This window comes from Capricornis sumatraensis, chromosome 16, assembly GCF_032405125.1.
Source record: "Capricornis sumatraensis isolate serow.1 chromosome 16, serow.2, whole genome shotgun sequence".
Classification (NCBI taxonomy): domain Eukaryota; kingdom Metazoa; phylum Chordata; class Mammalia; order Artiodactyla; family Bovidae; genus Capricornis; species Capricornis sumatraensis.
Window position 1 is genome coordinate 31,658,454 of NC_091084.1, and position 131,828 is coordinate 31,790,281.

A 131,828-nucleotide genomic window follows, 5' to 3' on the forward strand; every position below is an offset into this window, starting at 1 on the left:
CAGTGTCGCCAGCTGGGAATGCCCCTGGCTGCTCCTCTGGCAGAGGGGTGGGCACTGCCCACCAAGCCCCGCTGTCTGCATCTCGAGAAAGGGCCCCAGGGCTTCGGGTTCGTGCTCCGGGAGGAGAAGGGCCTTGATGGTCGCCTCGGTGAGTGGGAGCCCTGGGGATAGGGGTGGGAGGGCGGGCATTGGGGTGGGCACACCAGTGTCTGCATCCACCGCTCAGTGCACACAAGTGGTGGCCCTGGCTGAACCCCAGCCCAGGGCCTCCTCCTCCTCCTGTGTACCCCGGGGTCAGTCCCCCAGTGTGCACACAGTGGCCTGGGCTGGCACTGGGGGACAAGGCGGGGAAGGAGCCATGAGGATGTCTGCATCCCAGGTCAGTTCCTTTGGGAGGTGGACCCAGGACTGCCAGCGGAGAAGGCCGGGATGCAGGCTGGGGACCGGCTGGTGGCTGTGGCTGGGGAGAGCGTGGAGGGGCTGGGCCACGAGGAGACAGTGTCCAAGATCCGGGCGCAGGGCTCCCGAGTCTCCCTCATTGTCGTCGACCCCAAGGCTGACCGCTTCTTCAGTATGGTGCGAGCTGAGGGGCCGGGGCTAGAGACGGGGCCGGAATGGAGCAGGGCTCAGGTTAGGGAGGAGCACGGACTTGTCCTGTTCCTCTTTTCCAGGTTCGCTTGTCTCCTCTCCTCTTCTTGGAGAGCACGGAGGCTCCTGACTCTCCCCGGGGTAGTGGCTCAGCCGCTGTGGTTGAGACCAACAGCCCACTTGTCGACACAACAGTGGCTCCGGTCCCATGCAACTTCCGCCAGTGCTTCCTGTACCCTGGGCCTGGTGGTGGCTATGGCTTCCGACTCAGCCGTGTGGCCAGCAGGCCTGGTCTCTTCATCTCCCAGGTGACGGATGCCCCGGGCACCTTGGATGTTTTCAATCCTTTGCCTCTTGATGAGCCTTCTTCTGCTTCCCTCCCAGAGCCCCAGAATACCCAGCAAACTTTTCTGTGGTGTGCCAGGCTCCTCTAGACCCCACCTATTCCACCAGGTGACCCTAGGAGGCTCCGCTGCCCAGGCAGGGCTGCAAACAGGAGACATGATTCTGGAGGTGAATGGGTATCCCATGGGTGGAGAGAATGACCAGGAAAGACTTCAGCAGCTGGCTGAGGCGAAGCCACCCCTATGCCTGAAGTTGGCGGCCAGATCTCAGCAGGGCTTGGAAGCCTGGATTCCCCCAGGGTCCAGAGAGGTGAGGAGGAGGAGATGGATGAACTGTGAGCAGCCAGAAGAGGAGAGGGCATGGTCAGAGAGGAGGGCAGAGCGGGAGGCTACAAGGTGAAGCAGTTTGGGGGACCCTGGTTGGGACTTTAGGCCAGGGTAGGTGGGAACAGAAAGACCCCAGAGAAGCAGCCCTATTCCTGGGCATTCCAGTGCAGGTGGGGACAGGGAAAAGGAACTCTTCTGTTCCCTGAATGACTTCTTCCCTTCTTTCTTTGCTTAGGATGGGGTTCTGGCCTCAGATCTGCTGTAGCACCCCATGCTTGGCAATGATCTGCCCAAGCTTCCCTGTCTTCACCCTCCAGCCTGAGGTGGTGGGAGCTGAGATGCTCTCTTTAAACCAGAAGCTGCAGCTTTAGGACTCCTGATACCGCCAGTCACAGGATTGTTCAAGGTCTCTCTCCCTTCCCATGGCTCCACCTCCTGGAAGAGGGTGTGGCCAGAGCCCTCAGGTGGGCCCGTGAGGGAGCTTCCCATTTGATTCTGGAGGTCATGTGGGGTCTTTGGGAGCTGTGCCCCAGAGATGAAGATCTGCTTGAGATGAACAGTGTGATTTTGTGGTTTATAACAAGAAATATATATTAGGTTTTCCTATCCTTTCCTGGCAGAGAGCTTCTAAAATCCTTGGGATTTCCTAAGTAATAAGAGTGATAAAGGTGTCTTCTGTTATTCATAATAAGGCTCGTTCAATTACAGCTATCCTTGTTAATGAAGTACCTTTTGGCAAGCACCTAAGAATGGGGCACTGGTTTCCAGGGGAACCGACCATGTGATTAGCAAGCTGGAACTTTCAGTGCCACCCCCACCCTCAGTCTCCTGGGAGGGGACAGGGGCTGGAGGTTGAATTAATCACCAGTGATCAATGGATTGATTAATCATGCCTACATAATGAAGTCTCCATAGAAACCCAGAAGCACAGGTTCAGAGAGCTTTCTTTGTTCATGAACACATGGAGGGGCAGGGGTTGGCACACCTGGAGAGGGTATGGAGCTTCCATGCTCATACCCCACCCCGTGTATTTCTTGCATCTGGCTGTTCTTGAGTTGTGTCCTTTGTAATAAAATGGTGATCTAGTAAGTAAACCATTTCCCTGAATTCAATCACTCTAGCAAATGATTGAACCCTAGGGAAGGGGTTGTGGCTATCACTGATTGATAGCCAGTTAGTCAAAAGCACAAGTGACAACCTGGACTTAAGACTGGTATTTGAGGTTGAGGGCAGTCTCGTGGGACTGAACCCTTAACCCCTGGGGTCTGATGCTATGGCCAGGTAGATAGTGCCACAACTGAGTTAGATTGTAACACAAAAGTTAAATTATGTCTACAGAGAATTACTTGTTGTGGGAAATCTCCCCCTCCCCCCTTTTAAAATGTGTTATATTCATTTCTCTTGGAGAAAGTTTAAGCACCATGGTGGTGTGGTGGTTTAGCTGCTCCGTCATGTCCAAATCTTTTGTGACTCCGTGGACTGTAACCTGCCAGTCTCCTCTCTGTCCACGGGATTTTCCAGGCAAGAATACTGGAGTGGGTTGCTATTTCCTTCTCCAGGGGATCTTCTTAATCCAGGGACTGAACTCAGGTCTCCTGCATTGCAGGTGAATTCTTTACTAAGCTACCCAGGAAGGCTTTTAAGCTCCATAGCTAAAAGGTGCACAGTTGTGCATAGTGGAAACAATTGTGCATAGTGAGTAGAATCCTGATGCTCATTTCTACCTAAACCTCCACCTGTTCTACCTGAAAGATCAGTCTGTAAGGATGAAATACAACTTACTGAAAGGAAGAATCTACGGAGGGTGAAAATGAACTGTTTCTGCTGTTTCTATTATGGTGAATATATATTCTGTTATTCCCAAGAGATGGCAAAACAGTTAGAATATATTTGGTTATTCCTACTTTATACAAAATTAATTAGACCAAGTAAACTTTTTAAATGATATTATAAATTCAATACAAGGCAATGCTGGGAATTCTTTTCAAAATCTCCCCCTTCCATATTTAACCGGAAATGAAGTAGAACTGAGAACGTCGTAGTAAAATAAAGGAGAAGCAGAGAGTGTTCCATTTTCAGGTGGGCTGTGGGGCTGGCTAGGATTGATGCCATCTGGAACTTTCCCTAAGCATGACTCCAGGATGTTGGGTATATTATAAGAATTTGGAGACTAGCTGCACCTTCCCTCTGTGGGCACCTGAGGATTGTGGGGGCTGGTGCCTAGTCACTGTTGGTCCTTTATAGAAATAGCCTTTATCCACAAATCTGGCTGCCTTTGTTGGTGCTGGTGGGGATAGGGTGACCAAAAGGGCTCAAGGGTCAAGGGGTGGGACCCAGACTCCCTAGGAGAGAAGTTGATACCTTGTCAAATTTCTCTATTGTTATTCCATCTTCAGGATAATGGGTCAGTCCAGAACTGAGATATTCCCATGAGAGGCACTCCTCTCTGCCAAAAAACACAGCTCACAGTCCTGCTGAGGTCTACATCAAGACAGCTTTATTGCTGGGGCCTCAGAGGGCCCCAGAGACTAGAGACTCACAGCTTCAAAGATCCAGGGGGTTGAGTCCAAACTGGCGGAGCTGCTCCTTGAGCCTGGCGTGGAGTCTCAGCACAGCCCCGTCCCACTGAGGCTTCACCGCTCTCAGCTTAGCCAGGAGCCGATCCAGGCTGTCCTGCGGACACCGAGCTTCAATCTCAGGAAGGAAGAGGGTAGGGTAAGGGGTGCCCCCAGCCTGGTCTGTAAGCTTTCCCAGCCAGTGTTTTCTTCAAGCTCTTATTCTTAGTGGGTAGGCATGGTTGTATCCCCTTAAGACAGAGCAGAATCCCCTGTGAAGATGCTTCTTTCCCTTCCCCCTGGTCTGTCATTGTCATACTTGCTGGGATTTGTGGGGATGGGGAAGGGCTGGGCCCTGGGATGGCTGGTCTTCGGAGGATAGGGCTTACATGTAAGATTTCCTCATACTTGGCCTCCATGTCTGCCACGTGGGCCCGAAGCTGAGCCAGAGTCTGGTCCCGCTCTCCGAGGGCCTGCTTGGCCTCCCTCTGGGCAGCCTCAGCCTCCCTCTGGCACAGTTCTGGGGGAGATGGTGCCAGGGAGGAGGATGAAGGAGGACAGGATTGTGACACTCTGCCTCTGAACAGAGTCTCCCACCTGAAGAGCACGACATGAGCAGGACTGTTCCAGACTTCCCCAGAGCCGTCAACCTCCCCTAGTTCCTATAAAGAGCTTGGGACAAGAGATTTGGCTCCCAAATCAGGTTGCCGTTCACTACTTGTGTAACATCTGACACATCTCTAAGACTCAGTTTCTTCCTCTTTATAGAGAAAATGACACGTGCTTCACAGGTGTGCTCTGAGAGTTAAATGTGATAATGTGAGGACATCCCCAGTGCCAGTGGCTAGGACTCTGCGCTCCCAGTGCAGGGGGCTCAGGTTTGAGCCCTAGTCGGGGAACTAGATCCCCCATGCTGCAACTAAGAGTTTACATGCTCCCAACTAAGTCTGGGGGCAGCCAAACAAACAAATAAATAAAAATACATTAAAAAAATGTGATAATGTGTGGGAAAGCACCTCGTATGTAGGAGGTGCTTAAAAATGCTGATTGCATTTGAGATAAGGCAAAGATTAGGAAAGGAACTCAGGGTCTTCGTGGGAAGATAAGCAACTCTTGGATATCTAAAGCTAAACTAAAGCTACTTTAGGATAAGAAAACTTTGAGGGCAAAATTGTGGAAAATCCGTGCCATGCTAAAATTTTTCAACTCTGTCCTGTTACCAAGATGGAAGAGAGCAAAAGCTTCCTGTTTGTTTTTTTTGTTTGTTTGTTTTGTTTTGCTTTGTTGCTTATTTAGAAGCTCATTTATTTATTAGCAAATAGTTATTCAGGACCTACCACACATTAGGTCTTGAAGATACGGAGGTAAGTAATTCAAACAGTTATATTCAAGCTTGCTTTCATTCTAAACATCAGCCAAACTAAGAGAGAATGTGTTTCGCTCGTGAGAGACATGGGGGCAGTGGGGAGTAAGAGCTGTCTTTAGAGAGACCATTGAGAGAGGGAGGTGTAGTGAGAAAGTTAGGTCTTCTTCACTTATAACTTAAAGTTTAAGATTGGGTATTTTTTGCTATCCTGAACCTTCTGTTGCAAGTAGTAGAAGAGTCAGTGGGGGAAGACAGTATGAGAGCTTAAACTGCAGTTTTCTAAAGAAAGACCATTCTAACTCCACCCCTTCAGGCTGGACTACATCAGTGTGATCCTCTGAGAGAAAGTGCTGTGAGGGCAGTGTGTGCGTGCTAACTCGGTTAGTGCTTGACTCTTTGTGACCCCATGGAATGGGGCTGTCCAGGCTCCTCTGCCCATGGGATTCTTCAGGCAAGACTACGGAGTGAGTTGCCATGCCCTCCTCCAGGGGATCTTCCCGACCCAGGGATGGAACCCACGTCTTTTAAGTCTCCTGCATTGGCGGGCGGGTTCTTTACCACTAGGGCCACCTGGGAAGCCTACCTAACTGCTCCCGCAGGCCCTTCACTTCTTCCTCCAGCTTCCTGGTGCGACTCTGCATCGCCTCCTGCAGGCTCCGGCACTGACGACTCATCTCTGGCCAGGGACCCAGGAGGGGAGAGAGCAGTGGAGAGAGGACAGGAGGTTGTGGGTGGGGAGGGCTCTGCTTGGTCCAGTGGACAAGTGCATAAAGGTCTGTTGGGGGCCTTCCCTGGCAGTCCAGTGGTTAAGACTTCACCCACCAATGCAGGGGACGCGGATTTGATCCCTGATCTGGAAGCTAAGATCCCATATTCCTCAGGGCCCAAAACCAAAGCATAAAACAGAAGCAATATTGTACCCAATCCAATAAAGACTTTAAAAATGGTCCACATTAAAAAAAAAAAAACATAAAAAAAAACAGTCTTCTGGATTCTTGTGGTGATCTGAGAAGGTGGGGACAGAGCTAGGAAACAAGACACCCATCCGCTATGCCAGCTTAGTATGTGAATTCAGGCCCTCCTTCCCACCCACTCCCACGGGAGGAGTGAGATAAAGGCTAGGGCTGCGTTTCATAGTCCACGGGACATCAAGCACAAAGCACTGCATGTCACGGAAGGTTCCTGCCCAAGACCATAGAAGGCCCCCTCAGGATTCCTGTGGGTGCAGGGAGGGCTGAGGCTAGGTATGGCAGTTCGAAGTCCTCCTTGTCTCCCTTTCTAGCATCCTTGGGCCCTCCCAGTTGTCCTCTTCTGGGCCCCTGTCTCCCGCCCACCTGCTCAATCAACCTCACACCTGCATATATGGCCTTCCCTTCGCTCCGGGCTCCCTCCAGTTCAGCCTCCAGGTCTTTGATCCTCTGCTTCAGCTGGTCTTCCGAAGCCTTGGCTCGGTGGGTTTCATCCCTCTGCAGAGCTGTGAACAGTCCAGAGCAGCCCTCTGCACTGGCTGGGGGCTCCACTCAATCAATCAGCCCCCATGGCCTTGATGGACTCTGTCCACCTTCAGAAACCTGACGGCAGCCTGCCAGTCTCTCATCGTCATTCTGTTTCCCTTCCCCGCCTCAGAATCCTACAGACTCTGTTACTAAGAGGGAAAAACTCTCTCTGTGTTCCAGCTATAAAAGTTAGCTTTCTTTATCAACCCTCATGGCCCACCCTGTCCTCATGACCCCAGCTCTTGACAATCTTTTCCCATTAGGGGATGGTTAGAGATCAGCTCAGCCCTCCACCATTGTTCCAAAACTTTAAGCTCCCAGGGATACACAAATGCCCACTGTCTCTGTTGCCGAACTTCACCCTTCTTACCCAAGTGGTCTTGGAGCACCTCCTTTTCCAGCAGTGCCAGCCTGTGCATGGATTCAGCCTCCACATCTGCCCTGGCAAGAAGGCAGACCCTCAGCTTGTCAGGACCTCAGCCTTCTCTACCCCCCTCCCACCCTCCTCCCATACCCTGGACTTCTCTTTTTTTTGTGGGAGATACAAGGACCATTAAATGAGGGATCTCTGATAGCAAAGCCTAATGAGTTCACTACCCAGCTCACAGTAGGTATTTGAAAGATTGTAATGAATATACAAGGAGGGCACACAGCCAGAAGGGATTCATGGGTGCTGATTTTCCCATGTTCCCAGCTCCATGGCACCCAAATATGGATATAAAGGGGAAAGGCCAAGACAGCTCCATCTTGTCACGCAGAGGGATGAATTCTCTCTGGAGGTCTCTGAGCCAGAACAAGGAGAGGCTGGGAGGCACCCACCTCCACCCAGTCTGACTCACCAGCACCTGCATTTCTTTTCTTCTTCTGGGCCCCAGCTTTTGTCCCTTTTTCTTTGGTCTTAGGTGGCATCTCCTTCCTGTCCTGGAGGGAGGGAGGCGGCTCATATTTAGGTCTGGACATGGAGATGCTCTCCTGACTCCCTAGACGGAACCAGGAGTCCCAGGAGAATTAGTGCTCTCATCTCCAAGTCTGTCTCTTACACTTTCCAGAAGCTTCAGTTCTTGGTTTCCTCGGAAACTTAGGCAAGGCTGTGGCCAGGGGGAAGGATGAACCCATTTCTCTCTACCAGTCAAGCTCTAAGTACAGAAATCAGTCCTCTCAACCCTCTTTCAGAGAAAATAAAGCTCAGTACCTGGCCCCTTCTCTCTTCCCATCACCCTTACCCAGCCTCTTCCTTCCTCCAAGACCCTCACTTGTCTCTGTTGTATCTCCCTGTGGCGTGACCCACTTTCCAGGAGGGGCAGAGAAAAGGCCCAACCAGCTAGGAGCCGGAGGAGGAGACTGTGTTCTGGGACCCAATCCAGAGTGGCAAATTTCATTTGGGGGTGGGACTGAGAACTGGAAGGTTGGGCTTCTGGAGGCTGCACGTTGTCCAGGCAACTGGAAAACATGGAGCTGATAGGAAGGTACATGCATGCTTGCTCAGTCGTTATAGTTGTGTCTGGTAGAAGGGGCTAAATACAATGCTTAAAATACCAAGGTCTCAGAGGGCCGATACTCTTCTTGTCCCCAGATCCTAAGTGTAGTTTGAGGAGACAGGGCTTTGGAACTGATTAAATATGATTCACTTCTAGGTAGCACTGCCTGCAATTTGGACACTTACAAATTATAGATCTACACATCCAAAATAATGCTATTGCGCTGATACAGAGGAAAAGAACTCACGGTAGCCATTTGGGGTGATTTACATTTCCCAAAGTCTCATCAACAAAATGACATTATTAAATAGGCTTAAAATTGAAGATCCCTTTCAGGAAGGTATTCTATGGTGAATGAGGGAAAGAAATTCAGGAGACGGTGGTTGAGAGAGTTTCCTATTTCAGATAAATGAGACACAGAGGAGAGTTCGACCTAGGACCTCAAGGTGCTGTGCTAAGTCACCTCAGTCGTGTTCGACTCTTGCAGCCTCTTGTGACCCCATGGACTGTAGCCCTCCAGGCTCCTCTGTCCATTGGATTCTCCAGATAAGAATACTGGAGTGGGTTGCCATGCCCTTCTATCCTGACATAGATGCAAATCAAGAAGAAAGGGTACTGGTTAGAGACAGGAGCTTTTGAGTTCTCATCCTTACCCTTCTCCAGATATGTAAATTTGGGTAAGTCATTTTCCTTGCTCAGCCTCGGTTTCTTAAATCTTTAAATCTTTGATTTTGTAAATCTTGAAAGGCTTGGATTTTCACCAGGTATTTACAGGACTATCTTCTTTTATGGTGACTTAATATATTTCCTCTTTCTCCCTATTCCTGTCTGTGGTTGATTTTCAGACAGGTGCTGAGAAAATAACCAGCTTGGTTCCCTGTGGCATTGAGTTGATTTGGGCTCCCTCTAGTGGATTTTCTTGACCTTCTACTAAGTCTCCTGAATTTTTCTATTTAAATTATTTATGGAGCAATGTTGGAGGCACCCCTCATTTAGGGGTGCTGCCTAGCATCTTGCTGGAGTCACGAATAGTTGGAAAAATAAATCTGGGGAAGGGAGAATGCTGAGTGGCTTGCTCTGGTTAGTTGTTCCCTCCCCGAAACCCCTCTCTCCAGCCTTTTGCTATTGGGAGCCTTTGCTGTCTGTCTGCCACCGATTTGTGAACACCAAAGTGGCTAAAATGAAAACAGCAGAAACTTCAGGGCTTTCCCCCTTGTGGATTTAGGGAACTGCAGACTCTTTCTTTAGATATTTCTCTGTCTTCCTCAACAGTTTTGGTCAATTGCCTGTTATCAAGAACAGATCTGAAGAAACTGCCTGCAATGAGATCTTGGGGCCAGGGGTGCGGTGGGGGTCGGAAATCCTTCTTCTAGGTGGTAGCAGATTCAGGCAGAGCCTGAGGATATTTATTTGTCACCTTCACAGCTGCAGGATACCTCTCTGACCCCAGGGACATTTTACAGAGTGAAGGGAAGAGCCAGCCTTGTTCTTTGTGATGCTTACTGTTCCTCTATTTCAGTGTCAGAAAATCTTGCCCACATGCCCCAAATCAGAAGAAGAGTTTTCTTCTAACCTTGACGCATGTTTTCATTTACTCCTGCCCTCCCCACACCACCCCACCCCACCGACAACCCTCTCTCCCCGAGTAGGAAAGCAGTAGAGGTCTCTGTCCTGTCTTTCCCCTCGTCCAGAATTCTGTGCTGGGGACTTTTCCATAGAATGATTAGTGTCTCTGCTAGGCTGAGGCAGGGAGTCACATACTGAGGAAGAGATTACAGAGAATAAACAACATATCGTGTCTCAGAAGAGCATTTACTTTTCAAATACGTTCAGTCAACTGACTTTCAGGTGCAGAATGAGGATGTGGTTTGGGGTGAAGGTGAAATGGAATAAGAAGAGTGCCACGGATCACATGATGCTATACAAACTGAGCCAGCTCTAGAATCATCCAGGAATGAGAATGACATTGTGCTCCACGATTCAATCTCTCGTACATTTTGAAAACAAGCCAAGTGAAAATTGGGAAAGAAAGGTCAATCTTTCGTTCTTTTTTTTTTTTTTTTTCATTAACCTCAGTTCAGAAGTGAAAAGAGGAAAGATCATTTCAGCAGAATTCTGCCTTCCTTTAAATAGGATCCCATTTTGGGGTTTTAAAGAGACACAGAGAGAAGGTCACCCTCTCTACTTTATTCAGATGTGAGACATAGGTCATCATGCATTAAAAGAAATATGGCTTGCTGCAGCAGGAACAAAGTGCAAATTACACCATCCCATTCTATAATATACAGACCATACTGAACGTAATACAAATTGGAAGCCTTAAACCAAGCCAGAGATGGTGTAGATGAGCCACAAGCTCATATGCAACTCCAAGGGTTAATTTCTCACCCTGAGAAATCTGTATGCAGGTCAAGAAGCAACAGAACTGGACATGGAACAACAGACCAGTTCCAAACTGGGAAAGTAGTACGTCAAGGTTGTATATTGTCACCCAGCTTATTTAACTTATATGCAGAGAATACCATGCGAAATGCTGGGCTGGATGAAGCACAAGCTGGAATCAAGATTGCCAGGAGAAATATCAATAACCTCAGATATGCAGATGATACCACCCTTATGGCAGAAAGTGAAAAAGAACTAAAGAGCCTCTTGATGAAAGTGAAAGAGGAGGGTGAAAAAGTTTACTTAAAGCTCAACATTCAGAAAACTAAGATCATGGCATCCTATCAGTTCATGGCAAATAGATGAGGAAACAATGGAAACAGTGACAGACTTTATTTGTTGGGGCTCCAAAATCACTGCAGATGGTGACTGCAGCCATGAAATTAAAAGACACTTGCTCCTTGGAAGAAAAGCTATGACCAACCTAGACAGTATTTTAAAAAGCAGAGACATTATTTTGCCAACAAAGGTCCATCTAGTCCAAGCTATGGTTTTTCCAGTAGTCATGAATGGATGTGAGAGTTGGACTACAAAGAAAGCTGAGCACTAAAGAATTGATGCTTCTGAACTGTGGTGTTGGAGAAGACTCTTGAGAGTCCCTTGGACTGCAAGGAGATCCAACCAATCCATCCTAAAGGAAATCAGTCCTGATATTCATTGGAAGGACTGATGCTGCAGCTGAAATTTCAATACTTTGGCCATCTGATGTGAAGAACTGACTCACTGGAAAAGACCCTGATGCTGGGAAAGATTGAAGGCCATAGGAAAAGGGGACGACAGAGGATGAGATGGTTGGATGACATCACTGACTCAATGGACATGAGTCTGAGTAAGCTCCGCAAGTTGGTGATGGACAGGGAAGCCTGGTGTGCAGCAGTCCATGGGGTCGCAAAGAGTCAGACACGACTGAGTAACTGAACTAAACTGAACTATACTCTATTAAATCTAGGATTTGACTATGAGGGGGAAAATGTCCCCTTGCATGTCTACAGTGTGCTAGGTGCTGTGGAAGACCAAAGTTGATAGGACAGTATAGCATAAGTTAATGCCCGCATGTGTGCTCCGCTGCTCCAGTCGTGTCTGACTCTGCGACCCCTTGGACTATAGCCAGCCAAGCTCCTCTGTCTATGGGATTTTCCCAGCAAGAATACTGGAGGGGGTTGCGATTTCCTCCTCCAGGGGATCTTCCGGACCCAGGGATCAAACCTGAGTCTCCTGTGTTGAAAATGGATTCTTTACTGCTAAGCCACCGGAGAAGCCCTCAAATTAATGTGTAATAGGTGAGAAATAGATGGTTATGGAAATTTAGAGGAGAGAAGAATTATTCTAGCTGGAGTATCTGATGAGGAGGACAACATTTAAGTATAAAAAATGGATTGGACTTCATTGCACTCTTTAGGCAGAGGGAATGCTCTGAGTAACGGTGATGAAAAAAGAATTGTGGTATTTCGTGACTTGGTGAGTCACCCAGCATAGAATATATGTACTAGAATAGTATAAAACTGCAAGGTAGTTTGGAGTTAGATCATGACTGTTAACTTCATTAAGGAGGCAATGGGGAGTGCTGAAAGTTATTGTTTTTTTGTTGTCAGAAGTATACTTTAGGAACACTGGTCTGGTGACAGAATGGATTTAAAGTGGCAGGGAAATCAGTAAGGAAATGGTTTCTATAGACGCAGTGGGAGGAAAGGAGGGCCTACAACTAAGGGTGGACGCATCAGGGGTGGGAAGTTTTGACAATTATATAAGAGCTTTGCCTGTATTTTTTCTTTAGCCATTCTAACTCTTTCTAGGTAAGTACTGATTAATGGAAATTCTACTGATAGGAAATGATAATTCTGACTCCACAATCAATTGTAGATACAGGCCACTGAGTTACAAACAAGAATGTCTGGCTGAAGAGTCTTTGAGTTCAGAGATCTTTTTTCGCCCCTCTCTTCTAGGATCATTTGATAAGCTTAATCAGTCAAGAGCTTTGTAGAAGAGCCAGGTGGGGAATCTAAGGCGGAACTGAGTACTCATTGACACACCAGGGCCTGCAAACTCCCAAAGCTGAGGCTCAGAATTAGCAAATTAGGGCAGGGCACTTCCTTCTTCAGGAGGGAAGTTCTGTTTTTTCAAAGTTCTTCCAACGGAACTTTGAGACTAGAAAAGTGGAAGTGACTGGGAACTGCATTGCTGTTCCTGGGAGGGGCATGGCCTCCTCAGGCCAGGGCTCAAAGCTCAAGGTTTCTGTGGTCAGGGCCTGATAACTAGCCTACCCACCTGCAGAACAAGGTGCTAAGCAAGGGAATCTTAAGGCAAAAAAAGGGGGAAGTGGTTTTTTTTTCATAAGGTCAAAGGGCCTGGAAGAAGAACTCATGGCCTGATGGTGCTAGCCTTTCTGAGGTCTAATCAGGATACAATGATCTGCAGCATTCCCATTCCTGGTCCTGACTTAACTAGGAGTTTAAAACACGAGGGAGTGGGGGAAAAAACTTCCCTTTTTCTTCCACAATGTTAGGAGAAGCAAATAAAGTTCAATTTCCTAATTTGTCAGGTGTGGGGTAAAGACAACATCGAGATTCTTTCCATGGCACGTCTTTTTTTTTTTTTTTTTTAACAATTGGGGATTCCCAGGTGGCGCGAGTGGTAAAGAACCCATCTGCCAATGCAGGAGACATGAGAGATGTGGGTTCAGTCCTCAGCTGGGAAGATCCCCTGGAGGAGGGCATCAGGACTGAAGTGACTTAACATGCATGCAGATGTTATCTTAAGGCTTCTCAGGTGGTACTAGTGGTAAAGAATCTGCCTGCCAATGCAGGAGATGTGGGTTTGATCCCTGGATGGGGAAGATCCCCTGGAGGAGGGCATGGCAACCCAGTCCAGTATTCTTGCTTGGAAAATCCGTGGGCAGAAGAGCCTGATGGGCTACAGTCCATGGGGCCACAAAGTGTCAGACACAACTGAATGACTGAGCACGCACACTCCCCCACCAAAACACACACTCTTTTCATAATGTAGAAAGGAGCTTTCACAAAGCCAGAAGTTTAGAAAAAGAAGTTTAAGCTCAGATGTCATTCTAAATTTGACTCTCATCAAATTCCCAAATGTCCTTTCTTCTAAAATCCTTTCCAAGAATCATTATAGGTAAAATAGTGCAGTAGACTCTCTTTTAAGAAGACTCAGTATAAACTAGATAACCAACAAAGACCTACTCTGTATCACAGGGAACTATACTTAATATTTTGTAGTAACTGTAAGTGAAAAGAATCTGAAATATATTAATAGGTACATATACAACTGAATCACTTTGCTGTACACCTGAAACACAACATTGTAAATCAAATATACTTCGATTAAAAATAGAAATAAAAATAAAAAAAGAATTCAAATGACCCCTCACCACAAGCCTGAAATATACATGAAACTGAAGTTTGACTCACAACTCAGGCATCAATTTTTTCTATTAAAGTAGAGGTTCATGTGGGTAACCCTCTGAAAAAAACCACTCAGAATCAGTAACTCAGAAGAGGTTACAATCACTTTGTGGGAGAACTGGTCGAGGCCTTTGTTCTGGTTCTGATTAACCAGTGGAACTTCCTAGCTCTACCCGTCGTAACTTAAATAGCCCAGTGACCTCCTCCAAGGCTGACAACCCACAACCCAGAAGGAACATGGAGGGCCGGCTTCTGCCTAGTGCGCAGACTCCACGTTAGCCACGCCCCGCCCTTTCCCCAACTCTTCCAGCAGGGGGCGAAGGGGGACGGTTCGGCCTGGGCCCGCCCCCCGGGGGCAGGGACGGGGGAGGCGGCGCGGAAACTTGGCGGCGGCTTTCCGGGCGCGGTGACTCGGGAAGGGGGAGGCGCAGGAGAGGCCGCTCCTCAGTCCAGACGCGGCCGCTCGCTTCTCCGAGCCCCGCGCGCTCCCCCCGGGCTCGCGCTCTGTGAGGGGGCGCGCCCGCGCGGACTCGCGCGCCCGGCGCCGCCCACTCCCCTCCCCGCGGCAGCCCTCCCTCCGCCGGACGGCCGGCGGCGGCTGCGGCGGCGGCCGGGAGAGGCCCCTCCTTCACGCCCTCCTTCCCTCACTCGCAGCCGAGCGGAGCCGGCGGACGCGGCTGGGCCCTGACCCTCTCCCGGGCCATGGCCGGCAACGTGAAAAAGAGCTCTGGGGCCGGGGGCGGCGGCGGCTCCGGGGGCTCCGGCGGCCTGATCGGGCTCATGAAGGACGCCTTCCAGCCGCACCACCACCACCACCACCACCTCAGCCCCCACCCGCCGGGGACCGTGGACAAGAAGATGGTGGAGAAGTGCTGGAAGCTCATGGACAAGGTGAAAGGCCCTGCGGAGCACCCGCGGGAGCAGGGGTGGGCGTGGGCGGAGGGGCTGAGGGAGGGGAAGGAAGGGACGGAGGAAGCTGGGGGAGGGGACGGGTCGTGCAAGGCTGGGGAGGCGAGGAGCCGGGGTGACGGGGCCGAGGGCTGGGGGGTGTGGGGGTAGGGAGGAGATCAGCAGGACGGGGGTCGGCGGAGGGGGAAGGGCTGCGGTTGGGAGTCGGGGGGAACGTTGAGGTGGTGTGTTTGGGGTTGCGAGACAAAGATGGGGTGGGGGCTGGGGGAGGTTAACTGGGGAGCCACCGGGGCGGAAGTCTAGTGGGGCTGCAGAGTTTGGGGCTCTGCGCAGGATGTAGGGATGTGGGTCACGGAATTGGCCCCGGGAGATAGGAGGGAGGGGGCGGTGAGGAAGAGCGCTTGATTTACCGGCTGGGACTGAGCTGGACGGGCTCTAATTAGGGAATTGGGTTTTACGGGCTCTCGTGGAGAGACCTGGGGTCCTGACAACTCCGCGGGCAGACTGCTCTGGGTGAGCGTACAATTGTTGTTTTTTTTTTTTTTCCTTCCCTTCTCATTAAGATGTGACAGAGATAAAAGAAATGGGAATATTTAAATGGACCGAGGAAGGAACTTTCCTCCACATCTAGCGCTGGCTCAAGTTTTTCTCTTCCAAAACATTGGATGGGATCCATTGCTGGTGCTGAGATATGCACTGATTAAACCACAAGTTCTGGTTATAACCTTTATCTTCGGAGAGATACGTTGACCGAGTGGGTTAAGCAGCAGATTCTGACTCCTTTCAGAACTTCCTCCTCATACACACTGCTTTTTGTTGGGTTCTACTTTTTTTGTTAATTATCCCGACTCATTATTACAGAACCTGACAAAATTGTTAGATGAGCTGCTTTGATTACTTTTTTTTTTTAGCAAGTGTGAAAAATAACCACTTTAAGCTTGGCATTTGACAGAATTTTACTTCCTTATAGTATGTCTGTATGATGAAAGATAGTAGTTAGTCCCAACCCTAACGGTTTGTTCCAGAGCATTCAGTTTTTCCTTTCTGTTTTTCAACATTTATCAATAACTGATTTTTGCAAAATTCATTCTGTAGATGAAAGATGGTTAGAAGGATCAGGCGTATATTGTAAGAGAATGGTGTTATTTCCTCCACAGTAAAATTGGTTTTCTTTGGTTCCTCTCTGAGCCTAGGTTCCTCTTCTGTAAAGTTTTTCATGGATTGCTTTGGACTAGAAACAGCTAATAAAAGTGATTATGAAGCACTTGGCAGATATAAATGTGCTGTAGAAATACTTAATAAGTCCTGTGTGAATTAGTGCTCCTGTAGTGCATACCAGTGGCTTCAGAAGCTACTTTTTCAGGGCTGGTTTTTCTCATGTTAAGTAATTGGTATTGTAATTACTGTTACAATGCTAATTTCATCCTTAGAAATTGCAGTAAAACCATTACAGAAAGGTAGGCAGTTAAGGGAATTTTAAGTGCATTGATACTTTAAAAATATATATTGAATATATTCAAAATCTGAAGATTGTAGGTTTGCATTTTGGGGATTTAGAGTTGACTTAAAAAGTTTCTCCTGAAATTTGCAATTCTAATTAGCTTCTCATTTGAGACACATGTATCAACCTGCAATGTATCAAGATTGTATTGATTAGAGACCTCTCCTTAAAAATAAAACTTTTTGTCAAACTCTAGAGTCTCTGTAATGTAGTCCTTAAAATGGTTGCCCCCACCCCTTAAGCCTTAACTCCATCTTTTTAAAGAGTGTGTAGTATGATTTCTTCTGCAGAATGTTTAATTATTTGGGAAGAATAAAGACCTCTGTTTTGAGTCAAAGGCTTTTCAGGTTTTGATAGTTGAGGGAAGTAGGTTTCTACCTTTTCCATTCTAGTGTAGGAAGAGTGGTGGTTTTATTCTTGTGTTGATTGTTTTGAAAGATGATTTTTAGTAGTCTGTGCCCTGTATCACATGTTACTGGTTGTGCTGAAATGAAAGCTTCGTTCTTCTTTCTGATGTGTTAATCCGGTAGATTTATTCTGCTTTCCAGATTTTCTGAATACTCCTGTAATGTTGTTAGAGTGTGCTCTTTTACTTTTGATGTTTTGAGCATAAATGTTCTCTTTTTTCACTTTATTGTTGACAGTCTTAATGTATCACTAACCCTTCTTGACTTCATGTCGTGTAATACAAGTGATGAAGAACTTCGTGTTAAATCCACAAATGTCCCACTCATTTATTGAATTTAGCTCTAAGTCACCATCTCTTACCTGTTTTAACCTTGTCATTAAAGCTAGGTGAATATTATTCCAGCCTATTATTAATCAGCTTATTGATTTAGTACTGGAAACTGTCTCCTCTCCTCCGTATTTGATATACATGGATGGAGAAGTTGGCCTAAGTCATGGGTTCTGGTCAGTGTAGGTTCAATTTACTATTCCATTGCAAAACTTGAACTCATTGTTGGAAAAATGCTTGTGCTAGGATGCTTGTTATTAAACAGAAGATGTGGTTCAGTCTCTATAGTTTTTTTTTCTTTTTTTCCTTGCCATCCCAGTATATTGTAATTGATATTTGTGAAGCTACCCGTCTGTGAAGAAAGTGGCTAGTAAGGAAATAGACAACTGGCTAGGGGGTAGAGAAAGCAATCATATAATTGCCTTAAATGTAAATGTGGAAATATCAAGTATTGAGTTTAGTGAGAGACTCAAAATTCCATTGTGAGATAGAGTAGGAGTTGACAAACTTTCTGTCATGGAACAGGTAGTAAATACTTTAAGCATTGTTGGCCACCTATGCAGTTCTATATTCTTGGCTGCTGTTGTTTTTACAACTCTTTCAAAATGTAAAAGGCATTCTTATCTTGCAGGTGTACAGAAAAATCCATCACGTTTTAGTTTGTCCACCACTGAAGTAGAGCATCATGCCGGCAGTATTTTAGGTCCCTGCTATGTTTTTATTTTAAATTAGCTTACGTTAGTAAAACCTTGAGGTATTGATTAATTTAATGGAATATAATTTATTGGAAAAATGCTTTCCTTTAAATCATGGATTTGAAAAAGCTTTTTAAAAAGATAATCCTCCTACTACTTACCTTTTCTGGCTTGCTGTAAAAAAAAGCACCTTAAGTAACTTCTTGTATTTTGGAAGTAAAATGCACGTAACAGAATTTATGAATCCGTATGTTTCATTGGATTGCTTTCTCCCTTCCTTTTTACCTTTCCCCGATGTTTGCATGCTCACTAAATCCCAAGGATAGCACTACGTGTAAATTCTTGCATTCCAGGAGATTCCATTATAGTGATAAGTGACTAAGTAAGGATGTTCAGTGCGATACGGGATCTCTTAAGTTTAAACATCACGTACAGGGACTTCGCTGGTGGTCCAGTGGTTAAGACTCTGCACTGCAAGTGCAGGGGGCATGAGTTCAATCCCTCGTTGGGGAGCTAAGATCCCACATGCCACACAGTTTGGCCAAAAGATTAAAAAAAAAATGCACATATTTCTTCTCTATCCTAACCTCTCAAGATGTAAATATCACGAGGACAACAGCTGTAATCTCTTTATCTCCTGCAGTCTCTAATCACGAGGTCTTACACAATAGTAAGTGCATTTGTAAATATTTGTTAAATGAAATTGCTTTGTGTGTCCCCAAAGGAAAACTGAAAGGAAGAGGTATGCAAGTGGTAATCATTATTAATTACATTAATTTCTTTCACTAGTTCTTTGGCAGTATCATTCCTCTTTTTTGGGTACTTAGCTTTGAAGAGGTTATGTTACTTAGTTAATAGGGAGCTTGACTTAGAATCCAGGATTACCCACCTCCTAAGGCTTAGTTGGGGCTTGTACCTTGGAAGGAAAGCTATGACAAAACTAGACAGCCTGTTGAAAAGCAGAGACATCACTTTGCCAACAAATGTCTGTACAGTCAAAGTTTTTCCAGTAGTCAAAGTACGGATGTGAGAGTTGGACCATAAAGAAGGCTGAGCACCAAAGAATTGAAGCTTTTTTGAACTGTGGTGTTGGAGAAGAGTCTGGAGAGTCCCTTGGACAGCATGGAGATCAAACCAGTCAATCCTAAAGGAAATCAACCCTGAATATTCATTGGAAGGACTGTTGCTGATGCTGAAACTCCCAATACTTTGGCCACCTGATATGAAGAGCTGACTCATTGGAAAAAAGACTCTGATCCTGGGAAAGATTGAGGGCAGGAGAAGGGGAAGACAGAGGATGAGATGGTTGGATGATATCACCGACTCAGTGGACATGAGTTTGAGCAGACTCGGGGAGACAGTGATCGACAGGGAAGTCTGGCATGCTGCAGTTCATGGGGTCACAAAGAGTCAGACACGGCTTAGCAACTGAACAAGGCTTAGTTATTTCCTCCATACAGTAAGTTCTCAGGTATACAACAGTCTTGATAATGAAAGTCATTTTTCAGAAAGTGACCTATGTAGGTATACAACAGCAATCCTCATGCATACTCTCACACCTCCATTCACACACAAAGTAGATATTTTCTTAAATGATATTAACATGATGTTTAACTAGTACCATTAAAAGTATCTACTTTTAAGTTAAAGATTTGTGTCTTTTCAAATTATGTGTACTGGTTACTTTGCATGGTTATTGTGGGGGCTTCTACATGTTATTTTTCTACGATACTTAATTCATGTTATCTGTGGTAGCATTTATCACTTTTTATTTCATCTGTCTCTTCCTCCACTAGATCTCTTCAAGATCAAGGCTTTGTCTTAACCTGAGTTCCTGTGTCTGATATATAGTATTATACTTGCTGAATGAAGTGCAGACATTTTAATAAAGTAAAATGAGATTGAAACATGCTCCCTTATTTTCTGTGTGATTAATTAGGGGGATAAGGTAGGGGATTTTTTATTTTTTGAGTGTTGAATTAAAATAACATTTGCTGAAAGTAGTTTTTACCTTCTTTTGGTTATAAAAGTGATACATAGTCATTGTAAAAAAAGATTGTGTTGTTTTCAAACGTGAGCTCACTGAGCATTTCATGTGATTCATGATAGAAATTTTGAAGGGTTTAGGCTGGGGAAGAAGATAATCTGCTCTGTTCATTTTGTGGCTTTGGTTGAGGTTTTGGTGACTCTTGCTATAATGAAACCTGTTTTTCATATGTTGTTAGCTGTATACACATGGGTAAGTTGGTTCCCAAAGTCTACTTTCAGTGGAGTTCATGTTACAGTGAACCATATGAGAATGTCCACTAATGACTAACCTAGAGCATTCAAAGAAAAACGAACTAAGTATTAAAAGAAAAATGAAAAAAAAAAAAAAAGAAAAGAAAAATGGTCTAAGTATTTGTTTGAAAACTGGGCCTAAATTTCATTCACATTTCCCAATAAAGTTATTAATTCTGATCTCCATTAGGTTTGTTGGAAGAGGGGAATTATAACAAGCAAGTCATTGTGAAATATTTTCATGATTAGCACATTTTGTGCTGGAAGGAAATAGGTGGGAGTAGTCAACCAGGAGCACTGGAAGCCAGCCTCAGCTCTGTCCCCACAATGTTCCTTCCTGCAGCAGCTTCCAAAAGGAGGAGGGGAAAGGGGTGATGGCATTCATGGTGCACACCCATGGGGAGTCAAGCCCTAGGAGATGGAATGTCACCACTATAGAAGCTCCTTAATCAGCAGTGACTCGGGGTCTCCCCTCTGCAACTTCCAGGACGGGTGGCAGGTCTTACTCAGCGGTGTCCACTACCTTGGGCGCCTCCTCACAGCCACCCCTGACCTTCCCTGTGGCTCTGGGATCAGCCATGAGGAAATCTTAAAATGAGGCCAACCCGCTGCTCCTTCAGTGAGGGGGATGGGATCCTAATTCCTGCCTCCTTGCTTAGCCCTGGGCTTCCCTGGTGGCTCAGTCAGTCAAGAGTCTGCCCACAATACGGGAGACCTGGGTTAGATCCGTGGGTTGGGAAGATCCCCTGGAGAAGGAAATGGCAACCAACTCCAATATTCTTGCCTGGAGAAATCCATGGACAGAGGAACCTGGAGGGCTACAGTCCATGGGTCACAAAGAGTTGGACACGACTGAGTGACTTTCACTTCTTAGACCTATCTGAATAGCAGTATACAAATACAGCACTCTTTATGAGAAACAATTTATGGATCATAAAATATATAGAACAAAATGTAAGTCTCCGTTTAGTCCCCTACCCCTAAACTACTGTTCTCTCTAGAGGTAACCACTGTCTACTATTTGGGGTCCATCTCTCCAAGTTCCTTTTTCTAAACGGCTCTGAACAAGTTGTTGCCTTCTTAGCGTTTAGTCGCGAAGACTGACAACTACTAATTCCTCATACTGTGGAGCAGTTTACAGTTTCACATCTGCGGATACAGTAAAGATTTCAGAATAATGTGTCTTATGAGATCGAAACAAGATTCAGAGAAATCAAGTAAGATAAGCCACCCAACTCATAGTTTTGTTTTTTAATGTGGATCTTGAGCTGGTGTTCAGACTCTGTTAAGTGAGTTTTATAAACCAGTGCTTCTCAGACTTTACCATAAATTCAGATCTGTGGATCTTGTCTGAATAGGTCTGAGGTGGGGCCTGAAACTCTGTGTTGCTGACATGGATCATACTTCAACAAGCAAGGCCCCTTCTACAGTTACTTTTATTTTAGATAAGTTTGACAAATTGTATTAAAAAAAAAGTGGAGTATCTTATTTATGTTTAAGATATTATGTTCTTAAATTTGATAAGTGGTATATATAATATTTTTAATACATATAAAATACATTGTTAAGCAAAAGTGGGATTTTTAAACAAAAGTGCTTCTAGAATGAAAAAATTATCTACGTTGATACAACGTGTAGGTCTCCTTGAATTCTTTTTTTAAGTTTTATTTAAGATTTTATAATATGGATATGTTACAAATCATAGTCTTCTAGGTTGTTTCTGATTTTTAATATTAGAAACGGTGTTACAGTGACAATCTATTATGCAGTTTCTAGGTATTCTTCAGGATAAACTTCTAGAAATGAAATGTACTGGGTCAAGGGAATCATACATTAAACTGAAAAGTATGTATTGGCACATTGCCTTCCAAAAAATCCGCTTTTATCCGCAATCCTTGTCTAGTTTGTTGATTTAAATATGGTAGCTGATTCCTAGTTTCTTTAGGTGAAAATTGTGTTGGCACCTTTCCACATCACATTTTCATTGAACTTCTTCCTGGGTGCTAGGGAATTAAGAATGAGCCATTGCTCACATTTAGAAACTAGAGATAGAACTGAAATTATACCGGCTGAGGAATCCCAGCCCTGCTCCCTATACCCCACACCATGGGAACCATCAGGCACATCTTTACCTAATCCTTGAGACCAGAAAGGGAATTGGAACTGGGGAGGTGCTTCAGACCAAACTGGAGACTCTACAATATCCTGATTCACAGTTGTGCTCTCATTAGGGTCTGACATCCAAAAATCTTGCTAAAATAATTTAATCTCTAGTTCATGCTAAGTATTTGGTTTTGAAGTTGCATTGATAAGTCTGGGAAGAGAATTATTTTTTCCTTTTAAAGACAGAATCCATATATAAAAACTGCACAGTTAAGCTGTAAGCACATGTCAGTTGTTTAATTTCCTATTGACTGTATTTTTGTCCTGTGATTAATATGATAAATGAAAATAATGAGTTTGGTAATTAGTTGTAAGTGGCAGAGTGTTTTTAATAAATAGTGTTGGGTGGTATTTGAGAAGTTCAGTTCAGTCGCTCAGTCTTGTCCGACTCTTTGAGACCCCATGAATTGCAGCACGCCAGGCCTCCCTGTCCATCACCAACTCCCGGAGTTCACCCAAACTCATGTGCATCGAGTCAGTGATGCCATCCAGCCATCCCATCCTCTGTCGTCCCCTTCTCCTCCTGCCCCCAAGCCCTCCCAGCATCAGAGTCTTTTCCAATGAGTCAGCTCTTTGTATGGGGTGGCCAAAGTATTGGAGTTTCAGCTTTAGCATCAGTCCTTCCAATGAACACCCAGGACTGGTCTCCTTTAAGATGGACTGGTTGGATCTCCTTGCAGTCCAAGGGACTCTCAAGAGTCTTCTCCAATACCACAGTTCAAAAGCATCAATTCTTCAGCACTCAGCTTTCTTCACAGTCCAACTTTCACATCCATACATGACCACTGGAAAAACCATAGCCTTGACTAGATGGACCTTCGTTGGCAAAGTAATATCTCTGCTTTTGAATATGCTGTCTAGGTTGGTCATAAGTTTCCTTCCAAGGAGTAAGAGTCTTTTAATTTCATGGCTACAGTCACCATATGCAGTGATTTTGGAGCCGCCCAAAATAAAGTCTGCCACTGTTTCCACTGTTTCCCCATTTATTTGCCATGAAGTGATGGGACCAGATGCCATGATCTTAGTTTTCTGAATGTTGAGCTTTAAGCCAACTTTTTCACTCTCCTCTTTCACTTTCATCAAGAGGCTCTTTAGTTCTTCTTCACTTTCTGCCATAAGGGTGGTATCATCTGCATATCTGGGTTATTGATATTTCTCCCAGCAATCTTGATTCCAGCTTGTGCTTCATCTAACTGGGCATTTTGCATGATGTACTCTGCACATTAGTTAAATAAGCAGGGTGACAATATACAGCCTTGACGTACTCCTTTTCCTATTTGGAACCAGTCTGTTGTTCCATGTCCAGTTTTAACTGTTGCTGCCTGACCTGCATACAGGTTTCTCAAGAGGCAGGTCAGGTGGTTTGGTATTCCCATCTCTTTCAGAATTTTCCACAGTTTATTGTGATCCACACAGTCAAAGGCTTTGGCATAGTCAATAAAGCAGAAATAGATTTGAGAAGTGTTGGGCAGAAAGTGAAGAGGAACTAAAAAGCCTCTTGAGGCTTAAAGCTCAACACTCAGAAAACTAAGATCATGGCATCTGGTCCCATCACTTCATGGCAAATAAATGGGGAAACAGTGGAAACAGTGGCAGACTTTATTTTTGGGGGGCTCCAAAAGCACTGCAGATGGTGATTGCAGCCATGAAATTAAAAGACTCTTACTCCTTGGAAGGAAACTTATGACCAATCTAGATAGCATATTCAAAAGCAGAGACATTAACTTTGCCAACAAAGGTCCATTTAGTCAAGGCTATGGTTTTTCCAGTGGTCATGTATGGATGTGAAAATTGGACTGTGAAGAAAGCTGAGTGCTGAAGAATTGATGCTTTTGAACTGTGGTGTTGGAGAAGACTCTTGTGAGTCCCTTGAACTGCAAAGAGATCCAACCAGTCCATTCTGAAGGAGATCAGTCCTGGGTGTTCATTGGAAGGACTGATGCTAAAGCTGAAACTCCAATACTTTGGCCACCTCATGCAAAGAGTTGACTCATTGGAAAAGACTCTGATGCTGGGAGGGCTTGGGGGCAGGAGGAGAAGGGGACGACAGAGGATGAGATGGCTGGATGGCATCACCGACTCGATGGACATGAGTTTGGGTGAACTCCGGGAGTTGGTGATGGACAGGGAGGCCTGGTGTGCTGCGATTCATGGGGTTGCAAAGAGTCTGACACGACTGAGCGACTGAACTGAACTGGGTAGTGATTATAGTTCAGGTCCCTGGATGGGTTTTGATAAATCAATAATGGAGAATAGTAATTTGAGTAAAAGCCTTTTTTTTCCTTGGGGCTATTACTAGTGATGATATGTTTCTCTTAAAAAATATGGGTTTCTGATTTCTCTTTGAAAAAAGTCAGGAGTTGTTTTCACTTAAATACTTCACTGTGTAGTTACACTTGTAAAACTTAAAATCTCTTTTAAGTTTCTAAGTTGATTAGTTTCTAAAATTTGAAGCTTTAAGAAGACTTTAAGAAATTAATTGATCTAACTTAATTTGTAGAAGGAGAGAGTCCTAGAAAGATGAGTAACCTGCTCAAGGTCACATAGCCAGTTAATGTCAGTCACCAGACTAGGACCCAGGTCTCTTGGCTCCTAGTCCTTTCTGGTGTACTTCCAGTTCTCTTGAGCAACTGATTCTTTAAAACTGTAATCAAATTTTCTGTGTTTTATGTATAGTTCACCATACTGAATACTTGCTTTTGAAGCATAGTGGTTATTTTAATCATGCTTTTTATCATACGAAAAAGTTTGAAATGAAAAATGCTTCCATGGATAAGTTTACAGAGATAAAAATACTTAATCATTCATAGTCTATAAGTTATACTAAAACTATAAGCTTATAGTTTTCTGCCTAACTATAAATTTAATTCCTTAGTGTTGTAGAAGATTCTGTGTTCAGAATAGAATTAGGCAATTTCCAACCATAATGTATTCCTCTTTATTGTAATCATAGCACTTTCCAAATTTTTTTTTTGTTGACTGTTGAGCCCTTGGCAGAAGCAAAGGGAGGTGTTAGGCCAGTGAGGAAGCTATTATGAATGGAGTATATGGCAGCTGTACAAGTATATTGTTGGTTTCCCGGAGCTGAGTGTGTTTCTTTTTGACATTGTTCTGAGTGATGCTGTAAATGTACAGGCAGAAGTAAACAAAAGGAAGCCATTTTTGCTATTCCAGGACTTGCAAAATAAAATTAGTCAAATGGAGAATAGACGAGGAAAATATCTTTCAGAAATTTTTTTGGTGAAGTTTTAAAGCTCAGAATGCTCATTTGTACTTTAGAGGTTAATGAAAACTAAGTGTTTAAAATCCTTTGCGACCCCATGGACTGTAGCCTACCAGGCTCCTCCATCTATCCATGGGATTTTCCAGGCAAGAGTACTGGAGTGGGTTGCCATTTCCTTCTCCAGGGGGATCTTCTTGACCCAGGGATTAAACCCAGGTCTTCCACATTGTAGGCAGACGCCTTTAACGTCTGAGCCACCTTGTATCCCTAAGTAGTAAAGGCAGGTTCTTTTGGCTTTTGATGTTTGTTAACTATTGAGTTGAATTATTCACAAAGGCTTTGGGAAACTTTTCCCCTAGAGGCTCTAAATATTTAGGGAATTTTTTTTTTCTGGAGATTTTAATATCAAAAAAGTTACTCAACCTATATACTTTCTTTATGGTCTGTGTTAGTGCTAAAGACTCAGAGTTGTCAGTGGAGTGCTAATTTTCCTGGTCGTGTGATGATTTATCTTTGAAATATCTTGAGAAAAGCAGATATTTAATCTACAAACAATCTTTATGAGGTCACATTCTAAGGAGGGACTGGTAACATTCATGGGATGTACCATGGGATGGTGGTGGTTCAAAAATGTGAACTAATCAAGTGTTTAGGAGACATTTTAGACCTCATGATATTTTAAATCTGTTTGTTGTGAGGGGTAATACGGTTTTTCAGTTCATTGTCATTAACAGCATTTATTGTTTGCTTACTATAGGTTGGGCAGAACAATTTTAGTTTAGTTTTGTTATTGGAAGGAAGTATACCTTTTTTCCCAGAGGTATTAGGCAAATACTGCATTTTAGCTTGAATTCTTAATACATTTGCTTTGAAATAGGGAGAATATAGGAGAAGACAATGGCACCCCACTCCAGTACTCTTGCCTGGAGAATCCCATGGACAGAGGAGCCTGGTAGGCTACAGTCCATGGGGTCTCAAAAAGTTGGGCACGACTGAGCGACTTCACTTTCACTTTTCAGTTTCATGCATTGGAGAAGGAAATGGCAACCCACTCCAGTGTTCTTGCCTGGAGAATCTGGACAAGAGGAGCCTCCATGGACAGAGGAGCCTGGTGGGCTGCTGTCTATGGGGTCACACAGAGTCGGACACGACTGAAGTGACTTAGCAGCAGCAGGGAGAATATATGGGTTAGGGGTGTGTGGCCTTGGATATAATAAATTTGGAGGGACCTCTGCTTGATTTGAACCTTTGAAGGAGTGGATACTGTAGCTTTTGCAGGTTGTTGGTCACCCTATTCTTGGGAGGCTTGCTGCCTTTTCTCTATCTTTTGGTTACGAAGTAGTCTGAGACCATACACGTTTGGAAGGCTACCTGCAGCATGGCCAGGATGGTAGGAATAACGGGGTCAGTTTCTGGGAGTTATCTAAAGGTTATGTGAGGTCTAACCTGTCTTCAATAGATAATTCCTGTGTAACCTGCAGATAAACCTGGTCAAGTTGTATGGAAATGGGGAGGGGACGAGCCTTAAATGTCTGCTTTTTTTTTGGAAATTGTGCAGTCCCTTCATAAACACTTATTATGAGATGGGTATTATTGTCTTACAGGTAAAAACTGAGGCTCAGAGGTTAAGAAATTTACTGAAAGTAAAAGACTGAAATAGGACGTTCTGATGCGGCTATTTGGTATAATCTTGTTGTATTAAAACATTTCAATTCAACACATAAACACTTATATTTTAGGCTTTCTCTTACTGTCTCCTTTTTAATTCCCTGATGGTCCACATCTCTCTCTTAATGACCCTCTTTACCTTGCTCTTCACATTTTAGTCTCACTGACCTTTCTGTTCCTCAGATCCAAACCCGTTCCCACTCTAGGGCTGTTGGATTGGTTGTTCTCTCTGTTTGACCTACGCTTCTGATTCTACGTGACTGGCTCCTTCCTGCAGTTTTAACTGAGCCTAAGTTCATCTTAGAGAAGCCTTCCCTACTCACTATGCTTCAGTGTCATTCAGTATTTTCTTATTATTCTATTTTAATTATCTGCAAAGAAGCTGATATTTTTCTTACTGATTTCCTTTTGTTGTTTATTGCTTGATTCCACTCAGATTCAGGATTATTGTATTTTGATGTCTATGTCCCAGTGCCTGACATATTTGTTGAATGGGTACATTGAGAAAAATCAAAACCAGGTGCAATCTTCTTAAATATTTGTGTCTGTTTCAACCTGTCCTCAGTCCCTTTCTTCCTGTTTTAGGGGAAGAAGGTGTCCCTTCTTTCTGTGGTATTAGGTGTTTAGTGTTCCCAGCTGGGTTGTAGACCCCATTTAATTTATCTTCTCTTCTGGCTCTTTATCCATGTGAAACACATTCCGTAGTCTCTGAAGATAAAACCTTCAGTCTTGGTCTCTTAGTCTCAATGTCACTCTCCCCTAACTCCTTCCGTGCATCAATTTAAGAACCTACCATTTTAATTTTTATTATAAATGTATATTCTCAGTCATAAATACCTGCCTTACAAATGAGATTTTGGAATGTAATACTTATAAATCAAAGACTACTTTTTAAAAATTAGTATGAGTTCATAACTCTGTTGCATTTCAAGTATATTGTCTTCTGAGGTAGAGTCCTGTTTCTTGGCTGTGTTGTTCCCTTTTGGCTTGAAACCCTTAATAGGATGAGCCGCTTCCTAAAACACTGTTAAAATATTCATAAATCAGATATTTTTGTTGATTCAGCTTGTCTTTATTTGCTAGGCTTATATAGGGCTCTGTTTCAAGAGTACAGGAAATGATGTACAGAGGATAAAACATTTAGTTTAAAAATTTTCATATGCTCTTACATCATTTGAAGAACAGTTAGCAACTAAATTGGAATTTTGCAATTGTTCTAGATGGACCTAGTGATTCCAACGTTGTTCATCACAGTCATATTTATAATAGCGAAGACTTAAAAACAATATTAATGTTAAAGTGGAGGGGATGGTTTAAGATGCAGTATGTCCATAGAGTACAATCATTTAGATGTCTTTAAAAAGTTTATATAAGCTTTTGGTGACACAAGAAAATAGGCATTTTAAAATATGAATTAAAGCATAGGAAGTCAGATTTCTTCTTCTACCAATGTTAGACTAGGTTGTTGTTTGGAACCAAATAATGCTGCTGGCAACTAGAGAAGCTAGAAGAGGTCAAAGAGCTATAAAGGCAATGAGGAATTAGAGGCCAGGATCTGGAAGATAAGGAAGGCTCTGAAAGGTAAGCCTGATTTTTGAGGCTGCCTTGCCCATGAGGTCATTGTTGATTCTGAAAGCAATAGGTGAAGAGGCCAAATAGAATTTTCAAAATGCTCATGTCATGGAGGGCAAAAAACTGGAATTAGGGCCTGCCACGGTGGAGGGAAACACTCTGGATTTGGGGGTTGAGTCCCTGAGGGCCTGAATTATAGGAGTTATTTACTTCTGTCTTTACAGGGAACTGAAGACTGAAACCCAGCTTTTTAATCTCAATTTTGGGTTAGATTAAGACGACCTGGAATTCCTCATGTCCCTAGCTAATCTGTTTGCTAGAAGCAAAAGCAAATCCTTTCTGGATAATATCATCCATAGCCTCAGAATATCTCTCTAATTTTTTATATACAGTGTTCAGTCCTCAATAAAAATTAGGAAGGCTTATGAAAAGGTAAACTACAATGAACAGGAAAGATTGATAATAGAAACATACAAGGGATACAGATATTTGAGCTGTCAGTCATGGGTTTATATCTATGATAAATGTCTTAGAAGAATTGAAAGTAAAATTGATAATTTTGTCAGAGATCTGAAATGGTAAATAATGAAATAGAAATTCTAGAACTGAAAAACAAGAACTGATTGTTAAGTACTGATTGTTAAAGAACTCAGTGGTTGGGTTTAACAGCATAAAGCTGAAGGAAAAACTAGTGAAGTGGAAGATAAGTCAGAAAAAAATCTAGACTGAAGCATTGAGAGACAAAAGGATGGAGAGTGTGAGAGACGTATGGAATACTGAGTAAAGTTCTCATGGACACGTACTTGAAATTGAGAACGAGAATAAAGGGAATGAGGCAGAAGCTGTATTTGATGGGAAATTGGTTGAGAATTTTCCAAAACTGGTGAAAGTGAAGTCATAAAGTGTTCTCAACACCAGGAAAAATCCAGAGTAAAGTGCACTGAGGCATATTATTAGTAAAGCCCGAAGAAAAGAGAAATCTTATAAGCGACCACAGAATAAAAGACATTTTATAGTCAAAGGTGCAGCAGTGAGACCGACAGCAAGCCTTTTCAACAGGAGCAGTGGTATCCAGAAGGCATGCCTCATCTCATTGCGCCTGACAGATAATACATTTTTTATAAATTGAAGGTTCGTGGCAGCTCTGTGTTGTCAGTTGAAGATCAGCAATTTTTTAGTAATATTTTAAAAATAAGGTATGTATATTATTTTAAAAGATACATTACTATTGGACACTTAATAGACTGCAGTATAATATAAGGATAGCTTATGTGCACTGGGGAACCAAAAATTGTGTGTGAGTTGCTTTTTTATAACAGTACTCCCTTCATTGCAGTGGTTTGGTCTGGAAATGGTGGTATCTCCGAGGTATGCCTGTAGCTGAGGAGAATTTACAGCCCATAGCCTATACCCTGAAGGGCATAGGGTGTTCTTGAGGCTGAAGGAAAATGATTTGAGATGCAGTGAAGAGGATGAAGGGTGGTTATGTGGGTAAATATGAATGAATGTTGTCTGTATAAAATAATAAATAGTAATGACTTATGAACTTGATATGCTATTTGGGAGTCAAATGTATGATAGTAATAGCACATGACTTGAAAAGAGTAAATGGAGTTAGTGCTCCACGTCCCTTGCATTGTCTGGGAAGTGTAAAAGTACTACTTGATACAAGTTTTCATGAATCAGAGTGCATTTTATAATTACTAAGGTGTTCATTTAAAGAGTAGCAGAAGAATATATATTTGACAAGCTAATGGTGAAAAATGGGACAATAAACGTGTAAACTAAATAAGGGCTAGAAAGGGAAGGTAAAGGAATGTGAAACAAGAGAGACACATTGGAAACAGTAAATTATTTTATTACTTACTATACTGTCAGAACTTATTAAGTGAACCATATGAAATTGGCAGTATTTGACCTGCAATAATAAGTTTCATAATTGAAGTGTAAACAGGTCAAATTAGTTAAAACCAAAGATTGTCAGGATGGATTAAAAGGAAGCCAGTTATATTCTGCACAACAAAATCATGCCTTAAATGTAAGAATCCTTTTTTTTTTTTTTTGGTGCACAGCTCGGCTTGCAGGATCTCAGTTCCCTGATCAGGGATTGAACCCAGGCCATGCAGTTGAAAGCCCAGAATCCTAACCACTAGCCCCTTATTTGTAGACTTTTTGATGATGGCTAGGAAATCCCGTGGACGGAGGAGCCTGGTAGGCTATAGTCCATGGGGTCTCGAAGAGTGGGACACGACTGAGCGACTTCACTTTCACTTTTCACCTTCATGCATTGGAGAAGGAAATGGCAACCCACCCCAGTGTTCTTGGAGAATCCCAGGGACGGGGGAGCCTGGTGGGCTGTCATCCATGGGGTCGCACAGAGTCGGACACGACTGACGCGTTTAGCAGCAGAGCAGTCTGACCGATGTAAGGTGACCCCTAACTGTAGTTTTGATTTGCATTTTTCTACTAATTAATGATGTTGAGCATCTTTTCATGTGTTTGGCCATTTGTATGTCTCCTTTGAAGATGTGTCTATTGAGATCTTCCTCTTATTTTTTGATTAGGTTGGTTGTTTTTTGAAATTGAACTGAATGAGCTGGTTTGTATATTTTGGAGATTAATCCCTTGTCAGTTGCTTTGTTTGAGAACATTTTCTCCCATTCTGTGGGTTGTCTTTTGTTTTGTTTATGGTTATGATTTGTTTTAGTGTCTTAAGTAATACTTCCCCTTTGAGATCATAAAGTTCAACAAATATTTTCCAAATTTTTTTCCGAAAATCTTCAAAGCTTTTTCTCTGCACAAAATCTTTAATTCACCGGAAATTTACTTCTTATGCAATGTGTAAGGGATATATTTTTTCCATATGGATAACCAGTTTTCCAGTAGTTTTTCTCTTTAATTGATTTGTGGGTTTGCTGTTTTTTTCGCCATGCCTCCGGGCATGCAGGATCTTAGTTCCCTGACCAGGGAGAGGACCCGCCCCAGAAGTAGAAGTGCAGAGTCCTAACCACTGGATCACCAGGGAACTCCTCTTGGTCTTATTTGTAATGCCGCTTCTGATACTGAATTTCTGTACGTGTGTGTCTCTGTTTGGTCTCTCTTCTTATTTATTTGGTCATTTATCTGTCTTTGGCCGATATCACATTATTTTAATTGTAAGATATGAAAGAGTCTTGATAGCCCATTGGGTAAATACCTCCTACTTCAAAATAGGCTTGACTGGTTTTCATTTCTTTTTATTCCATGTGAGTTTGGGATCAACTTGTTAAGTTCTGCGAAAAAGCTCTTTGGGGTTTTGATAGGAAGTGCCCTGCATTTATATACTAACTTGGGGGAGAAGTGACATTTCCTTAAACATGATACAATTCTTCCTTAATTTCTGTTTTTACGTTCTTCAGTAAAGTTTAATAATTTTCTTCATAAAAGTCTTGCAAATTGTTAGATGTGTTCCTAGGAGCCTTAAAATTTTATTTAAGCCATTTAAAATGACAATAATTAAAATCATGTTTTAAACTTATTTATAAAATATTTATGAATGCTGTTTTGGTTTATTGGTTTTGAATCCAGGTTATTTTTGAATCCAGTAACCTGTTAGACTGTTTCTAATGGTTTGTCAGTTCTCCTTTATTTTAATCATGGACAGTTATATCAGCTGCAAATAAGATAAATTTTATTTTTTTCTGTTACTTATATTTTTACCACTCATGTATGCATATCTCAACAATTTAATGGGATATCTTTGTAACAGTAGTTTAGTCATATATGAGTAATGGTGTTAAGTATATTTTGTTTTCTGGTTTCTTTAGATCTGTTTTGAGAGGAGCATCCATGTGGTAGTATGGTGGAGGTGGTATAGTCACTAAGTCGTGTCCAACTCTTGCGACACCATGGACTGTAGCCTGCCAGGCTCTTCTGTCCTTGTCCAGGCAAGAATACTGGAGTGGGTTGCTATCTCCTTCTCCAATGTCGTAGTGTATTATTGCTAATAAATATACTACAGTTTATCCACTCTACTGCTGATGGACATTTGGGTTGTTGGTAGTTGTTAGTTGTTAAATATTTTTGTATGTGTATCCTAGTATACCTTTCCAGGTGGAGATCTGCAGGTTGGTAGAGCATATGAATCTTTTAGCCTGACAATATAGTGCTGAACTGTTTTTCAGGGTGGTTTTATTAGCTTAGATTCCCACCAGTAGTATTTGAAGGTCCTTGCTCCTTTCCAGTGATTTAGCATTACCAGTTTGGTGTGTGTAGTGGTAGTTGTGAGTGTATGATTTTCATTTTAATGAAATTAAAATGATTAATAAGATCAGGGACCATTTCATGTTTAGTGGTTATTTGGATATTTTCTTTTGTTGTGTTCTTGTTCAAGTCTTTCGTTCATTTTGTATTAGGTTGTATCTGCCTTACTGATTTGTAGATGCTCTTTATATATTCTGGATATATATATATATGTCAGTATATACATATTATAAGTATCTTCTCTGTTTCTGTACATGTGTTTTCACTCTTTCATGGTATCTAGAAATTCTTTTAGAGTATAGTAGAGTTTAATATTTTCCTTTATTGCTAGTGTATTTATGGTCCTGTTTCAGAATTTTTTCTCCATCATGAGGTAACGAAAGATAGTTTTCCTATCTTCTAAAGCTGCCTTTCACATTTGGGTCTAGAACCCATCTAGGTTTTTGGTTTTGTTTTGTCCTTTTTTTGAAGAGTGGATTCTTTTTATTTTATTCATCTTAATTTTTGGCCATGCTGTATAGCACATGGGATCTTAGTTCCCTGGCCAGGGATCAAACCTGTGTCCCCTACATTGGGAGTACAGAGTCTTAACCACTGGACCACCAGGGAAGTCCTTGATATGTTTTGTTTATTATATAGTATAAGGTGAGGGTTTAGTTTGACTTTCTTTTTTTCCTGTGTGATTGTACCACTACTGTTTTTGGAAAGATCGTCACTCCATTGTGATAAGTCAAGGGTCTATATATGTGTGGGTCTATTTCTTTACTGAAATAGATGTTATTGTTCCGCTAATTTATGTTTTTTTCAGACACAGAAAAATCTATGTAAATGGAAAGCGCTAAATAAGAATAAGAATGAATACAAATTATTAACCATTATAACAAATATAAAATATACTAATGTCAGCAGTCAAAAAGACAAAGATTGTTACATTGGATTAAAAAAATCTGACTATATGTTTTTTAAAAGAGACCTACTTAAAGCTAAGAACTCAAAAAAGTTTAAAAGAAGGTAAAATAAATTACCAGGCAAACATTCTGAGTCTTGCATTTAAATGGGAAGAAATGGTGTCTTGAAAGAGTTGGTTTCAACTCTGCTGGGTCCAAGAGTCTGTGCTCGTGTCCCCCAGTGGTCGTCAAAGCTCTAGGCTCCTACATTTCCAAGGTTTTCCTCCCAGGGCAGCCATGTTCTTTATTTGTGCCCCTGGAAAATTTCTTTGTTCTGTTGTGGGATGAGCCATGCATTTCAAAGAAACTTGCTGTACTTCGTCTAGCATTTTTTAGGCATGTGTGTGGGTGTCTCCCCCACCCCAATTGTTTAGTCTTCTGTGTGTTATCTGAACTGTTAAATACAGTTTAAAGAACCCACCCTTTCGGGGGACTGCTAAAAGTGATTGGGGGGGTGTTATGGATCATTATATTCTTGTGCATTTTTTGTATTTTTGCAAAAGAGCACATATTTTATAACTTTATTAAATTTAAAAAAGGAAGTTGCCCGTAAGATCCTCCAAGTAATAGTCCTTCTTTTCCATTTGTTGCAGGTGGTGCGGTTGTGTCAGAACCCAAAGCTGGCGCTAAAGAATAGCCCACCTTATATCTTAGACCTGCTGCCAGATACCTACCAGCATCTCCGCACTATCTTGTCAAGATATGAGGGGAAGATGGAGACACTTGGAGAAAATGAGTATTTTAGGGTGTTCATGGAGAATTTGATGAAGAAAACTAAGCAGACCATAAGCCTCTTCAAGGAGGGGAAAGAAAGAATGTATGAGGAGAATTCTCAGCCTAGGTAATGGAGAATACTACACAAATATTTATTCAGGTCTGTGACTGCCCGAATGGGTAACACATAGAAATAGTTGAGTTGGTTTTAATTTAATGTCAAGAGAAATAGAACGCAAAGATTACATTTTGACTTAAAGCTGTGTTTTGAGTTAAAGGTTGCCTTGGAGGGTAGTGATCCATCCCTAGCTCTGATCATTTATTTACCTCTGAAAAGTGAGTGACTTACAGTCAGGAAGATGAGCTGGAGACAGGCGGTTTTTTAGAGATCCGGAAGTTTGTGGATAGGTGAGAGTTTGAAAGAAAGTAGTTGGAGTTGACAGTAAATAGTAAGGGGTCAGATTTGGACCATGAACTGTGGCCCGCCAGGCTCCTCTGTCCATGGGATTCTCCAGGCAAGAATACTGGAGTGGGTTGCCATGCTCTTCTCCAGGGGATCTTCCCCCATCTAGGGATCAAACCCGTGTCTCTTACATACGTCTCCTGCATTGGAAGCTGTGTTCTTTACCACAAGCTCCATTGCCTGAGCCTCATTTGCCTCATTTGCCTGAGCTGGTAGCATATTAAGTAAAGTTATAAGTTGGGGATAATAGAAAAAAATTAGCTAGTAGTTTGGATAACTTTAAAAAAAACTAAACCTAAGTGAAATGACATTTCCTTTATAGGTAAAGTAGATTTTTAAATAGAGAAGAGTAGAATACTTTTCAAATAGAATTGGGAAAATGCAGTTAATGCAATAAATATTTGAGGAACCATTAAATATTCTTCTGTAGTTATTATATGCTAAAAACTGTATTGGCGGTTCCGTATGTTATTGGCTTGGTTGTTGTAAATTACGTATGGGGAGAGAAATAGATTGATTGCATGTATCGTATAGTTGTGTTTTGTCCAATCGGAATTAAATATTAACTTACCTGGAACAAGTAATAAGATATAAATTCTGTTAGAACTTTTTAGGGAGTAACTTACTCTTGAGGAGTGACTTGAATTGGGAGGGACAATAATTTCTGAGGGCATTCAGTCAGTGTGCCAAGGAGTAATTTACTAAATGGTATCCTTGTAGCCTTTGATTCTGTTGGCTTAGATTCTGGGAACTTTCATCTCTCACTTAAAATTTTACTCACATCATTACTCATGTTAACTTTACTGTGACAAATGACTCAGGTTTGGTCCAGAGTACTAGAATTTTCTTCTTAAGAAGATTTCTGGTGACTGAATTCTATTTGTAGGAACTTTTATAACATCTAATTTATATGAAAATGACCTTTGTCTACTCAAATTATTTAAATTTTATGGCTTTTGTTAAAACCATGACTACTTAGACATTAACTAATCAGTCATTTTGTATTGCTAAATTAAAATAAAAGTAATTTTGGACTTTATTAAGTACTGTAACTTAAGAATAATTTTATTTATCATCCACAGTGTACTAGGTTCTAATTCTAGGAGGTGAAAAGAAGAGTTAAGCATTTAATTCTGATGTGATAAATGCTTTAATAAAAATTTATACAAAATGCTGTGTGAACAGTTTTGCCTAGTGGCATCAGGGAATGTGGCACAGAGAAAGTATTATTTGAGCTAGATTTTGAAGGATCTTCCGAAGGAATTTTCTAGGCAGAGAAGTGAAGCAAAGGCCTTTAACACAGTGGCGTGAAAATGCAGGCTCTGTTTAAAGAACGTGAGCAGTCTGGTTTGGCTAGAAGGAGGGGAGATAGATAAGCTGGAAATACAGGTTGGAGTCAGATTGTAAAGAGCTGTTTTTTGACCTCTAGAATTTCTCCTGTTGATAACATGCTGCTATAGAAAAGGTTTTATTTATTTATTTTTTGAATTGTTGTTCAGTTGCTAAGTCATGTGCAACTCTTTGTGACCTCATGGACTGCAGCTTTTTTAAAATGATGAAACAAAAATTGTAGATTTTTCAATCTTTTTGGAGCACACTGAACATTGACATTTTATTTTTTTTAATTTTTATGACTGATAGTTCATCACTGAGAGGCAGGATAGTCTACTGGTTAAGAAGAGGATTAACTCTGAAGCCAACTGCCTTAGTTTGAATTTAACTTTTCCGCTTACTTAGTGAGCGACTTCACTTTCACGTTTCACTTTCATGCATTGGAGAAGGAAATGGCAACCCACTCCAGTGTTCTTGCCTGGAGAATCTCGGACGGGGGAGCCTGGTAGGCTGCCGTCTATGGGGTCGCACAGAGTTGGACACGACTGAGGTGACTTAGCAGCAGCAGTGTGATTCCTTGGTTTCCTCATCTGTAAAATGAGATAATATAACTTTTCTTGTGGGGAATTTGATAAGTAAATGTTGGTACTTAAAACAGTGAATTTTCTTGTTGGGAATTTGATAAGTAAATGTTTGATACTTAAAACAGTGATTGGCATATGGAAAATAATGAGTGGGTTAGCTCTTATTATATTAATCATCTTCCTTACTTTCATTACTATAAACATAGATTGTTGTGTCAGGCTGTTTGTTATTAGTAAGCGTAACCTAATGGGACTTCCCAAATGGTGCTAGTGATAAAGAACTCACCTGCTAGTGAAGGAGATATAAGAAACAAGTGTTCGATCCCTAGATGGGGAAGATCCCCTGGATAAGGGCATGGCAACCCACTCCAATATTCTTGCCTGGAGAATCCCATGGACAGAGGAGCCTGGCGGGCTATAGTTCGTAGGAGTACAAAGAGTCAGACATGACTGAAGCGACCTAGCAGGCACACATACATGCAGTGAAACGCATAAACCAGTTTGCTCTTACTACATGGCTTCACAAGATGCTTGTAAGTTCTTTTGCTTTTTTAAAAAAATCTTACTGTCAATATGTCTGTTGGTATCAATTTCATTTCCCCTAATATAAAGCTTTTAATCCACTATAGGCTTTGCCCATACAACCAGGCTGTACAAATTATATATAAAGTGGGAATAAATAAATTTGAGGTGAGAATACAGTTTTTTTTAGTAAAGGAAAATACATGGCTTTATGATCTTTGTGATCTGTATTTTGGTTGTTAGGAGGCTTTTTTCCTATGCAATTTAAAAAATTGAGATAGAATTCATATACCATAAAATTCACCCTTTTAAAGTATATAATTTAGTAGTTTTTAGTGTGTTCACAAAGTTGTGCAACCGTCACTACCACTTAATTCCAGAACATTTTTATCTCCCCAGAAAGCAGCCTCATTTTCATTAGCAGTCACTCCCCATTCCCTTCTCCTGCTTCTCCCCAGCCCTTGATGACCAGTAATATTTACTTTCTGTCTCTGTGGATTGCCTGTAATAGACATTTCATTTACATATGGCCTTTTTTGTTTAGCGTCTTTGACTTAGCATGTTTTCCCATTCATCCATCTTATAGCATAGATCATTAGTTCATTCCTTTTTATGGCAAAATTATATTTATATTGTATTTGTGTGTGTGTGTGTGTGTGTGTGTGTGTGTGTGTGTGTGTGTGTGTGTGTGTGCTAAGTCATGTCCAACTCTGTGCGACTCCATGGGCCATAGTCCACCAGGCGCCTCTGTCCGTGGGATTTCCTAGGCAAGGTTACTGGAGTGGGTTGCCATTTTCTTCCCCAAGGGTCTTCCTGACCTGGGGATCAAACCCGTGTTTTCTGTGTCTCCTGCATTGGTAGCGGATTCTTTTCCCCTGTGCTACCAGGGTGTTTATATTGTATTGTAATTATATTTTATTGATATTGTATTGACATTTTGATTACAGACATTTGGATGCTTTTATTACTAATAATGCTGCTATGAACATTTATGTGCAATTTTTTGTGAGACTATATGTTTTCAGTTCTATTGGATATATATCTAGGAGTGGAATTGCTGAGTCATATGGTAATTCTGTATTTAACATTTTGAGGAACCACCAAATTGTTTTCCACTGTAGCTGCACCATTTTACATTCCCCAAGCAATGTATAAGGGTTCCAACTTCTCACCAATACTTTTATTTTTTTTGTTATAGCCATCTTACTGGGTATGAAGTAGATACTCATTGTTTTGATTTTCGTTTTCCTAATAAGTAATAAAATGAGCAATCTTTTTATATGTTTATTCTCTGCTTGTTTATGTTCTCTGGAAAAATGTCTGTTTGAATCCTCTGCTTGTTTTTTTGACCTGGGTTACTTGGCATCCGGTTCTATCACTTCATGTCATGTAGAAGGGGAAAAAGTGGAAGCAGTGACAGATTTTATTTCTTGGGCTTTAAAATCACTGCAGACGGTGACTGCAGCCATGAAATTAAAAGACACTTGCTCCTTGGAAGGAACGCTATGACAAACCTAGACAGAATATTAAAAAGCAGACATCACTTTGCCGACAAAGGTCCATTTACTGCTGCTGCTGCTAAGTCACGTCAGTCGTGTCTGACTCTGTGCGACCCCGTGATGACAGCCCACCAGGCTCCTGTCCCAGGGATTCTCCAGGCAAGCATACTGGAGTGGGTTGCCATTTCCTTCTCCAGTGCATGAAGTGAAAAGTGAAAGTGAAGTTGCTCAGTCGTGTCCGACTCTTTAGCCTACCAGGCTGTAGCCTACCAGGCTCCTCCGTCCATGAGATTTCCCAGATAAGAGTAGTGGAGTGGGTTGCCATTGCTTTCTCCAAGGGTCCATCTAGTCAAAGCTATAGTTTTTCCAGTAGTCAGGTAATGATATGAGAGTTGGATCATAAAGAAGGCTTAGTGCCGAAGAATTGATGCTTTTGAACTGTGTTGCTGGAGAAAACTCTCGAGAGTCCCTTGAACAGCAGGGAGATCAAACTAGTCAATCCTAAAGGAAATCAACCCTGAATATTCATTGGAAGGACTGATGCTGAATCTCCAGTACTTTGGCCACCTGATGCAAAGAGCTTACTGTTTGGAAAAGACCCTGACGCTGGGAAAGATTGAAGGCAAAAGAAGAAGTGGGCATCAGAGGATGAGATGGTTAGCTAGCATCACTGACTCAGTGCACATGAATTTGAGCAAACTCTGGGAGATAGTGGAGGATAGGGGAGCCTGGTGTGCTGCAGTCAATGGGATTGCAAAGAGTCAGACACGGCTTAAGGACTGAACAACAACTTGTCTTTTTATTGTTGAGTTGTAAGAGTTCTTTACATATTCTGGATACTAGATTCTTATCAGATATATGATTTGTAAAACTTTATTCCTATTCTGTGAATGATCTTTTCGCTTTCTTAGTAATATAATTTGGTAGCCTTTCCCTTCTTCAGGGGATCTTCCCAACTCAGGGATTGAACCCAGGTCTCCCACATTGCAGGCGGATTCTTTACCAGCTGAGCCGCAAGAGAAGCCCAAGAATACTGGAGCGGGTAGCCTTTCCCTTCTCCAGGGGATCTTCCTGACCCAGGAATCAAACTGAGGTCTCCTGCATTGCAGGCAAATTCTTTACCAACTGAGCTCTCAGGGAAGCCCAGATTCTTACCAGATACATGATTTATAAAACTTTATTCCCCTTCTGTGGGTCGTCTTCTCTCTTTCTTGATAGTGTCATTTGAAGCAGAGAAGTGTTTCATTTATTTATTCGGTTACACCGGGTCTTAGTTGCCGCACACAGGCTCTTAGCTGTGGCGTGTGGGATCTAGTACTCTGACCGGGGATCGAACCTGGGCCCCCTGGATTGGGAGTGCAGAGTCTTAGCCATTGGACCACCAGGGATGTCCCTGAAGCATGAAAGTTTTTAATTTTGATGAAGTGCAGTAATTTTTTTCTTTGGTTCCTGCGCTTTTGATTTCATAGCTAACAGCGAAAGTGACAGTATTAATTGCCCAGTTGTGTCCGACTCTTTGTGACCCCATGGACTGTACCTCTGTTCATGGAACTCTTCCAGTAAGAATACTGGAGTGGATTGCCATTCCCTTCTCCAGGGGGTCTTCCTAATGTTGGGATCAAACCCAGATCTCCTGCATTGCAGGCAGATTCTTTACTGTCTGAGCTACCAGGGAAGCTTCATAGCAAAGAAACCAGTACCTAATCCAAGATCATGAAGATTACAGTTATGATCATTTTGTGTTAATTTTTGTTTATGGTGTAAGGTAAGGGTCCAACTTAATTCTGTTGATTGTGGTCATCCAGTTTTTCCAGCACTATTTGTTGAAAAGACTGTCCTTTTCTCACTGAATGAAGTTGGCATCCGTGTTGAAAGTTAATTGACCATGTGTGTGAAGTTGTATTTCTGGGCTCTCTATTTTATTTCATTGGTCTATATGTCTATCCTTATGCCTTCCCTGGTGGCTCAGACAGTAAAGAATCTGTCTGCAATGTAGGAGACCTGGGTTCAGTCCCTGGTTTGGGAAGATCCCCTGGAGAAGGGCATGCCAACCAACTCCAGTATTCTTGCCTGGAGAATTCCATGGGTAAAGGAGCCTGGTGGGCTCCAGTCTATGGGGTTGCAAAGAGTCAAACACAACTGAGCAACTGACTTTAGCTTTCTGTATATATATCTTTATGCCAGTACCACATCATCTTAATTACTATACCTTTGTAACAAAGTTTTGAAATCAGAAAGTGTAAATCTTCCAATTTCGTCCTTTTTCTAAATTGTTTTGGCTTTTTGAAGTCCCTTGAGATTCTTACGAATTTTAGGATTAGCCTGCCAATTTCTACCAAAAGGGCAGCTGGAATTTTAATAGAAATTGCACAGGACCTTTAGATCAGTGCAGGAATTACTGCTATCCCAACAATACTAAGTCTTCTCAATCTATGAATGTGGGATGACTTCCCATTTATTTTGGGGTCTTTAATTTCTTTCAGCAGCATTTTGTTTTCAATATACAAATCATTTACCTCTGGTTAAATTTATTCCTAAGTACTTTACTCTTTCAGATGCTGTTATATGAAATTGTTTTTTCTTAGTTTCATCTTTGGATTGTTCGTTGCTGCTGTGTAGAAAGAATATGGTTCAGTTTTGTGAAGTTTTGTGTTTGATTTTGAATCCTGTAACTTTGCAGAAATCATTTATTGGTTCTGGTAGTAGTAGGTTTTTTTTTTTTTAATGGATTCTTTAGGATTTTCTACAAACAAGATCATGTCATGTGCAAATAGAGATGGTTTACCTCTTCCTTTTCCATGGGGATGTTTTTAATTTCTTTTTCTTGCCAAATCACTTTAGCTAGAACCTCATGTGTTGGATAGAAATTATGCTGAATAGAAGTAGTGAGAACAGACATCCTTGTCTTGTTCCTGATATTAGGAGGAAAGCTTTCAGCCTTTCATCACTGGGTATGATGTTAACTGTGGGATTTTCATAGATGCCCTTTATCAGGTTGAGAAAGTTTCTATTTCTTTAATTTTTATTTTTTAATCACAAAAAAATGTTATAGGCCTTTTATGATTTGCTCCTGGTTTTTCTTCTTGGGAAAGGAAAATTTCTGGACTCTTGAAATTCTAGAAAAAGTATCTTGAGTTGTGTTAAGGACAAGAATGCAGGCAGGCCCAAGGAGTAACTGAAATCAGGGTTGAGAATCCTGCCAGGACACTACCTGCATTCTCTCAATGCAGATTAATATCTGAATTGTGGGGAAATCTGGTCTCTGCCAGAGGCTTCCCCGGTGACTCAGTGGTAAAAGAATCCACTGCCGATTCAGGAGATGTGGGTTTGATCCCTGGGCTGGGAGGTCCCCTGGAGAAGAAAATGACAACCCACTCCAGTATTCTTGCCTGGGAAATCCCATGGACAGAAAGCCTGGCATGCTACAGTCCATGGGGTCACAAAGAATGAGACATAACTCAGTGACTGAGCAACAGCTGGCCTCTGCTAAACCCAAGATTTACATCTTACAGGTTTCCACCATAGCAGAGCATCTGTGTCTTGATCCCCCTTTTGTTTATCTATGGACCAATCAACTCTAAAAGAAAAACTTAGTTCTATGATTAATCAAACATGGGCCAAGTGTCACTTCTAAACAAGCCTACTATGGCTTGGGGAACATATCTGTTCCCTCAAACCATGTACATGAGGGAATTTGTTCCCTGACTGGATGTTAAGGAGCTTATCCCTTAAATATTCTGTAGAAGAGTGTACATAAGTATCTCAGTATACAATACAGTTACTTCCTGTTTTTATTTTAGAGAGGATATTAGATGAATTAACTTCTCTGAAGACAAATTTGCCCTCATTTTTCTTAGACTTTGTAGACAATGAATTAAGTGAAAACCATAAGCTGCTTTCTTGCCTTTTATCTTTAATTCTGGTTTTTGCACCTGTTTTCCTTAGTGTGCAGGATGTTATAGTAGAAGCTGAGTGGGATTATATGGTGCAGTTAATTTAAAAATTATCTTACAGTATTGTCATTGTCTTATTGTATTCATTTTGGAAGTTAGATTAAACTTTTCTGTTGCATGTATATTATCTTTTTAGAGGTGGTTAAAGCTGAAATTATCAAAATTTGGTTTTGTTATATTCAGCCAGGAAGAATTCAGAAATAGGTAAAAGCTTATGTGCTAACCATTCCTTAAAGAAAAAAGAGTAATGAATATTTTCTCTGTGGTAGACACGGCTCTGGGAGCACTGACAGAGCACTAAACAGAAGATAGTCCCTTTCCTCACGATGCTTGTTGCGAAGAGTTGTACATGACTTAATGATTGAACAACAAAATTATAACCTTATGTTCTGTCTCTTTACATTTGCTTCAAAAATACAACCACTGAACCAGTATTCGTTTGGTTTCCGGGTTATCCTCCAGTGGAAGAGTGGTGATTCACAAAGAAATGGCAGAATTTGTTACTGCTGTAGTTTTTCCCTAGTAGCCTGAAAATAGGTGTCAACAAGTATGGCAAATCCTATTGGTAGATAATGGTGTCTTAGATCTGTGTTGAGGAGTTTGGGCAGAACTTGAGGTGTTTTAAAGCTTGCATAACATGACTTGTAAATGCATTGGATTAGGTTTCTGGTTTGAGCACGTGGATGATGTAATGGGAAGCCATGGAAAGGTATAAATAACAAGGGACAGTCATGATCTGATTTTTATTTTACAGTGCTAGTATTAGCTGTTGTGTCAGAAATAGATTAGGCTTGTGGAGGTAGCAGTGATGAAAGTAGAGGGAATAGGTTAAAAGGTTACTGCTATAGACCAGATGAGATAACTTAGATTAAGGATGAGAAAGTTGAAAGGAAGGAAAATAGAGTGGAGCTAGACTCAGTAAGAATTGCTAATGGATTGGACAAGAGAATGGTGAGAAGAATGGGCAGGGAAGAATCAAGGATGCTTTGTAGGTTTGTGGTCATTAACTCTGCCAACTGGTGGCAGCATTTACTAAAATGGAGAATTCAGAGTAGAGATGGGAAAAGTAAATTGAGAGTAAGGGAAATTAAGAGTTCCATTTTGGACAACTTTAAGTTTGAAATATTTTCATGAGCCATCTAAGGTGATACATCAAACAGGCAATTGCGTATATTAGAGTTTGGAGTTTAGAAGGAGAGATCTGGAATAGAGAGAGAATTTTGGTAATATTCAGAATAGTATTTAAAGTCAGGACATCTGGTTGGGGAGAGAAATCATCAAAGGAGACTTAAGAGGGGGCATAACTAAGGAAGAAAATAGAGAATAGATTAAAATAGCCAATACAGTAAAAATCAAAAACAAAAGAATTCTCTCTAAAATGGAACCCTGCTATGCTGTTGGTAGAACTGTAAATTGGTGCAGCCACTGTGGAAAATAGTATAGATATTCCTCAAAAAAAAAAAAAAAAAAAAGGCAACTAAAAATAGAACTGCCGTATGATCCAGCAATTCTATTCCTGGGTATTTATCCAGAGAAAACAATAATTCAAAAAAATAAATGCACCACTATGTTCATAACAGCACTGTTCACAATAGCCAAGACATAGAAACAACCTGAATATCTTTCAACAGATAAATGGATAAAGAAGATGTGGAATATACACACACACAGATGTACATACACATCATGGAATAGCACTTGGCCATAAAAGAAGGATGAAATAATGCCATTTGCAGCAACACGGATGGACCTAGAGGTTATCATATTAAGTGAAGTCAGTCAGATAAAGACAAATACTGTATGATATCACTTATATGTAGAATCTAAAATATGATACAAGTGAATTTATCTACGAAACAGACACTCGCAGGTATAGAGAACATACTTGTGGTTGCCGAAGGAAGGGAGGTGGGTGAGATTTGGGAGTCAGCAGATGCAAACTAGCATATATAGAATGGATAAATAGCAAGGTCCTACTATGTAGCATGGGGAACTATATTTAATATATTTAATATCCTGTGATAAACTGTAATGGAAGAGAATATAAAAAAGAATGTATATATATGTATAACTGAATCTCTTTGCTATATGGCAGAAATTAATACAACATTGTAAATAAACTATACTTCAGTTAAAAAAAAAAAAAAAGAAATATCCTTCCTTCCCCTCCTCAAATTCTCTCTAAATACAAAACTAGCAAAGGAAATAAGTAATCCATGAAAGAAGTGGATTGCCTGCAGATTCTTTGCTGCCTGAGCTACGAGGGAAGCCCTTCTATCAATTTGTTAGTTGTAAAAAATTTCCTTTTGGCCTGTAAAATTGGCAAAAGACAAAAAAAGGAAAATCTACTTATAACTAATGTTTCAAAGGAGAGGGTACAGGAAGGTGAGTACTCATACCTGGTTATGGTAGAATGAAACTGGTTTAGCCTTTCTGGAGGGTGATTTATCAGAAAGAACAGAGAAGCAATTTGGGTTAAAATGCAGTTACGAAGCTATTCATTTAGATGCTGTATATAAAAGGGAAGAACTGGAGACAACCTAAATGTCCAACATAAGATAAATTACATACACAAGAGAAGATAAGGTGTGCTATGTAGACATAAAAGTTTCTGTCAATAAAGATTTTTGATAGGTGATATATTAAAGAAATAGTAAAAATGTCAAAAGGTACATATTTCTAATTATAAGGTGAATAAGTCCTGTGGCTATAATGTACAACATGATGACTATAATATTTTTATAAAGGAAAAGAGGCTACAGAATTGTATCTGTAACTAATAAGATCACATTTTTGTAAAATGTATTTAAGAAATATAGAAAAAACATGGAAGGAATGATACCAAAATATCAACAGTAGTTATTTCTAGGTATTGGAATTAGAGGTAATTTTAGTTTTCTTTCTATTTATATCTTTTCTCAATTTTCTCCAACTAATATATAATCAACCAAATTATTTTTTGAAAGAAGAAAAAGACGTGATACTTCTTAGGTGACAACTTGGATTTACAAGGACAATCCTGAACTTCCTATTTCTTGTAGTAACATGATTGGTAGGTTCAGTTGAGTTCAGTGAACCTAGTCAGAGTCCCAAGTTCTCAGCTCGAGAGGCTAGAGAACTGGGCTCAAATGTACAGGGTGAAGTTTAATGAAGGTGAAGAGTCACATTTAGTTCTTAACACCATCCTGTGCAACTATAATATGACAGCACTTACAGACCAGTTAATCATAAATTACTGTGGTTAATTGTTAATATTGATAATAAGATCTTAAGAAATTCTGATGTAGGTGTTTGGCTGAATATTAGTGCCTAAAGTACTGTTTGTTTTAAAACAAATATCTGCGTTGTCGTATAGAGCTGTTGTTAATTGATATAATTTTTTCCTCAAAGAAGACCTCAAAGAACTTTCATGTATGTGGATTATATATCTATCAATATTTATCATATTCACTATTAAAACCAAGAAAATGAAAATATTTAAAATAACATTTAATAATAAGCCCATTACATATTAACATAAAATAGTTTTTTAAACCTGAAAACATTTTAATAGAAAAAAAATCTTTTTTCCCTTTTTTGGCCACATCACGTGGCTCGTGGGATCTTAGTGCCCTGAGCAGCTACTGAACCTGTGCCACAGCAGTGAAAGCCTGGAATTCTAACCAGTAGGCAACCAAGGAAACTGACCACTAGTTCCTAAGGGAACTCCTTGGGAAATATTTAAAAAAAATAAGTATCTTTCCATTTTCACAAACCTCTTAAACTGCCTCAGACAACATTTTGTACTTGGTTACATCAAAATTCATTGGTCTGTCTTGCATTTGGAATGAATCTTTTACCCGTGCATGGTTTTATAGCGTCATCCCTTAATCACTTGGAAAATATTGGTTCACTAGGTTATGTAGATTTTCCAAGTGTTGACACATGACTGTATAATCACATTCATTAGTTAAACATCATTAGAAAAGTTTCATTTGGAAGCTGTTAAGCTCATAGTGGAGGATGGGCAATCACTTGTTTTCCTTGAAGTGACAAGTCACTTTGCTTATTTTGGAGAAACTGCTAAATAGCCGAGTCTGAGTAACCATACTTTATCTATTAGTCATTCTTTGAAGCAAAAATGGTGTTCTATGCCATATGTGAAAATCCCACAGCTAACATTATACTCAGTGGTGAAAGACTGAAAGCTTTCCACTGACATCAGAAGGGATTTCCCTGGTGGTCCAGTGGCTAAGACTCCATGTTCCCAATGCAGGGGGCCCAAGTTCAATCCCCGGTCAGGGGACTAGATCCCACATACCACAATTAAGACCTGGCACAGCCAAATAAATAATTTTTTTTTTCAAACGAGAAATAAGGACGTCTGGTTTCACTGCTTCCATTCAACATGATTTCTGTTCAGCATATGAAGTTCTAGCCAGAGTGATTAGGCAAAATAAAAGAAATGAAAAGCACCCACATGGAAAAGGAAGAGGTAACACTCTCTCTGTTTGCTCGTGACATGATCTTGTTTGTAGAAAATCTTAAGGAATCCATTAAAAAAAACCCACTACTACCAGAATCAATAAATGATATCTGCAAAGTTACAGGATTCAAGATCAAACACAAAACTGAATTATATTCTTTCTACACAGCAGCAATGAACAATCCAAAGATGAAACTAAGAAAAAACAATTTCATATAATAGTATCAGAAAGAGTAAAGTACTTAGGAATAAATTTAACCAAAGAGGTGAAAGATTTGTGCACTGAAAACAAAAAAAATGCTGCTGAAAGAAATTAAAGAAGACCCAAATAAATAGACATGTCATGTTCATAGATTAGGAATGAGTCAGTATTGCTAAGATGGTAGTACTACCCACATTGATCTAAAGGTCCTGTGCAATTCCTGTTAAAATTCCAGCTGCCATTTTGGTAAAAATTGACAGGCTAATCCTAAAATTCATTAAGAATCTTAAGGAACTTTAAAAAGCCAAAACAATTTAGAAAAAGGACAAAGGTGGAAGATTCACATTTCTTGATTTCAAAACTTTTACTACAAAGCTACAGTAATCAAAATGATGTGGTACTGGCATAGGGATAGACATATAGACAAATGGAATAAAACAGAGAGCCCAGAAATACACCTTCATACATATGGCCAATTAATTTTCAACAAGGATGCCAAGTCTTTTCAACAAATGGTGTTAGCAAAACTGGATAACCACAATTAAAAGGATGAAGTTAGACTTTCACTTTATATTGCATATAAAAATTAGCTTTAAATGATCAAAGACCAAAATTAAAGCGCTAAATACTAAACCCTTAAGACAGGTGAAGATCTTCATGATGTTGGATTGGGCAGTGATTTCTTGAGTTACAACACCAAAAGCACAGACAAAAAAAAATTTGATCGGTTGGATTTTATCAAAATATAAAAACTTTATCCATCAAAGGACACTAACGAGAATGAAAAGACAACCACCAACTGGGAGAAAATATTTGCAAAGCCTATATTAGATAAGGGATTTAAATCCAGAGTATGTCAAGAACTCCTACAACTCAATAGAAACACACACGCACAAACCCAGTTCAAAAATGAGTAAAAGATTTGAATAGACACTTCTCCCAAGAAGTTATGTAGTTGGCCAATAGGTGCATGAAAAGATCCTCCATGTCATTAAGAAAATGTAAATAAAAACCACAAGATACCACTTCACACTCTTTAGAGTGGCTATTATGAGGAAAGCGAAACTAACAAAAGTTGGTGAAGAGACATTGGAATCCTTTTCCATTTCTGGTGGAGATGTAAAATAGTGCAATCACTTTGTAAAGAATTTGGTGGTTCCTCAGAAAGTTGAAGTGGAATTACCATATGCTTTACTGATTCCGCTAGGTATCTACCCCCAAAGAATCAAAAGCAGGGACTTAGATATTTATGCACCTGTGTTCATAGCAGCATTCTTCCTGATAGCCAAAAGGTAGAAACAACACAGGTGTCCCTCAGTAGATGAATGGACAAGCAATAAGTGATGTACTCATGTGATGGAATATTATCCAGCTATAAAAAGAAATGAAATTCTGATACATGCTACAACATGGCTGAAACTTAAAAGCATCGTACTAAGTGAAATAGATACAAAGAGACAAATATTGTAAGATTCTGCTTATATGAGGTATCTAGACTAGGCAAATTCTTAGAGACAGAAAGTTAGAAATGAGGCTACCAGGAGGCTGGGCAGAGGGAGAGTAGGTAGTTATTGCTAACATTTCTGTTTGGAATGATGAAAAATTCTGGACATGGGTAGTGGTGATAGTTACACAACATTGTGGATGTACTTAATGCTACAGAATTGTACGTTTAAAAATGGCTTGCAAAAGAAGATATTCCTCAAAAAAAGCAGCTTCTTCAACTAACTAAACATGGCACGAATGCTTTTTGTGAGGACAATTGTTATTACAGCGAGAATGCTTCTGGGGTACTTCTCATTTGGTCACACGTAGTATTTTTAAAAATATTCTCAATATTCAAAATCTAAAGAAATTAATGGTGTTTCCTGTTTCATCAAGGATATTCTGACGTACAGTTAGCACTTTTTTTTATTTTACTGCAAATCATGGTGATGAATACAGTGCCTCCGTGTGCAGTTCAGGGCTCCTGCCTTGATTTAGCCAGGACACCAGCAAGACACAGCTCACCATTGACTGTGTCTTCGGTGCAAGTGTCAACCCAGTGGAAAAGATGAATCATGTCACGTCTTAAGTAGTAGTATGGAAATAGTTTTGATGTTTCAAACTCTCTGAAAGGGTCTCAAAGACCCCTAGGGATTGCATAGCACACTTTGAGAACTACTATATTGATATACAAGTTTTAAAAGTGCTACAGCCACGTTATAGAGAATTGAAAAGTAGTGCAAGGAAAAAGATAGTGATTCATGCTGCTGTTATTTTGATATAGTTTCTTTTAGTCTCTTAAAGAGTGACTTGATGTTATACTGTTCCAGTACTGTCTCATAATCCTGGAGCAAGGCAGGCTAATCTTAATCCTCTTTTATGTTTGAACCATTATACATTTTAAGGGAACAGAATATCGAGGCTGGTAAATAGGTTTTAATAATTGCTGGTCCTATAGCTAGGGTGTAGCTGCTTAGATTGTTGTTTTGAGGAGTTCAGTGGGTAAAGGTTGGATTAGAAACGTGGAATAGAAGTGTCTTTCTTGGACTTGGGAAAGAGATATGACATTGTCATAATTTGTTCTTTGTACTATTTTAGTCTAAAATTCATAGTTTTAGAAAATCTTTATGTAATTTCTTCAGAAAAAAATGTTCTTTTTTTCCCCTTGGGGGCTCCATTTATATGTATATTTGGCTACTTGATGTCATCCCATAGGCCACTGGTACTCTGTTCTTCATTTTTTCCCAGTGTTTTATTTTGAGGATTTTCTATCACTGTGCTTTTGAGTTAATCTTTTCTTCTGCAGTAGTTAATCTGCTGAGAATCCCTTCCATTTTAGTTTACATGTCCAGAAAGTAGGTTTAGATCTTTTTTATGTCTTTCATATCTTCAACATGTACAAGAATTTCTCTGCCTTTTTGTACAAATATGGTTTAAATAATTATTTCAATATTCTTGTCTGTTCTGTCATTGGTGTCACCCATGGATTTAATTCTGTTGATTTGTTTTTATCCTTACTTGCTTATTGCTTCATTTCATGTTTGCTGATTTTTGATTGGATGCTAGACATTGTTAATTTTACTGTGGTAGGTGCTCTATACTTCTGTATCCTTATAAATATTCTTGAGCTGTATTTTGGGATATAGCTGAATAGTTTGATCCTTTTAAACTTTGTTGCTGCTGCTGCTGCTGCTAAGTCACTTCAGTCGTGTCCGACTCTGTGCGACCCCATAGATAGCAGCCCGTCAGGCTCCACCGTCCCTGGGATTCTCCAGGCAAGAATACTGGAGTGGGTTGCCATTTCCTTCTCCAATTTTAAACTTTGTTAGGCAAGGCCAGAATAACTTTAAAAAAAAATATTAACCTTTTAAAAATTGAAGTATAGTTAATTTTGTACAATGTTGTATTAATTTAAGGTATATATCAGGTGTAATTATATATATATATATATATATATAGAGAGAGAGAGAGAGAGAGAGAGAGAGAGATTTCAGATTCTTTTCCATTTTCGATGCTGAGTATAGCTCCTTGTGCTATACAGTAAGCCCTTGTCACTTCTTTCGTGTATAGCAGTGTGTGTATGTTAATCCCAGCCTTCTAATTTACCTGTGCTCCTCCATTATCTCCTTTGGTAACCATAAGTTTTTTTTCTATGTCTCTGAGTCTATTTTTGTTTTGTAAATAAACTCATTTGTATCATAAGTGATATATGATATTTGCTTGACTTCACTTAATAGTCTCTAGGTCTATCATATTGCTGCAAATGGCATTATTTTGTTCTTTTTTTAGCTGAGTAATATTCCATTTTGTGTGTGTGTATATACACAGATATAAATGTGTTGTTCAGTTGCCCAGTTGTGTCCAACTCTTTGCAGCTCCATGGACTGCAGCGTGCCAGGCTTCCCTGTCCCTCACCATCTCCTGAAGTTTGCCCAAGTTCACGTCCATCGTATCAGTGATGCCACCCAGCCATCTCATCCTCTGACAACGTCTTTTTCTTCTGCCCTCAATCTTTCCTTGCATCAGGGACTTTTCTAGTGCGTCAGCTGTTCACATCAGATGACCAAAATACTGGAGCTTCAGCTTCAACGTCAGTCCTTCCAATGAGTATTCAGGGTTGATTTGCCTTAAGATTGACTGGGTTGATCTCCTTGCTGTCCAGGGGACTTTCAGGAGTCTTCTCTAGCACCACAGTTTGAAGGCATTAATTCTTTGGCACTCTGCTTTCTTTATGGTCCAGCTCTCTCGGCCATATGTGACCACAGGGAAGACCATAGCCTTGACTATATGGTTGGCAGAGTAATGTCTCTGCTTTTCAACATACTGTCTAGGTTTGTCATAGCTTTCTTGCCAAGAAGTAATCATTGATTTCATGGCTGCAGTCACTATCTGCAGTGATTTTAGAGCTCAAGAAGAGGAAATCTGTCACTACTTCTATTTGCCATGAAGTAATAGGGCCTGGTAGCTCAGCTGGTAAAGAATTTGCCTGCAATGCAGGAGATCCCAGTTCAATTACTAGATCGGGAAGGTCCCCTGGAGGAGGGATAGGCTACCCACTCCAGTGTTCTTGGGCTTCCCTGGTGACTCAGATGGTCAAGAATCCGCCTGCAATGCGAGAGACCTGTGTTTGATCTCTGGGTTGGAAAGATCTCCTGGAGGAGGGCTTGGCAACCTACTCCAGTATTCTTGCCTGGAGAAACGCAAATCACAAAGAGTCGGACACAACTGAGAAACTAAGCATAGCACAATGGGGCCAGATGCCATGATCTTAGGTTTTTTTAATATTTAGTTTTAAGCTGGCTCTTGCACTCTCCTCCTTCACCCTCATCAAGAAGCTGTTTAGTTCCTCTTCACTTTCTGCCATTAGAATGGTATCATCTGCATATCTGAGGTTGTTGATGTTTCTGCCACCTATCTTGATTGCAGCTTGTAACTCATTCAGCCCAGCTCATCTCATGGTGTGCTCAGTGTATATATTCAAACAAACAGGGTGACGGAAGATATATAATAGTCTGTAGGTCCATCATGTTGCTGCAAAAGGCATTATTTCATTCTTTTTTTTGCTGAGTAATATTCCTTTTTGTGTGTGTGTGTGTATACACATATACACACATACACATGCATACCACATCTTCTTCATCCATACACCTGTCAGTGGACGTTTAGATTGCTTCCATGTCTTGGTTATTGTTAATAGTGTTGTTATGAACACTGGGGGCATGTATCTTCAAATTTAAGAGTTTTCTCCAGATAGATGAATAGCTTTTAATCTAGCTGCGTGCCAGAACTACCTGTGCTCTCTGAATTACAAGATTCCTCCCGCCACCTCCTATGTGAGAACTGGGGCATGTTCCTGTACTCCTTTCATATGGGTCGTCCCCAACCTCAGGTTGCCCTTTGCTTATCGGTGCTCAGCTGTGGATTTCCTGAGCTTGTGCTCTCTATGCATGTCTCTCCTTTCTTGTATTCTGTACTGAGAACTTCAGCTGCCGTGGTTTCCCCAGACTCAATTCTGTTTTCTCAACTAAAGAGACGGTCAGGTTCTGCCTGGGTCCCCCCTCCCAGTACTGAGACCTGGAAACTCCAGGCAGTAAGTGTAATCAGTCATAAGCGTTCACCTCCATTTGTTTCCCCTCTCTTAGGGATCACAGTCCTCTGTTGCATGATGTCCACAGTCTGGAAACCATATTTTATATATTCTGTCCAGTTTTTTAGTTCTTTCAGAGAGGGCATATCCAGTCTCTGCAAATTCCACCTTGGGTGAAAGTAAGAGTCTCAGTCTAAAATTTAATTTGGAGTTTGAGTTTTCCAGATTCAAATATCATTAACATTTATCACGTGATTGCTGTATGCCTGAAAAGTTCAAATGTGGTCTAATCTTTACTGACTCCCTATCTCACCACACTTATCAATTGGGCACTCTCTCTTTTATGTTGAACAAAAAGAGCATGACCTTTGCCTTTTCATTTTATAGATGTGGAAACCAAAGCTCAGAAGGTTAGACTACGTCACCCAAGTGTAGGAAGTTATTTAGTGTCAGGGCCTTTTAAATTTAAGCTAGTCTCCCTAGTGTTTATTAACAATTACTTTGGTTTTCTTGGTTTGAATTTAAAGGAATAATGATTGTGTGTTTCATTTCATATTACAGAAACGATCCCTTGGAGGCCATATTTCAAGTAGTATATGAAATGGTAAACTACATAAACTTGGGGAAGTTAAAACATTTTAATAGACCTGTCTTTTGAACAGGCAAATATTCAATATTGTGATCTACTACAGGATTAGGTATTCACATAGCAAGAGAATTTCACTCAGAATATTTCTAACAGAACATAGGCTTGATTATGCAGATAGAGAGGGAATACGAAGGTACCCTGGCCCTTGCCTCCCCTCAAAGAATCAGTGATGACTTTGTAAGACCAGAGCAGTATAGAGAAGTAGGCAGTGGATGTTGAGTAGAATGTGCGAAAGCCTTTTGTAATCACTTTGCTCTAATAGTGCCAACCAAGACTTGCTCTAAAACCATAGTACTTGTGAAGTCTACAACTGCATTTAAATTAGGACATCTTAAAGAACAAGCTCAAAAGCTGGCTACAAGAATGTCTTTTTCCGGACTATAGTATACAAAGCAGCAAATGCTTGCTAGAGATACCTAGTAGTGTGAAAATGTTAGAAACATAGTAAACTTGAATCCTGGAAACATATATATATATATATATTTAGGTTTACTTGCTGTTTATTGAACCTGAAGTGTATGTTTTGTTCAGAAAGCTTAAAACCCTATATATTAAATTTGTTAAAGAAATGGAATAAAAAACTCCCATTAGCATTTTTCTTTTTGTTTAAACCCTTCCCCTACTCCTTTTACATGCAAAACACTCATCCTGCTTAGCATCTGATAAAATATATCTAAATGATTTAAGGGAAATAGATGGGGAAACAGTGGAAACAGTGTCAGACTTTATTTTGGGGGGCTTCAAAATCACTGCAGATGGTGATTGCAGCCATGGAATTAAAAGACGCTTACTCCTTGGAAGAAAAGTTATGACCAACCTAGATAGCATATTCAAAAGCAGAGACATTACTTTGCCGACTAAGGTCCGTCTAGTCAAGGCTATGGTTTTTCCTGTGGTCATGTATGGATGTGAGAGTTGGACTGTGAAGAAGGCTGAGCACTGAAGAATTGATGCTTTTGAACTGTGGTGTTGGAGAAGACTCTTGAGAGTCCCTTGACTGCAAGGAGATCCAACCAGTCCATTCTGAAGATCAGCCCTGAGATTTCTTTGGAAGGAATTATACTAAAGCTGAAACTCCAGTACTTTGGTCATCTCATGTGAAGAGTTGACTCATTGGCAAAGACTCTGATGCTGGGAGGGATTAGGGGCAGGAGGAGAAGGGGATGACAGAGGATGAGATGGCTGGATGGCATCACCGACTTGATGGATGCGAATCTGAGTGAGCTCCAGGAGTTGGTGATGGACAGGGAGGCCTGGCGTGCTGCGATTCATGGGGTTGCAAAGAGTCGGACACGACTGAGCGCCTGAACTGAACTGAACTGAAATATTCAGAGTTACTATTTCTTAACTTGTTTCATTCTTATTCTTATGATATTTTTCTTATTTACATTTAAAATAATTAGTTGAATGTTTTATGTACCCTGTAACATTGAGCCAGATTGTAGCGATCCCTTTTCTTCTATTCTTCTGATCTAACTTAAAAGGGCATGACTAAAAAGCCGCTTTTTAGTGGCTTTTTAGGAAAGGAAATCTTTCATCATTATTTCTGTTAACAGTGAGTTTGAACTGAGTTTTCTGTTTTCTGAAAAATAATTTTATTTATGTATGTATTTACGGCTGTGCTGGGTGTTCGTTGCTCCGCGGGCTTTTCTCTAGTTGCAATGAGCGGACGCTGCTCTTAGTTGCAGTGTGTGTGGACTTAATGCAGTGGCTTCACTTGTTGCAGAACTCAGGCTCTAGGGCACGCGGGCTTCAGTAGTTATGGCACCCGGTCTCTGAGCATAGGTTCGGTAGTTGTGGCACATGGACTTATTTGTTGCTCTGTGGTGTGTGGGGTCTTCCCAGACCAGGGATTGAACCTGTCTCTCCTGTATTGGCAGGTGGATTCGTTACCACTGAGCCACCAGGGAAGCCCCAAGCTAAGTTCTCTTGACATGAAACATTGTGAAGGGCTCTTTAGGCCTGTATATGACTGAATATTACCTATTTTATTTTTTATTACTAGATTAAGGTTGCATAGATTTGATGAGTGATTAAGGCACTGCTTAATACCACAGGACCTAGGTATTTGATTTTTTAAAACTTAGAGATATACACTCATTGAAAAATTATGGGAGGGGGAAAATGTGAAGAGAAATGTCGTACATATACACTTCAAAATAGTAATAATAAATTTTATGTCATGTATAGTATATTTGTCATTACTTTTAAAAAAGAAATGGCATGATTCAAAGGCTACTAAAATTTTCTTTATGCAAGTATTCATTCAGCAAGTATTTTTTAAAATTAATTTATTTTAATTGGAGGCTAATTACTTTACAGTATTGTGTGGTTTTTGCCATACATCGACATGCATCAGCCACTGGTGCACATATGTCCCCCAGTCCTGAACCCTCCTCCCACCTCCCTCCCCACCCCATTCCTCTGGGTTCTCCCAGAGCACCAGCTTTGGGTGCCCTGCTTCACGCATCAAATTTGCACTGGTCATCTGTTTTACATATGGTAATATACATGTTTCAGTGCTATTCTCTCAAATCTTCCCTCCCACGCCTTCTCCCACATAGTCCAAAAGTCTGTTCTTTACATCTGTGTCTCTTTTGCTGTCTTCAGCAAGTTTTTTTTTTTTTTTTAAATTTAATTTAACTTTTGCTTTTTGGCCATGCGGTATGGCATGTGAGATCTTGGTTCCCCAACCAAGGATTGAAACAGTCCCCCCTGGATTGGTGCATAGAGTCTTAACCACTGGGCTGCCCCAGAAGTCCCAGCAAGCATTTTTGAAATCTTGCTCTCAGTGTATTCTAGGTGAACATCAGGCTTGAATTCATAGATGGAAGGATGAGCCTGTATAGAGACACATATTTTCTTGGTGTCTTGTGGAGAGAAGTGCTCAAGCACAGTTGGCTGTGTCTTGGGAGTGAGCTCCAGGAAAGGGGCTCAACCTCCTGCATTGTACCCCTGCACTCTATTTATGGGGGTCAATGTGATACGTGAGGTAAAAAGTATGTTTGGTGCCACCTCTTTATGGGAGTTGCTGAGAACCAGTTGCCGGGTAACTAGAGACTTTGGAGGTGGTGGTTCCTTGGGAAGATGTTAGGAGGAGCCCCTGGTCCTAGTTAAGCTCGTTGCCAAGCAATGCAGAAAGAGCAAGATGACCAGTCAGGAGTCAGATGCAGTAATCTGGGAGGGATGGTCATTGTTTGTACTAAGGTAGTAACTGAACTGTGGTGGAAATAAAAAGTCACTGGATCGGTAAAATAATTACATATATATACACACATACACACGTTGCATATGAGTAGCTTATTCCTCTGTTTGCTAAGTAGAATTCTGTTATATGGGTTTACCACAATTTGTTTATCCATTGATGTACATTTTAGTTGTCTCCAATTTTTGGCTACTATAAATGCAGCTAACAGGAACATTCATGTCCAAGTCTTTGTGTGGATATGTATTTTAATTTCTTTGGAGCAAGTATTTAGGGTGATATGTGTGTGTGTGTGTGTGTGTGTGTGTGTGTGTGTGTACACACACATATATATTTTTTTTAAATAAGAGAAGCCTGCCACCTCTGTCCTTTTCTGACTCCATCCTACATACCTCCATACTTCCAAAGGGAGAAATTCCAAATCTTTTCAAAACGGTGTTTCAGTTTCTTTTAAACTTTTAGAAGTTTATTGAGATGTGACTGACATACAGCGTTATGTAAGTTTAAGGTGTGCAGTATGTTGATTTGATAAAAGCTCCATTTCATTTTGATTATCCCATGTGAGTGAATTAGCAAATAGGTCATTCTCAACAGTGTCCACGGCCTTATAGAGATATTCACAAATCTATTTCCCTACTTGCTACCTCCTTCCCAAGTTTCCTGCTAGACAGGCCATAGTAATATCTTTCAGACATCTCACACTCATCATGTCTGAATACTGAATGTGTCCTCTTCATTAGCAAACCAGCTTCCTCTTCTAAGTTCCCTCAGTTAGGATTATATGGTGGTAACAGGCATTAGTTATGAGACTGACTCTTGGATTAATTTCTTTCAACCAAGGTTTCTTTCATCTATAAAATGGGGGTAAGAGCAGAATCTGTCTTAGAGGATTGTGTGTGAAAATTAATTAAGTAATAAAAAATATAAAATGCCTGACACACAGTAAGCCCTTTAAAAATATTAGCTTTATTGTATATGTATGGCTGAGGCCCTTTGCAGTTCACGTGAATCTACCACAACATTGTTCACTGGCTATGAAAGAAAGTGAAAGTCGCTCAGTCCTCCGACTCTTTGCAACCCAATTGACTTCTCCAGAAGTCCATGGACTTCTCCAGACCTGAATACTGGAGTGGGTAGCCGTTCCCTTCTCCAGGAGATCTTCCCAACCCAGGGATCGAACCCAGGTCTCCCGCATTGCAGGGCCATTCTTTACCAGCTGAGCCACAAGGGAAGCCTGTTCATCGGCTATACCCCAATAAAAAAACAAAAAGTTTTTTAAAAAAGTATTAGCTTTATTAACATATTATTTTTAAGACCCTACTCTCAGCTGCGCAGGCGCAGTTTCATCATTTCTTCCCTCCTACTAGTCATCTCATTTTCTTGATTTTACTTCTGCAGTCTCTCTCAAATCTGTCTTATTTTACTGCCCATTTTTTGGGCTCCCATTTCCTTTCTACTGCAGTACTATCCTGATTGAGCTTGCTGCTTTTGTCATTTCCTCTCTGTTTCATCTTGCATACTGCTGTCATTTATGGCCTTGAAACAGATTCGATGTCACCCCTCAGTTCCAAACCCTTAATGACTTCCTGCTGCATCTGTAATCTCTCTCATCTTGGTAATTAAATCTCTACATTTTGAGTCCTGCCTGTGTTACTCAGTTTTATCACATGCTGCCATGATTCTACATTCTAGCCCATGCTCAGTCGCTCAGTGGTGTCTTGACTCTTTGCGACCCCATGGACTGTAGCCTACCAGGCTCCTTAGTCCATGGAATTTTCCAGGCAAGAGTATGGTGTGGGTTGCCATTTCCTTCTCCAGGGGATCTTCCTGGCCCAGGGATTGAACCTGTGTCTCCTGCCCTGCAGATGGATTCTTTACCCCTGAGCTACTGGGAAGCCCATGTCCATCTATTTGCCGGTCCCTGAACTTTTTTCTGCTGAGCCTTTGCCTTGGTCATTACCTTGACGTGGAATCCCTTGCCCTCCCACATTGTCTTTTGAAATCTCATCTATTCTTTAAGAAGCCTCCTAAAACATACTAGTTTTAATTAATGGTTCTCCCACCCATGCTCTTTTGACACTTCAGTCTACTTTATTTTACTCTAGTCCTCAGCAAAGTCTGCCTAAATGTGTGAGTTTGCTTTGATAACTGGTCAGGGCCAGGAAAACCTTTGCTGTGTTATCTGACGTCTTTAACTATAGCTTTTTAATAAAACCATATTAAATTTTGTAAAATGCTGCTAATTAAATACTACTAACTAAAATACTAACACCAGAGTTGTACAGACATAGATTCTTGAACTTGAGAATTATTTTTCATGGAAAATATATTGCAGAAAATGGCAGTGATAAAGATTCTCTGATTTTGATGCCTCCACATAGAGGAGATTCAGTTAGATATAGAAAATTTCTTCTTTCCCAACTTTTGAGCAAAGTTGCTCTGTGTTTGTTCTGGGAAGCCATGTATTTGAAATGGAAATGGATGTCTGATAAATCATATACTCAGGAGTTAAATAATTAATGACAATTTGATATGCTTTTTACATATTTGATTAGATTCTATTAGAGCTGTCTCTTCCTCGGTATATAATTTGTCTGTGTATTTGTATATTTTAAAGTTTTGTTTTGTTTTGTTTTTTAAGTTCACGGGATAAAACTTCTGAAGGTGTTTGGTAGTTTTTGTCACTTGTTGAGGGGTGTGAGAAGTTTTGGAGATTTCGGTATTATGTTACTGATGTATTTGTATATTCTTTTAAGTCACTGATATAGAGAAATAGTGGGCTTCCCTGGTGGCTCAGACCGTAAAGAATCCGCCTGCAGTGCAAGAGATGAAAGTTCAATCCTTCGAGGGCATCTTCTCCAGAAAGACCCCTTGGAGAAGGGAATGGCTCCCCACTCTAGTATTCTTTCCTAAGAAATCCCATGGATGGGCTGCAGTCCACGGGATCACAAAAAGTCAGACACAGCTGAGCGACTAAGCATGCACACAGAGAAACAGTAATCAGTTCTCAGGGTTAATTTGCTTTTAGCTGCAGACAGGTGCTCCAGTGTATGTAACTTACATAGTTATCTTTCAGAATGTGGGTTGAGTAAATTCAGAGGTTATTTTGAAAGATAGGGAAGTCTGATTATATTCTTGACCTCTTTAGGAAATAATGATGATAGTACCTTAAGTTAATGTAACTTAGTGAACATTTGCTAAATGTTTCAATGAGTTTTAAGCTGTTTTTGTCTTTTCCAAATGCACTAAAAACCAAAGATATTAACTTATAAATACTATGTTTTTATAGTGTGTGCTTTAATGAGAATATCACATTAATCATTTAAAAATAGTGGTAAGTATAAGTGACCTGCTTTACATGAGTTAGGAAAGAAGGAATGTATCTGTGGGAAAAAATAGTAAATCTTTTCCAGTAGTGAGTGGAGAAGCATGGCAAATCCTTAGTGCCTTAACTCAGGTGGTCAAAGTTAATATCACCAGTGATGTCCTGGGACTTCATGTACCCTCCAGTATTAGGTGATGAGATAGGCACCTCTGTGGTATTGTGACCATAAGGCTGATAACCCCAGTCAAAGCATGAGAAAAACATCGGCTAAATAGAAACTGAGACACATTCTACAAAATACGTAGCTGGTAACTCCTCAAAACAGTTTAAGATCATGAAAAATAAGGAATGACTGAAGAACTATTACAGACCAGGGGAGACTAAGGAGATGTGTGGATAAATATAATGTAGTACCCTAGGTTAGATCCCTGGATAGATAAGAACATTAATGGGAAAAGTAACTGGTAAACCCTGGATAAAGTCTAGGGTTTAGTTAATAGCACTATACTGATAGTTCCTTAGTTTTGACAGATGTACCTCAGGAATATAAGATGGTACTATTAAGGGAAACCATTGAATGAGGGGTATATGGGGGAATGCCTTGTACCATCTTTTCCGCTTTTCTGTAAATCTAAAATCCCACAATAAAATGTTTATTTAAAAAATAAGGAATATTTTTCAATCCTATAAATTTATGGACTGTCTAAGTGCAAGGCAGTGCGCTCACCACTGCAGGGGATAGAGTGTATAAGACACCTTCACTGCGCCTGCCCTTAAGGAGTTGTCATCCTGTTGGGGAATAAGACACCTGATACACAGTGGAACATGATGAAGCCAGTGCAGAGTATGAATGAGATGCTGTGAGGCACGGCAGGCGTGTGTCTGAGTTTGAACGTAGACACTAAATGAAGACTGGGAATACATTTCTGAGAAGATAGCATTTAAAATGAATTTTGAATGGGCAAGATTTCTGTAACCATAGTCCTTGGAAAGGAAATGATACATATCACACCAGCAAGCCTGAGCTCTTGAATCACAGACTTGCTCTGTCCCTGGCTCTGTGACCTGGACAGCTTATTTGATGTTACTAAAGTCTTTGTTTCTCCTTGTAAAATAGGATTAGTAATTTCTGTTTCAAAGCATTATTATGAGAATTAAACGAGGTATACATATAGCTTAACAAAGTACCTGATGCATGAAAAAAGTGCAAGTGTTGGTTGCTCAGTCGTGTCTGACTCTCCGAGACCCTATAGACTGTAGCCTGCCAGGCTCCTCTGTCCGTGAAATTCTCCAGGCAAAAATACTGGAGTGGGTAGCCATTCCCTTCTCCAGGGGATCTTCCCAACCCAGGGATCGAACGTAGGTCCCCCGCGTTGCTGGCAGATTGTTTACTGCCTGAGCCGCCGGAAGAGCGTATCTGATCCATAGTAAACTCTTAATGTTACTATGAGAAAGAGAGACATAGATTATTGATATAACACCATCACCATAGGCCTGGGGCCTGGAAAATATAGAATGTTTTGGGAAATACTGAGTAGTGTATGTCTGGAAAAGTGAATCAGGACCATACTGTGCATGCTTAGACTTATAAGCGGAGTAGCTTAAACACTTTTAGTAGTTATTGGTAAATCATTTAGGATTTTGGTGTAGGGAGATTAAGGAAATTGAGTCTATGTTTTAAGGTAGTAATAGAATTAGAGGGTCATGTTGGAGATTGTTTTGCAGGCTGCTGCCTTCCCCTTTACCTGGTGAGTGAGATTAGTGTTTCTTCAGGTTTAAAATTCTATGAAATGGCTCCAAATGCTCTGAATAATACTGTTATAATCTGTTACCATGTAACTTGGGGGGTCTCAAAAGCATGACCATTAGTATATTATCAAATACACTTAATATGTGTTAAGTAAAAAAGGTCATTGATATTTTTAGATATATTGGCTTAGTACTTTTTTCTCAATAGGTGATGGTTTTTGCTTCACCTCCCTCCTTTTTTTTTAGCAGCTTAAGCAGATAAGAGTTAAACAGTACTTCATTGACTTCCTGTGAAGCTTTGCTGAAAGAAGTTCCGTTGTATCTATTTTTAAAGCTGATTACTGTGAGCAGAGGATGCTGCTGTTGAGTTATAAATGTCATCTCAGTATGTTCTCACTCAGCGTTCTTTGGATGACACTGGTGTTTGCATATAAAGTTTTGGAGTTTAATGAATAGAAAAAGTAACACAGTTATCCCTGAAATGGTACCAGTAAATGAAATACTTAAAAGCGTTGATCATGTCACTGTTGAGCAGTATGATTATTTCTCATCATCTGTGGAGGTTTTACAGCTCACACCATGACTGAGTGGCAGAGGGAGTTATATTGTGACCTTATTTGGGAAATACTTGACTGCTCCAAAATGGTATTGTATAATGGTGTGCAGCTTGTTTGTCAATCATTGTATTAAGTGTTAATCATTCTGAAATTCCTGGGAATTTCATTCCTGGGAAGTACAGGATCATTGAGTCTACAGATACTATTAAAATAGATTATTGAGGTTTTCCCCACCAATGTTTTATTATAAAATTTTTCAGTCATACAGAAAAATTGGGAAAAATTTTTACAATAATTATATACCTATCACCTAGATGCTACAGTTACCTAAATTATTGTTTTCAAGAGGAAAGTTGCACTTCCTTTGCTTTTTACAAATAAAAGTTTTGAGCTTTGAACCATTTTCACATGTGACAATATTTCCACTTAACTGGGATGATTTTTGATGTTATTTTTTCAGAAATGATAAAATTCTTTGAGTAAAATAATTCAGTACATATTCTAGAATTTACTAGACCCCTAGTACTAGAGTAGACAACAATATTTTAATTTATCCCCATATACGGTTAACTTTTTAAATTCCATAAGATGTAAGTTTATTAAATTTTTGCAGGCAGAAATAAAATGTACTTTTAAAAATTCTTCTTTCTTGACATTATTTCTAGCCCTCTGTCATATAAGGGTAAATTGCTGCCTTTCTCTCATGACTTCTTCAATCTTATGCAGTTAAACTGCCGAAGTTAAGGTTTCTTTTCCAGTTTCAAATCAGTGATAATAACTAACATACATTTATACATTTTTGTAAGTGGAAAGATACCTTTGGGAGTAATTGGTTCCAGTTTCCTTATGTTACATTTGAGTCAGTGGAGGCTCAGAAAGTTTAAATAACTGTTGCAGGACACAGTAAGTTAATGGGAGACCAGGAAGTACATTTAGATTTCTAGTTGTCTTTTCCCAGTGTTTTGGCCATGCTACGCAGCATGTGGGACCTTAGCTCCCTGGCCAGAGACTGAACCTGTGCCTCCTATAGCGAAACATGGCGTCCTAGCCACTTGACTGCCGGCGAAGTGCCTAGTCGTCTTGACTATTATCATATATATTTTCAAGTACTCTTTTGCAGAAAGAATAAACAGAGCATGCTTGTCAGTTATACAGTTTAGCCACTGAATGACAGCAGCTGACTATCAAAATGTAGTTTCAGAAAAAGGAACTATGGGAATATCTTTATGAATACATTGGACTGATTGTTTTGTAAGTCATCATTAAATTTTTTTTCTAGAAGATCTCAATCTCTTAATATTAATTTCTCAAAAGTAGTTTTCTTGAAACTTTTTTTGGGATGGAACATTCTCATTATAACAAAAAAGAATGGTACTGTTCTCTGTACTTAACTTAAACATTAATAGATACACTTTAATATAGAGGGTTAATACATCTCCCCATACTATGTTCTTTTTTCCATTTCCTTTTTGCAAAGTACTTTGTGGCCAAGAGTAACATGGCAGCTTGTGTTTTAGTATTTTGTGTAATAGAAAATTCATTGGTTGGCCTCTTTTAAGGAGTTTTCTGTTTGTTTCATATTAATATAAAGGCTACTTGCCAACACTGTCTTGCGTGATCTATAGAAGTGGTGATTGTGGTTTCTATCAGGTTGTATTTATCTTTTTACTTTTGAAGCTAAAACAGGAACAGTGGTTATTTAATTTTCAATATCCTTATGTATTGGTGACACGTACATCTTAGTCCCTTTTAGCTGAAAGTATACATGGAAAAATGTATACCGTTACATTAGGCCTGAGGTACAAAGGTACTTTGGCTTTTAGAGTAGGACCCGAGGTTGGGGAGGAGAACTCACACCAGTTCTGAACCTTTTTAAAAATTGATACTGAATCAGCATTGATTCTGGGGAAGTTGTGAGACGACAAGAGAAAAGAAAGATGGAAGCTATAGAGTAGAATTTGCAGTTACTTAGAAGTGAAGGTTAGTGTTAAGGGTAGTAAGAATAACTGCCTTCAAATACTGAATTAAAGAAAAGCTTTTGCTACTATTCAAAAGTTAAGAAAGACAGGTTTTGTCTTCAGTGCATTTACAAGAAAAATGGAATAGTTGTATTCCTCTGTGGATCTTTGGAGAAATGTTAGAACACATGGTATAATTGAAGTAACTGCTGACAGAATTTTGAAATGTAATTTCTTACTTGTAATAAGCCCAAATATCCATCATGCTTCATTGCTCTAAGTTTACAAGTTTAGACAGATTTTGCTGGTTAAATTCTGCCCTGAAGGCACTGAACCATAAGCCTACTGCCTTAAAATGTTTTTGAATAGAATTGCAGCTCAGACCACTTATCAAATACTCTGATCCATGCATGGGCTTTTATAGTTTCTTTTTTTTCCTTTTAAGAAGTGTGATGCTTATGGTGCACATCTCTGGTGGTTTTAAGAAATGTAAGCTGGCTTTTTGGGGGATGCATCCTTGAATAGGAAAATGTTTTAAATTGATTTTCAGTAACTATTTCAGCCAGCACTTCAGATTGTTCTTATGCACCTAGTGCCGTTATATCCTTGTGGTCAATAACTTTCTCCTTGTTGTGGCTTACTCCACAAATTAAAATAACTTTTGGCCCAGTATATTTTGGTTCGTGTATTTTATCTCTGATCCAGCATAGTACTGGATACCTGGTAGATTCTTAGTGGAAAATTATTTGAAAAGTCAAAGATATCGACATGGCCCAGTCACCCAAACACTGGCTTCCTACCGTCACTTCAGAATTGGCTTGAAAAATCACCACTCAGAGAGGACTGTATACGACCATCCTCTCTAAAGACGGCAACCATACAGGCCTCTCTTCACATGCCCTGCTTTGTTTTTCTTCAAAACCTTTTTCTCATACAACCCTGATACCAAGGAAATGGGAGTGCTGTAAAACCAGTGCTCTAAAACTGCCTTCAAATACTGAATTAAAGAAAAGCTTTTGCTGCCACTCAAATTTTGTCTTGTTCATTGTTGTATCCATCCCTTGTCCCTAGCAAATAGTATGCAGTCACATATTTTCTGGAGGTGTATTAAAGGTTAGAAATGATGCCAGAAGGATATAAATATACATCAGAAATGAATTCAGCCCTCATGTACACAGATAACTGTAGTACAGGATGGGTTCAGATGACATGGAGAAGAACTGCAGTGAAAATCCTCAGGGTATTTTAGAGGTTTGTTACTTCTAGCTAGCCTCTTAGGAAAGTGACATTTAAGCTGAGTGTTTTTCAAATTAAGGAACAAATACATAGTGATTCAGAGATGAAAAAGTGAATCAGGGTAGTATGTATAAGAAAAGGTAAAATGAGAAAGAAATGCAGAAAGGCAAAATGGTTGTCTGAGGAAGCCTTACAAATAGCTGAGAAAAGAAGGGAAGCTAAAGGCAAAGGAGGAAAGGAAAGAGACCCATTTGAATGCAGAGTTCCAAAGAATAGCAAGGAGAGATAAGAAAGCCTTCCTCAATGATCAATGCAAAGAAATAGAGGAAAACAATAGAATGGGAAAGACTAGAGATCTCTTCAAGAAAGTTAGAGATACCAGGGGAACATTTCAGGCAAAGATGGGCACAGTAAAGGACAGAAACGGTATGGTCCATTTCTGGTCCAGAACAGAAGCAGAAGATATTAAGAAGAGGTGGCAACGATACACAGAAGAACTATATAAAAAAAAAAGATCTTCATGGCCCAGGTAACCATGATGGTGTGATCATTCCCCTAGAGCCAGACATATTGGAATGTGAAGTCAAGTGGGCCTTCTGAAGCATCACTACGAACAAAGCTAGTGGAGGTGATGGAATTCCAGTTGAGCTATTTCAAATCCTAAAAGATGATGCTGTGAAAGTGCTGCACTCAATGTGCCAGCAAATTTGGAAAACTCAACAGTGGCCACAGGACTGGAAAAGGTCAGTTTTCATTCTAGTTCCAAAGAAAGGCAATGTCAAAGAATGCTCAAACTACTGTACAATCACACTCATCTCACACGCTAGCAAAGTAATGCTCAAAATTCTTCAAGCCAGACTTCAAAAGAATGTGAACTGTGAACTTCCAGATGTTCAAGCTGGATTTAGAAAAGGCAGAGGAACCAGAGATCCAATTGCCAACATCTGTTGAATCATCGAAAAAGCAAGAGAGTTCCAGAAAAACATCTACTTCTGCTTTATTGACTATGCCAAAGCCTTTGACTCTGTGGATAGCAACAAACTGTGGAAAATTCTTCAAGAGATGGGAATAGCAGACCTCCTGAGAAATCTGTATGCAGGTCAAGAAGCAACAGGTAGAACTGGGACAACAGATTGGTTCAAAATCGGGAAAAGAGTACATCAAGGCTGTATATTGTCACCCTGCTTATATAACTTATATGCAGAGTACATCATGTGAAATGTCGGGCTGGATGAAGCACAGGCTGGAATCAAGATTGCTGGGAGAAATATTAGTAACCTTAGATATGCAGATGATACCACCCTTATGGCTAAAAGCAAAGAAGAACTAAAGAGCCTCTTGATGAAAGTGAAAGAGGAGAGTGAAAAAGCTGGCTTAACTTCACGGGAAATGGATAGGGAAACAATGGAAACAGCGACAGACTTTATTTTGGGGGGCTCCAGAATCACTGCAGATGGTGACTACAGCCATGAAATCAAAAGATGCTTGCTCCTTGGAAGTAAAGCTATGACCAACCTAGATAGCATATTAAAAAGCAGAGACATTACTTTGCCAGCAAGGGTTCGTTTAGTCAAAGCTATGGTTTTTCCAGTAGTCATGTATGGATGTGAGAGTTGGACTATAAAGAAAGCTGAGCGCTGAAGAATTGATGCTTTTGAACTGTGGTGTTGGAGAAGACTCTTGAGAGTCCCTTGGACTGCAAGGAGATCCAACCAGTCCATCCTAAATGAGATCAGTCCTGGGTGTTCATTGGAGGGACTGATGTTGAAGCTAAAACTCCAATACTTTGATCACCTGATGGGAAGAGCTGACTGATTTGGAAAAGACCCTGATGCTGGGAAAGATTGAGGGCAGGAGGAGAAGGGGACGACAGAGGATGAGATGGTTGGATGGCATCACCAACTCAATCGACCTGGGTTTGAGTGAACTCCGGGAGTTGGTGATGGACAGGGAGGCCTTGTGTGCTTCAGTCCATAGGTCGCAAAGAGTTGGACATGACTAAGTGACTGAATTGAACTGTATATATCTGTTAATCTCAAATTCCAAATTTATTAACGCCTCACTCAAGGAAGGTTAGTTTTAAGTCTGAGAATGTTGCTTTGAGTTGCTAGCATTTGATTGGAGAAATACAGTAGGCAGTTGGAAAGCTACCAAGGCCTAAGATTTGGGAATCTTTTGCAAACCAGTTTTTGAATCCTTGAGTTAGCAAAGGAAGATTCAAGAGAGTGCATGGAGAGAGAAAGGAAATGGAGAGCAGATTCTTCAGTTCACAGCAGATTCTTGGGAAATAGCTATTTTAGGAGGATAGAAAGGAAAACCAAAGGAAGAACAAAAGCAAGTAGGAGAACCAAGAGAGGATGACACCGGAGAAACTAAGGAAAGACATTTTCAGGAAGAAGTAGGATTCAAACTGTTTCTTCCAAAAGGGTCTCTGTTGTAACTTTGTAATATGCGTATTTTCTGTCATGTATGTTACTCTGCTGTGCTGTTTAGCATAGTTCTTTACAACACATAGTTCTCAGCAATTTAGCATATCTTAAGGGAATCAGGACTCTCTTGCTTATCTTTAAGGATTAACATTTGGGAAAATGTTATGTAAATATTAGGGTTTAGTGCATTGTGCAGTCTGGTGTCCTGCTGAAGACTTTGGGAAGTCATTGGGAATAATTTGTGCTTTGCAGATTTTCTATATTATTATCTGTGAGATATATATATATATTAATATCAATAGTCTCTGTTTTTGTTTCCTGTTTATTAAAACAGTAACTGTCCTAACCAGCAACAATTGAAGGCTGTTAAAATACCAAGAGGAAAACAATTAATGGAGTTTAGGGATTGGATAAGTGATTGTGTTTTTCAACTTACTTACTTGAGCTTTACAACTTACTTGAGCTATTTGGCATAGGAATTATTTTAGACTGACTACAATGAATATTGATTTTATCACTTTTTTGATGCTTTCAGAAATAGGAAAATTAGAAAGAGTAAAACTTGATTCAAGTGCAAAAGACAGATACCAGAAAACTTAAGCTGATTTGCTGAAAAGCTGATTAGAAAGATTTCAGAAATATTTTGCAGAAAAGTTAGGGCTATAGGGACTTGGTGCAGCATTTTATCTAGGAAGGACAAAGATGGGACTAATGGTGAAAAGAAAAATCTGTGTTAAAGAGAATTTTGAGGCAATAAAATTGATCATGGATTGACTTGAAATTTTATTGTCTGCTTGTATGACAAGAATTGACTTTTTAATACATAAATACTAATTGTTGAGGCAAGGGAAACGAAGCAACTGCACTAGTAGCTGGTTTGGTGAATAGCAATATCTAAGACATCTGTATCTTGTTCTGTAGCAGTACCGTTAAAGATTACCGAGATAATCTGATTTAAGTACACACCTGAAAGCAGAGACATCATCTGGTGTATTGAATTGGTACTTTATAACCGCAACCATTAAACAGAGGTGGTCAGGCTGAAGTTAACTTGTTAAAATATAGTAGTAGCATGTGCACTTATTTAGAAGTTTTTACATGGTTTGGGTGTTAGCTTATTTATTTTTAATTTAGATGAGTTGCGATAATTTAAACATCCAGATTAGTTTATGCAAAGCAGGAAATAATATATTTTGCTTTTCTAACATCTCTTTTGTGAGTGAATGGTTATAGCAGTGTACAACTTCTTACACTTTTTGGTTGAGTCCTCTTTTATCTATCAGCCTAAAAAAGGTAGATTTGTTCATAGAAGTTTATGCTCAGTTATTAGGCCTGATTAATTAAAGATTAAAAGTCTTGAAATAGATTACTGTTAAAATTTTTTTTTCTTATTTACCTGTTAACGCCTATTTGAACAGAGGGACAGGAGTGGACTTTAGTGAATGCAGCAGTCTTTCTTGCATTATAATCACACACCTGGTGTAGTGGATTCAGCACATTTAAAATAAAAATAATTTTATGTGCTCATTTAACCATTGCACTTCTGATCATTTTTAGGCGAAACCTGACCAAACTGTCCCTGATCTTCAGCCACATGCTGGCAGAACTAAAAGGAATCTTCCCAAGTGGACTCTTTCAAGGAGACACGTTTCGGATTACTAAAGCAGATGCTGCAGAATTTTGGAGGAAAGCTTTTGGGGAAAAGTAAGTGTCAAAATAATGAATTTGAACTATGAAGAACTGAAGCTTGTGTTTAGGGTTTTTGTTTAGTTTGAAACAGGAAAATAATGAATATATGCATAACTACTTCCCAACTGTGGTAAGTATTAGCCTAGTTTTTGTTGTTGTTGTTGTTGTTCTGATCATGTTTGTGTTTTTTTCCTTAGAGAAGTAGATAGACCTTTGCAGCTCTCTTGAAACCCATGCTGTTCTCTTTTTCCTCATCCATTATGCTGTTAATGAACACATACATTTCAGAGTATTTGCTATTGCAAGCAGTGCTACAGAAAAGAAAATTGTATTTCCCTTCATATGCAGGGGAGAAAACAAAATTGTATTTGCTTTCATATGCAGGAGTTTCTCAATACTTACATACTTAGGAATGGAATTGCTGAGTCAGGGGGTTTCACATCTTCTGCTTTGCCAAACATTGCCTAACTGCTTTCCAGAGTGGTTGTACCAGTTTCTGTTCCTGTGAGTAGCATGCACGTGTTCCAGTAGCTCTGCAGTTCGGCTAACTCTGGTAATATGAATTGGTATCATATTTTGCTGTATATTCTTAATGACAAGGGAGCTTGAGCACCTTTTCACATTTGTCACCTGTCTAGATTCTTTTTCTGACTTGGCTGTTTCTATTCCTGACTTGTCTGTTTTCCTACAGACTTGTCTTTTTCCTATTGTAAGATACTAATTCTTTGTTAGTCATTAACGTTAGAGATGTCTGTGGCTTGTGTTAGTCACTAACATTAGAGATGTCTGTGGCTTGTGTTTCCACTTTGTTATATTGTCCTTTTTATTTTAAAAAAAATTTTATTTGGCTGTGCTGTGTCTTAGCTGTTGCACAGGCTCTTCTTTAGTTGCTGCAAGCAGGGGCTGCTCTCTGATTGTGGTGCATGGGCTTCTCATCACAATGGCTTCTCTTGTGGAGCACAGGCTCTAGGACATGAGGGCTTCAGTAGTTCAGATTCCCGGGCTCCAGAGCACAGGCTCAGTAGTTGTGGCACAGGGACTCACTCAGCTGCTCCACGGGATGTGGGATCCTCCTGGAATAGGAACAAGGATTGAACCCATGTCTCCCGCATTAGCAGGTGTATTCTTTACCACTGAGCCACCAGGGAAGCCCATGATTTAAGTATTAACATAAATGTTCTTGAATATACTCTGAAATTTTAAATTAAAGAACTGAAAAAGTAGAAAACAATAAAATTTTTCAGTTGAGTATACAGATCCTAATGTAAGTCTCTCTTTGAATGCTTTTTTTTTAAAATTGCAATATAGTTGATGTACACTGTTAAGTTAGTCTCAGGTATATACTGTATATTGATTTGATGTATGTTAAATGCTTGCTTTATTTTAAAAGGTTGTTTTAAGCATCAGATATAGAATAATTAGATAAAATAATAATTATTTTAAAAAACCTAGTTGAAGAGGATAGGCATGAGTTTAACTTTGTTACTTTAACTTAGTAACTATCTACTTTCTAGAGTTTAAATTGCCACTTGATCTCTTACTTTCAGGCAGGTGAATACATAAAGGCAATGAGATTTTACTTTATTTATTTTTTTAATCTTGAGAAGTAGAAATCCCGTAGTACCCTTTGCTAGCCACATCTGGAGTTTAATCATTCTTCTGTTAAATAATTTCTTCTTCATTTGTATCAGAACTCTCTTCTTCCTGTACCTTAAGCTTTATATTCCTCAGGTCTAGTCCTTGATAGTGTGGGTTCCTCAAAAGAATCAGAGTGTTTTATGTGCTTTAAAAGGTTAGTTTAAACACAGTGAGTGAAGATCTGGCCACAGGTTACATCTCTAATACAAAAAGGATAATGTCATCTCTCTTCCTGCATCTTTAATACAACAAATGTCTGAAGGTGAGAAAGGGGATTAACATGTGGCACTCTGCCAAAGAAAAGTGGGAAAAGATGTCTCTATTATTGATTTACTCATCAGGAAGTTAAGACACATATCATTTATGCCCTTTCTGTTATCAATGCAAAATATAATTCAGTTTCTCTAGGAAAATTAAAGTAGATTTTGAGAATTTAAAGAGACTGTTTTCCTTGACCGTAGTAATGCCTGGAATTATCTGCTATCTTATTCTGTGCCTTCTCTCTCACCCCCACCCGAATCCTAGGACAATAGTCCCTTGGAAGAGCTTCAGACAGGCCCTTCATGAAGTACATCCCATCAGTTCTGGGCTGGAGGCCATGGCTCTGAAATCCACTATTGATCTGACCTGCAATGATTATATTTCAGTTTTTGAATTCGACATCTTTACAAGACTCTTTCAGGTAGGATGCTAAAATGTTGGCTGAACTAATTATTGCCACTTTTCTGAAGGGGAACCTTTTAAAAAAATAACATTTGGACATTTGGGAGTTTGCCTATTATTAAAGTATTTATTCTAGAAACTATAGTTTAAAAAAAGGTTAAAACTACTCTGTATTTTATATTTATATATATATGTAAAAAGAGTAACCATAATCTGCTTATTCTACTTATATTTATAATATTTCTCTGTTGTTAAATATTCTTCTTTACATCATTTTTTTTTCTTTGCCTCATTTTAATGGTTGTATTTTACCCTGAAAATGGGTGTAATATACTTCCTGAGTTCAGTTACTGGACATTTATGTATGTTTCCAGCTTTTTCTCCTGTGGTATTAAAATTCTTGACTAATACTGAGATGCATTGATGGTTCACAACTCCTTTCCTTTTCTAAAAATAATGTGTGTATATGCTACCTTGCATAAACCTTTATTTGGAACTTGTTACTTGCACATCAGGCCTTGCCCTGTTTTCTCTGTTTTTGTCTGTTGTTTAACCTCATCATTACTCTAATAGCTCCAGCAGGTTAGAGCTGCTTGAAAATTTTCTGTATTTTGCACAGTTAGGCTTCTCCCTGTGTGTTATTTTCGTCTTAGCTTTTCAAAGTTTTTGTTTCCCAAACATGTTTATCTTCCCTTAAAGTAACAATATGGTTGAAAATTTGTGACACTAAATGGAGAATTTATATTTGAGCGTTGAGGTGGTTTTTCCTTTTGTTCTTCATTGCTCTGAGGCTGGTTGTATGTTTGGAGTCGGATGGTCTGATTGGTCTCTTGTTTCCTTAGCCCTGGTCCTCTTTGCTCAGGAACTGGAATAGCCTTGCTGTAACTCATCCTGGTTACATGGCTTTCCTGACATATGATGAAGTGAAAGCACGACTCCAGAAATTCATTCACAAACCTGGCAGGTCAGTGGAATGAAGCAAAGAGGCTTATTTACCTGAATTGTATTCTGTGACCTTTGCTGAAAAGGAGGAAACATGATCTTTTACTAGTTCCCCAGTGGCTACATTTCTATGGTAGGATTGATGTCTGTTTATCAGAGGAATTGACTTATTCAGATACTATGATTTGATAAATGCTTTCAAGCCACTTAAGAATTAAGCTTTTGTGCCTTTTCCTTTTGGTGTGGAGTCACTGAAGAATCTATTATTGATGGTCTTTTTGATTTTTGTCTCTGTCTCATCTTCCACCCTAATGCAAGCATATGTAATCAAGGTTTTGTTTCTCTCTGTTTTCAGTTACATTTTCCGGCTGAGCTGTACCCGTCTGGGTCAGTGGGCTATTGGGTATGTCACTGCTGATGGGAACATTCTCCAGACAATCCCTCACAATAAACCTCTCTTCCAAGCGCTGATTGATGGCTTCAGGGAAGGCTTGTGAGTACCTACTGTTGATCCTCTGTTAGAGTCTAGGAACTTAGGGCTGTGAAACTGCATCATTAATGACTTTATTGCAGGTTTTCTCTACAGGTTAAGATTCAGGAAACATATTAACAGCTTATATTGTTTGAATTTTCAACTTTTGTAGGACTTCTGTTTTTATTTAAAAAGGATTCCTTGAGTGAAATTATTTTTTCCTCTACTATTTCCCTTGTTACCCTGAGTAGATTTTATCTTTCTTTTTTTTCCACACGTTAACTTATTTTCAGGTCTATATTAGGTTTTAAAATATATAGTACTGTCCAAACACAGGGGCCTCCCCTAGAGCTCAACAGGTAGAGAATCTGCTTGCAGTGCAGAAGACACAGGAGACACGAGTTTGATCCCTGGGTTGGGAAGATCCCCTGGAGAAGGAAATGGCAACCCACTTGCCTGGAGAATCCCACGGACTGAGGTGCCTGGTGGGCTAAAGTCCAAAGGGTCACAAAGAGTGACACAAAGACAGGAGTGAGCTACTACAACACTGACAACATCAGCATTGTCCTCCAGACACTGTTATTCTTTCTCCAGGGCACAGTGCCACAGGCTGTATTTTAATCAAGGGGTTGATAAGCTTTTTTTGTGAAGGGCCAGATAGTAAATATTTCACCAGTCTTTGCAAACCACATAAGTCTGTGTCACTTGGTGCTGCAGTGGTTAAGAATTCACTTTGCAGTGCAAGGGATATGGGTTCGATCCCTGGTTCGGGAACTAAGATCCCACATGCTGCAGAGCTTCTAAGTCCACATGCTGCAGCTAGGGATTTCAGGGCCACAGTGAAAGATCTCCTGTGCTGCAATTAAGACCTGACTCAGCCAAATAAATAAATAGATAAATATTTAAAAAATGTATTTGTATACCAGTTAGCAGAAAATGTTACCAGTTATTTGAACTAGGCAAAATTAGGATGACTTAAATGTTCCTGATGGCAGCAGGCTCAGGCCTTCATCCTAAGTTCATTTTAATTCAGCAGAATTTCTTCAGGCTATGGGTTTTTGTAATCTCTGCTAATATTTATGACTTAAGTTCCTATTTATTCTAGAATTCCTATTTCTTTGGGAATTCAAATTGATTATCAGTTGGTAACCACTAAGAATACTAACAGTTGACCAGGTATGAGAAAACTACTTGTGTTTTAAAGTGATTAGGAAAATCCATTTTCCACTACACATCATTTCTACAGTAATGTTAGAACTGAAAGGGGCACTTCACTAGATGTCAGAGCAATTGGATGCTAGAAGCTTCCTGGTAGTTGATCTCAGTGGCTTAATTTGCTTCTTGTTACTTTTCTTTCAAATTGGTGTCTCTTAGTGTTAAATCTGTAAACAAGGGTGTTTTAAGGTCTTTGGTTGAAGCAAATGTCGTTTTTTTAAAGAGAATTCACACTTTAATCTGTGGTCATCCACAGATAAAAATAGGAGTTGGTAAGTTATGGCGCACAGACTAGGTCTTCTAGTCTGTGTCTAAGATAGTTTTTCCTTTTCAGAATGTTGTTAAAAAAAAAAAAAAACACGAAGAATATGTGACACAGACTTATGTGGCTTGCAGAGCCTGAAACATTTACTAACTGGCCCTTTACAGGAAACGCTTGTCAACCCCTTAATTAAAATAGAGCCTGTGACACCCTGGAGAAAGAATGTCAGTGTTTGAAGAGTATCTTCTTAGAACTGATCTGTGTTATTTAATTTTTTTGAAGTACTAATAAAATTTCTGTTTGCACTTCTCCTAAATTGCCCTTTTAGAGTGAGAGAATTCCTAGATAACATTTGTCTGTATTAGTAAGCAGTGATAAATTGGCTTCAGTAGACCACCAAGATTGGTTACTCTTTTTACAGCTATTTGTTTCCTGATGGACGGAATCAGAATCCCGACCTGACAGGCTTATGTGAACCAACTCCTCAAGACCACATCAAAGTGACCCAGGTGAGTTTTGTTTTCCATTTTAATCATATTTCTAGACCCACCCTTCTGTATATTACTCTGTAGAACTGACAGAATTATATTAAGTGATTGGAACACTTAAAATTTTAAACCATCGACTAGATTAGTGAATTTACGTGTATGTGGTCTCTTTTTAAACCCTGTTTCTTAAAATAGAACCAAGACTAGGTGCTTTCTGTTTTACCTGTTCACTGTTGTGACACTCCGTTTCCAGGAAGAAGATTAGTATTACAAGTAACCATCTTCAGTTTTCCTATTTTTAGCATTTATAGTTGCAGTCATTCATTCATTCATTCAACAAATATTTGTAGCAGACCAAATAATCTCTTTTTTCTTTTTTAATCAAAGGAGCAATATGAATTATACTGTGAGATGGGCTCCACATTCCAACTGTGTAAAATATGTGCTGAGAATGATAAAGATGTGAAGATTGAGCCCTGTGGCCACCTCATGTGCACATCCTGTCTAACATCCTGGCAGGTATGGATCCAAACCATGCTTTTTCTCAGCTAAATAATCACAGTGAAGAATTGGGGATTGTATATCCTTTATGGATATAAAGAATGGTTTGTGGGGTAGGTTCTAAACTTTTGGTGCTTTTTTCATTTTTAGGTACTGTATTTTTAGTGGACGAATATTTTAAGAACTTTCAGATGTGTCTGTTTCCTTTGTAGGAATCAGAAGGCCAGGGCTGTCCTTTCTGCCGATGTGAAATTAAAGGTACTGAGCCCATTGTGGTTGATCCCTTTGATCCTAGAGGAAGTGGCAGCCTGTTGAGGCAAGGAGCAGAGGGAGCTCCCTCCCCAAATTATGATGATGATGATGATGAACGAGCTGATGATTCTCTCTTCATGATGAAGGAATTGGCTGGTGCCAAGGTAAGTCTGCAGTTTAATAGATTGTGGCAAAATCTATCATCAGCTGTGTCCTAAAGCAGTAGATCACTTAACAACATCTAAAATACAAGGAGTAATAATAGCTAATATTTACTGAACATTTACCATGTGAAAGAGAACCATGCTAAATACTTGACTGCTTTAACTCATAATCCTATATTTATCCATATTCATGTAACCCTATGAGTAGAAGCTATTATTATTCTCATCCAGCAATTGAAGAAATCAAGGAACAATGAGGTTAAGGAATTTGCTGAAGGTCACACTACTAGTAAGTTGAGCCAGAATCTGTGGCCAGGCATCCCGCCTTCCAGGCCCATGCTCTTACTGTCTGTATCTTAGAACTGGGTTCTACTCGGATAGCTTGGTGGAGAAAATGAAGGAGGAGTATAAGAATTGGACCGTGTCTTGCTGCTGTGACTAGAATATTTTCTCCTTGTTTTTCTCTCTAGTGGAGTCTTGGCAATGGAAAGTTAGGTTTAGGCAGGAGAAACAAGGCCTTGTTAACAACTAAATAAATGGCAACTAAAGTGATTGGAGGGTGGTAGGAGGTACCGTACAGAGACTAAACTAACTAGAAAGGCCCTGGTAAAGATAGGAAAGATAAAGGCCAAGAAAGGATGTGACCAGATTCTGTTACATCAGTGGTAGGATAAAACAGATTTATTTGCTAATTCAAAGTAAGGCAGTCACCGAAGATTTTAATAAATATAGGGCAGACAGAGGTTCTAATATGCTATCAGTTCTCTAGTTTAGGCTGTTACAGCTTTCATAGGAGGCATTTTTTGGTGCAGAAGAATCTTTCTTTTGTGTCAGCACCTGGCTACCTGGTGCATGGTTGATGCTCAATAAATCCTGAGAAGGTGGGTGGGATTCTCTTCAGTGATTGTGTCCCGTTTGTTTCTTCCTCTCTGTCCTCAATGCCACTGCCTTATTTCAGGCTCTCAGAAGCATAGGTTCTCCCTGTTTCCAGAGTCATTGATCTACAACACACACCTTGATCATCTCATTCCTTTGCCTCGTGCTCTTTAATGACTTCTCATTACTTAATGGGTTAGTCAGTACATTCTCTGTTCTAGGCACTTTGCCCTGATAATCCTTTCTACTTCGTGTTTTATGGAAGCTGAATCATCAAAGATTTCTCCATGCTTTTGTCTTGATAGTTTCTATGTAATTTAGCTCAGTTTTCATATCCTGAGAAATCTTTCCAGACTATACCCTGCTTCTCCTACCCCTAACTCACACATATTTACCCAAATATAATCTAGGTCTGGCTAAGTATTTCTGGGATACTGTGAAATGTCTGCCATAGAATTTACCACCTGGCAATAAAAAGTATTTCCTGGAAATTGCATGGCAGTCCATGCCTGGAAATTGCACGGCAGTGGTTACAGTTCCTTGCTTCCACTGCTGGGTTTGATCCCTTGTTGGGTAACTGAGATTCCACACACCATGTTGTGTGACCAAAAAATAATCATTTCCCATTGTAAGTTCCTAGAAGGCAAGAGTCACCTCTCATTTGTAACTGGCTACTCACAAGTGAGCACATAGTAATTGCTTTGGATGTTTGGGAATTAAAAACACATTGAAACAGAAATTCATAAATGTGTCTATGCTATATGGATAGTTGAGGAAATCTGGACTATTTGAGTACTGCATTTTAAATTTTTTGAAGTTGACCCTTATGGGCGTTCTTTTGCAAGTCTGTCTATAGGGTGAATTTCTAACAGTAGGATTGCTAGATGAGAGTATGTCCATTTAAACTCTTTGAGAGAGGAGAGGGATATAATTAGTGCTGGGGCATATGGGAATTTCAGAAAGCAATGGTATTTCGTTTTTTTAGCTGAAAGGTAGGTTCTATGTGGGTGTTTCATCTTATTCTTTGTACCTTAGAGTTCATTATCTACTTTGTATGGATAAAATATTAGAGTAAAAATATCTCTTAACTCTTTTTGGATAGACATTAAAATTTGTTCCCTGTATTTTTTGTCCTAAGGTCACTCCTAAAGTATATGCGACTATGAGAGGACCTGCTTCGTCACATCCCAGTAGCTTGTTGTTTTGTTGCTTAATTTTGATTTGTTTTTAAAATAGTGAGTCTACTTTTAAAAATATCCTTGTGATAAATACACATGTTTTTTTTGTTGTTGTTTAAAGTTGAAAAGAATTGCTAAAAATGTCGGTTATCTGCTTCCATCTCCTCGAGCTCCTATGTCCCATTCAGATTTTTCCATTCCTAAAGCTGTTCCCTAGCCATAGGCTATACTGCTTTCTCCTGATTTTTCGATATTAGTTGTATGTTTAGAAAAGGATTGAAATCTCTTATCTTCCTCCTTCCTACTCCCTAACTTCCGACTGTAGTTAATTGGAATGTTTTTTGGTTCAGTCAGTATTCAGTGTTTAAATGATTTTTGCTCCCTATTGTTTCAAGTATATACTATAATGTGATTACTTTTGCTTTGTTTTACAACCTTCCACTTTTCTGAAATAATTGATTTGTTTTTATTTCCTTAGTTTTCAGTTTGTACCTGTCACTACCAAACATCCTCTTGATATAATTTTCTATGGAGTAAATTCTATGCATGTATTAATAAAGTAGATACTGTATAATGTGGTATACTGATGTATGGGAGCCTGTCATGTTCTGGCTCCAGTGTGGACTGGTTTTCCACTGGGTGTGCTGCCTTCTGTCACCCTGAAGTCTCTCTTCGCCATCATCATGGGATGTCATTGCCTCTCATCTGTGTTGGATTTCGTAACTCCCATGTTTTTCTGTTTCTTGCTTTAACTTCCTTGTTTGAGTAGAGTATGCTCTCAAAATAGCATGCTGTGAAAAGGTGAGAGGTGAAATTTTTGAGACATCTGATATCTTAAAAATGTCTTTATTCAGCCCTCAGACTGTCTAAATATAGACTTACTGGGTTGAAAAAAATTTTCACCTCTGTGAATTGTTACAGCCTCAGTGACTTCTAGTTTCTAGTAAATTTTTGCTCTTTGGTGCCTCCTTTCTCTCTGTCCTCAGAAGCCGTAGAATATTTTCTTTATCCTTGATTCCCTGAAAAGGGTGTTGTTGTTTGGCTGGTTATGGGTTTCTTTTCTTTCTTTGGGCTACCTATGTAATGAACACTTTCTATATGGATATTTATATCCCTTAGGTCTTGCAAATACTTTTTTTTTTTTTTGTAATTTCTTCCTCGTATGCACTTTTATCCTTTTCTGGAGCTTTATTATATGTTGAGATAAAAGAACATTTTAGGGATTGGTTATGATATTGAGGCATGAACTGAAGAATATGATTGATTAGCTCAACCCTCTGCCCTTTAGGGATGAGAAGGAGTGATGATTGAGGAGGGGGATCAAAATAGGCAGAGAGGACTTTCCAAACTGAGAAACAACTTGGAGAAAGTTAAGGAGGTAGGAATTCCAAAATAGAGAATTACAGAAAACGTTATTGGTTAGGAGACCAAATTAGACTCGTGAAAGCCAGGTAGGAAAGTGACATTTTATGACATGGGAAAGTAGGAGTTACTGGTGGATGGTTTTTGAACTAGTGAGGGTTTAACGATGGTTAAGCTGGTAATGGTGAGCAAGATGATTTGGCGAGATAAGAAACTAGAAAGTTGGGAGAATCGTTAGAAGGTGGTTTTGATAAATTAGGTCTGATGTTGGTGAGTAGAATGAAAAGGAAAATACAGATATGCCATTCTTTTGTGGAAAAATAACAAGATACAGTGAAAGAAAGAAAGTGAAGTCACTCAGTCTGATTCTTTGCGGCCCCATGGGCTGTAGCCCACCAGGCTCCTCTGTCCATGGGATTTTCCAGGCAAGAATACTGGAGTGGGGTGCCATTTCCTTCTCCAGGGAGTCTTCCTGACCCAGGGATTGAACCTGGGTCTGCCCGCACCATAGGCAGATGCTTTGCCGTCTGAGCCACCGGGAAGGTGCAGTGACTGACTAGATATTGGTGATGGAGGGAGAGTGAGTGTGGCTTTCCACTTTCTTAACCCTTGAGGTGCGGCGCTGCTCATGCTCCGTTGGCGTGGAGGCTGTGTTCTTGTGTGAGTCAGAGCAAGCAGCCTGTAATGCAGGCTTTTCCCCTCATTCCCCGCTTGGCATTAATGATAGGACTTAATATGGAGATGGTTGTTTTTCTGTCATTTTACATAAGTGCTTGTAATACATATTTGCCTATTTTCCATCTGTTTTGCTTTCAGGAAATGCAAATGCAAAGTAGTATTTTGTATAAATTCTCGTATATCTCTTGACAGCCTACTTGGACAAGCTTATCAGCTATTCATCACCCTGCTGTGGGCAGGGAAATGGAAAAGGTTATACATTTATTTGTTTCTTTTGATTTGACACAATTTTTGGAATACAAATTGACAAAAAAATCATCCTTTTTAATTAGTGAATCAAAATAACATTTCTTTGGAAGATCACAAGATGCTTTTTAATAATACCATCGATCACTTTATCTTATAAATCTCTTTTTTTTCTTTGAATCATAATAACCTCTGGAGAGTTTATTTACTTTGATTTTTTTCTTCATTCTGCTCCTTAAGCATTATTTTCTTAGATGATTTGTTGAGAGATTAATGTGTATCCCTTTCTTTTAATACGACTTTCTTTTTTTAATCTTGAAAAGATTTTTCTTCTTCTGAAGATTAAGAGATGTGAAATCATAGCTTTTTTAAAAATTGTCAGCTTGGAAGCTTCTTACAGCACAGCAGTTTCTAGATAGAAGCTTTGTAGCTTGTATCTTTATGGTACTTTTGTGATTGAGAGCGCCCTCTTATGGTAACATATAAATAATTCAGAAAGCACTTCTGTAAGCAAAAGTCAAGCTCATTGGTATATTCACTGTTCATATTATACTTCTTTACATATTTAGGAGTTGAGAGTTACCCCTCCTCCAAACAAGAATAACCTATTAGGAAATTTTCACTTGTATTAGGTGGAACGACCTCCTTCTCCATTCTCCATGGCCCCACAAGCTTCCCTTCCCCCAGTGCCACCACGACTTGACCTTCTACAGCAGCGAATATCTATCCCTTCAAGTGCTTCTGGTCTTGGAACTGCTTCTAAGGTAAAGCGTTATCCATTTCTACAGTTTTTTCTGATTCTTTTTTGTGGATTAGTGGAATTTGATTACTTCCATCATGCTTCCATAGGCTCCTTCTGGCTCTCTTCATAAGGACAAACCATTACCAATACCTCCCACTCTTCGAGATCTTCCACCACCACCCCCTCCAGACCGGCCGTATTCTGGTGGAGCAGAAACCCGGCCTCAGAGACGCCCCTTGCCTTGTACACCGGGCGACTGTCCTTCCAGAGACAAACTGCCCCCTGTCCCCTCTGGCCGCATTGGAGAAACGTCATGGCTGCATCGGCCAGTCCCCAAAGTACCAGTAGTTGCCCCAAATCCCAGTGACCCCTGGACAGGGAGAGAATTAACCAACCGGCATTCACTTCCGTTTTCATTGCCCTCACAAATGGAACCCAGAACCGATACACCTAGGCTCGGAAGCACATTCAATCTGGATACCTCCATGGTGAGTCCTGATTATTATTGAAATTACTGAAATTATTTATCTTAGTAACAAATATTTGTGGATGACATTGATGGGGAATGTTCTATGGTGTGTTTTATACTGGATTCAGAGATAATATAATTCCTGTTTTCAAGAAATATATCTGTTAATATGTTTGTGAATGCAAGAAGCATATTTCTGCCATGAGTTATATAAATAGAAAACATTTTAATTTTAGAGAAAGAAAAGATTATTTCCAGATAGAGCAATCATGAGGGCTTTACGAGAAGAGTGGCATCTGAATTTTAAGTATCCTTTCCAAAGTAGATACTGTTTTAAGATAGACCTACAATGACAGAAATGCTTAAGATGTATTGTGGAATAAGAAGTGTTTAATTTGAGAGAAGGAGAAGTTTTGTGTATCAGAGTAGGAAAGGGGGCTAGAAAGGAACACTGTTGCTAGACTAGAGGGCACTCTCCCAGAAGAATTGGAATTTATTTGGTGTACATGAAGATTAAATTAGTGCAGTAATGTGACCAAAATGATGGCTTAAAGAGCGGAATCTAGGAATAGAATGCAGAATGGATTAGGAAGAGAATGGATTGAAAGAAGACAGGTTAGCAGTCCATTGGATAAGCGGAGATAAGGGATAGAACTAGGGGTGGGAGCGGTGTATTCCTTCTTTTGTTGGTTCTTTATGCACTCAGCAAAAAATCTTGCCCTCAAAAAATTTACATTCTACTGGAGGAAGGATAGAAAATAAACAGGATAAACGATAAAATAGAAAAGATATTGGATGCTGATGAATGCTGTGGAGAAAAATAGGGTGAAAATGGTGTAGAGAAAGCTGGAGTTGGGATAGGGAGGGACATGAAGGGGCGACATACATTTCTGAGCAAAGACTTGGAGCAACAGGGGATGGAGGGAAAGCAGATGAGTTTGGGAGAGTCTGTGGTTGTAATCACAGAGAGGTTCCACATAGCTGGTACAGGGTAAACGAGAGGGAGACTTCTGGTCCAGGAGCAGAAGGGGGAGCCTGATTATAGATAGAGACTTTAGGGAGCATGAAACAAAGACCCAGTGAGTCTTGAAAGCAGTTGGTCAGTGGAAAAAAGGATGAGAGGTCGCATATACATATATACACATATGCACACACCCCAGAGGTTTTTAACCTGGCTAACTAGGGATAGACATGTTGAATTTGACACGAGCCATTAAAGGAAGAATTGGCCAGTGGATAGTTAGAAACCCAAGAAGAAGATCGAATTGAAGGGTAAAGTTGAGAAATGCTGTGGTCCTTAAATGAACTGTGTATTTCTTGGTTGAAAGGGAAGGGGGAAGGTAACTTAGCATTTAAGTGGCATTTATGGGATAGGCAGTCTCAATTAGTGAGAATGGATTAGGTTTGACATTCAGTGGCATCAACATAGAAAAATACATAGATTTTTAAAGCTAGAGTGGTATTTGTGCAGACAGCCAGTTTCCTCAAATCTTTCTAGAATTAAAACAAACAATTCCCATTTCCTTGCCTCATTTTTAGATCTATCCTCCCTAACCCTTATGTTTGAACCTTCAGCTATACTTTGGTCACATATAGTAAGCCCAAAGCATGGCATTGAGGATGAGGTCTCTGTCTATATGACTGTTCTTGTTATTTTGAATAGATTAAATAAGAGGAGATGCTTAGCTATATTAAGAATATTGTGTTTTTTTTTAAACTCTTTTCTTTCCAGAATATGAATAGCAGCCCATTAGCAGGGGCAGAGTGTGAGCATCCCAAAATCAAACCTTCCGCATCTGCCAATGCCATTTATTCTCTGGCTGCCAGGTAAGTTTCCTAAAACTGTATTTCATACAATGGAGTTGATACTTTCAAACAACTTGTTTATTGGAAATTTAGAAAACCCAGAGGGTTGTAAAGAAGAAAATAAAAATCGACCTGTATTTCTATTATTTAAAAATTATCATGTATTGGACTGTTTCTTTCCATTATTTTCTCTGTGTATATGTACATAGTAGGAATGGAAAAGTAGGAAGTCAAGATATATCTGGAGTAACAGGCAAGTTTGGCCTTGGAGTAAATAAAAATGAAGCAGGGCAAAGGCTAAAAGAGTTTTGTCAAGAGAACACACTGGTCATAGCAAACATCCTCTTCCAACAACAAAAAATGAGAAGGAACTTGGAGACCAAAAAAGCAAAATAAGGTATAACGTGGAGTGTATTGTGGAAAACTTTCATATAGGCAGGATATTGGGCAGACAACCATCCAGAGACACTTGTAGCTGCACTGCACGCCACTGGAAGGGGAACAAGGGAGTATAAAGGGGCTAAAGCTAAAGATAGAATCTGACTCCTAAAGGAGAAGTGTGTCTGCAGCAATAGGAACCCGGTGGGGCGAGCTGTGGGGAGAATCTCTTGCCATTATTCCTCACAGACCGTTAATCATCTGTGTCAGCCGAAGCTGCTGTTCAGTTTTCATATCAGATGAAACAAAGGTAAAGGTTGATAGGGAACTTACCTGGCTTGGGCATATTTCTTGTGAGCAGGCTAAACCCAGTCACAGAGCAGGGGAGGGCACGGGACTGCAGGTGTAGATGGAGCTCACAGAATGGAGCCAGTATGATTTCAGCTACACAGTTATTCAGGAGTGTGTCATTTAATTTCCACAGTTTTGTGACTTTTCAGTATTACTTTTTTTTTTAATTGATTTGTAACTATCTGCTGTGATTAGAGAAAATGTTTTGTATATTTTAAAGAATCTGTTGAGACTTAGTTTGTGGCCTGACATGTTGTCCATCTGTAAGGTGTCCTGTTTGTGCATGAGAAGAGCGTGTGTGCTGTTATTGTTGAGTAGAGTTTTTCTGTTTGTCTGTTACGTCTAATTGGTTTATTGTACTAAGTCCTTTGTTTCTTTACTTATCTTACATTCGATTGTTCTGTCCATGATTATGAGCAGGGTGTTGAAATCCCCAGTTGTTGTTGTAGAGCTGTCTGTTTCTCCCTTCAGTTCTGTCAGGTTTTGCTTCACATATTGATATTTGGATGGCCTGTCATTAGGTGTATCAGATGAGTTCAGTCGCTCAGTCACATCCCACTCTTTGCAACCCCATGAACCGCAGCACGCCAGGCCTCCCTGTCCATCACCAACTCCCGGAGTCCACGCAAACCCATGTCCATTGAGTCAGTGACGCCATCCAACCATCTCATCCTCTGTCGTCCCCTTCTCCTCTCTTTCCCATCATCGGGGTCTTTTCCAGTGAGTCACCTCTTCGCATCAGGTGGCCAAAGTATTGGAGTTTCAACTTCAACATCAGTCCCTCCAATGAACACCCAGGACTGATCTCAGGTGTATAAATGTTTATAATTGTTAAAATTTTCAGTTTATATAATTTTCTTTGTCTCTTGTAACCTTTTTTGACTGAAAGTCTATTGTGTCTGAATATTAGCATAGCTCCCTCCTTCCCGCACCCCTTTGGCTATTATTTGCACAGAATAACTTAATCCATCCTTTGGCTTTCAGCCTGTTTGTGTCATGGAGTCTCAAATGAGCCTCTTATGAGCCTCTTATAGATAGCATATCATTGGATCGTGTGTTTTAATCCAATTTGCCAGTCTCTGTCTTTTGATTGGAGAGTTTAGCTCATTTATATTTAAAGCAGTTACTGATATGGAGGGACTTCTATCATTGTGCTGTTTGTTTTTTGTATTCCCTGTAGTTTTTTTGTCCCTCATTTCCTCTTTTGTGTTTGGTTTTTTTGTGTGTGTGGTGAAATGTTTTAAGTTCCTTTCTCATTTCCTTCTGTGTATATTCTATAGATTCTTTCTTTGTGGTTACCATAGGGATTATACGTAACATCCCAAAGCTATAACAGTATAATTTGAATTTATACCAGCTTAACTTCAGTAGCATGTAAAACACTCTGCTCCTTTACTGCTCCACCACACCCCTTTGGTTGTTGAGTCAGTAAATTATCTTGATATAGTGTGTACCCCTAGTTCTTTTAAACTAGATTGTGATCTAGTTCTTGTTAGTGCATTAATTTCCTAAAATTTATACAGAAAGAGAGATTTAGAGTTACCAACCAAAGTTACAGTAATACTGGCTTTTACACTATTTAATTATGGATTTTTTTCCTTTTAAATGCATTGGTCTGTTAATCATGTAGAAAAAAAAGGTACAGTTGCAAACCACTCTTATAACAATACTAGCTTTTATAACTGTCCGTGTATTTACTTTTATGCATGTCTTTATTTCTCCATACAGCTTGAAATTACTGTCTAATGTTTTCATTTCACCCTGCAGGACTGACTTGGTCATTTCTTGCAGGGCAGGTCTAGTGGTCATGTACTCCCTCAGCTTTTGTTTATTTGGAAATATCTTGATTTCTCCCTCAATTTTGGAAGCAGTTTTACCAGATACAGGCATACCTCAAGAGATATTGTGGTTTGGTTCCAGACCACTGCGTTAAGGTGAATAGTGCAGTAAAGTGAGACACCTGAATTCTCTGGTTTTGGTTTCCCAGTATACGTAAATGGTTATGTTTACACTAGGCTGTAGTCTACTAAGTGTGCAGTTGCATTATGTCCTATACACACACACACACACACACACACACATACATCTTAATGTAAAATGTTTCATCGCTAAAAAACTCTAACCATCACCTGAGCCTTCAGCAAGTCATAATCTTTTTACAATAGTAATATCAGAGATCACTGATTACAGATCACTATAACAAGCATAATAATGAAAAACCTTGAAATATCTTGAGAATTACCAAAATGTGGCACACAGACATGAAGTGGAAAAATGCTGTTAGAAAACCGGTGCTAGTAGACTTGCTCGATACAGTTGCCACAGGTCTTCAGTTTATTAAAAAACCCAACAAAGTGCCGTCTGTGAAGTGCAGTAAAATAAGGTATGCCTGTGTAGGAGTCTTGATTGAGAGCTTCTTTTCTTTTAGCATTTCGAATATATAAGCCGACTGTCTTCTGGCCTTTGAAGTTTCATAATCTCATTGAGGATCCCTCATGTCTGCTGATTTGCTTCTTTCTTTGTCTTTGTCTTTTAAGAATGTGAGTCTTTTTGAGTTCCTTTTACTTGGAGTTTGTTGGACTTCCCAGATGTTTGTGTTCATTGAGTTGGGAAGTTTGGGGCCCTTATTTCTTCATCTATTCTCTCTGCCCCTTTTCTCTCTCTCTTCTAGGACCCCCACAGTGTGTATGTTGGTCCTTTGGTGGTGGTATGTCCCGCAGCTCCCTTAGGCTCTGGTGTTCTTCAGTCGTTTTTTCTTTCTGTTTATTCCTCAGCCTTGATAATTTCCATTGTTCTCTCAAGTTCACTGATTCTTTCTCCTCGCTGCTCAAGTCTACCTTTGAATGCCTCTAGTGATTTTTTTTTTCATTTCACTTGTACTTTTCAGTCTAAAATTTCTTTTTTGTTTCTTCTTAGGTGTTTCTGTCTCTATTGATACTTTCATTTTGTTCCACAGGGTTTTCTTGATTTTTCTCCATATCTTCCTTTAAGTCTCACGGAAGTCACTTCAGGCGGTATGGGAGGGACTTAGAACAGCGCAGGGAGGCGCAGCAGCAGTGGCCTTTGTCAGCACCTCTGTGAACAGGAGCAGCAATCCGTGATCAGAACACGGATTCCCAATACTTGAGGGGCTGAGTCCTTTTTGTCCACCTTAACTCCTGAATATTATGTGTGGGCTGCTCCAGGAACGTTTGTAGAGCTGCCTGCCCTGTGACAAGGGCTGGGAATGGATAGCTGCTACTATGCTCAGAACTGAAATTAATAGCAATTTAGCATCCTGACCTTTACCTGGCAGTTACAAGCCTTCAACAGACTCTGGAGTTCCAAAAGGGTTACATCAGACAACTTCTACCATCTTCCGAGAATCCTCATTGGGTATCTGCTTTTTGTTTCATTCCTTTCTCCTCTTATATTTTTTCTTCCAACTTTCTTTAGGCTTTATTTGTTAGTTTTCTAGCTCCATGAGCTGGGTGCTATGTTAATAGGCTCAGGCTGCCATAACAAAATACTGCATGCGGACTGGGCAGTTTAAGCAGCAGAATCTAATTTTCTCATAGTTCTGGCGACTGGAAGTCCAAGATCTATCAGGATGTCAGCTATTTGGTTTCTGGTGAGGAATCTCTTACTGGTTTACGTGCTCGCATAACCTTCTCACTATGTTCTCATATGGCTTTTCCTTCATCCATGTGTCGAGGGAGGGGTATAGAGAGCAACAGCAGGCTCTCCGGTGTCTCTTCATATCAGGACACCATCCTGTTGGGTTGGGGCCCGTCCTCCTGACCTCATCCAACCTTAGTTACTGCCTCAGATGCCCCATGTTCACATATAGCCACACTGGGGATTCAGGCCTCAGCACGGTAGTTTTGGGAAGGATACACACAGTCAGGCCATAGCAGATGCTATAGCTGTAAACTGCAGATTTTGATATGTCATGTTTTCTTTATCATTCACTTCAAATTATATGATGATTTTCCCTTTGTGATTTCTTCTTTGACTCATCAGTTGTTTATATGTTCCCTGATTTTCAAATATTGAAGATTTTCTAGTTATTTTTCTGTTCCTGCCTTCTAGCTTCCTTCCAGTGTGGTCAGAAACCATACCCTGTGATTTACATATGTGCTACTTGTGGGACCTTCCTTATTGACTAGTTTATGGTAAACTCCATATGTGTTATTACCACCTTCATTTTATAAAAATGAATATTCTGCAGTTGTTGGACACAACATTCTGTATATGTCAGGTTTGTTAATTGTATTCAAATGTACTATTTCCTTGCTGATTTTTTTTTTAATTTACATGTTCTGCCAAATACTAAGAGGCATTATGTTAATAACTCCACCTATAATTGTGGGTCTCTGTTTTTTCTGCTTATTTCTGTGTACTTGTATGTGTATTAGTCTGTGTAATTAGGGTACATAGAAATTGAGAATTATTGACTAAATAATCATTGTTCTTGTTACTCCATTCACTCTCTGATTGTCCTTCTAACTAGCTTTAGTTTGCTTTATTGTTATTGTTCAGTTGCTTAAGTCCTGTCCGACTCTTTGTGACCCCATGGAGTTTGACTTATATTAAAATGTCTATATCATAGTCCTAACCCCTGGACTCAGCTCTGTTTTAGTGTTTGCTTGAACTTTTTCCATCCTTTTACTTTCAACTTTCCTGCTGAGGGGATGTTTGAAGGTATGTTTCTCGTAAGCAGTATATAGAGATATACTTTTTGGCTTTTTTCCCCCTTAAATCCTGTCTAGCATTTTTGTTTTAAAATATGTGTTCCCTACTCTTTGCCCCATTTTTCCTGTCTTTGCTCATTTTTTTCCCCCTAGTTTCTTTCTTTGGGAGTAAAATAGTTTTTATTACACCATTTCACTCCTTATATTCTTTTAACAGTTATCTTTGGGATTCCAACATATACCCTTGACTCGTGATCTTTAGAGTCCACTTGGAATCAGGGCCTCTTAACACTTCAAGGACATTTAAATTTCCACGTATTTATCCTCTAGTATTTTAATTTCTTCCTGCTTTGCCACCATTCCATCTGAAATCTTCTCCTTCTGCCTAAATAACTTCCTTTAGAGCGACAGAGGGAGAGAAAGAGGAGGCTGTGTTAGTATATCTTCTATTAATGGATTCACTTAAATTTTCTTTGACCTAAAATATCTTTTATCTTTCATTTTTTTAAGATATTTTTTCTAAATATAGTACATTCAACCCTTGAACAATTCAGGAGTTAGGGGCACCAACCCACTATGTATTGGAATATCCAGATATGACTACAATACACCCTCTGTATCCACAGTTTTACATCCAAATTCAACCAATTGTATGGATTGTGTACTACTGTAGTATGCATTTATGGGGAAAATGTGCATAAAAGTGGACCAATGCAATTTAAACCCATGTCTTTCAGCACTTTAAAAATATCATCACACCGCCTTTTGATTTTTATTGTTTCTGTTGGAAAATGAGCGTAATGCTGCTCCTTTAAGGGTAATGTTTCTTTTTCTGACTACTTATAACACCTTTTTGTCTTTGGATCCCAGCAGTTTTACTATAATGTGCCCATGTAGTTTTCTTTATATTTATGCTTAAGGTTTTTGAGTTTATGGATTTTGTCATTTGATGTTTTTAATCAGTTTTAGGAAATCTCAGTCACTGGGAATTCCCTGGTGGCCCAGTGGTTAGGATTCTGTGCTCTCACTGCCAAGTGTCTGGGTTCAGTCCCTGGTTGGGAAACTAAAATCCTATAAGCCATGCAGTGCAGCCCCCTTCTCTCCAAACGCCCCCCCCCCCCCCCGCCAAAAATCAGCATGGGAAATCTCAGCCACTATTTTCCTTTTTCTTTTTTAACATTTTTATTGGAGTATAGTTGATTTACAGTGTTGTGTTAGTTTCCAGTGTGTACTGTTTCTTCAGAAGACTGAAACAGTGCAGTCTCTCTTCTGTGACTCCAGTTACCTGAAAGGTCAGTCTTCTCGGCATACCTCATATAGCTCTTTTGCTCATTTCCATGTTTTCCATTCTTTGTCCTCTCTTTACTTGAATTGGAATAGTTCTTACTCTATTTCACTTGCCTAATCTTTTTCTTTCTTTTTTTTTTTTTTCAGTTTCTAATCTGCCCTGGAATCCATCTAACAAATACTGTGTTTTTAGGTTCTAGACTTTTCATGTATAGCTTTCTTATAAAATTCTTTTTTCTTGCACATATAAACTATAACTATTTTAAAGGCCATATTTCAACTTTGTCTCTCTAGTTTGGCAAGACAGCCAAAGTACTGCTGCTTTTTGCTTGGTTTCTCAGGATCTTGTCCCATGCATATATGGTTTAAGGATTCACAGTAGCTCTAGGGAAAATTGCAGGCAGCATTTCAAACCTGTGTCTGATTTTTGACTCCTTGTGTCTTGGCCATCGGGGTATTCCCAGATTCCAGTCCCTCTCTCCTCAGTCTGTTGAAAACGACACCGAAAGCCCAAGTTCAGAGCTCCTAATGCGGGGCTTATTGCAGCGTATTCTCCTTGCCTCTGGAAAGAGAGTATGCCTCTGCTTCTTTCTTTTGTGTAGTCTCTTGCTTTTATAGCTGCCTGTTACAGGCAGACAGTCAGACGATACTTGCTACTTGGCCATGGCTGCAGGGATGTCAGATGCATTTATGTTTGAGATCAATATAGTGTTATGTTTTCCCTTTTTTTTTTTTTTTTAACTTAGCATTATATATTGGGCACTTCTTCCTTCCAGTTAAAAAGTTCTTCAAAATCCTCACTTTTAACAGTTGCATATTATTACGCAACATGACTGTTTTGTTGTCGCTCAGTCCTGTCCGACTCTCGGCGACCCCATGGGCTGCAGCACACCAGGCTTCCCTGTCCTTCACTATCTTCCGCAAGTTTATGACATTGTATATTTAATCATTCCTGTTGTTGGATATTTATTTTGTTTGAAAGCTTTTAATGTAGTGACTTGACTTCAGTGTGTCTTTCTACATAGCCAGAGATGGAGCCAAGGTAGAATTACTGTGACAGAAGAATGTGAATATTTCAGAGTATGCATTGCCAAAATGCTTAATGAGTAAATGGTGCAATTTTATATTTTATTAACATCAACAAAAAGAATTGTAATTAAAATTTTCCTTTTAATGACCTTTTTCTCTTCATGAAAATAGTATGTTATAAGAATATTTAAAAAACACAGGTGAGCAATGCTAAAGAAAGTTAGCAGAATCTTACCACCTAGAGTCAGACAGTAATTGGCAATAGGTAATAAACTCATTGCCATTCTTATGTGTTTAGAATCATGCTTGCTGTTTTTTACTAGGAGTATCTTGAACATCTGAGGATGTTATATATTTCTTCTGCCACAGTGATTTTCGAATTACTTCAGGTAATTGCAAAGCAGTTCATTCTTTCTGTTTTCCTTTTCTGTTTTTTTATTCTTCCTCTTCCAGACCTCTTCCTGTGCCAAAGCTGCCCCCTGGGGAGCAGTGTGAAAGTGAAGAGGACACAGAGTATATGACTCCTTCCTCTAGGCCCGTGGGACTTCAAAAGCCAGAAGTGAAGTGGCCTCCGGAGATAGCGCAGAGTTCACGGTAGGTTCACAACAGTCCTGAGTGGGAACTCAGTTGACACCAACTCACTCACCTGCTTGGCTTGCTGCCTGCACATAGCGTTATCCAGCCAAAAATACAGCAGAAAGATGTGTGTAGCCGCTAATGTTTTAAGCTTCTTGCAGCTGCAAGCAGTTCCACTTAACGTTTCTTCAGCATCACAGTAATTTCAAAAACATTCACAGCTGTTACTCACAATAGGAGTCAATCTTATGATATTTGCTAGTAGTGACACTGGTGAAGGGAGAGTGTTATCTTGATAGAATCAGGGTCTAGAGAAGTTGTGAATAAGTGACTCCTGGTAAGTCTGCAGATAACAGAGCTCTGTTTCTGAAGATCATTATGCCACTTTCCTTCCGGTCCAGAACGTGTGACTGTGACCAGCAGATCGATAGCTGCACGTACGAAGCCATGTATAATATTCAGTCCCAGGTGGCACCGTCTGTCACAGAGAGTGGTACCTTTGGTGAGTAGTCATTCTGCTACTTTATTTACTTATTTAAATTTATTTATTCATTCGGCTATGCCGGGTCTTAGTTGCAGCACGTGGGATCTTTAGTTGTGGCATGCAAACTCTTAGTTGTGGCATGTGGGATCTTAATTCCCTGACCAGGGATCAGACTTGGGCCCCTTGCATTGGAGACAGAGTCTTGGCCACTGGACCACCAGGGAAGTCCCCAGTTTTGTTGCTTTAACAGTCACTGATGTGCCGGAGGAATGAGCTGGTAATGTCTGGCCAATGAGAGCTTGATCTAAGTGGAATATTCGTAAATAATTTTCTTTGCAAAATATCTTTGATCTATGGCAGTAAAGGCCTTTCTTCTCTTTTACTTCTCATTCACACAGCCAGTTCCATTTGGGTTTTTCATCCTTCCAGGGCCTGGCGGCCCTTGTGTTATATGGCCTGGACCTGCAGTGCTGGCAGCTAGCTCCCTCTTACTCCCATTGCTTTTCAACATTGATGAAATTCTTGTGTGTGTGGGTGGTGAATACTCAATTCCCATATTAACTAGCTTACCAAGTTGAAAGTTCAAGAAGGCAGTACATACAACAGGGCCCTTTGGCTGATCTTCCAAGGTGAAATGCAGATGAAAATGTTGACTGAATGCTGTAAAGTGCTGGTTGAGTCTTGGATTTCAGTGGCTGTTAACCTTGGCCAGGGTAGCTTTTGACATATTTAGAAAAGTAGAGCTGCAGGATTGGTGCAGATTTTAGGTTCCTTGTTTCTTTTATTTCTACCCACAGGGCCACACAGTGTTTGGCCCATAGTGGATATTCAGTAACTGATGCCATATATGCTCGATGAGTGGATGTCCCTGTCCTGAAATATTAGAGAAGTACGTTAGAAAAAGAGGATAACTGCAAGAACTTTTCTCTAGGTGACGGGAATTTGGCTGCAGCCCATGCCAACACTGGCCCTGAGGAGTCAGAAAATGAAGAGGACGGGTATGATGTCCCCAAGCCGCCCGTGCCTGCGGTGCTGGCCCGCCGCACGCTCTCCGACATCTCCAATGCCAGTTCCTCCTTTGGCTGGCTGTCCCTGGAAGGTGATCCCCCAACACGTGAGTCTCCAGGCTCCCTCAGGTTTTCCTAGAAATGCTGTGTGGCTCCCTATTTATATCAAAACAGAGATGGCTGCCAAGTGACAGTAAGTCAGTAGCCGAAAGGAGTGGACCAAAGTGGGAGGAAAGCTGGTCCTGGGGCCCAAATTGGGAAGTTAAAGCTGATTTAGACTCTTGAGAATTTTGCCTGACTTAGAAATAAGGTTATTCCTTACACCCTGGCTCTGCATATGCTGGGGGTAGTAGGCTTTCTGGCTCATCTGAGCATCCGACAGTGACAATTCAGCTTGATGATTCGGAGCACATTTCCTGACTTCTAGGCCCTGTCCCGCTGGAAGGGAGGCATACTGGCTCTGGAAAGCACACTGAGTGGGCCTGGAGCCAGCCCACATTTGGACCTCGACTGTTAAGGGCTGTCCTTCTTGCACCTGTGGCTGCTTGGGAACGCAGCAGCCAGAGTTTCTGTCACTTTAGTAATGGAAGACAGCCTTTAGGACAGCTGGTGAAAAAAGATACATAGCATCCATTGCCCAAACAGGCAGTGATTCCCTGCCACCCAGCCTTGTTTAATGCTTCTTCACTGTGACCTCGGCTTATTTCTATTCCTTGATTTGTAAAAGGAGAAATCTAGTGTCTGCTCTGGCCCCTCAGAAATGTTTTTTGACTTATTTAGGCAGTAATGCATGTGAAAATTTGGTGCTCAATGTAAAGTGTGTTGCAGATGTGTGTGCAGGGCAGCGTGGTCCCTGTCAGTAGGGCAAGTGCATGGTGTCTTTAGAAAGTTGTCCTGCCGAGAGGAAGGCTGTACACTAAAACCCTTAAAGCTGTAAAAACCCAGCCGTGTGACTGAAGAACACATGGAGCCGACTGACAGTGGGTCAGTAATATCTCATACTAGCACATCGTTATTAGATGAGGCTTTCTCCCCACCCCCACCCACCTCCAGATTTGCAAATATTCTCTTTCCGATTTCTTCCAGACTTCACTGAGAGTGCCCAGGTTCCTGAGAGGCCACCCAAGCCGTTCCCTCGGAGAATCAACTCTGAACGGAAAGCAGGCAGCTGTCAGCAGAGCAGTGCTGCCGCCTCAGCCGCCGCCTCCCCGCAGCTCTCCAGCGAGATCGAGAGCCTCCTGAGTCAGGGCTACTCCTATCAGGACATTCAGAAAGCCTTGGTCATTGCCCACAACAACATTGAAATGGCCAAAAACATCCTCCGGGAATTCGTTTCTATTTCTTCTCCAGCCCACGTTGCCACCTAGCACACCCCCTCCCTGCTGCAGCTTAGAGGACCGAGGAGCCGGGAGCTCTTGCTCAAGTAGCACCTGAAAGGGCGGCTAGGTTCCTTTGGAAACTTCACAGTGAGATCTTGCCCTGTCTGTGGGGTATCACATCTGTGGTTCCAAGATTTCAAAGCAGTGGACTGAGGACAGAACAGCTAGGAGGCTTGATTCTTTTCTTTGTTTTAAGAGTGCATTTGAAGGTGTCCTTCAGTTTCCACTTGGAAAGAGTGGATTTTTGTGAAATGGTAGCCTACCTGGGGAACAGTCCAGAAAGCAGAAGTACTGTGCTGTAAATCCTAATTGAGGACTTAAGACTTTCTTGGGTTAAGGATATGGTTGTGTGCATTTTGTCCGTCTGTCTGTGGTTGTGTGTGTCCTGTGATTATAAGATTAACCTGCTGTGTGTGTAAATTCCAGGCGGGGAATTAGCACAAGAGGTTTAGGAAGGAATCTTAAAGACTTCCATCTACTGTGGTTTTCTCCCCAGCCCCAGCGTGTGTTACAACTCAGACACTCCCCTCTGGCTTAGATTACCATGTGCATAGCTGAAGTCTTGTATTTTTAGAACACCTCCCCTCCACCCCCACCCCGCTCTGTCTTTTCCCTGTCTCCTCCGCCCTCCTTCTCCTTAGTGTCCGTCATTGGCAGTGGGCTTGCTATGATCAGCCTCACTGACGCCAAGCAGCTTATAGGATGTTCTTTATAATGTGTGATGGTGTTGGTTTGTTTGGTAGATAGATGGGGAAAAAGTACTGTTGCTCTGTCATTATGGTCCTGTTTGATACTCGCAGCGAACACTGGTCACTCCGAAGCACTGTTTCTATAGGAACATTGAATCTGTTTTTAAAAAGATGTTTTAATTATCGTAATTACATAATGACTGATATGAGATAGAGGCCTTCAGATACATTCCATGCTCTCCCCAGAAAGTAGTCTGCGGGAGTCAGTTGCCTTGGTGCCAGGTATGTGTTCTAATGTAGGTCATGAGATTTTCTACTTAATGGAAAGGGGAAATCATTTGTTTCCAGCATGGCTTTCTGGCCCAAATACCATGAAGCACTTAGGAAGCTCCGTTCACACGCTCTCTACCTTGTTATACATAAAATGCACACAGCAGACAATAAAGATTTCTCTCTTCAGCTTTTCTTCCCAGTGGATTTCAGCTTATATGGGTGTCTCCCTGTGATAATGAGCCAGGTTATATTTTCAGAGATGAGTTTTTTCTTTCCTCTTTAAGGAGTTGGGGGTATTATTCCAGGGTAGCACAGCATTCTGCTGACAGTTAGCACCAACCCTACACTGGTGCTGCCTGGCGACTCGCTTTTCTCTTTGTGCCTATGGCTTTGGGAATGTAGCATTTCCTTCTTCCTCCCCGTCCCCATTCTTTTTCCCTCTAGCTCTCAGATGCTCTTTAGGGACTGCGTTCCCTGTGGTCTTTAGACATCGCTGGTGTGATCAATGCCTTTGCTGCACTCAGACAACATGACAAGCCCTGCAGCTTGTGCCCTTGCCAGCTGGTAAAGAAGACTCGGAGTTCGTTGGTCTGTCCTGTGGATGCTGCCAAGGGACCTCTTGATTTCAGTTAGTTCTCCAGCCCGAGCCTTTTAACTGACTTCCCTGGCAGTGGGTGGCCTTCCTCCTGGTCAGAAACAAGCCTGCTCCTTGATAAACCCACCTGCCTCACAATCTAAAACCTGGTTTTGTCTCACAATCCAAACAGAAATGACTTCGCGTATGGTTTCTTTCCCATGTTATCATCTTTGGACTTAAAGCTTTTCCTAACTCTTTTCTTGGCTTTCAGTTACTCTTAGATTTTTTGTTTTTCTCCTCTTGCCTCCGAGCCATTTACATTCCCAGAGTGGATGGTTTGGGGATTCTTGCTGAATTGCTGTGGTTACCCATTGTCTTCTCTTTATGGCAGAAAATGACACAGCCCCCAGCAGGTGCAGGAGGGCCTGAATCCGGGTGGAGGGGCAGAGGAAAGCGCCAGAGAGTAGGAAAGAGGACCGTAGTGTCTCCCACTCAAAGCCAGTATAGTGTTTCACTTGTGGCAGCATTCATTTTGCACTTTGTTTAGATGTGGAAGGCCTAGGTGAGGAACTAGAAAACCTGGCGGCAGCCTGCGTGCCTCTGCTGCTGGAGTTTTTCCTCATCTGCAGATACTGCCCCTAGCCTGAAGATCTGTCAGGAGAGCAAAGCAGTGGTTCTGCAAGTCCTTCGTCTTTTCAAAGTGCATGCAGAATCTTCTTTGAAGATTATGTCCCTACGTATATATGCTAAAGGCAAGCTTATCCTTTTTTTTTCCATAATGGTTCATTGGGTCATTCAGTACTCAACAGTTCATTGAGTACCTGTGTGGTTCATTGGGTCAGCCCTCAAACTTGGTCTTGAACATATGTACCATTGCTTTGCCTGGTTCTTAGCTTGTGGGTTGTTTATCTACAGGCAGTCAGGGTCTCAGACCTTTCTGTGAGAGGTTCCTTTGGGTGCTCTGAGTTCATGCCTGGGTCTGAGCCTGAGATTGCCAGGTGAGCCTCAGGCAAGTTTTTGCATGGCTCTTGTTTTGAGGATATTTCCAAAACCAAAATTTCTTAAATTTTCCTTTGAGGCACCAGTCACCCATTCTTCATCCTCAGTTTGTGTGGCAATTTTTAATTCTTTGGTTCTGCTATTGCCCTTTCACAAGTGGGCTTTGAATTTTGCCATTTGGAGCAATCACATCCCCTTTCTCCCTCTAAATTGCAAATGGTTCCTCCTCTGTTAGCTATCAGGTAAGTAAGGTAAAAACCACTTTGCTGTTTTCCCTTTGCTCAAATGCATTAGGCCCTTCGGTTCAACCCTACTTCCCCATGTCTCCCTGGACTACTTTCCACAGCCCTCCTTGATGCTGGGTGGCTGTTTCATCCACTGCCTCTGCCATACTCCTTCCATTAAAGTCAGGGGTTCTCAAGGTGGAAAAAACCTGTGGGCTCAGTGATATACCTACCTCTCTTTAGGTAAATAATAGATTTGGCAGTCTGTCATCTCAGCATTTATCTGTTAATATTTATATCAATATAAATGGCCACCTATGGGTGGCCATTCTCTCCCCTGACTCTCTCTGTGCCCCCAACCCTGCTCTGTGTGTTGTGCCATCCTTCTGTTCTTCTGCTTCTCATGCAGACTCTTAATACCAGGGCCCACGGCGTGGGATAGTACTGCTAGTATCATTTAGCTGTTTTGTGGATTTAGAAGAAAAATTAGGGGGGTTGCTATTTCTCATACTTAAAATATTTATTTCCTTTATAGAAAAGTAAAATATATTTTATGGTCCAATCAGAAACCTCACACATGAATTTTATATATTTGCTTGCAAAGTAGGGACCAGCTGTATGTTCCCTTTAACAAGATCTAGACCTTTTTTGCATGTGACCAGCAATGGTTTTAGTGCAGAATATTCTCCTACCTCACGTCATGAGAGGCAAAGGGGTACAGGCCCTCTTCCCAAACTGTAAATCTCCTCTCAGGCTGTTGGCCTTTCTGACTCTGCAGTGACCACTCCCCATGGAATAATGATATTCTGACCATTGGCCTGGCTCTCACAGAGTGTGTGTCATTCAGCAGGTGGTTATGAGTGAACACCATGAGCCTGAAGTGCCAGCTCTGTGCTCTCCCCTGCCACCACAGGGCGGTTTACTGATGTTGAGGAACTGTACTTGGACTGTCTAGCATGTCCGTTTGGCTCTAAAATACCCATTCCCGGTTCAGTCGTGCAGTTTATAGTCACAGCTCTGTGCAGACATGCGTTTCCTTATAGAGCTGTCCTGGTTAAGAATCAGTTCAAGATGCTCCCCTTAAACCCTGTTATCTTCCTATAGTTTTGACAGTGTCTGGGAGATTCCTCCATGTAAGTCTCATGGATTACCCACCATTTTTATGTGTTTACAGTCTGTTTGGTGGGTCTGTTCATCGGCTCAGAGTTGCACAGTAGGGCAGTCAAATGTTTAAGGAAAGCATCTGCCTACAGTCCCCTTTCCACTCTAGTGCCTTCCTTGATCTTTTTACTCAGCTGCTTGTATTCCTATTTTCCTTTATTGGGAAGTTTTCTTATGACCCTTCTGGGACCTCTTACCATCTCCCATCCTGTGTGGAATTGGTTTTCAATCATTCCACAACCTTTCTGCTAATCCTGTGTCTCTTTGGAAGGGCCAAAGTTGTGAGAGGAGGATGAACACCTGTCTCTGGGTCCTGATCGTCCACCAGTTGTTTGGTCTCCCGAGAGCCAGGCAGTGAGGTAGACTGAACTCAGTTCTCAAAAATGTCAGCCTGTATCTCTAGGAGTATGGAGCTGAGAGACCCTGGAACTTAGTGTAAGAGTCAACACATAATTCTCCTGGATGTTCATGCCCTAGAAATTCGATCTGAAGTATTCTCAGCATAAAGCATTACTCTTACTTTGATCTCAGTCTACATTAGCAGCCTCATGTTAGAAAGGCATGATGCCACTTAATGCATGGAGGAGGGTGCATAGTGGAAGAAGGTCAAGGCTGTATGTTTGACCATCCTGTTGAGCAGTCCTTCGGATACAAGAAGCAGAAGAATTCAAGCAGAAGAAAGGAGGGAGTCATCAGGATGCAGACTGTCGCCCAGAACCCAGCGAAGCAGTACAGCTGATTCTGCATGGAGCTGAGAAACTTTGCAACTTGACCTTTCTCCTCCAAGGAAATCTGTTTGTCAGTAATATGTGGCCCTGAAATCGGAACCCTAGTCCTCAAGTCCTCATGACCCCCCAGTTCTAGGGAGCATCACTTTAACAGATACCCAGCTCCTCTTGTTCATATTCTCAAGGAAGACTGTCATCAGCCCAGCATATTGATCAGGTGTGGACACCCAACCAGTCAGCCTTTGCCACACAGGGTGGCAGCCGCATGTTAGTTCAGGCGGGAAGAAGGGGCAGTGGGAGGTTCTGACTGGAGGTGAGAGAGACCCTAAATCATTTTGGGTTGTCCAAAAAGTTCAATCAGCTTTTGTGTGTGATGTCATGACGTGAAAATCCAGATGCGCTTCTTGGCCAAACCAATACTTTAGTAGTAAAGTTTACCATACTGCTTTCTCGAGAGGGGAAAGGCAGGCGTGGGACTGTGTCTGGGACATTGAAGAAACGCTTAGGTTAACGTTAACTTGGGTTACTGTCTTCACTGTTTCTTTATGGCCTGTTTTTCTTTCCTTTATGAGTCCTGGCATCCAAGATTTCTTCCCTCTTTCTTCAGGACCCGTTTCTCGTGTTCCAGAGCTAGTCTGTTCTTAGGTGACATTTCTTAGCCTTCATTTAATCTCAGGTTTCTGGCTGTCTTTCGGTTTCTTCAGAGAGCAGATCACAAATCCCCCGTCACCCCTGCCCGTGGACTTCTGGGCTCTCTTGAGGTTTTAGTGCTGAGAACATACTCATTCTCCGGGCGCGTGGCCTCAGTCCTTGCACGTCCTCCTCCCCACCCTTTCATCTAGTCTTTCCTCTGCAGTGATGTCCTTAGGCAGGCCTTCTGCGGTGCCTCAGAAACTACTTTGCAGTAAGAATTTATGGCATTGGGACAGTTGCCAGGATGTGAATTAGGTATAGATTCCAGTTGAGAGTTGCTACTGAGAGCTCTTTCGACAGGATGCATCTGTCCTCTCTGTCCGGTTGCTTCCTTTGTCGTCCTGTAGTGAAGCCTCTATTTGTTGTTTTTTTAAAGCCATGTTTCTGCTTGCCTGAATCTCCTGATCTTATTTCTCTCATCCCAGAGCCTGTCCCTTGTTATTAATGCATTTCATAATTACTTACAACTTTTTTAAACTACTGGAGTCATTTGATGTACATCGAAATCACCTAATAATCCAAAGATACACGCTGAGGCCCGTGGTGAAGGCTGGGGCCTGTGTGTTTGAAATTCCCTTCTAGGCTCCAGAATTCAGGGGCAGAGGGACAGCAGTGCCTCTTGCCTTCACTGAGTCCTAGGAAGTCTGGGTTGGTTTCAGAGAGGGAGCACCAGTGTTTCTTGTTTCCACAAAGTAGCCCAGGAGTGAGTGGGGGAGTCGGGGTGGGGGGAGCCAGGCCTGCCTGGAGGCCCCCTGCCAGTCTTCTGGAGAACACGGTGCCAAAGGGCCAGCTGTTGACTAACAGACTAACAACTGTTTGGACATCTTGCTGCCCCTTCCCTTGTTCATTGCTTGAGAAAAATGTAGCTGACCACTCGCTGTGTGTGTAGAGAGCAGAGGCTGAACGCCAGCCTACTGATCTGGCAGTGGAACAAATCAGAGTTCTCATGCCCGGCCCCAGATTCTTATTTGGCCCCCAAAATGTGAGAGGCGCCCTTCACAAATTCTCCTTCTGCCCCTGGATCACTTTGGGAGGCCAGGGGATCCTGCTCGGTACCGGCTGTCTGAGCCTCCCCAGGCCTGGCGCCGCTTTCATGCTGGGTCCCCGCCTGGGGTGTGTGTGTGCCTGCACCCAGCGCTCTGACATAGGTGCTAACGTGCCCTGTGTGCCAGTCCCCTCCTCCCCATCTCCCTCTGACCGCGTTTTGTGGCTGAGGAAGCTGCGCTTACGGCTGTCTGGAAGCTGGTGAGGCAGGGGACTGCATACAAGGCTGTAGACCACGTGTATTCTCTTCCTTGGCTTCTTCCTTCTGCTGTCGGGGTGAGTGAGCCTGCAGGCGCCAGGCCCACAAGAGTGGATGCCTCCTGACCTGCCCGTCTCAGCCTTGTTTTAGTGTCTTGGCCTTGGCCTCCTGCTGAAATGTGTGGCAGGGGCGTGGCAGCTAGGAGGTACCTCCTCCCTCTGCTTTCTGGCTGTGGTGACTTGGTATTTTTAACCTTATATATCTTTTTCCTTTATTCAAAACAAAACAATTTTTAGCACACTGAAAAAAAAAAAAAAAACAAACCCAAACATTTTGTGCCTTTCTAAGGCAGCACTGTATCCCAGGCTGCATTTTAGGACTTAATATGGAAATACCAGAGTCTTAGCTCCTCTACCTTGAGTGTCATTAGTTCTCCAGTCTAGGGGAGAGGAAGTGTCTCCGTGCGGCTGGGGTGGTGGCACCCAGGTGCAGCGGGTCAGCGGTCCCTTCTCCCAGCCACAGTGCTGAGTTGGAAGAAATGAGCATTGTACCCCAGGATGGTTTGGTTGGCTCCAGTCAGAATCTTAATTGTCAGGTTGGATGTTCTGTACTCAGGAGGAGACAGAACGTTCCATGACTGCCAGGTATCCTCTGGACCGCCTCAAGTGACCCAGCCTCCCGATCCTGTCAATGACCCAACTACATGGAACAGTGTCGGGTGGACTCCCGAGAAGAGGAGGTTGTCTGTCTTGTCTTTATGCTGGATCCTGAACTGGCCTAGACCTCCTGCCTCTCTCTTAAGACTTGGCTTTCCTTTCATTTGAAAACTTCAGTCGTAGAGCATTAAGCAGATAGTGCCTCTGCAGGGGTGAGTTTTCCCCTGGGCAAGGTGGCAAGGACCACATGCCGGAACAGAAGCCTGTCCTCAGTATGGTGGCCACTGTAGATCTCAACAACAAAAGTTTTCTGTATAATGACGTTTTACTTGTCTCTTCCCCTCTTCTCAGTTCTTCCTTGCCTTTAACTTAATAAAGAATTGGGAGATAGAAACAGTTCTTTTCAAAGTCCTCCTTTATTCAGGATTTTGACATTCTTGGCCTGGGTGGGGCTGGAGAGAACTTGATGCTTTCTCCAGAATGAAGAGTCCCATTTGTATATCAGTGTTAAAAATAAAACAAAATGAAACCTTAGATGAGATTTTTGTGGACTATTTTAAAAATGTGTCATTAATATAAAAAAATTATATTAGCAGTATTTAATCATTCTCACCTGTAAAGAATAAAACAGAAGGTAAATATTCTTACAGAGAATAGCAGAGCTTTAAGAGTCATTTTCATTTTAAAGTCCATTTTGTTTTGCCAATGTATTAATGTTTAGAGGTTCTGTTGTACTAATGTTATTTATTAATTTTTTTCACTTCCATACACAGTTAACTAAAGAGCTTTTTCAGGCACCCATGTCTGTAAAAAATATTTTTAAATAAAGTTTCTTTTGTTGTAGCAGACCAGAGTTCTTGCTCATTCCTGGGTCAAGGAGTAATACCTTGGGAAACTACAGGGTCAGATGTATAACCCCACCAGTTCATCACCAGACGTCTGTTCTGCTACCTGGAGGGCCGTCTAAGCGACAGGAAAGGGGCAAAAACTCTTGCCGACAGCTCACCAGACTCTGCAGGCTGCCTTGATCAGGGCAGCTCTGCTGCTAAGGAGCAAGCTTATCCTCTGTGTTAGAGCTCGAGCCCTCTGCTGAGAAGCAGAGATGACCTCTGGTCCCTGCTCCCAACTGCAAAGGGCTCTGTGTTCCTTTTGGCATGGTTCCAACTGCAGGCCACAGACTGCTGTGGTACCCATGATGAATAAAAACAGTGAAGATTAAGGGACAATTAAGCTTTATTTTTCATATATATATATATATATACACACACATATATAAAAAGGAAACAATTTGCAAATTTACAACCTAACAAAACTGTATATATACACACACACGCATACACACATACACGCAGATACACATACACGCCCCAAAGCTCTAGCCAGGCCCATTTCTCATCTCCAAGTACCATTCTCCCATTAGAACCCTGGTGCTAATATAACTTTATAGCCTTAACCCTTGTAAAGGACAATCTGGACCTCATCTCCAGCCCCTACCCCCAGCGTTCAGTCATAATGTGATTCCTAGAGAGGGTTGGGGGAGCCAAGTGAATGAGGGTGCTTGGGCCCAACGGCCTTCACTCTGGAAAGCTGTGCCCGGCATCCTCACTGACTATCCTGTAAGGACCACCACCAGGTCCTGGCTTCCGCCCAGGGAAAGAAAGGAGTGTCGCAAAAGGGACTCCAGGAGCAGGCAGGCAGCTGCTTCCATTTACTGTGGGGGGGTCTCCCCAGAGCTGAAGTGAGCAGCAACCCTCACCCGCGGAGAGAGGCCTGGGCTCACTGCAACCACACTTCAGCGATACCACTGGATTATGAAGCCAGCCCTGGAGCAGGAAGTCAGCTCAAGATGAACAGGCTACCTAATTTGGTTGCTGGTAGAAGACAGGTACTTACATCCATAATGTGTAAAGAGAAAACAAGTTCTATAAGAAACTCTCCTATGCATTTCTGGGATACTGAGGCCCCTCCTTGGTCTGAACAAATTGAGACCATGGTGAACAGGTCCCCAAAAAGGGGGCCTCCAGGGCCACATGAGGTCTTTCTCAGGACAGCTCAGGTCCCAGCCCACGTGCCCTCTGAAACAGGGTCTGCAGGTGAGCTGGGGGCGGGGGGGGGGGTCTTCTCCACTTCAGTAGTCCACTTTAGAGGCTTTGGCGACCATCCTGAGTGCTGGGGAGGAGGCTGAGCAGGGAACAGGGGAGGTTCCAGGCAGGACAGGGAGCGCCGTGTGATTCAGCGGCTAGTGCCTCAGATCGATGTATTTCTCTCCCTAAAGAGGGGTGAAGAGCAGAAGTGAGGCAGGAATTCAGAGACACAGACCAGGGTTTAGGTGTGAGCACTGAAAGGGAGGAGGGACTGAAGCCACAGCTGATGGACTAGGTGCAGCGCCGGGAGGGAAGGAAGCCAGGGTGGGGTGGGGGCGGGGGGTGGCAGGGCAGGGAACGAGAGATGAGACCCCAAATCACACTGGGCCGCACGTCACACCTAGTGATGTGAGCCACCAGCGCCGTTCAGGAAGTGGTGATAGACTGGGTCCTGCTCTTGGTCCTGGGGGCTACCTTCTCCGGGGTCCCTCAGCCACCTGCCTGGCCCTACCAGCTGTGAGTAGTGTTAGGGAGACAAGGTGGGAGCTGCTCCCCGTTGGAGATGGGGAAGGATGAAGGACAGAGTTAGTGTTCAGCAACCGTCAGCCCCTGCTGCTCCCAATCCCTGAAGACTGTCAGGCTCTGGCCACGGGAACTGCCTCCTACCTGGTCTCCTGGAGCCCTCTTGTCACCGCTGCTGCCCTGAAGGAGTCCCATCTCTTCTGGGAGCTTATCTGACTTAACTTCAACTACAAATTCGCTCTTACGAGACGGGGGCAGCGTGCTGGGAGGAGGGAGGGAGGCAAGAGGTTGGCAACTTGAGGGCAAGGGAAGGGGGGCTGTCAGGAGGGATGGGGCACTGGGTGATGACGGGCCCTTGGGTGTTCTGGGCCAGCTGGGGAAGGGCAACAGGGAAGAAGGGAAGCAGTGTGGTGGAAGGAGCTGGGTAGTGGTGGGAAAGCAGGTGTCCCGGGCGAGTGGGCCAGGGGCTGGCGGGGGAACGTCCCTGAGGAGGCAACAAGCTGGCAGCGTGAGATGGGGGGGTGGGTGTGCAAGATGCCAGGTACCATGCTTACATCTCTTGTTTGCCTGACCGTCCACATGGCAGCTTGCCCTTCTTGTAGAAGAAATAGAGGACAGCGCCCAGCAAGGCCAGGACCAGGACGCACACGGTCACAGCCACGATGACCACACCCTTGCTTTCCGGCTCTGTCAGCTTCTTCTCTGTTCCACAAAGACACTCAGAGTCACTCCCTGCCCCAGGCTGCCACATTACCATCACTGCCCTGCCCAGTCCAGGGCTGATGGAAGGTAGGCAGCTGCCCAGGGCTCCCCTGGGCTGGGCAGGGCAGAATGAGGATGCCCGGTCCAGCCCAGCTCACCTGTTGAGGTGCCGTTGGCTCTGGCAGGGGGGCTGATGGTGGAGGTACTGAGGTTGGTGGTTCTGTTGGAGTCTGGGGTGGAAGACATGAAATGGATTGGGGTCAAGGGTGGGATAGGAATGAGCCCGCCCCCACCCCCTCTGCAGGACCCGGCCCTTACCCAGCTCCAGGAAAATGATGGTGGTGTTTCTCCCCAGGGAGTTGGAGGCCACGCACTCAGCACCTGTCTCCAACAGCTCTGGGGTCACCAGGACGTTCAGGACACTCAGGACATTCTGTGGCTCCTGGTCTTGCTCACTTGCCTGCAAGGAAAGAGAAGCAGCTCAGGGGTGGGAGGGTGTCGGGCAGTGGCTGCAGAGCCTGCAAGGGGACGGCCCAGCACCTGGGAGGCTGCCGTGTGCCTGCTCACCGTGCCGTGGACGCTCCACACGATGCTGGGCCGAGGGTGCCCCGAGGCTTCACAGGACAGATTCAGCACTGAGTTCTCCTTCACCCACATCTTCTTCTCCCTTGATGCCATCCACGGGGGCCCTGCGTGAGGGCAGGGCGGGTTGAGACAGCACATTCTGCCTGCCCACCACCCACTCCCGCACCAGAGTGCCCTAGGGCAACAGGTGATTTCTGGCCCCCAAAGAGCTTGAAAACACTGACCAACTCAAGGGCCTCACCAAAGATGGCCACGTTGACCAGCTGGGAGCGGTTCAGGCCGGGAACGCTGGGCACAGAGGCCAGGCAGCGGTAGCCTCCCCCTTCCTCCCGTTTCAGGTTGTGTAACTGGAGCACCTGCCCCTTTGCCAGTAACTTGCCTGTCTGGGGTGAGACATGGGTCAGAGGTCACTCCCAGGCCCACCCATCCCCCCAGAGCCCTGGGCCCACCTGGGTACCTTTTCTCTCAGCCACTGGAACTGAAGGTCCTGGTTGCTCTCGGCCTCACAGTTCAGGGTGAGGCTGCTGCCCTCCTGGCTCTCAGGGGCTGCGGGGCTCACCCGGACATCAGACACATCTGGGGGTGCAGCAGTGGGGTCAGGCAGGACAGGGCGGGTTGGATTCCCTCTTGCCCCAGCCTGGTCCCCCTGTCCTGGGCCCCCAGCCCCTCACAGTTCACCACCAGCTCCTGTTGGTCGCTCTGCAGCGATGTCGTGGTCTCCAAGTCCAGGCCCTGACATTCATAGCGGCCACTATGCTCCTTCTGTGCAGGATCCAAGACCAGGACCCCGTTGTCATCCGTCCTCTCTTCCTCCATCTCCCTGGTGTTAAGGTTCTGGGAGAGGACAAAGGCGTGATCAGAGCGGACCTCCAGCCACTCCTGCATGCCCGCCTCCACCCAGAACAGAGGGCCCCGCACCTGCTTGATGATGCTGAAGTGGGGCTGGGGGTTGCCATCAGCCAAACACCTGATTTCCACACGGTCCCCCTCCTTCAGCATCCCCTCAGGCTCCACTTCCAACCACACTCTCTCTGCCGGGTCTGCACAGGCAAAGGGCACAGTTCTCAGCCCAAGAGCGGCCTCTGCGCCGGGTGGGCAGACGCTCGCAGGACTCAGCCCCATTGTGAAGAGTCGGTACTCACAGAAAACAGGGACGGTGACCTCCTTAGATTCTTTCATGTGGTTCCCACTGGGCAGCCGGTAGCTGAGCTCACAGTAAAACTGGGCATCTTTGTCCTCCTTGGACACCTGAGCCTGCAGAACGCTGCGCAAGGTAAACAGACCACTCGACTCCTCCGTCTGGGATGACTGGATGTGGACCCCTGGGCAGGGAGGAAGGGGAGAACGGTTCGGTGAGTCTCCGCTCCGCCTCCATCCCCACCCTGTGGCATCTTGAGTCGGGGAAGGAATGGCAGGGAGCCCTTGTAGAGGGCCACGGATCATTACGAATGCCACCTGCAACCCTTCAACCCAGCTCTTTACTGCTTGTTACCTACCCCAAACACACGTGGGCACTCATACAAGGGTGTGTGCAAATAATACTGCAGTGATTTAAAAATACAGAGAAAACACTCTGGACATCTACTAACCAGAATGAACGGTTAGCTAGATCATATTATAGCTATATTATATATTACATTATAGCTCAGCCATGTGAAATGCTGGGCAGTAGGTAAACAATCAATCAGGTAGATCTAAACAGAGTGATTCAGCAAGATTTCCAGGACTTGTTGTCAAAAGGGAAACAAAGTGTAGGGCAGGCCGTGCCATTCAGATTGGGGTTTCTCCACCTCAGCACTGAGATCTGGAGCCAGAAGTACTCTGTGCCCTGTGGGATGTTTACAGCATCCTTGGCCTCACTAACCCCCCACCAGATGCCAGTTGCATCTCGCTATTTGCAACAACCAAAAATATTTCCAGACACTGCCAAGTGTCCCAGAGGAGAGCAAGATCAGCCTTAGAAGAGAACCACTGATTTAAGTAATAAAAAACAAAACTCTATATAGTCCTAGATATATTTACATGTGTGAGTAAGGACCTAGAAATAGGCTTGAAAGAATACATACACACTGACAGCAGAGATATTTCTGGGAGGGGGGTCTGGGGCAGGAAGGAAATTTTTCCTTCTAGATTTTCTGTACAGTTTGAACCCTAATGATAATATTTTCATGGATGGCTTGTGTACTTGAAAAAAAAAAAAATACAATAGTGACTTTCCTGGCAGTCCAGTGATTAAAGACTCCATGCTCCCAACACAGGGGTCATGGGTTTCATTCCTGGTCGGGGAACTAAGATCCGGCATGCCTCACACTGCAGTCAAAAAAACAAAGTAAAAGTGCAAAGCGGTCCCCATACAGTGCCACAAGCATGGCTTCTAAGGGCAGAGAGGATGACTTACGGTTCTTCTCCTCCTTCAGGGACTGGCCGTTCTTGTACCAGGTGACTTGAGGAACAGGGTACCCATTCCTTCCGACACAGGTGGCAACCTAAGGAGGGCAGGGTGTGAGGCTTCCTAACTCTGTGACCTGGCCAAGCTGCCCCCTCTTAGCCCCTGCCTACCTGCCTCCCCCAACCCCAGGCCACCCCAGCAGACCTCACCTCCACAGGCTCCTCACTGTTGACAGAAATGCCCAAGGTATTGACCTGGATGCTTGGCTCCTCCGGAGCTTCTACAAGGGAGAGAGATGGGGAGGCATGTAGGGCCACCGCTTCCCATGCTCCTCGCTGCCCACAAGGCACGGACAGGGCACTCACTGTAGACACGGAGCCGGATGCGGTGCTCCTGAGCCCGGCGCTTGCCCTGGCACGTGAAGATGCGGTCGTCATGGGGGGTGATGCCGGTCAGGACCAGAGTAGTCCCTTTGTCCTGGAGGCTGAGCCGGTTGTGGTACTCCCCAGGCTCGCTCTGGCCCTGGCCCTGACGCACACGGAAGATGAGCATCCGCTTCTCCTTGTGGACCTGAGCGGAGGCAGCAGGGCAGGGGTGAGGGGCCTGGGACTACAGGAAGGGCAGGGCCTCCCACCCCTGCTGCCCTCTTCTGCACTCACAGAAAACCAGTCCACGTGGCTGAGGTTGCCCTGGGCGTGGGAGAGGCCACACTTCAGAAGGGCCGTGTGGCCCACTTCCACCTCCACCAGCTCGGGCTCCGGCTGCTCGGCCTCTCCGGGCACACCTGGGGGGGTCGGGGGGGCACCAGCAGCTGTGTAAGCTCCAGCTGCTCACCATGCCCTTCGCTCACACCCACTTGTAGCAGCTGCTCTCTCTGCCACTTCAATGAGGGTTCAAAGGGCACGCTGTCCTCTCTAAGCCTCAACACTCTGTATGACCCCCCAACCTGGGGACTGGCCCTCTCCTGGCTCAAGGGAGCTAGGGATGGACATTTCTGGTCATTGGAGCAGAGACCCTGAGCACCAGGAACTCCCAGATGAGGCTGGCAGAGGGTGGGCCAAGAGGAAGGCCCCTTTCCTTCCAGGCCCCCTCCTCCCTGGGTGAGCTCAGAGTGAGGGAATGCAAGGCACGTGCCAGGCCCAGGCACACAGGCCCTTTTTGTCCCCACACCCAGGGTAAGACATCACTACTCTACCCTTTGCCCCCGAACGCCCCCCCATAAGACCCCAATGGGCAGCCCTGGTCAGGAGACCCCTATCTCCTACTCCGTAAGCAGCACCTCTGTGAATTCCCACACTCTCAGGGGACCCCATCCTGGTAGTCTTGTGAGTACAGGAGGGGTCAGAGTCATGGAGGGGCCAGAACCTCTCCCTGGGGTCGGGGGCAGGGGTCAGGGCAAGGGCCAGGCAGTGGGCAAGAGTGACGTCAGCGGTGCCAGTGTCCTGCCCGCCCCACAAGGAGGTGATGTCACTCCATACCATCTGGTTGGACTTGGGTGCCTGGGTGGTTGCCCTGGGCTGGCTCCCATACAATGAGGGCTGTTGGAGTGGTCTTCAGCCCAGAGCAAAAGCCTCAGCTCCCTGACTCGGTTTCCCCAGCCCTAGAAGAACGGGGCAGGGTGGGGCTGGACCTTCTGCAGCACTGGAGCCCCATGCAGCCCTTTCCCCTCCATCCCCCAGAAAGACTTTGAAGGCAGCAACCGAGGGTACCCCAGGGACACTGTTGGCATGGGCACGAAGCCATGGCATTGGGTATTGCCCAGACCTCCCCTTTCCCAGCCAGCTAGCGGCTAGAACCCGGGAAACGGAGCCAAGAGAAACGAGCGACACCACTGCGGCCATACAAGGGTAGGGTGAGCCCGGGAGCGCCCGGCTCCTAGGCAGTTTCAGAGAAAAACTCCGAGGTGCCTGGGCCCTTTTCCCACCTGAATCTGGTCCCATTCCGGGACGTGTAACAAACAAGTCTGGGGCGCTCGCACTCTGGGACTCCGCGATCCCTAGTCCCTGCCACCTGTGACCCCGTCACCCGGGTAGGGGCGAGGGGACCCACACGGCGCTCCAGTCTTTGCCAACGCCCTGGCAGGGCGGGAGCCGCCGTTCCTCCCCCTCGCGCTCACCTCTAGCCTGGCTCGAAGCCCAGGCGGGAGAGGGAGGGGTCGGTGCACCCCTCCAGCTAAGAAAGCTGCGTTTTCCAGCAACAGGCGGGCGCGGAATTCAGGATTTGGGGATGCGCTGTAGCTGCCCCTCCCGCCAAGGCTCCAATCACGCTCCCCGCCCCCCGCCCCCGAGAAAGCACCTGAAGAAAAGCTCTCCCCAGAGCCCGAAGGGACTCTGCTCCACCCCTTCCCGCTGCAGGCAGCAGCCCCCTCCTCGTCTCCCCAGTCCTGCTCCCGGGATGGTCTGGAACAGAGGCTGCAAACTGGCCATAAAGAAGAGTTGTACGCGCGCAAGGCGCCGGGTGCCGGGGATCCGGAGAGGAGGAGCGCACGCAGCCGCGCAAAGCCCCGGCCCCCGCCGGGATGCGGGCTCTGCTCCCGGGCACGCTCCCCGAAGACCGCCCGGCCGGACCGTTCGGGGTGCGAGGCCCCAGCGAGCTCACTCACCCGCGGCGCGGCGAGAGCAGCAGCAGACGGCGAGCAGGAAAGCGCAGATGAGCCCGGATCGTCCCATGCTTCCCGGCCGGAGGGCGAGAGCCAAGTGAGGGAGCTCGCGGCCGCCGGGGGCTGACGTCAGGGGGGCGGGGGAGGGGGCCCGGGCGCCCGGGCCACCCGCCACGCCCCGCGCAGCCCACCCCCCGCCCGGCGCGCCGCAGCCCTAGGGGGCGGGCCCGGCGCCGAGATGCCCGGAGCTGCGCCGCCGAAGAGCGCGGCGCGGGGTTAGGCCGGAGCCTTCCTCCCAGCCCCTCGCTAGGGAACGGACAGGGGGCGGTGACAGGTGTCTCCGAGGCGGCTGCAGGGAGAAGCTGGCCCGGATGCTGGAGTCCCGCCGGGTCAGACCCGGCTTAGCCCCAGCCAGCCCGTGTAGCCCTGGGGGACCTCCTGGCGGAGGAGCCACTGGCAGGTCCTTAATGTCCTTGATGGGGACCTCGCTCCCTTTTAAGCTCTTCTGCCCGCCGCCTCCTCCACTCCCCCGGACCTCTGCCCCAGAGAAATCGGGCTTCCCAGAACGGTTGCACCACTGCGGCGGCCGGCGGCCTGTCACTGCCCCCAAGTCTTGCAGTCCTGGCCGCTGTGAGGGAAGAACCCTGGGCCCAGGGCCCACAGAGCCAGAGGCATCTGTACTGGGGAGTGGAGGCGGCGCGCTAAGGGTGGTCCCTTCATCCCCAGCTCCTGCAAGTCTCAGACCAGAGGAAGCAGGGAGGGGCTGAATTCACAGGCCTGAAGTTGTCACACTTGTCCCACTGAGCCTGGATCTTGAGGTTTCTGCTTCTGGCTTCACTCACTGAACCCAACCTGGGACTCAGTTTCCCCTGAATGAAGGAAAGAGGGAGAAAAATGAGTTAATGGGCACAAGGTCTCCAGCTTGCTCCCCCCATACCTGTTGCTGTTGCTGAGGGTTGATGGGACCCCCTGCAGCAGGGCTCTAGCCCCCCAGCAGCTGAGGGTGGGGGGTTTGGAGGAGGAATCAGAACTGACTCCAGGCTGCCCTGCCCAAGTGGAATCTGTCCCAGCAAGGCGAGGGGACCTGCATTTCCCCATATGTCCAATGCCTGGGTCTTCTGGCCCCTTGAACCTGAACTGAGGCTCTGGAGAGTGAGACTGATTCTTGTCTCATAGAGACAGACCCCCAGCTCCCTGACCCTGGGAAAGGGGTCCACATCAGCTGGGGCCCCTCTAACTGGGATGGTCTAAAGGAGGCCTGGGTTTGGAACAGAGTCCTGTCCTAGGCAGGGCAGCCTTGCCGCTGGGTGGGGGAGGAGCAGGGTGAGGCAGCAAATGGGCAGGTGACTTAGAAGATGCTCCGGGATGGCGTTTTGATGACGCCGAGATGACTCTTGAGCCACATCAGCCCTCATCTTTCAGATCTTTGCTGCTCCCCTCCTCCGTCTCCATTAATTTTCAGCCAGAGGCCATGCCAGGCAGGCCAAGCCAGGGGCTTGGAGCCCAGGGTAGGGGTGGGGGGTAAGAGAATGATGGTGCTTCCTCCTCCCCCAGAGTGAATGTATGGACTGGCCCAGGGCCCAGAATGGAATGGATGCATTTGTTTTTGTCTGCAGGGGCAGGAATGGGAATGGCTGAAGGATGCTGTTTGCCCTGGCAAGCTCAGAGCTGGGCATAGTGTTCTGCTTCCCTGCCTCCACCCCCCTTCCCTTCTCTTAACACCATTAACTAATCATTCTCCTCTCTCCAGCCTGAGAGCAAAGCCAACCAACCACCAAGGACGGTCAGTTCAGAATCCTTCTTCCGTTGTGAGAAGAGTGAAGCTAGGAGGGGGTGGTGGGGCTGCCTCTGCGGTGAAAGGGAAGTGAGGATAGAGCCCAGGGTGACCTCTGTGTCCCACACGTCCCCACCAAACTAGCACAGAGACTGTCCTTTAGGGAAGCCAGTAGCTTAAGTTGCTCTGGGCTGCCAGGGAGTGGGTGGTAGAGCTCAGGGGGCAGACAACCTCAAGAAGGCTTCATTGAGTGGGGCCACGCTAGGATTCCAAACCAAAGAGGTCAGGTCCTTGGAGGGGCTTCAGAGGGGACTGGAGGCAGAAGCAAGCAGAACGAGGGCAGCACAGGGTGAAGGAGCGGGAGGTGGAGGGTGTCTGAGATGGACATCTGCAGGAAAGAGAGGAAGCAGACGGGGAAGAACTTTCAGCGAGAGAGGATGGACCTCCAGCGGAAGGGGAGCGCCAAGGAGGCCACTGTGGGCTTTCCATCTGCAGACACTGTTGTGCCTGGACTCGGTGGAGGTAGCCTTGCCCAGATGCAGGCCAGGATCAGCAGAGCCCCTGACCAGAGCCCTAAGTTCCCTGCCTCATTTCTCTCCAGAAGGAATGGGTAGGAAGGCTGCCTTCTTCACTCCCACAGCAGACCCAGGGGGTGCAGAAGGCCCTTGGTGTGTCTCTTGGGCGTAAGTCTGACCACAGGTAGAGAAACTGAGGCTGCTAGGGGTGGTGGCCACTGTCTGAGTCCCTCAACTCCTGTCTCTGGGGTGAGTGGGGGCTTTCATTTCATTGTACAATGTGGGACCACCCCCCATCCCCCACGTGGAGGTGGAGGTAAAAAGACAAGGCTAGTCCTGCCCCTGGGGGGTTAGCCCTGCTGGGGTGAGATTAAACCCAGGAGTCCTCTCTCATAGTGGGTACAGTGGTCTCCCACCAAACCCGTCCGGTGGAGGGGCCTTAACCAGGAGGATATGAGAAGGTCAGGCTGAGCAGAGGAAGGAAGCTGATAAAGACAAGTTTACATCTGCAGTAAGAGAAGGCACTACGGGGTGGAGGGGGTGGGCCAGCAATATGGGCGATGACTGAGGCTGGGGAATCCCCCCCCTTCCCTGGCCTGGCCTAAAAATAGGGTTCAGTCTGAGTCTTTGGAGGGGAGGTAAGAGAATTTTTTCCAGTGTTGGGGGCTCTGAGCTGGGAGGAGACTGTGCTAAGGGAGTGAAAAAACAGGGTAGGAGGAGGGTGGGGGGCAGTTGCTGCTGAGGCAGCCTCGGGCCAGGAAACCGGATATTGGGGGGCTGGGTGGAAAATGTTGGGGAAGAGATTGAATAGGGGGAAGCGGCCCCTGTCTTGGCCGGACGTGGTCTCACCCATGTCCTTCGCACCTGACTCCAGGCAGGAAGGAGATGTGGCCTGGACTGAGCTGCACCCCAGAAACACCATGGGAGAGGAGGAGGGTGACTTGTGCTGCTGGTGGTGGGTGGGGCGGGCGGGGGGGAGATGGGAGGGGCTATTTTTAAACTTGGAGAAACCGTCAGTGAGTTCATCTCCACCCTGAGTGCTGGAGGAGGCAAAGGCCTCATTGTACAGGGGTCCAGAGAAGGGGCGGGGGAGGGGAGGTGGCACAATGACCGGGATTATATCAGAGCCGGTTGGGGAGAGGAGGGCGCGGGAGGGGGCGTCTCCATCACAGCTGGCCTACTGAACTCCGGGGTCGAGCCAGGCTGGGGCTGGGACAGAGGGGTTTTCCCACTCTCACAGAAGCCCCCTCTTGGGGAGGTGGGATCTGTCTCTGGCATCCGGTGTCGCATCCTGGGGAGGGGGCTGTGGGTGGGATTCCCACAGCCTGGCTTTCCCAGGGACACTGCAGGGTCCGTTCCCAGGCTCCCAGCATTCCAGCGACTCCCCTGGGAGCTGCGGGCCTCTCCTCTCAGCCCCTTCCCTGCTAAGGGGGTGGGGGGAGAGAGGGAAAAGAGGATGTGGCCACATGGGGACTCTTCCTGGGGATTAGGGACCCATAAACCAGAGGGAGGGTTCGCAGTGAGTGTGGTGTGCAGAGGGGGACCCATCCCTCCCGTCCTAGTCCCCAGCCCTGCTGAGCCGTCCCTCGGGCCTGGACTGTCCCCTCTAGTCCTCTCCGACCCCAGGTCCCTCTCCCTCTCCACGTGGGCCGCCCTCCAGCACCCAAGGCCTCAGCCCAGGGGATCCCAGGTCCTGCCCGGGGAAGGCGGGGCATCCGGCTGAGCTTGCCCCAATCCAAACATTACCATAAATGCTCAGGCTGCTGCGGGCCGGGGAGGGGCTCAGGAAGGGGACCTTGGGGGCTCTCCGGAAGCCCCAGATCCGGTCTCCAGGCCTTTCCCAGCGAAGGCCGGTAGAGGTGATTCAGTCTCTGCTTTGGAAAAAGAAGGGGGAGCTGAGTTGAGGGTGGGAGCCGGGTGGAGTTTGGGGAGAGAGCCACATGACATGGGGAGTCCCTGAGCACTGCCTCCGGGGGTTGGGGGGATGCGCAGTGACCTCTGATGGAGGGGAGGGGAGGATGATCCAGCCAGGATTTCAGCCTTGGACAGGGCTGGGGGCTCCTGTCAGCTGTGATAAAGGATTGTCTTGCTTCTGGTCCTGGGTCTCTGCTCTCTGGCCTCTGAGGACCCAAACGTCTTCCCACTTCTTCCTCCCATCCTAAATTTGGAGAACAGAGCAAGCTTGGGGCAGGGAGGAGGGCAAAGGGCCGGAAGCTGGAGCCTACATCTCTCCCCCTCGGGGAAGTTCACATCCGCTCCCCAAAATACCACCACCCAGGAGGAGGAGTGTCCCCAGAGAGCTGTTTAAATTTTGACTTTGAGTTGTCCCTGAGGAAGGGCCAGCTAGTCTACCGAGAGGAGCCTATAGGAAGCCTAGTGATCCCAGATTCTGCTACACCCCTGGAGACACCTAGAGCTATGAACATCCCAGGGAGAGCCCCAGAGCAGGGGAGCCTTGTTCCACTGCACTCTGGCAGGGCCTGTGACCCCTTCTGTTGTTGCCACAGCTGGCCTTGGAGGTTGCCAGAGAGGTGGGGGGAAGGGAACAGCAAGCTGGGGGGAGAGGGACACTGAACCCTGTCTCCAGGGTCCGCGGCCTCAAGGGAACTTGAAAAGTGGAGAGAACACAGGATTTGGAGTCAGAGAAAATCCCCAGACCAGGTCAGACTGGGCCTGCGTTCTCCCTGGCACCTTCCTTCTAGGTCCCGATCACACTGGAAAGAGCTAGTTCAGCTCTGGTCTCCAGTGTGTGAGCATGCACATGTGCCCAGGCCCTTCAGTCGTGTCTGACTCTTTGTGACCCTGTGGGCTGTAGCCCGCCAGGGTCCTCAGTCCGTGGGATTCTCCAGGCAAGTGTACTGGAGTGGGTTGCCATGCCCACCTCCAGGGGATTCCTGACCCAGGGATCGAACCCACATCTCCTGCATTGTAGGTGGATTCTTTTACCAACCGAGCCACCTCAGAAGCGCTTGTCTCCAATACCCGGCTGTAAACTCCATGAAGGAATTGGTGGCTTTGAGATCTCCCTGCCACTTAATTAACTAATCTTGGTGAGTGGCCAAACCAGTGACTGTTGAGAAGAGACATGGCAGTGCTCAGAATGAGAGAAGAAGCTACTCATAGCTAAGATTTTCACAGGGCTGTACAACTCAGCCCATGACTTAAGGGTCATTTTCATTGCTAATGTTTATCTTGATCTTTGCAACAAAAAATGAGGAAACTGAAGTGAAAAGAGTTACATGACCTAAAGTCGCACAGCCTGTGAGTAATGGAGCTACATTTTCTTCAGTGGGGTAAAATACGCATAACCTAAAACTTACCCTTTTAACCACTTTAAGTGCACAAGTCAGTGGCATCAAACATGCTCACAATGTTATGCAGTCATCACCTTTGTCTAGTTCCAGAACTTTTTTGATCACTCCAAGGAACTAAAAGTTGAACCAAGATTGATCCAACTCTCAAATATGGGCCCCCTACCTGTGATAATTTGCAGCTGGATTAAGTAAACGCATCATGGAAAAGAAAGCAACAGATTGAATACCAACGAATTATGTGGTATAAACAGGAAATGCAACAGGGATTCATAAGAGGGAACATCTATGGACGGTGCCTGCCCTAGCCAGGAAAGCCTTTCTGAAAGTGTGGAGGCTCCAGTGAAAAGTCAAGTTTAGATAGGGGAGGAATGAGGCTAGATCATTCCAAGCAGAGCAAATGGCACAGACAAGGAGAGGAAGGGTGAGACTGGAGAAAGGGACACACACGGTGACAACTGCTTCTTTGGTATTAAAGAGTTTCAGCATCAGCATCTGGCTAGAAGGTCAGGCTGACGCAGGGAGGCCGGCAGACATGAATTGCTGTTTGCACAGCCAGCTCACCGCTTTCACTTTCATTGTAGGTTTACTTAGAGTGTCTTGAGGAGAGCTTCAGCCACCGCTACCACCTATTGGCACCACCTTCATACAAACAGCTGGTGCTAAAATAAAGTGTTACACGGCGAACTAGAGATTCAAGAGGGTAGAGGGTGCATCCACGGGAGAGGTTGGGCACATGAGGTGGGGTAAAGTCATGGTGGGAGGAACTTGGATCTTAAGATAGAAAAGGCAGTGGGGACCCACTGCAAGTTCTTGAGCAATGATGTAACGAAACTGGAATTGAGGTTTATAAGGCTTTCTCCATCCTAAAGGGAATCATCCCAAAGGAAGTCAGTCCAGCCTAAAGGAAATCAGTCCTGAATATTCAGTTGAAGGACTGATGCTGAAGCTAAAACTCCAATACTTTGTCCACCTGATGCAAAGAAAAGACTCATTGGGAGAGACCCTGATGCTGGGAAAGATTGAAGGCAGGAGGACAAAGGGACGACAGAGGGTGAGATAGTTGGATGGCATCATGGACAGGATGGACATGAGTTTGAGTAGGCTCCGGGAGTTGGGATGGACAGGGAGGCCTGGCGTGCTACAGTCTACGGGGTTGCAGAGTCAGAGGACTGAGCCATTGAACTGAAGGGTTTCTCTATTTCTTCTTGCCTGAGAGCGCCCCCTGGTGCCCCTAGTTTAAATTGCTCTCTCATCTCACGGAAAGCAGGTAGGATGGGAGGATGGAAAAACAGAACTGATCAGTTGGAGAAGCCAGAGTCTTAGGCTTCATTTCAATTCATCCTGAGTGATGCCAACACTGCGGTACAAACAGAGGTGACGTGCGCACAGAGAGGGTTTGCTTTGAAGGAAAAGGGCATTGTGGCAGCTCCTTTCTCTGTCTCATCATTGAACTAGGATGTCGTGTGTCAGATACTAAGCTTGGGGGCGGAGGATGGGATCATAATTTAGACAAGGTTCATGGGCTTAAGAGATTTGTACTCTAGTGAGGCAATGCGTGCTTGGTTGCTTCAGTCGTGTCCGACTCTTTGTGACCCCATGAACTGTAGCCTGCCAAGCTCCTCTGTTCACAGGATTTTACCAAGCAAGAATACTGGAGTGGGTTGCCATGCCCTCCTCCAGGGGATCTTCCTGACCCAGGCATTAGACCTGCCTCTCTTGCACTGCAGGCAGGTTTGTGAACGCTGGGCCACTGGGGAAGCCGTAGTGAGGGGGACTGACAAGTAAACAATTAGAATATAATGTGCAAGTACTAGGGTGCACAAGTGCAAACAGTTACTTAACTCAGCCTTAAGTGGCCAAGGAAGGCTTCCTGGAAGAGTTGACACCTAGCTTCATTTTAAGGGATAATGGCAGGTAACCGGGTAAATGGGGTATGGTAGCATCCTCTGTGCAGGAGACGGCTAGTCGTTGGTTCATATCCTGCAAGGGAGGAATGAATTTAGTGAGGTATGAGGCCAGATTACACCGGATTTGTAGACCCTGATAAATGGTTTAGCACAGCAGGGTGTGTATAAATGGTTCCGACCAGGGGATCTCCTGCCAATCAGTTTATATCCATCTGAGTTCAGGCACAGAGGGACAGAACCAAAGGTCTCATTTTTCTTCCTTTTTTTTTAACTAATAAATTAGGCTGTGCCAGGTCTTAGTTGCCTCATACGAGATCTTTGTTGCCAAATGCGGGATCTTTTTTTTTTTTTTTTTTCAGTTGCAGCATGCAGGATCTTTTTAAAACTGCAGCTTGTGGGATCTAGCTCCTTGACTAGGGATCAGCCCAGGCCTCCTGCATTGGAAGCGTGGATGCAGTCTTAGCCACTGGACCACCAGGGAAGTCCCCCCAAAAGTTCCACTTTCTAAGGTCCTGTCTCCCCTCCCAGATCTGTCCTGTCTCCTGGTGACTGAGGTTGGAAACATCCAGCCACTTCTGGGGAGGCTGCTGCTTACCTGGGTTATACCTGCTCTACCTGGGGTATGGCCTTATTTTAACTTTGAACATGCCAATCCATCTGATCATAAAAGCTTCACACTAGAATAAAACATAAGCTTGGGAGGAATCTGGTCCCTTATGTCACCCACCGTGACTGAGATTCTCTTGGCACTCTTCTCCCTCTACCACATCTGACTTGAGATGGGACACAACACTTCTGAGTCCCCTATCCGCAGTCCTTGAATTAACTCTACTCAGTGGAGTACTGCACAGCTGTTAAAAGGATAAGGACCCTCCCTATATGTTGATATGGAATGATCACTGGAATATAATTTTATTTATTTATTTGAGGCTCATTGACATATTTATTAAGGTATGGTTGGTGTGGAATATAGTTCTAAATTTAAAAGCTTGATATATAGTGCTATATGTGGAATGCTACCTTTTGTATAAAAATAGATAAATATTCTTATATGATCAACATCTATTTGTACTTTCAAATAGAAGTAATTAAAGGACCAAAACCTCCAATACTTGTGTGGCCAGGTCAGATATAAATGAAGGTTCACATATTGTATGTCAAGCTGTTTGAATTATTTGAAGGATGCTGCTGCTGCTAAGTCACATCAGTTGTGTCTGACTCTGTGCGACCCCACAGACGGCAGCCCACCAGGCTCCTCTGTCCCTGAGATTCTCCAGGCAAGAACAGTTTGAAGGCTGGCTAACTCTTAAACATGCTCTACCCTCTTACCTTGACAAATAAGCTTTCTAATGACAAAATTAAAAGATATGTAATGGCACAGTTTTTGTATGACTTAAAGTCAGCAAAATATTCAAGATAATTTAACTTAATTTTCATTATGCATGCCTGGGTGTCCTCAAGAAGGGCCAGCAATGTTGGGATGGATAATAAAGTCACGTGCAACTCATAAGTTATTATATAATATTCCATTAAATAAAATGTTCTTGTCTTCATTTTGGCAAAATCCCTAATTACTTTGTATAATAAAAATCTCATAATGCATATTCTATTGCTAGGAATGCCAAGTTAATTTACTTTTCTTGAGTTATTATTTTTAGCTGTTTTAAAAAATAAATTTCAATTTAGAGAAATGTTGCTCCAAACTGAAGTTATTACTAACAATTTTAAAGCAATACTTGGATTCATAACTGAATCATAAATTTTGCACCTCACATTTAAACATTATAAAGGAGTCACAGATAATAAATATTTTACCCCTGAAAATACTTTTTCATCATGTAAGTCTTTATCATAATAATTTTCAACAGCCTTTAAAGCAATATCTAGATCCATTTGCTGTTTAAATTTTACTACTTGCAAATTATTCAATGCTGAGCTCTTATTTTAAAAAAACACCAGAGTACTGTTTTGTTACATTTCTTAAAATCTCTCTGCAATTGAAGCTGTAATTTGAACTTGGCCAGAAGTTAGTCTCAAGAGAAATTAGTTTGGGGATTATTTGCATGTGAGTCTTTTCCTTTATGCCCTTGCAAACATTTTTATTTCCTTGTTTTAGCTTCTCTTTTTATATATTTAATTTTATTTTGAAATAATTTCAAACATTCAGAAAGTTTGCAGAGATAGTGTAGACTCCCTGTATACTCTTCTTTATTTATTTTTTTAATTTTTATTTTTACTTTATTTTACTTTACAATACTGTATTGGTTTTGCCATACATTGACATGAATCCACCACGGGTGTACATGCGTTCCCAAACATGAACCCCCCTCCTACCTCCCTCCCCATAACATCTCTCTGGGTCATCACCGTGCACCAGCCCCAAGCATGCTGTATCCTGCGTCAGACATAGACTGGCGATTCGATTCTTACATGATAGTATACATGTTACAATGCCATTCTCCCAAATCATCCCACCCTCTCCCTCTCCCTCTGAGTCCAAAAGTCCGTTATACACCTCTGTGTCTTTTTTGCTGTCTTGCATACAGGGTCGTCATTGCCATCTTTCTAAATTCCATATCTGTATACTCTTTAGTTAGAATCAAAGATGATTATTAATGTTTTGCACAGATTTTGCTTTTTTCTTTTTTGGCCAATCTACCTGGCTTGTGGGATCTTAGTCCCTCCACCAAGAATTTGAACCCACACTCTCAGCAGTGAAAACTCAGAGTCCTAACCATTGCACCACCAGGGAGTTCCCCAGATTTTGCTTTTTTATTCTCTCTAAATTAAAATCTATATTAAATTTTAACTAAAATGTTTTATTTGATATGTGTACATATGCATAATTATTCTAAATCATGAAAGTAGATTGCATACAGTGTGCTCGTAGTTCCCTTTATACTTCAGTATTTCCTGAGAAGAAGGATTTTGTCCCATATAATCACAATACAGTTATCCAATTTAGAAGATTTAAACTGATACAAAACATTAGTCTATAGTCCATATTCCAGTTTGACAAGAGTCCCGGACGTCCACTGTGGTGCTGGTCTTTTCCTTCTAGAATAGGATGCAGTCCAGTTTTCTCTACTATCTTTAGTCTTCAGGTCTCGTTATTTCCCTATATCTGCAACGGTTCCTCAGACGTTGCGTTCATATTTGTCAATCCGGGTTTGTCTGTTGTAATCTTGTGCATGAAGTAGGGTTATGCAACCCAGGCTGAAATATTATATAAGTAATACATAACGTTAGCATCCCGTAATGGTTCTGGTCTGAACCAATTTTTACCATGATGGCTTTATTTATTATGATTTTTAAAATTTTTGGCTATACCCCATAGCATGTAGGACCTTAGTTCCCCAACCAGGGATTGAACCTGCACCCTCTGCATTAGACCTGCAGCATCTTCACCACTGGACCCCTCGGGAAGTCACTCTGATGGTTTGAAATGACAATTTTCGCCCGTCAGCCTCCCTCCTTCTGTATCAGTCAGTGTTCCATTGTAAACAAGAGCCCTCCTTTCTAGTTTTTTGTTTATTTATATTCTTTGTAATATATTTGGACTCATGGACTCCTGTTTTATTCAGTGGGTTTTATTCCATTATGGTCCTTATTCATTTTGATGCTGAAATCAACCCAGATGTGGCCACCTTTGATCTGGCTTCTGCATCCTCTGACACAGCCACCCCCACCCCCAGTCTGCTGGCCCCTGCCCCATAATTTTTGGTGCTACTTAATTTCTGGCAGAATTTTCAACCTTCTACCTTCTCTGTCTATAATCAGCCACTATAATCAACTCTTTTCCCCAGGAACCCTGTTTCTTTTAGTGGGGAATGGTAGAAACCAACATCTGAGTACTAGGTATGCTTCTTGCTTCTAGGGTTTTATTGCTTCTAGGTTCTTTCAATGGACACACATAATCATATATACTATGTATATAATACATCTAAGCTAATATATAGTATATCTAATATATATATTATTATTATAGAAAGCATGAGTTTATACTGGTAACTTACAATTTTGATCCAGTTTCATGCGGTTCTCTACCTTCCTGTATTTCATATTCATGTCTCCCTTTATCCAAACGAAGAACTCTGGCTCCCAGCAATATTTCAAAATTGTCATACACTATAAAAAGTAAGCCTAGTAAAGTGAGTCCAGGAGGTCTTTACTTCCCCCAGGCTGAGGGTGTGTGGCGTGCTGTTGTCGTCCAGTCATGTCCGACTCTTTGTGACCCCACGGACTGTAGCCCACCAGGCTCTTCGGCCATGGGATTCTCCAGGCAAGAACACCAGCGTGGATTGCCATTCCCTCCTCCAGAGGATCTTCCTGACCCATGGATGGAACCCGGGTCTCCTGCATTGCAGGCAGATTCTTTACCGTCTGAGACACAGGGTATACTTCCCTCCTTGCTACGTGGTTATATCACTCATATGAAATTCAGCTGGGTTCATTTGTTTCTGTTTGCATTCAGTTTCTTTTTTTCTCATATTTTGATTTAGTGTAATATTTTAAGTGTGTAGGAGATTAACATGCTTCTAAAAGTCAAAATGACGCAAGAGGATTCCCTGGTGGCCCAGTGGTTAGGACGTGGCGCTCTCACTGCTGTGGTCCAAGAACTAAGACTCTACAATCCATACAGGCGGGGCCAAAAACAATTTCCAGTATTTTGCAATTATAAATAATGTGACAATAAATTTTCATTTTGTTGAAAGTGTCTTAACGGTACATTCCTAGAGGTGGATTTCTGGGTCAAAGGGTAAAAGCATAAGTAGAGTTTTTTTGTTTGTTTCTTTAATTGTGATTTTAAAAAAAGGTAAAATTTAACTCCTTTGCCATGTTTAAACGTACAGTTCAGTAGTGGTGAGTGCTTTGCTGTACCCAGTCTTTTCAGTCGTGTCTGACTCTTTGCGACCCTGTGGACTGTACCCCACCAGCTCCTCTGTCCAGGGCATTTTCCAGGCAAGAATACTGGAGAGGGTTGCCATGCCCTCCTCTAAGGGATTTTCACGACCCAGGGATCAAACCCGTGTCTCTTATATCTCCTGCATTGCAGGCAGATTCTTTACAGTCTGAGCCACCAGGGAAGCCTGGTGAATTGCAAATTAAAACAGTGAGATGCAATGCACACCTATTGGAATAGCTAAAGTTCAAAAACGTGGGCAACACCAAGTGCTGGAGAGCACGTGGAGCGATAGGAACTCTCATTCATTTCTGATGGGAATGCAAAATGGCACAGCCACTTTGGAAAACAGTTTGGAAGTTTATTATAAAGTGAAACATACCTTTACTATAAGATCCATTAATCACGCTCCTTGGTATTCACCCAAATGAATTGAAAACTTAGTTCTACACAAAACCTCCACATGGGTGTTTGTAGCAGATTTATTCATAATTGTCAAAACTTGGAAGCAATCGCGATGTCCTTTAATAGGAGAATGGATAAACAAACTGGTAGCTGCATCCATACAATGGAATTATGCAGGGATTAAAAAGAAGTGGGCTATCAAGTCACAAAAAGACATGGAGGAAGCCCAAATGTTTATTGCTAAGAAGATAATTTGAAAAGACTACATACTGCATGATTCCAGCGATATGACATTCTGGAAAACGCAAGACGAAGAAGATGGCAAAAAGATCAGTGATGGCTACGAAGTGGGGCTGGAGGGGAGGCAAGAAAGGGTCATCCTTGTGGAGCACAGGGGATTTTTAGGGCAGGGAAAATACTTTGCATGATATTGTAATGGTAGGCCATGGTATAATACATCTGTCAAAACCCATAGGATCTACAGCAGATTTCAGGGTTTTTTAAAAATATTTATTTTTATTTATGTATTTGGCTGTGCTGGATCTGATCTGCGGCATGTGGGAATCTTTAGCTGTGGCATTTGGAATCTAGTTCCCTGACCAGGTATAAAACTCCACCCCTCTGCATTGGGAACTTGGAGTCTTAGCCACTGGACTACCAGGGAAGTCCCTAAAGGCTGTACCACATTAAAAGTGAGCACCAGTGTAAACTATGGACCTCAGTTAGTAATAATAATGTATTAGTATTAGCTCATCAATTGTGAAAAAACAAAGAAACTAAAACAATCAAACTTAGGTTTAGATTCGTTAAACTTTTCTCAGTCCCTCTCAAATATCTGTGGGTAGCACACATTCAAGAATAATTTCATTTTCCACTTGGGACCATGTGGAAACTATTTGAGAGCTTTCTGTTGTTTTGCTTAACTCTTCAAGTTCTTTTAGTATCATGTGTTAATTAAATCTACTTGTTTTAATAGCATTTAGCCAATATTCTCATCATGTGTCCAAGAGTGTTGTAAAGTCAAATGTGATATGTGTTTTCCTAAGATATTTCATCTTTGGGAAGATCCAGAAAATTCTGTATATAGTTTTTTTAATGTTCCAAAGAAAGCCATGATGACCACAATTGAGGTTAGGTCGTAGTAACAAATAACTATGTGCCATACATGGCATATGGCACAAAAAAAGGTTTCTGGATTTTCGTGAAAAAAATGACCTTGTTCATTTTATTTTTACTAACCGTGTCCATCTTTATTTTTACTAACCATGTCAATCGCATTATCAACTTTCCTTCAACATCCTTTTAAATCAATGCCTAAAATCGTAAGTTGCTTTTCTTCAGTCCTTCCTGTAAATCAGAATAGGACTAAAGCCAATAAAATCTCGAGCATGTTTCATCTAGACTCATATATAGACAAATTTTAAAAAATATGAATTAATATTACAAATGTTCCTCAGCCACTATTGCATATACCACATTAATTTCGGAGTACTTCTGGAACCACAAATTGAAACAGGAGGAAAAGCAAGAGGATTTGACTAGTTAATTAACGTATTTCTTTTCTTTCCTAAGTGCTTCAGTGGCTGAAATCCTCCTGTGGCACAAACCATAGAACTTTGTGTCATTTGGATACAGTCACCTCATGTTTCCAGGACATGGGTTATGAGATGTGAATTGCTTCTCTGGGCCTGAACAGTGTTATTACTAGAGCCGATGTTTAGGGTTTGGGTTCTCCTGTACCAGTGCCAAGCCTCAGATGCCGATTGAGGAAAACAGTTTTCAGTGTGTTTGCGATTTGTGGGGCTTAGGGTGTTACTCGAAGGGAACGGGGTGGAGGGGCCAGGGTGAGAGCAAACTGTGGAGCCCTATACCCAGGTCACAGGACAGCAATCTCTGCCACTAACGGAGCCCTGTATCTACCACTGCCATAAGCCTTCGGATCTAAACTAGCCAGTTCCCTGACCCCATATTAGGTAAAATACCCACCCAATGCATCCTAAAAAGTGAAGTGTTAGTTGCTCAGTGGTGTCTGACTCTTTGTGATCTCATGAACTGTAAGCCCGCTAGGCTCCTCTGTCCCTGGAATTCTCCAGGCAAGAATACTGGAGTGGTTGGGTAGCCATTCCCTTCTCCAGGGGATAGATCAAACCTGCATCTCCTGCAGGTAGATTCTGTACCATCTGAGCCACCAGGGAAATGACCACAGTATCTTAACCAATCAGTAATGCCATGCTAGTAAAGAAATGCTGGAAATTCTCCAAGCCAGGCTTCAGCAGTACATGAACCGTGAACTTCCTGATATTCAAGCTGGTTTTAGAAAAGGTAGAGGAACCAGAGATCAAATTGCCAACATCCGATGGATCATCAAAAAAGCAAGAGAGTTCCAGAAAAACATCTATTTCTGCTTTATTGACTATGCCAAAGCCTTTGACTGTGTGGATCACAATAAACTGTGGAAAATTCTGAAAGAGATGGGAATACCAGACCACTTGACCTGCCCCTTGAGAAACTTATATGCAGGTCAGGAAGCAACAGTTAGAACTGGACATGGAACAACAGACTGGTTCCAAATAGGAAAAGGAGTACGTCAAAGCTGTATATTGTCACCCTGCTTATTTAACTTATATGCAGAGTACATCATGAGAAACGTGGGGCTGGAAGAAGCACAGCTGGAATCAAGATTGCCGGGAGAAATATCAATAACCTTAGATATGCAGATGACACCACCCTTATGGCAGAAAGTGAAGAGGAGCTAAAGAGCCTCTTGATGAAAGTGAAAGAGGAGAGTGAAAAAGTTGGCTTAAAGCTCAACATTCAGAAAACTAAGATCATGGCCTCTGGTCCCATCACTTCATGGGAAATAGATGGGGAAACAGTGGAAACAGTGTCAGACTTTATTTTTGGGGCTCCAAAATCACTGCAGATGGTGACTGCAGCCATGAAATTAAAAGACGCTTACTCCTTGGAAGAAAAGTTATGACCAACCTAGACAGCATATTTAAAAGCAGAGACATTACTTTGCCAACAAAGGTCCGTCTAGTCAAGGCTATGGTTTTTCCAGTGGTCATGTATGGATGTGAGAGTTGGACTATAAAGAAAGCTGAGCGCTGAAGAATTGATGCTTTTGAACTGTGGTGTTGGAGAAGACTCTTGAGAGTCCCTTGGACTGCAAGGAGATCCAACCAGTCCATTCTGAAGGAGATCAACCCTGAGATTTCTTTAGAAGGACTAATGCTAAAGCTGAAACTCTAGTACTTTGGCCACCTCATGCGAAGAGTTGACTCATTGGCAAAGACTCTGATGCTGGGAGGGATTGGGGGCAGGAGGAGAAGGGGACGACAGAGGATGAGATGGCTGGATGGCATCACCGACTTGATGGACATGAGTTTGAGTGAACTCCGGGAGTTGGTGATGGACAGGGAGGCCTGGCGTGCTGCGATTCATGGGGTCGCAAAGAATCGGACATGCCTGAGCGACTGAACTGAACTGAACTGAACTGAATGCCACCCTTCCAGTAGGAATTTTCTCAGTCTTGAGGCTATAAAAATTGCCTACTAGCCCTTGAAAGGGGTTGGATTTCTCTTGAGCCAGCTCTCTGTTCTAACTGTGTCTCCCACTCTAATAAACTTCAGTCTCTTCTCATTCTGCCTCATATCTGGAAACTTTTCCAATCCACACACAGACCATGACACAAACCTTTTAGGAATATACCTTTTCATATAGTTTGACTTTGGGGATCTGGTAAATGATCTGCATAATTAAAAGGCCAAATTAAATCAAAAAGGAAAAAAATATCAAACTCTTAAGACCATAGCAGTGATATGGATTTTACTGAACACATGATGGGAAGATAAAAGGGAGGGTTATAGGAGACACAGCGCCACAAAGCAAAACTCCTAAATTAGACAGTCTTTCTGGTTTCACCCCATCTCTTCAAGCCTGAACAACCTCTAAAAACCCCCTCTGTTGTCCCAGCTCGTATCTCTCACCTAGCAGCACAAAAGCCCTGCGCTTGGCACTACAGCAGAAACCAGCTGTTGTTACAGCAGGCCCCTGGGCAGATGCCTGGGCATTTTAGATCATACCACTGTATCTTCCATGACACAATTCTGCAAGGATAGCGCCTCCAGGCATTAAGTTTTCTCCAGATCTGGTTTCTTTTTTCTCAATCACTACAACTCACACTCATAAGCAATTTGAACTTCCTCCCTAAAGTCAGTTGCTGTTGGTTCTTTCTTTTTCAAATTTAATTTTATTCATCAACTTAATTAATTATGTATTTATGTATTTCTGGCTGGGTCTTCGTTGCTGTGCAGAGGTTTCTCTAGTTGCGGCAAGTGGGAGCTAGTCTCTAGCTGCAGTGCGTGGCCTTCTCGTTGCAGCGACTTCTTATACTGCAGAGCACAGGCTCTAGGGCACATGAGCTTCAGTAGCTGCGGCTCCCAGACTCTATAGCTCAGGCTCAATAGTTGTGGCGCATGGGCTTCGCTGCTCCGTGGCATGTGGGATCTTCCCGGATCAGGGATTGAACCCACGTCTCTTGTATCGGCAGGTAGATTATCACTGGACTACCAGGGGAGCCTGGTGTTAGCTCTTTTGACCAATACTCTCGAGTCTTCCAGCCTCCAAATAGAAGATGGGGATTTCCCTGGTGGTCCAGTGGCTAAGAGTCCATTCTCCCAATGCAGGGGACCTGGGTTTGATCCCTGGTCAGGGAACTAGTTCCCACATGCTGCTACTAAGGCCCAGAGCAGCCAAATAAATAAAAATAAACTTTAAAAAATATTTTCAAATAGAGATGACCCCTGCTTTGGCAACAGTGGGTTTGAACTAGCTGTTATCTGAAACACAGTCCTGGAAGAGAAAGAAATATTATCAAGTCAGTAGAGATAGTGCTTAAGTCCAAACCACAACAATCACCTCAAAGGGAGTGTTTACAACCTCTCAGAATCAAGAAGTGCCTTGGTTTTCCCAAGCAGTGGGGGGGAAGGGGGTGTCATCCCAGCACTTCATTTGCTCTGTGGTCACATGGTACTTTATATTTCTAGCATAGGGATGGAGAGCATTTTGCAGTAATTCACCCATAGTAATTTACCCAAAGAATGTTGACCACAGGTAACCTCTGGCTGTCTACTGCTGGAATGCCAACAGAGTCAAAGGCTGTGTCTTGTTTAAGGATGTCTCAGATCACAAAGGTAAGGCCTTGGTCCCAGGCTAATGGAAATACTGTCTTAGAGGATCCTGCCAGCTTTAAGGTCTTTCTCGGTGCAGAAAGCTGGCTGGTTAAGTACACACAGTGAAGGCACAGCAAATTTGCTGAGTTTGATTTTGGACACATTGAGTTTGAAGCACCAGTAGGCTATCCAGCAGCTGTTCAGGAAGCAGCTGGAACCTGAACTTTGAAAGACAAATTCAGGCTGAAGACACAGATTTGGGAATCACTGGTAGAGAGGAGAGGGGGCCATGGTGAGCACAGAAAGAAGACAGGAGAGGGTAAGGTCCAGAGGCCAACGGTGGAGGAAGTCACTGGTGTCAAGTGCTTCAGGAAGATAGATTAAAAACACAATAGTATTCATTGGACAAGTAAAATTTTTGAAGAGGACAGGTTATGGGTGGTGGGATCAAGTATCTTGAAGAGGAGATGGGCATTTTCGCTAAGATTTCAGATTAGGGGAAAATGAAAAAAAAAGAAAAAACCACACACACAAAAAACCCACCAGCAACAATAACTACAACAGACTGTGATATGGACAGAAGGTTAAACAAATCTTTATATTATTCTCCTTTGTGTAGAGAAATGAGGATTTTGTGGCTACAGTTTAGAGGGAATTGGGGGTAGAAACAGACTATTCTGTATATCAAACAACAATGGAGGACTTCCCTGGGGGTCCAGTGGTTAAGAATCTGCCTACCAATGTAGGGGACATGGGTTCAATCCCTAGTCCCAGAAGATCCACATGACAAGGGGCAACTAACCCTGTGAGCTGCAACTACTAAGCCCGGGCTCCACAACTACTGAAGCCCACATGCCCTAGAGCCCGTACTGGGCAACAAGAGAAGCTGCCTCAGTGAGAAGCCCGAGCACTGCAACTAGAGAGAGCCTGCATGTAGGAATGACGATCCAGTGCAGCAGAAATAAACAAACAAATAATAACAGTGGAAAGTTGGAGTCTGGTGGTTCGAGAAAGAGGGAAATCTCAAAAGGAAGAGGAAGACAAAGGGAAAACATGTCTCAGAGAAAACATGAAGTTGGGGCCTGACAGATGTGAGAGAGAAGCTAGAGAAAAGCGTGGGGAGTTTAGAAACTGCACTATGTTCTAACCTGTACTGGGAGCCACCTGTCTCGAAAAGGTGTGCAGAATATTTCAGCCTTGAATCAGTGGTGCTTTGGGAAAGAAAGGATTCAGGCAGGGTCCAGGGTGGGGTGATGGAGACACTTTAAGAAGAAGTCTTCAAGACAGTTTAAGAAGAGTTTAATGTGCCAACTAAAAACTGTCACTAGCCACCAGTTACTGAACTTTGACATACCCTGAAGGGAATTCAGAACCAAGAGCAGGAATGAGGCACTCTGTGCTCTGGGAAAAACAGGCAGAACAGGCCTTCAGATAGTTATTTTCAGGAGATTTTATGAACACAAATTCTTGCACCTTCTTATATCTAAAAAAGCACTACAATCATTAATGGAGATATCTGCTTCTCATGACTAGCAGCAAACTTCCTGTGACCAGCAGCAGCCTTCTGTAAAAACATGTGTGAAAAGATTGCACGTCTGCCCAATTACCTACCAAAATTACGTATATATATTCAGCTCTCCTCTTACCTCTTCTGAGCAGTTCCTCAGAACTATCTGAGAGACCGTCTGCTGGCCTATAGTCCTCGTTTTACCCTAAGTAAAACTTAACTCACAACTTTCTTGATGTGCATTGTTTTCAGGGAACAAATGCAAGCAGGAAATTAAAGCAATAGAGGCCAGGGGGAGGCTCAGACACCCAAGTATCCTTGGCTTTAGTAGAGAAGACCAGGCTCTCAATGTATTTGGGATAGGATCTTAGATATTTTGAATATTATTTGAATATTTTTAAAAGGGATAAAATTCTGAGGCCACTACTAAGGCTGCCCAGGTGTTTAAGTAAACAAATTAATAGAGCCTGGGCTAGGAGTGTGAGCTATTTCCAGCCTGTGACCTCTTTTTCTTACTGACAATGAGGTAATCTCCTGAGGATGCTGAGAAAACGTGGCAGAGCTTGAGGAAACAGTTTGGAAATAGCAGCTTGGGAATCCCCTATCACAATCTGTTTCCCTTTAAACTGCTTGTGAGCAGGCAGGTCTTAAAAATTTTTTGCATCCCCAGTGCATGTGTAGCAGCTCAATACACGACGGAGAAAATGGATGAATGGAAGACAAGTGACTGAGTCTGGCTGTGGAGGTGGTGCAATCCTAAAGCCTGGTTCAGAACAGTGACCACCAATCCGGACTTAAAAAAAAATCAAGGCTGGAGGCGAAGAGAAAGAACAGAGCCCGTAATAGCCCAGTCCAAAGTCCTGTTCCTTTAGAATCCACCTACCAATGCAGGAGACTCAAGAGAGGCGGGTTCGATCCCTGGGTCAGGAAGATCCCTTGGAGTAGGAAACGGCAACCCACTCCAGCATTCTTGCTTAGGAAATCCCATGGACAGAGAAATTTGGCAGACCACAGTCCGTGGGGTCGCAGTCTG

At 42.7% G+C, this 131,828-nt stretch overlaps 4 protein-coding genes and 1 non-coding gene across 7 annotated transcripts in view; 2 read left to right on the top strand and 3 right to left on the bottom strand.

Annotated features, from left to right (window-relative positions):
• The window catches only part of NHERF4 (NHERF family PDZ scaffold protein 4), a 3,803-nt gene extending 2,269 nt beyond the window's left edge, over positions 1 to 1,534 (top strand). Inside the window, exons 7-11 of the mRNA XM_068987971.1 lie at positions 1 to 148; positions 380 to 576; positions 672 to 896; positions 1,042 to 1,242; positions 1,495 to 1,534. The exon at positions 1 to 148 is cut by the window's left edge and continues 57 nt beyond it. Of these exons, the coding sequence (XP_068844072.1) occupies positions 1 to 148; positions 380 to 576; positions 672 to 896; positions 1,042 to 1,242; positions 1,495 to 1,524 (801 nt within the window). The 3' untranslated portion in view covers positions 1,525 to 1,534. The remainder of the gene's footprint in view (positions 149 to 379; positions 577 to 671; positions 897 to 1,041; positions 1,243 to 1,494) is intronic.
• Positions 1,535 to 3,803: 2,269 nt separating this feature from the next.
• DRC12 (dynein regulatory complex subunit 12 homolog) lies at positions 3,804 to 7,585 on the bottom strand. Its single transcript, XM_068987942.1, has 6 exons — positions 7,516 to 7,585; positions 7,047 to 7,112; positions 6,535 to 6,654; positions 5,764 to 5,856; positions 4,204 to 4,334; positions 3,804 to 3,932 (listed from the first exon to the last, which is right to left on the bottom strand). Exons 1-6 carry the CDS (start codon positions 7,583 to 7,585, stop codon positions 3,804 to 3,806), a joined length of 609 nt encoding a protein of 202 aa, XP_068844043.1.
• A 7,132-nt stretch (positions 7,586 to 14,717) lies between these two features.
• On the top strand, positions 14,718 to 95,160 carry CBL (Cbl proto-oncogene). Its single transcript, XM_068988603.1, has 16 exons — positions 14,718 to 14,906; positions 34,545 to 34,792; positions 69,923 to 70,069; positions 72,218 to 72,374; positions 73,198 to 73,319; positions 73,653 to 73,790; positions 75,668 to 75,755; positions 76,122 to 76,253; positions 76,448 to 76,651; positions 81,624 to 81,755; positions 81,841 to 82,221; positions 83,935 to 84,029; positions 92,180 to 92,320; positions 92,704 to 92,804; positions 93,718 to 93,900; positions 94,880 to 95,160. Exons 1-16 carry the CDS (start codon positions 14,718 to 14,720, stop codon positions 95,158 to 95,160), a joined length of 2,739 nt encoding a protein of 912 aa, XP_068844704.1.
• On the bottom strand, positions 33,541 to 33,613 carry TRNAG-CCC (transfer RNA glycine (anticodon CCC)). Its single transcript has one exon. It is a non-coding gene; the product is annotated as a tRNA-Gly (tRNA).
• Positions 95,161 to 103,731: 8,571 nt separating the features above from the next.
• Positions 103,732 to 111,390, bottom strand: MCAM (melanoma cell adhesion molecule). 3 transcript variants are annotated; one of them, XM_068988575.1, is made up of 16 exons: positions 111,300 to 111,390; positions 109,357 to 109,481; positions 109,063 to 109,267; positions 108,907 to 108,977; positions 108,707 to 108,794; positions 107,451 to 107,630; positions 107,227 to 107,348; positions 106,980 to 107,142; positions 106,766 to 106,884; positions 106,550 to 106,691; positions 106,291 to 106,412; positions 106,042 to 106,183; positions 105,882 to 105,977; positions 105,576 to 105,723; positions 105,166 to 105,283; positions 103,732 to 104,684 (listed from the first exon to the last, which is right to left on the bottom strand). In XM_068988575.1, the coding sequence occupies exons 1-16, from the start codon at positions 111,364 to 111,366 to the stop codon at positions 104,655 to 104,657; spliced, it is 1,938 nt and encodes a 645-aa protein (XP_068844676.1). In that variant the 5' UTR covers positions 111,367 to 111,390; the 3' UTR covers positions 103,732 to 104,654. The 3 variants fall into 3 exon arrangements, with proteins under 3 accessions (XP_068844676.1, XP_068844674.1, XP_068844675.1); XM_068988573.1 differs by having other exon boundaries at positions 105,882 to 105,953; positions 111,300 to 111,370; XM_068988574.1 differs by lacking the exon at positions 105,166 to 105,283 and having other exon boundaries at positions 105,882 to 105,953; positions 111,300 to 111,370.
• Positions 111,391 to 131,828: the final 20,438 nt, after the last annotated feature.

Bases quoted from the DNA above. Each gene is read 5' to 3' on its own strand.
- DRC12 (XM_068987942.1), bottom strand. From the start codon at position 7,585: ATGCCACCTAAGACCAAAGAAAAAGGGACAAAAGCTGGGGCCCAGAAG. The intron at 4,335-5,763 runs GTAGGCTTCCCA...CATCTCCCCCAG, and splicing joins GGGCCTGCGGGAGCAGTTAG to AACTGTGCCAGAGGGAGGCT. The intron at 3,933-4,203 runs GTAAGCCCTATC...CGGTGTCCGCAG, and splicing joins AGTATGAGGAAATCTTACAT to GACAGCCTGGATCGGCTCCT.
- CBL (XM_068988603.1), top strand. From the start codon at position 14,718: ATGGCCGGCAACGTGAAAAAGAGCTCTGGGGCCGGGGGCGGCGGCGGC. The intron at 34,793-69,922 runs GTAATGGAGAAT...GATCATTTTTAG, and splicing joins GAGGAGAATTCTCAGCCTAG to GCGAAACCTGACCAAACTGT. The intron at 72,375-73,197 runs GTAGGATGCTAA...TTGTTTCCTTAG, and splicing joins TCTTTACAAGACTCTTTCAG to CCCTGGTCCTCTTTGCTCAG.
- MCAM (XM_068988575.1), bottom strand. From the start codon at position 111,366: ATGGGACGATCCGGGCTCATCTGCGCTTTCCTGCTCGCCGTCTGCTGC. The intron at 108,978-109,062 runs GTGAGTGCCCTG...TCTCCCTTGTAG, and splicing joins CATCCGGCTCCGTGTCTACA to AAGCTCCGGAGGAGCCAAGC. The intron at 105,724-105,881 runs GTGAGCTGGGCT...TTTGTGGAACAG, and splicing joins AGCCAACGGCACCTCAACAG to AGAAGAAGCTGACAGAGCCG.